The 144,179-nt window shown below is 41.2% G+C and overlaps 2 protein-coding genes across 9 annotated transcripts; one reads left to right on the top strand and one right to left on the bottom strand.

Moving 5' to 3' along the window:
* Positions 1-30,399: 30,399 nt before the first annotated feature.
* Positions 30,400-62,256, bottom strand: FANCB (FA complementation group B). 5 transcript variants are annotated; one of them, XR_010597571.1, is made up of 9 exons: positions 61,956-62,256; positions 53,698-54,726; positions 52,609-52,761; positions 51,975-52,067; positions 41,130-41,258; positions 40,306-40,469; positions 36,815-37,269; positions 33,964-34,382; positions 30,400-30,960 (listed from the first exon to the last, which is right to left on the bottom strand). XR_010597571.1 is itself a non-coding variant. In XM_042840182.2 (9 exons), exons 2-9 carry the CDS (start codon positions 54,619-54,621, stop codon positions 30,540-30,542), a joined length of 2,577 nt encoding a protein of 858 aa, XP_042696116.2. In that variant the 5' UTR covers positions 54,622-54,726; positions 61,956-62,256; the 3' UTR covers positions 30,400-30,539. The 5 variants fall into 5 exon arrangements, 4 of the variants coding, with proteins under 4 accessions (XP_042696116.2, XP_065436564.1, XP_065436572.1 ...); XM_042840182.2 differs by having other exon boundaries at positions 34,145-34,382; XM_065580492.1 differs by lacking the exon at positions 61,956-62,256 and adding an exon at positions 61,525-61,664 and having other exon boundaries at positions 34,145-34,382.
* Positions 62,135-124,450, top strand: MOSPD2 (motile sperm domain containing 2). 4 transcript variants are annotated; one of them, XM_065580519.1, is made up of 16 exons: positions 62,317-62,351; positions 62,643-62,706; positions 72,077-72,129; positions 76,006-76,161; positions 77,089-77,175; positions 79,797-79,951; positions 87,424-87,484; positions 89,621-89,659; positions 91,910-92,034; positions 95,505-95,675; positions 107,504-107,616; positions 109,107-109,203; positions 110,068-110,164; positions 117,589-117,718; positions 121,088-121,190; positions 122,063-124,450. In XM_065580519.1, exons 4-16 carry the CDS (start codon positions 76,116-76,118, stop codon positions 122,207-122,209), a joined length of 1,371 nt encoding a protein of 456 aa, XP_065436591.1. In that variant the 5' UTR covers positions 62,317-62,351; positions 62,643-62,706; positions 72,077-72,129; positions 76,006-76,115; the 3' UTR covers positions 122,210-124,450. The 4 variants fall into 4 exon arrangements, with proteins under 4 accessions (XP_005287861.1, XP_005287862.1, XP_065436591.1 ...); XM_065580525.1 differs by having other exon boundaries at positions 62,322-62,351; positions 62,646-62,706; XM_005287804.4 differs by lacking the exon at positions 72,077-72,129 and having other exon boundaries at positions 62,135-62,351.
* The last annotated feature ends 19,729 nt before the right edge of the window (positions 124,451-144,179 follow it).

The raw sequence follows: 144,179 nt of genomic DNA, 5'->3' as shown, positions 1-144,179 counted from the left end.
CAATTCATTCAAGTTAGGTAACAACTGTAAATGCTAGCTAGACACTGTACAAAGTTTTGCCACAGGACACAGCTCAGCCTGGGTTAACCACAAAAATTTGTATCCTGGAATAAAGTCTTATGAAGTGCCTAGACTAGCATTTACAAGCAGGGGAGTTAACTTGTGTTAATTGATAATCAATTAAAATCAAATGTAAACAGGACGCAAATTCTAATCAAGACAAACCCTCTCTGAATGAGATTTGGAGGATTATGCATCAGTCTATGTTAAACCCTTTCTCACACACCTGTAGGAGAAGACCCCTGCTCAATCTGTGTCTACTTCATATATGGTACAGCTCCAGGATTAAGCTCCAAGTAAAGCAAGGAGTTAGAGATGTTCTCAGAGTGCAATACTACCAGCTCTCCTCCTCAATTGTCACCGACTTATTGACATCTGCTGCTCAAAAACAGACAAGAAAAGTAGGCCATCGAGTAAAGGAACTGTAATGTTTAGACTCTGAAATTACACTTGTAAACACTGAAATGCATCTTTGTAAAAGCAGTACAGTACAAATGCCTATCCAAGGAATTTATCCTGTCACATGTGTGCACATCATTGCTCTGACTCAAGTTGCTCCTTCCTCAGCTATATTAGGAATCCCACGTGGAGCCAGGTGTGTTGTCTTCCTTGAAATTTCAATGCACAGATTGGAGAACAGAGCACCAATCAGAGATGATGGAGCAGGCCCATCATCCCACTCCCCCACAGCAATACTTACACCAGCTTAGCAGGATACAACCAGAAAAAGAGCCATAAAATGGACGTTTGGAGAGGTGTGGCTAGCCAAAAGCAGGACATTTGAGTGAAATGGCCAGCACACAACAGTACCAAAAGGCTTGTGAGAAATATTTTCACCAGCAAAACAAAACAATGCTTTCCAGAGGTTTCCAGAAAAATAAAGCAGTTGTCTGTTTTGAAATGAACTTTTAATTAAAAAGGCATATTCTGCAAACAGGAAACTTACAATTCTTAAGAACCAACTCTATCTCCTTCCCCGACACTGTTTTTACTTCAAAAATGATTACATAGTTTCTACTTGTGAGTTTGGCAAGGTAAATAATCATTTTGGAGGAAAATGATGCTGTACTCAGAGGCAGGTATGGCTAAATATCATCTAACTTAAGGACATAGGAACAGACATACCTGACATCCAATCCTTTATCCTGTCTATTACATACCAGAGGTACCTCACACAATATTTATATGAACATAAATTCACAAATTTTAGCAAAATAGAGATGAGACTACTAAGAACATAAGAATGGTCATACTGGGTCAGACCAAAGGTCCATCTAGCCCAGTATCCTGTCTTCCGACAGTGGCCAATGCCAGGTGCCCCAGAGAGAGTGAACAGAACAGGTAATCATCAAGTGATCCATTGCCTGTCACCCATTCCCAGCTTCTGGTAAACAGAGGCTAGGGATACCATCCCTGTCCATCCTGGCTAATAATCATTGAATTTATCTTGCCTGCATATTTATACCTGCCTCTGAAAATTTCCATTACACACATCTGACGAAGTGGGTATTCACCCATGAAAGCTTATGCTCCAATACATCTGTTAGTCTTAAAGGTGCCACAGGACTCTCTGTTGCTTTTTACAGATCCAGACTAACACCGCTACCCCTCTGATACTTGAATTTATCTAGTTCTTTTTTGAATCCTGTTATAGTGTTGTCCTTCACAACAGCCTCTGGCAAGGGTTCCACAGGTTGATTGTGCGTTGTGTGAAAAACTGTGTAAAACTACTGTGATTTATTTAGGATTTATCATAAATCATGACCAGCTACATTACTATGACTAAAATAAAAAGATATTTTGTAACGGCAGTGTTTTTAATCAGAGGATTTCAAAGTACTTTACAAACAATTAAATAGACTAAGAAGTTTTTCATAACAGATTAGTCAAATCACAATGTTTAATTAGCTGCCATAAAAAGGATGGGAGCAAGATTTGGTGTAGCACTATTGGCTACACAGCCAATTCTTAATAAATTACAAATTGCAATTCTAGATCCGGTCAGTAGGTGGCATGAGGCTGTGTATTGTAAAAGCTAAGTACTATACAGTGGAAAAAACAATAGTATTGCAAAAAAGTGTAAAGAATTTCTTTTAATGCCATTGATATACATTTTGCTGGTCTATCAGTTGGATCTCACTCACCTCAAGCCAGGAATTCAAATACATGCATTTAACATACAGATTCCATACTAAACTACACCAGCCACATAAAAATTCAAGTACCAATATTCAAGGAATTAAACATTAAAGCCCAGTTCAAAAAACCATTTACGCTCATGCTCATATCCATCCCTATTCAGCAAAGCACTTAAGTACATGCTCGCTTAACTTTAGATATGTGCTTAAATCAAATTGTGGGACTTAAGCATATGTCTGAAATTAAGCATGCGCTTAAGTGCTTTGCTGACTAGAGGCAGACTTTGGAGCAGGAACTTTAGCACCTGATTCCCCTTTCACATGAGTGTAAATCAGGAATAACTCAGCTGAAGTCAGTGAAATTACACCAGGGTGAAAATGGTGTAAAGTGAAAAAAACAAGTTTTAGACTTCAGGGGGAGTCATTTGTGTGAGTAGAATGAGTGGGATTTAGCCCCAGGAGGTGTGGCTATACAATAGGGTTGCCACCTTTCTAATGGCTGGTAACTACACTCCTGAGGCCCTTCCCCCTGCTCCGCCTCTTTCCCCCAAGGCCCTGCCCAGTCTCCTCCCCCCCAAGACCCAACCCCGCTGCACCTCTTTCCCCCCCCCCCCCAGATTAAAAAAAAATGGAGATTATGGCTTGTCAAATGGCACCCGGACACACAAGCTGAAACCCAGACTGTTCAGGTGAAAACCGGACAGGTGGCAACCCTACTACACAAGGATGCTGTTTGATTAATATGGATCCAGCTAGAAACAAATATGCAAAAGATTTTATAAAATAATCAAAGTTAGAGAATCTGTCAAGGATATTATAATCTATTATTTGGTTCTGATAGCGCCCACACTGTGTTAGGCACAAAGAAGCACCCTGAAGCACTTACAACCTATACAGTTAAATATTAACATATTTCATAATTTTGGTATTATATACAGTACATAGAAATCTCTTTTATAACAAAAAGGCTGGAGGTGTGCATGGGGAAATAGTCCTTCAATTCATTCCAGATTTTATTATGTGTAAAAGTGGACCTGAAGAGTAAATTGTAGATATTAAAAGCTTGCCCCCTTACCGCCCACCCCCCAACAATTATTTCTTGAAAGACTCTGGCACTCTTTATAGAAATGGAGTTTGACACCACAGAGGTGTTAGCTAACAGGCTTCTAACACACACCTTTTAAAAGTCTAATATAGATAAAACACACTGTCTTTAATACCTGCTAAGGGAGTCAGTAAAGCCTACTGGACAGCCTATTGTACACATGCTAACATCGCCCCTTTAATTCCTAGTCTAGACAAGGTCGAAAGTGCAATTTATCCCACCATTGAGGGGATGGGGAAATGCTAATCCTTAGGGTGGAACTGTGGCATTAAAGCCACAGTGCTCCTTGAGTGGGAACACTGAAATGCATTCTGGAACTGATTGTGAGTACAGCTGCTGCACTGCCATAACAGTAAAAGGCAAGCAGCATGCACTCCACTTCATGAGCAGGCCAGTAGGAGGACAGAAGGCCCATGGCCTCATCTCCTCCTTGCCCCTTGCCAACAGTGACATGACTCCTGTCCTGTGGTGTCCTTGCATGGCCTGAGCATAATAATTCCCATTGTGTCAGGCCCCAGACAGACCAGCAGGAAAGAAAGGGGCAGAGCATAGCCTTTTTCTTAATGTGCGACATCTCAGATTTCAAGCTCCCTCCACACTGTTGCCTTCCAGATCTTCCACACAATATCCAGAAAAAGAGAACAATATTTTATTTGCAATTTGTAATATAAAATCAAGCAGGAAAAAAATGGAAAGGAAAAACAAGCCTCTCCATACTTCCTAAAGGAGCAGAATAGGCACAAACACAAATATTTCTCTTTTCACTTGCAGTTCAGACTTCAGTAGCTCTAACCACAGCCAGGGGCTCCATCTGACCAGCTGTAGTTCCACCAAAATCATTGTGCCAAGATTAAACTCTGTGCTCTGGGGTTGTGAGAGGTTATTTCTTTTAAATATGTAGCATTGTATAGTGGGCACAAGTTCTTCACCATACCAGATAAAACAGATGACCACCATGAATGCCATTTTTACTTAGTAAATGTATTAAATAAAAACAATGTTCCATAATGTCAAAGAAATATAATTAGACGGACAGACATGGTGATCCCCAAAGCTTCATACTGCCTTATCTGTTGCATTGGGAAACATGCAGCTTGTGCAAAAAAATAAAGAAGACTGAATTTCTTAAGTCCATCCTCCAGTCGTTATGTAGTAGTATGTTAAAGCCTTATGATTATCTGCTAAATGGAAAGATTAATAAAAATTAAATCCTGAGCTCAAGCTCCATACTAGCTAGTCTCTGAATATTTCCCAGGTCTAATTTATATATCTATCTAACTCTCTTCAATTTAAATACAACTTTGTCCAAGAATGATGGTCTGATCAAACTCCCATTTAAAGCCAAGACTCCCATGGACAGGTTCTAAAGGAGCAGAATTTTTCACATATGTATAAGCCTTATGGAATTGCTTAACTTCTTTTGCATAGTATCACACATAGCACTTCATGAGTAATCTAGTTAGTTAGGTAGATGCTACATGGAGAGAAGATGTGTTCCTCTTGGTGGAATTTAGGAGAATCAAGACTCAGATCTTGTTTGAGCCATAATTCAGTTCAAGATCAAGTATTTTCTCAGAAATTGTTCCCAGCAAGCTGTTTCTCCATATTCTCAAAAAAAAATTGTTGTTTCCCTTAGTGCCTGATCTGGGTCAATTCTTGTTCATCTTATTTAAATGAGCAGTCCCTCTAAAGTCAACATTTATGAACAATATTTGTGAGAGTGACTAGTGACCTGAAGGGCCTCAATGTGAGGGTGCTCAACTTGAAACACTAAAGGTGTCTGACAAAGGTTGATTGCTCAGCACTTTCTGAAAATTAGGTCTTTTTAAGGTGTCAAGTTGGGAATCTAAAAACTGAGCCCCAACCCAATTCTCTTTTGAAAAATCTGGCCAATGATGCTTGCTTGCTTAAGGCAAGAAGAATTTGCTCCTTCAGTGTTTATTAAATAAAGTAATGCAGGCTCAGCTTCAATTGGAGTGTAGGAGCCAGTTTTAATCAACTGGATCTGTGCAATAATTTGAGAGACTCACTGAGACCCCAGGTTATAATTCAGATGTAAGATAGATTGTTATTCTTGTGTGTTGGATTTATTGTAAAATGTTACCGCCTTGCAAAAAACCTGAAGCAATTATGTGGTCATGGAGTGTGAACTTCTATAAGTTTGGGCAAAGTAAGTCACACCATATCTATTCACCTGCACACATTGTGGAGTTTGCTAGCATGCCTTAAGAGAGTGGTGTTACAGTGATTTACATCAGAAAGATTATCTTCACAATACAAATGCAGTAAAGAAACTCTTTAGATAAAGAGGCAATTTTTCAGAAACATACTACACGGTCTCTATTTGCATTGCTTGCTCCCTATTACATTCTACAATCTCTTAAGGAAGGCCCATAAATATTCAATTGGGACTAGTAAAACTAATTACTGAAATAATGTAGTCACTGAATTACAGTAATTTGCTACTTTCCACTATTGTACCTGTAGGTTGAATTCTAGCTTTTCGGAAATCTCTTTCAGACAGAGAGAGAGGCGAAGCATAAGGTTCATATAAAGGTGAGACAACTGCATAATCCATTAAGCTACCCACAACAAATTTCCCCCCATCTCAATCCCAATTATCGTACACTGTCAATCTCAATTCAGAATGATAAAAAAATGGTCACATGCTTTAAATGCCAACATTTTGTATCCACCGATTACTAGATGGATCCTCTTGGAAATGGAACAGGCAATCAAGTGCCAGAGACTGAAATCTGGACCATAGCCCTAGGGAAAATACAGATGTCTATTTTGTACCACTCGACTCAAAGGTAGCATCTAATCATTAGTTTAATAAGTACTGTTTGGTCTTCAAGTCTAAATCACCCAAACAATCTAGCCAAGATAGTCACCAGGTCTTTTTACTAGCCCTATTGTGGCTGCAAAGTGGAGGAGAAAGACCACGTTAGGGCATCCCAGCTTGTGGCTGTAAGACCTTGTGAGCAAGCGGGTGGCTCTGACTTTGTCTGTGGGTACCATGCAAAGTACTCACTGTCACAGTTCAGGACCACTTCCCCTATAACTCCCATCAGTAGTCCACCAAGGACAGCAATTTGCAGGCTTCCAGTTCCCCAGTCATTGCCTTCCTTCGGTGCAGACCCTGTTTCTCTGCACTGCTGATTGGGGTATTTCCAGGCTGAACAGTTTCCTGCCTTCACTGTGTTATTCGCAGCAAAAGATAGTCTGCCTAAACAGGCCTGTTTGCTTCTCCCCTCAGAGATGGCACACGGTGTCATTGCCCACAGTTACAAGTTATCACACAGCTCTTCTGAAGCATGCGTATTTTATTCTGAAGGTAAAAGCACTACACAGAAAACATTAAAAACAATAAAAGAACCTACATACACGCTAATAAGGTTAAAGAACCTACATGCATGCTAATAAGCTTACCGGGGTTCTCACCCTCCAACATGGGCTCTGACAGAAGTTCTTCAAAAACCCCAATCAGGAGTTTTCCTCTGGTTGCAAGCTCATAACACCCTCAGCTCAGAACTAGTACCCTTGTGAAAATTTAGTCCCTCCTTTATATGGCGTGACAGTCTCTGAACTGGAGTTTTCAGGAGTAGGTAATCAGTAGACAATTGGTTTCTTTCCCCAGGGCGTAGCTTCAAAAGGATGGCTTTGAAATGGGTCATTTGCATTCCCTCACCTTCAAATATTTCCTAGGAAATCCACTTCATATGTATTTTCCAGAAGAGTACTTTGAAGTACATATCTCCCAGAGACTGCATTAATGCTGCCTTTCTGCTAAAAAAAAGGTTCCATACAATCCCATCATTTTTAATACATCAAACTCCAGAGATGTTCAACTTAATTCAATGGTTTAATTCAATGTGGTTTGTCCAGGATATTACAGGACATTGCCATAATTTGTCAAACTCACGTTTTGGAAGTATCTCTAGAAACTTTACAAATGAGTTAGGCCCATGTTCACTGTTAACAAGAAATCAGGAGCTTTAAAAAGATTGATGAATTAGTTTGAGGGGGAGAGAAAAATCTAATTCACAAAACACATCTGACACACTGCTACTAACCCCACCAAACTTTCAGAGCTCTAAATTAGCTGACATTTAACAGTATGAAGAGCTAGTTATATGAGTGGGAGAGCTAGTTATACCACTGTTTGTTTCAAAGCAGTATATTTGAGTATGACAAAGACCCTTGACCAAGTGGTAAATGATGTCCATGTGGACTAGGGGTAGGAAAGACCCACAGCCCAGTTGAACCAGTGCAGTCCTGCTGCATGGTATGAGGGGCAGACAATCTGTGTACATCTGAATGTCCTGTGTATCACTGAGAACAGCTCCATCAAGGCTCCCTTCAAAGCTACTGGGGAGGAGGAAGAGTAGTAAGGGACAATTGTGGACAGTGGAGTTGCAGCTACAAAGATCATAGAATATCAGGGTTGGAAGGGACCTCAGGTCGTCATCTAGTCCAACCCCCTGCTCAAAGCAGGACCAATTCCCAACTAAATCATCCCAACCAGGGATGTCAAGCCTGACCTTAAAAACCTCTAAGGAAGGAGATTCCACCTCCTCCCTAGGTAACCCATTCCAGTGCTTCACCACCTTCCTTGTGAAAAAGTTTTTCCTAATATCCAACCTAAACCTCCCTCACTGCAACTTGAGACCATTACTCCTTGTTCTGTCATCTGCTACCACTGAGAACAGTCTAGATCCATCCTCTTTGGAACCCCCTTTCAGGTAGCTGAAAGCAGCTATCAAATCCCCCCTCATTCTTCTCTTCTGCAGACTAAACAATCCCAGTTCCCTCAGCCTCTCCTCATAAGTCATGTGCTCCAGCCCCCTAATAATTTTTGTTGTCTTCCGCTGGAATCTTTCCAATTTTTCCACATCCTTTTTGTAGTGTGGGGCCCAAAACTGGACACAGTACTCCAGATGAGGCCTCACCAATGTCGAATAGAGGGTAATGATCACGTCCCTCAATCTGCTGGCAATGCCCCTACTTATACAGCCCAAAATGCTGTTAGCCTTCTTGGCAACAAGGGCACACTGTCGACTCATTTCCAGTTTCTCGTCCACTGTAACCCCTAGGTCCTTTTCTGCAGAACTGCTTCCTGGCCATACGGTCCCTAGTCTGTAACAGTGAATGGGATTCTTCCGTCTGAAGTACAGGACTCTGCACTTATCCTTGTTGAACCTCATCAGGTTTCTTTTGGCCCAATGCTCTAATTTGTCTAGGTCCCTCTGTATCCTATCCCTACCCTCCAGTGTATCTACCACTCCTCCCAGTTTAGTGTCATCTGCAGACTTGCTGAGAGTACAGTCCACGCCATCCTCCAGATCATTAATGAAGATATTGAACAAAACCGGCCCCAAGACCGACCCTTGGGGCACTCCGCTTGATACCGGCTGCCAACTAGACATGGAGCCATTGATCACTACCCGTTGAGCCCGACGATTTGGCCAGCTTTCTATCCACCTTATAGTCCATTCATCCAGCCCATACTTCTTTAATTTGCCAGCAAGAATACTGTGGGAGACCATATCAAAAGCTTTGCTAAAGTCAAGGAATAACACATCCACTGCTTTCCCCTCATCAAAGGCAATTAGATCCATTGGCCAACCCTTTTACCTCCACCCCTTCTGAGAGGTGGACTATTGCTTTGTGGCCTTAGGGTGTGGGGAGATTAAAGTTCACTCCTTTCCAGTCCTATTGTGGTTTGGGTGAAATGGCATTGAAGCTGGTAGATGCAACTGCTGCCCTTCATTTAAGATGGTTCCTTTATGAAATAGTAGTAGCCTCTATCCCAAACACAGGCACACGTCACCGCCCCACACAGAGGTACATATGGACTGCTCAGGAATTTGAACTGTGTGGGAGAGGTGCTTGGCTGGTTATTGTTTTTAGGACCGGGGCAGGGTGGGTGGGTGTGAGAGAGAGAGAGAGAAACAGCAGAGAAGTGAGAGAGAGAAGGCTGCAAGGAAGCACCAGACACAGCCTGAATAAGGAGTGTGTGTGTGTAGTCCTAGACACAACGTAGACAGAAAGCTCTTGGGCTGGGTGCTGGCTGAAAGGGGGCTTGGAGCTGTGAACAAAAACTCTCTTCTGTTTGATCCCTCCTATGTTCAGGGGAACAGGAATTTGTACACCCTTAGCAAACAAATAGAATTGCTTCAGAGATACCCAATTCCATCATCAGTTTCTCCTCCTAATGGAGGCAACCCGGATGACTCTAAAGTTTGAATAGCTATTTGGGTCAAAAGGGATAACAGACCACTGCAGCAATAACAGGACATATGCCCTCAGAAAGTGGGATTTGTGATCTCAGGGATAGTGCAGCATCCTTGAGCCAAAATATCCCTGAGATCAGGGCTTAAATTCAGCTGAAGCTGTCCAGAGCGGAGCGCTGGTAAATATTTTCAAACCCACAAGGAATCCTGGTACGTCCCCGCAGCCCCTGCAGGGCTAAAGCCCTGAGCCCTGGTGCCCTGCAGGGCAGAAGCCCCAAGCTCCAACCCCCCATTCCTCCCTTCCCCCCGCCCCCCAGCTGGGCCCTGGAGTTTTTATAGCATGTTGTGGAGGGCCTGAGGGGCTCCGGGAAATAATCTATGAGAATTTAAGCCCTGCCTGGGAATATACACTTCAGAAGCAGCATTTCTGTTAGACTATAAGATCAGTCTAATGAAATGGGACTTAATTGGGGCATAGGTAGGGCCCTACCAAATTCACACTCCATTCTGGTCAATTTCATGGACAGAGGGTTTAAAATGGGTCAATTTCATGATTTCAGATTTCACTGTGTTGTAACTGTAGGGCTCCTGACTCAAAATGGGATGGGGGGGAGGCGCTACAAAGTTGTTGTAAGGGGGTCCCAAGATTGCTAACCTCACTGCAGTGCTGAGCTCTGAAAGCAGCACCCTCCCAGCTTCCTGCAGGTAAGTGGGATCTCTCCCATGCTGCTGGGCGCGCCCCAGCCGGTGACTCCTGGCTGCTAGCCCATGCCAGGGACAGATTAAGGCAGGGCCCCCCAGCCAATTTGCTCCCCCCCCCAGGAAAAATGGGTGCCCCAGCCCTGGAAGAAGCCCCAGGGCAGAAGCCCCTACTGGTTCAACCCAAACCCTGCTGGAGCGGCAGGGGGAGAAAGCCCCAAGATCAGTGCCTGGAGCCGCAGCAGAAGCCGGGACGGGGGGGGAGGGGGGCAGAAGCCCAGAGCCCGGGCCGCCCTGAGCCCCAGCTGGAGTGGCAGGGGGCAGAAGCCCCAAGCTTGGCACTGGAGCCGCAGCAGGAGCTGCGAGGGGGAGGGGCGCAGAAGCCCAGCACCCAGGCTGCCCCAGCTGCAGCTGCCAGGAGCGAAATCCTCCAGCCCAGCAGAAGCCACTGTGGGAGATAGCCATGAGGCCTGGACCTAGAGCTGTGGCAGGAGCTGCGGTGGGGGAAAGGAAGCCTGGAGCCCAGCTCCTGGGTTGCTGCAGTGCAGAACTGAGAGTGTACCGCCCTCATTCCTGCGCTGCCTCTGAAGGTGGGTCTGATCTCGCCACCAAGCATGGCTGTGCAGGGGAAGGACAATTTTCCCCATCCCCGGTGTGGCCAGGCTCCCAGCAGCAGGAGAGATCAGATTTCACGGTCCAGGACATGGTTTTCACAGCACTGAAATTGGTAGGGCCCTAGGCATAGGCCTTTGGACAGGGTCGACCTCTGGACAGGGGTGGATTTCACCCAGACTGAGCAAGGTTACATTGCTAACCTTAACACAGTACACACTGAATGAGGCATGGACTTCTGTATAGTCTTGCTTTATTGTCTGAACCCATTACAAGATATGCAGTGAATAAGGCAATGTGCACCAGACAGAAATTTCATTTTAAAAGACACTATATCCATGTCACAGGGCAGGATTTCCTCACCCTGGATTCCTTGCTGCAAACAGTCCTCACACTCTTATGTAGGTTCACCACTGTGTGCTTTATTTACGATATGCTATACAAGTCCTTGTCCCTCTACAAGATAAGGCTTTCCCCCTACACATAGGGAAAAGGAGGAGGAGAGAGCTAACTTCCCAGAGATCCTGGACTTCCTTGGCCCTTCCTGTCTGTCTGAAGTGTACTCAGCTGACAAGCTGAATCACCTCAGTAATGGGTTAATCAGCTTGTGCTTAATCAATTATCTCATCAAATTGGCCCATGTGGGGATGCTTACAAAGCACACAGACTGATGAGTCAGCCTTAGGCTACTCACTCTATCACAGCCCATTTCAAAAATGCTCCCACGGAGCTCAACCTCTTTCAAGGTACATAAAGTTTGCATTGTGTCATGCAGGCTTTCATGCATTAGACTGATATACACTTTATAAAGAGGATGTATTCCCTAATGCACATTTATAAGATGCATAGACTACCTTTGCTTTGATCATAGCTAAAACATGCTAAACAATCATCCTACCAACCTCATGGTGTGCAAAGTTGTTTTCAAATGCAAATAATTTTGTTAAATCAAATCCAGTTTCCGCCAGGGCAGATATTTCTCTGCAAAGACCCTGACAAATATTTACATACACACCCATTGACATCCAGAATGAATAAAAGGCCAGAGGAGTGGGGTGGGGGAGAAAAACCCAATTTCCTCAATCAAACTGGGCCACTGTATTTTGGCTCAAACTTTCACAAAGTTATTCATACTCATGCAAAGACCAAGAATGGAAAATTTCAGCCTGAAAGATGAAAAATTTGGAAAAGCAAAAAGCAGCTGAAAATAGGGGTTTATAGTAAACAAAAACCAACCCAACCAAACAAAAAAAACCCTTCAATAAAATCCTGGCCTTCATTGGGACCAGGATTTCAGTCCTTGACTTCAGCTATTACTACCCCCAGACAGGATGCCTTTATAAGCTGGGAAATTTATTCAAAGGACCCCCAAGAGATTTACAGACTTATTAGGCCCCAATCCTGTAAGTGACTCTGAGCAGATGGTCCCCTGAATGACAGAGGAGTCAGTTTCAGGGTCTGAAACTTAATGAATATATAGGCTGCACATAGGGATTACTTCATTTTCAACTGAAATACAGCCACTAGTGGAATGAGAGGTAGCAGCTGTTTAATTGCATGCAGCAGTAATTCTCAACAGTTTAGGAGAGGGATTGCATTTATAACTACACCAACCATTCTAGTTAGGCAGAATGTAATTACTGAAATTTGAATTTGGCCAGAACACCAGACTCAACACTTTTGTGAAAGGTGCTATAGAATCTTAAATGACCAAAAGTCTGTGTGGTTCTTGGCTTTATATCTTATCAGAAACAGGTCATCTCCAGCAACATACGATTCCTCAACCTTATGATGGAGCAGTATTTCAATATGAACTCAGAGGGAAGAATGTCACCTGTCAATTCATCCCAGTGTTCCAGTGAAATCTAGCCAAGTAGGCAACACTGCTTGATTAAGAAAAGTGGCAGGATTACAGAAATGTGCGATATGGCTGCAGGAACAATAGCCTATTTATTCCTCCCTAATATTCAGCTCAGAAATATTTTTATTGGTTAGTATTTGGATTCAGATCATGCTAATAATGTGTACTAATGGGTAAATTCAAGAAAACCAATTGGTAAGCACCAGGGAACACTAACAATGAAAAACTCTCCATTTACCTTTGTAGATCCTTGGAGAAGGTGGGGGACAAGGAGGGTGAGAGAAAGGAACATAGCCCCTTGAAAGGGAGTGGGTTCAGCAGTGTTCATATCAAAGAAAGTAATAAGTCACCACACATTCACCACATGATCCCCTTTGAGAAACAGAGCAGAGGATATTTGTAAATTAATATGCAGAGTAGGAAAGTCTCTCTTCAGAAACGCCAGCTCTGTACTTGACTTGGGAATAACTTTGAAGGATGCGGAGATACTGCATGCCCTGTATCACTAAAAAAAACCCGTTTGAGGACACATTCATCAGGGACTGGGGTGAGAGATTGGAAAGGCAAGAAGTGTCAATGAGAGAGCGAGTTTTCTGCAGAGTGTGTGCCCTGATCTGATGAGAGAGAATGGAAGGGTTCCTCAAGGGGCCTCTCACATTAATATTCACTGGAGATGTTTGAATGGTTACACTGTTCACCTACCATAAGTTACAGGGACTGAGACAGAGATATCCCAAAGGCCTATGGCAGGAAGACAACCTGCATGCAAGGACACAGGCATGGTGAAATTAGAAGATTCACAGAAGCCCAAGGCAGGGAAGCAGACCCACAGGGAACAGGAGTAGAAACATTCAGGAGTGATCAGACAGAAGCTGCTTTGGGCATTATCTTACAACTTGGTTAAAATAAACTGCAAGCTGGCCCCACACACTTACTAAATCCTCTAGATGACAAAGTATACACACAAATAACTACAGTTAAAATGTAAGTGTGTTTACTGGAGTTCTGTCTGTATAGGACTGTTTTCCTGAAAGAGGAAGCCATGAGTTTTACTTGACCATTCCAATATCCATATCACAATCAAAGCTATTTCTCCCACAATCTCAAGGCAACAATACTGTACAAGAGTACTACACTATCCAGTGTTCACACTCATACACACGGCACCACTTATAACACCTGTAATTATCCTTATTTCTAGTTTAAGCACTGTTGGAGGTCCATTTCAGACAAGTGCGATTTTAGTGACTGGAGCTTTAATAGATTCATCAACAGTATATTTGTAGCAATCTGAACTCACATAAAATGCACAGTGAGGTTTCAAGACAATTTTTATGATAATTCCATAAGGGGCTTTTTTTGTGGGCATTCTAGAACTCAATTAATTTATTGAAGTCAGATTAGATATTTCTTTTGGGGCTTTTTTTTTTTTTTTTGTAAAAGCTTTGCTTTTATTTTAATGAGACCAGACACCATGTGAACTATACAACTCCTTTTTGAGAGTATGGTCTTCTTCAAGAATGCAGGAGAGTGAATTCTTGTCTAGTTTTTTCTTCCCAAGTGAAATATTCATTTGTAATTGACTTTGCTATTCCAGTAAATTACAAATGGACAAGACCAGCATAGTTTATATAGATGGGATTTACTCCAATTTCTGTTAGATTGATATGGGATTCTAGCAGTGAGATACCAGTAAATCAATGCACAGTTCCTGCAACAAAGAGAAGACTTCTATCTGAAGGGGAAAAACAAAAACTGTTTAAATGTAAAAGACATGGTGAGGAACATATACTGAACCTTTTTATCTATTTCATTAAGTGACACGACAAAGTTTATTACCTTATAGTACTTCGAGATGAGTGGTCCCTCTATCTGTATTCCACTGTCAGTGTTCATATGCGCCACGTGCTCAGAGTAGGAGAATTCTTGCAAGCAGTATCCATTGGTCTATACATGCACCTTTGGCCTCCTTGTGCCGCAAACCAAGTGTATAAAGGGAAGAGTGGACCGATTACCTCTTCAGTTACTTTTTCTACCAGGAATGATCTGAAGCTGAAGGGAAGGAGGGTGGCATAGGGACCAAGGAATGGGTTGTCAGGTCTAATGGTTAGAGTCAGGAACTTGGAACAACCGGAGTGGGAGCCATAGTCAGGTGCCAAGCCAGGATCCAAGCCGTCAGAGGTAGGGCATATGAGCAGGGACCTACAGTGAGGCAGGAAAGCAGAAACTGGAACAGAGGTGGAAACTGGGATAAGGAGGGCAGGAACCAAGAACAGGGAAGGCAGGGCTCAGGAGTCAGGCAAGTAGACAAGGTCCTGTTGTAACAGCCAGCCAGGGATTCACCTAGTTGCAGGATTTAAACCAGAAAAACTCAGGAATTTTGTCCATGCAAATCGGTGGGGCTGGACATCTCTTCCAATCAGGAGCTTAATGGGCAGGGTCCAATGAGCTAGAGCTTTTCTAACCCCTTCTCCCCTGGTTTGGGCGAGCTCCTCGGTGGCAGCCATGGTCTGAGCATGACCTGGGAGCCTGGGTTCCAGGCCTACGATCCCTCACAGGCAGGTAGTGGAATACACACTTCTCAAAGAACCTCCAGTTACTATAAGGTAAGTAACTTTTTCTTCTAGTGCTGGTCCTTATACATATTCCAATGCCAGACAAAAAGTAATCAGGTAAGAGGAGGATGCGAGAATGCAGGCAGCAGAGTAGCTTAAAGAACCGCTGTCCCAAAGGAAGCATCAGTAGAGGAGTCCTGTACTAGAACATCTCAAATATGTGTGGATGGATCTCCATGTAGCGGAATTGCAAATGTCAAGTAGGAAACTTCCTGAAGCATTGCAACTGACGTTGCTTGTGCTCTTGTAGAATGAGCCCTTACCCCATAAGAGGGAGGAAGATGTGACAGCTATTAGCAGAGTAGCCCAAGGTCTATTTAGAGACCCTCTGGGAACATGTTGCTTGACTGGTGAGAAACAGTCTAAGTGATTTTTTGATTGTTTTTGTCCTTTGTAGGTAAAAAATCAAGACTCACATGTCAGGCAATGAAGTCACCTCTTCTCCTGAGATGCATGAGGTTTCAGAAAAACCACAGGCAAGGAGATGGTTGAGGTGGAACTCTGAAAGTACCTTGTGGGTGAACTTTGGGTGTAGTTGTAATGAGATTTTGTCCCTATGGAATATAGTGTACAGTGGATCTGCCTCTAGGGCTCCAAGCTCACCTATCTTTCTGGATGAAGTGTTGATCACAAGGAATGCAACCACTGAGAGATGACACATGGAATATGCGACAGTGGTTCGAAGGGACGCTTAGCGAGTGTCAAAGTACAAGGTTAACTTCCAGTGAGGGGTAGGCTTCCTTATTGGTGGGAAGGTTCTGATTAGGCCTTTCAAGAATTTGTCAGTCAACAGATGAGTGAAAATTAAGGAACCATCTGATGGTGGATGGTGGGCACGGATTGCTGCCAGATGGACTCAGAAGTGTGGGAGAGCCCAGTCATTTTGAGAGAAAGATGATAGTCCAAAATAAGGGGAATATCTGCTATTATATGGAGATATACCTATCTTATAGAACTGGAAGGGACCTTGAAAGGTTATTGAGTCCAGTTCTCTGCCTTCACAGCAGGACCAAGTACTGTCCCTGACAGATTTTTGCCCCGGATTCCTAAATGGCCCCTCAAGGATTGAACTCACAACCCTGGGTTTAGCAGGCCAATGCTCAAACCACTGAGCTATCCCTCCCCCTCCTGACACAGGAGATACTTGCGCAAATGGAAAAACACTTCCACTTGGCTGAATAGCATTTCCTAATGGAATCTTTTCTGCTGTAACTAAGGATGGTTTTATGGCTCCACAGAAGGAACATTCTAGGATTGATGCCCATCCAAAAAAATCAACCCATGAGTTTAAGTAAAAGTGCTTTGGGGCTGGGAAGCTTGATCCTGCTCTTTTCCTGGGTCAAGAGATTGGGAAAGGAATGGATGCTAATCGGAGGACGAGATTACATTAGGAGGAGATATGAGACCCAAAACTGTCTAGGCCAACTGGGTGCAATGAAGATGACTCATGCCCTGTTCTGTTGTACATTCCGTAGTGCTCAAGGTAGGAGTGGTAAGGGAGGAAAGACATAGCTCAGATATCCTGACCAGGGAACAGAGCATTGCCCTGAGCATTGACTTAGAGCTTCCCTGGAACAGTAGATGTTGAATTTCCTGTTTATTTTGGAGGCAAACAGATCCTAAGTAGGGGTTCCCCACTGAGCAAAGATAGTTCACTACCGTATCATGCATCTCCCATTCGTGATTAATGGTGAAATGCCTACTGAAAGTATCTGCCAACACACTGAGTTCCTGGGAAGGTAAGCTGCTAACAGGTTGATTCGATTCCTGATAGACAGAGTATGGTGAAAACCCAAATTGTCAACCTAAGCTTGACAAATTCATACACCCCTTCACCAGTAGCATGAGAGAACCTTTCCTAGCGAGTAGAGGCTTGCCCATCCAATTCTGAATTAAAAACAGTTACTCACCTTCTCATAACTGTTGTTCTTCGAGATGTGTCGTTCACATCCATTCCAATCAGGTGTGTGCGCGCCGCATGCATGGTTGTCAGAAAGTTTTCCCTTAGCAGCTCCTGTTGGGTCAGCTGTGGAGCCCCCTGGAGTGGTGACTTCATGGTGCTCAATATATTACCCTGTCGACTCCCCTTCAGTTTTTTTTTTTGCTGGCTACTTTGACAGAGGGGAAGGAGGGTGGGCATTGGAATGGACATGAACAACACATCTCAAAGAACAACAGTTACAAGAAAGTGAGTAATGTTTTTTTCTTTGAGTGCTTGTTCACATCAATTCCAATCAGGTGGCTCCCAAGCTGTACCCCGGAGGTGGGGTCAGAGTTAAGGAATCACTGATTGGAGCACCGCCCTGCCGAATGCTTCATCATCTCTGGCGTTACGGGCGATAGCATAGTGAGAGGTAAACGCATGCACCGTTGCCCAAGTTGCTGCCCTGCAGATCTCTTGTATCGGGACTTGGGCCACGAACCCAGCTAACGAGGCTTGTGCCCTTGTGGAATGTGCCATAAGAGTTGGGACTAGGACCTTGGCTAACTCATAACATGTGCGGATGCAGGATGTGATCCAGGAAGATATTCTTTGAGATGAGACCAGGAGTCCTTTCATCTGGTCTGCTACCGCCATGAACAGTTGGTTCAACTTCCTGAACGGCTTTGTGTGCTCGACGTAGAATTTTAGCGCTCTCCGAACATCCAGTGGATGCAGCCTCTGCTCTTGGGTACTGGTGTGAGGCTTAGGATAGAAAACAGGTAGAAAAATGTCAAGACCAGTGTGGAATTGTGACACTATTTTGGGAAGGAAGGCTGGATGAGGCCTGAGCTGCACCTTGTCCTTGACTGTGTAGGGTGGACTGGAGGTCAGAGCCTTTAATTCAGACACCCAGCTGGCTGATGTGATGGATACCAGGAAGGCCACCTTCCACGACAAATAGAGCAGGGAGCAAGTTGCCAGTGGTTCAAAGGGGACCCCCATGAGCCTGGAGAGGAGCAGGTTAAGGTCCCATGCGGGAACCGGTTGCCTAATCTGTGAATATAGGCATTCCAAGCCCTTGAGGAAACGTCCTACCATGGGGTTGGCAAATACGGAACATCCAGACATTCCCAGGTGGAAGGCTGAGATAGCAGCGAGGTGCACCTCGACAGATGCTGCTGCTAGGTCCTGCTGTTTGAGACGCAGAATTTACTCCATGATGAGTGGTATAGATACCTGGAGTGGAGGTGTGTTGCTGGGCACACCAGCAAGTGAATCTCTTCCACTTGGCTAGAGAAGTAGTCCTGGTGGATGGTTTCCTGCTGCCAAGTAGACCCTCCCTTACTGGCTGTTCGTGAGAGGGTCCCTGAAAAGGGATAGAGAAGGGGGATAGGAGGTAGGGGAGGAGCAGAATTGGAGAGAATAATATCCCACTTCTACCGTACGAAGAACCCAGCGATGAGATGTTATTTGGGACCAAGCACGGTAGAAGTGGGATAGACGATTCAGAAAACATAGGTAAGGATCCGGTGGTGTGGCGGGTGCATCATCCTCAGGCGCATCTTCAAAAGGCCTGTTTAGAGCCTAATGAAGGTTTGGATTGGCCATGACCTTGCCCTGAAGGAGGGTTCGAAGGTTTTTGCCAGCCGTTCCTGCCCCTTCATCTACAAAAATCCTGCCTCGGCCAAGGAAGATATATTGTTGTCGTTGGGGCTTAAAGTGTTTCCCTTGGGTTGCTGGTGTATGCATTCCCAATGACTTCATGGTCACCCTGGAGTCTTTCAAGCTATGCAGCTTGGAGTCTGTCTGCCCCGAGAAGAGCCCCACGCCCTCAAAGGGAAGGTCCTGTAGAGTTTGCTGCATTTCCAGGGTTAGCCCGTATACTTGAAGCATGATGTTTTTCTCATGGCTATGCCTGAGGAGAGGGAACGGGCGGCCGCCTTCCCTTCCTCTGTGATGGTAGAGAATTCGGCCCTAGAGTCCACAGGGATCAGCTCTTTGAATTTCAACACGGAGGTCCATGAATTGAAGTTATACCTACTGAGGATAGCTTGATGGTTAGCTATCCTCAGCTGGAGGCCCCCAGTGGCATAGAGCTTTCTATCAAATAAGTCCACCCTTTTTGCCTCCTTAGATTTGGGGGCTGGTCCTTGCTGTCCCTGACGCTCTTTCTTGTTAACCACCAATATGACCAGAGAGCGTGGCTGCAGGTGCAAGAATAACTATTCATAGCCCTTGGAAGGGACAAAGTATTTGCTCTCCATACCCCTGGTGGTTGGTGGAATCTAGGCCAGGGTATGCCCTAGGGTCTTCATGTTATTTTGAACAGTCTTGATCAAAGGCAGAGCTACCTATGATGGACCTTCGGGAGTGAGAATATCCACCATGGGGTCCTCGGCCTTGACCACCTCCTCCGCTTGCAACCCCATATTGCAGGCAATCTGCCTAAGGACGTCCTGATGTGTCAATCAGAGGAGGGTCTAAAGCGGACGCCCCTGGCACAGCTTCATCAGGGGAAGAGGATGAGGTGGCCAGAGGGGGCACTGGGTCCCCCTACCCCTCTGGCTCCCTGACCTCCTCTTGGTCAGTGAATGCCCCTGCAGCAATTACTTCCTGGGGGGCTGTAGCCTGACTCTGTGGCTGGTTCCATATTGGAGTCGCCTCTGCTGTGACCGAAGCCTGAAGGGACGGTTGGGACAGAGTGGCCTCGGATCCCCGAGGTGTAGGCCTGTCCCTGGGAGAGTGGGGTTGCCAGTGTTCTGAGGCTACTGATCTTGACCCCCTTGAAAAGGTATCCTGGGCCTGATAAGCCCAGGGCGGTCCAAAAGGGCCACCGTGGCTGCCAGGCTGGTGGAGGTTTCCTTCGTTGCCTCTCGGACCTATGTCAGCTGCGCCTTGAGTAGTATGAGTCGGCATCAGACTCAGAGGAGGCGGATCCCAATCACGAGGACCACGGCGGAGCCGAGGCGCCATGCACTGACAACTGGTGCCACAATGAGGTGGGGAACTGGTGCTGGGACGATCTCGCTGGGGACCAGTGCCTGGGATCCAGCGATGGTGACTGGTAGTGGGTATCCGGTGCTGGCAATCGAGGACAAAGGCCCAGCGCCGTGGGTCAGTGCTGGTCCTCTGACGTCACCATGGGTCGGTGCTGGTCCTCTGTTGGTGTTAGGGCTCGGTGCTGGTCTGGCCTCGGTGCCAGGGAGGGGAAGTGTCATGTCGCCAGTGCCAGAGGTGCTGTCGTGGGGCTCGGTGCTGGGGAGCGGTGCTGTGACGAAGGCGACCGAGAGCGGTTCCGGGTATGGTGCCAAGCCGGGGACTGTGAGAGCTGCATCATAGCGGGCTTGCCTCTCAACAGTACCGGTCTTATCGGCACCAGAGGCTTGACCCTGAGAACCTGGGGCTGTGCAGCCCTCATCTCGATGAGGTCTCTGGTGGCTTCAAAAGTGTCTGGGGTGGAGGGTGGCTCTAGCACCTCCACCTGGCACTGCCCTGCTGGAGAGTCGCTATGTGCTGGACTCAACGGTCCTCTCTGGGGCACCCAAGTCAACGGCACTGACTCGTGCTGACTTGGCGTCGGGTCCGTTCTGAGGAGCACCTGTGCATCCCCTGACGGTCCCATGGGTGTCGGGGCCGATGAATACCCTTTTTCGGCCTTCTTTTGTCTCTTGTGCATCACCGGGGAAGTCGAGAGGTGCCGGGCTTCTATCCCTGGATGTGGTGCCAGAGAGCGCCAGTGCTGAGGGTCTCTTGTGCTAGAGTCCTTCCTTGGCACCGTGTTGTATACGGATGCGCCTGGTCCCAGATCCTGGTGGTCCGCAGCTGGCTGTGGGCAGAGAGTGGATTCCATTAACAGTTGTTTTAGGCAGAAATCATGCTCCTTTTTGGTTCTTGGCCAAAAAGCCCTGCAGATTTTGCACCTTTCCGTTTGGTGTGCTTTCCGACGACCTTGCACACACTGTGCGCAAAACTGATTGGAATCGACGTGAACAAGCACTCGAAGAAGAATTTAAACTTTCATTAAAAAATAAATGTGGGATCCTTGAATTGGAGAATCAGGGATTCCAGAACAGAAAGTTTTCAGACAGAGACTAAGTGTGAAATCCTGGCCCCATTGAAGTCAATAGGACTTTTGATATTGACTTCAGTGAGGTCAGGATTTCACCCTAAAACCATAGAACCTATAAAGTCAACTGAGGAAATTAAAAAAAAAAAAAAACTGTATTAAATCCTGAAAACACTCCAGGGAATATAAAATGATGCTTTCCCAAGACTCAGATGGGAGCTGGAACTGTATTTGTTTCTGGAGGAATAGCTGATATAGTCATCTTGAAATGATTATACCTGAAGAAAAAGCGGATATACATCTCTACCCTGATATAATGCGACCTGATATAACACAAATTCGGATATAATGTGGTAAAGCAGTGCTCCGGGGGTACAGGGCATCGCGCTCTGGTGAATCAAAGCAAGTTCGCTATAACGCGGTTTCACCTATAACGCGGTAAGATTTTTTGGCTCCCGAGGACAGCGTTATATCGGGGTAGAGCTGTATTCCAAGCATTAGAAAACATCTATGTGGAACTTAAAATACTTATTTTCACATATGTTCCAACTGTTAGAGAAAACATTTAAAATGCTGACATTACATGTATGGATTTCTCAGGGGCAGATTTAAGAATTAAGCCCAGTTCAAATTTAACTGGCGGGGAAATGGGAGATGGCAATGGCAGGACCGAATATGGGATTCTACATGAAGTAAGGGAGGTGGCCATTTTGGGGTGGAGTGAGAGGTGTGTGTGTGCACTTTACACAAGCTAGAAACTGACCTGCCCACAGATCAATTGTATCTATCCATAGGCTAGATTTGCTTTTTTATATAAGCTTTCACATATACTAAAAGCTTGAAAAATCACAATTCAGACAAACGTAAAAAACAATCTATTCTGATAATCTCATGATACTCTTGTACTACCTCTTAGTGACTTAAAATTTGAGTCCCTGACCCTCTCCATTGCGAGATTACTACTGTTCTGACTTTATACAAAAGTTTACAGAAATTAATGTAAATTTATATAAAACCCTAGGAGAATATTTTAAGCAGACACCCTCACAGAATTGTTTCTATCCAAGCTCTATTTAGTGCCTCTACACTTTGGGGAGGAGGGTTGTTCCTCTCACCATCCTCGTGAAAATATGTCCAAAATTGGCCAAACCTTTGAAAAAATTGCAGTTCACACTTGCTAGAGATAGGAAATGCCATATTTAAAGTTGCCTACCTTTTAAGTGCTTGACTTTGCAACCTTAATGTTCTTTTAACATAGTGTGTGTGTAATTTTATATACAGCAGCACTAAAAACCGTACCTATTTTATAAAACATTTTTAAAAAATGAAGGTTACTCAGCTGTAACTGGAGCTCTTTGAGATATTCTCCACACATTCACACTCTTGGGATGCACGGACGGTGCAGTCTGGACTGGTGGAATCTTCTAACATCAGTGGCTATTGGAGCCCTCTTGCAGCTATGGACATTCAAAGGGCAATATTATAAAAAGGGGGAACGGCACACCAACTGCTTCAGTTTCTTTCACCATCTCCTCAGATCCAAAGCTGCAACAAATACTCTGAGGAAGAAGGGAAGGTAGGCAGGGAGTGTGAGTATCTGAAGTCTATCTTGAAGAAATCCAGTTACAGGCAGTAGCCTTTATTTCTCCTTCAAGTGGTCTATGACATTTCTGCTCTTGGGAGTCTGGCAAGCAGTACTCCTCTGAAAAGCAGAGAACTAAAGGAGAAATGTGGTGCACTACTTACAGCTCCAGAAGAGTGATAGCCTTTTTGACCATGCTGGAATGTGTCCCCACTGCTTGTTCCCATAAAATATCATTGTAGTGTTCTCGGAAACTACTTGGATGACTTTCCCATGTAGGTGATGAGGAAAAGACTTAAGAGCAACAAATTGGGCTTTCAACTTTAGAATGCTGATGTGGAGTATTTTCTCCTAGAAACCCCAGTGACAATTATTTGTCAAATTCTTGCAATTAGCTGCCCAACCAGATCGGAGAAGTCATAGGTGACTGGCTGACTGAATTGGGCAGTTGAATGCAACTCCTTAGACAGCATTACACTGTTGAGTTTACAACATGATGGATAGGAACACATTCCTGGCTAGTGTCAAATTTCATAAATATGCTCTCTGTATTTGGAATGATGTGTGCTTGCCAGTGCTGTAGAGGGTTCATATTTAGATGTGCATACCAAGTTATGTATGTTGCTGAAACCATAAGATCCATTAGTTTGAGGAATAACACTGAGACATGAGCTCTCCTGCAGTATTTCGATTACTGCTATAGGGTAAGCATGTGGAATTTGAACTTCCTGATCAGAATTGAACATCTGAGGGTCTAGAATGGGTTGGAAAGCTCCATCTTTCTTTGAACCAGGAAATACCTGGAATAAAATCCATTTCTCCAGAACTCTTTGGGAACTCCCTCTATGGCATCCTACTCTATTAGTGAACTTCTGATCTTAGCAAGAATGATGTGAGGGGCAAACAGCTCTACTGAAGGTATCCTCTTTTAAATGAGATGCCAAACTAAATGTCCAGTCCAATTGTGGTCATTTAAGAGTCTGTTTACTTTAGGGGAAAAAAGTTAAGCCTGGTGCTCTGGCCAAATTCAAAATCCAATAATTACATCAAGGAAATCAAATGATCTCCTACTGTGCTGAAGTCTTGTGGTGTAAATGTTCAGCAGATTTATTTTGGCAGCTATTTTTACTGAATAGGGAGTTAGCCATCCTAATGAACAGCATCAAACAAAACTAACTTCTGCAAAACTGACTTGCAATGTCTAGACAGTTCATTTTTTAAAACAACCTCATGGATATGTAGTTAGACATGTAGCCCTAAGGATTAATCTTCTAGTTTGTATAAATATATCTTTTCTTATAAATTTGAGTATTTGCTGTAATAGGCTTATAGATTTATATTAAAAATAAGTTTGGCTGTAATGCAAGAGACCTACAGGCCAAAGCCCTGTATGTTAAGCTAAGGCAAAGTTAGCACATTTTGGGACCCTTACCCAGAAAAATAAAAATAGATAAAACACCCACACAGATGTCTAGAGACCTTTTGCCTAAACCAATAAAGAATGAAGGATGGCAAAGGGGATTTTTCAAAGTGGTATCCACAGATCTAACAAGTACACCACAAGTACGTACATACCGGTCATCCATACACACATACATATTAGCCTATGGGGTAAGTGTACCCTATCATTTCTGTGGGAGAAGGATGAAATCTGGGCATAAGAGGAAGGATTTCCGACCAATGCCCTATAAAAAGGCGATTCATCTACCCACTCCTGTCTACTCTTCATTGTTTCCACCTTCAACAACGTATCGATGCTACCCATCTACGATGGCTATTAACTATTAATAAGCCATACTTTATTTATTTTCAAACTTTAAGTTTTAAGGGGACTAGGCTAAGCTTGGTTTCCCTATGCTTTATTTCAGTTTAAGTCTTATTGAGTTAAGTTAAAGAGTAAACAGCTTTAACAGCTCTGCATTAGATTCCTCTGCTAAGAGGTGTGAAAACGGAACCGCCACAGGCATGGTCCCTTATCTTCCAACACCGGGTTATTAAAACAGAGTGTGAGTATTAACCAAAGTTTGCAGCACATAATATTGTATCATCATATGTATCTCTTGAATAACAATAATACAATTGTAACTCTGTAATTCTAACTGTTTTACCATTTGCTTACTATTTCATTGATTTTAATGAAAGGTCTTTATGACTATATCTGTCTCAGTGTAAGCTTCCTGTCATACCCCCGAAGGTCCTTTATAAACTCTATGAAGCCTGATTCAGGACAAACTTTATCTTCTGATCAAACAAATTGGCGAGCCTAAACCCATACTAATTAATATCCATAAGTATTATTAATATTAATTAAATTAAGTGGATACATTACATCAACATTACTAATACCCCAAATCAGGCTATAGGCATGACCGACAGATACTGACCAACAGAGAGTGAGCAGAAGCCACAAGTCTGTTCAGACTGGTAAATGATTCCTAAAGTAATTTTGATACAGCTAATTAACAGAATATTTTTTCTTTACTGCCAGGGTTATGGGAAAAAATCTTTAACCTTATTGTTCTTATGAAATTTTTGTGATTAGAGTCAAGGTTCTAGTATCCACATAAGCTAGAGACAAATATAAAGCAAACTCAAAACTCAAGAGTTAGATGATCCACAAAATAGCTGGAGAAAATAAGAATAATGTCTTTTTATAATTTTGGGGGTAAAACATCTATTGAGGGTTTCAAATAAGTATTAATCACTATATCATTACTAAAAGTGCACAAAGATTTTCTTATTTGTAAAAGCAAGCTACACAACATTTCAAGTCCAAAAAAAAATTTATGTGAAATGGAAAACCACTATTATTGGCATAAAACAGGATTTTAATATATTTAGGTATGTATTAGTAGCCACATGCAATTAGTATGCCATTTATAAGCCAACATGCAAAATGTTTTTATTCCTTAGATGTTTGTAGGCCTTTTTCTACAGACTGTCCTTTTGTGTTTGTACACACCCTAGCAGAATGAAGTCTTGGTCCCCAGCCACTATCTTAATACAAATAAACGTACATTTATTTTGCTGAAACAAATGCCAACATATCATCTAAGATATTGTGTTTCAGTAATAAAAGAAATTAATTTAATGGAGAAAAATTACAAGCCTAGATAAAGAATTAGGGTAGCGATGGGTGGAAGACACTAACAGTTACCACTCATTATAATACAGATAGGTCATTTTGGGGTACAGTCTGCCACTCTTATGTTGAGCAACATTTTATTCCACAGTTACCCCAGTTGCAATATTATTACTTACTCAGCAAGGATCTATGCAACTGAGAGTAAGGATGGCAAAACCTGGCCCTTGGGAAAATTATTTAATCTGAGCTGTTTATATAAATTTACAATATTAGACTTATCCATTCAGAAAACTGTGCTGTTTGGCTTCTGGAAAGATTCATGCATAATTTTTTTTGTACTGCTAAGAAGATTTTTTTTTTTTTTTAAACTCAGCATAAGTAATTTCTACTTAGCATTTACAGGGCTTTGCGTCTTCAAAATACTGTACAAACATTAATCCTCACATTGCTATCAAGTTGATAGGTTTCATTCCCATTTTACTGATGAGGAAATAGGTTAGGTGATTTGCCCAAAATCATGCAGTAAGCCACGGGCATCAAAACTCATGAATTCCTGTCTCCCAGTCCTCATCTAGCGGTCAGAGCATCACATACCCTGATGAATAGGTCATCTTAGAATGCATTTAGAGGAGACTGTAGATTCCTCATCTGGTTATCATCACTATCAAGATCTTCACAAACACTCTGTAGTGGACAATAGCCCAAAGGGCAATTGTATTAATAATTAACTTATTTCGAAATTGTATCAGTGACAGGGTTTGACTGGAATATGCAGATAAGCGCCTTCCAGGTCCGCATTGAAGAGATTGTAGTGAGAGTAGAAGTTAGTTAGTTTTCATCCTGACTTTCATCTTAATTGACCAGTCAGCCTCCTAAAATTTAAGATGGCATGGACTCCTCCTGATCTTTTTCTTATTATAAAGATGAAGTAGAAACCTTAGCACCTTTCTGGCCCAGTTACTAAATCACTCATTTTAGAAACCAGATAGTAAAGATAGCATCAACATTATCCAGAAGTTAGAGGGAACAAGCTGGGGATCAACTGTCCCAGTTCTATGAACATCAGCTTTGGCCCTGGTGTACTCAGTTCAGAGCATCATACACCAGTGTGAACAAAAAGCTGCCATATCCAAATTGCGGATACGCAGGCTGAATCTGAGCATGCGAATCATTACAGGAACTTTAAAACCAAACGCCTTTACCATGGCTTTCTGCATTAACAAATATTGATCCTCCATTTAGTTATATAGCCACAGCACAAGAACTTAAACGTGCCAAAGACTACCCAGAAATTCCCATCAGGTAGGTTATGGACAACATACACCAACAACAGCTGAAATCGTGAAAAGCACTATGGACCTGACATGTGACCACTTCATGTCTTTGGATCTGTCCAGGGAATGGCAAAGTGCCTGGAGCTCATCCATCTTTCCAAACAAGCACGTTACCACTGACCCAACAAGCCACCCTCCCAGTTTCAATCTATCATGCAGACTTTGGACCACACTGAACTGCACGCAAACAAACCATGGCAGATGCAGCTACTTGATGCACAAATGGAAAATCAAAGACTACCCTTTGTGCAACTGCAGTGAACATCCAAACCATCACACGTCGTTAATGCAGTGCCCCAAATAAGGATTCCAAGGTGAAATGGATGATATCCACGTCATAGAGGAGATCTTGAAATGGCTTATGGACTTTCAACTGTATCTATAGAATGTTGCTCTGTAGACACCATATCCATGTGGAAGAGAGAGTGTAGACCCTGAGTTCCTTCCCCTGACGCAACAAGACCCTGTGGCCTGGAAGCATTCACGACAAAGCTCCTCTTCTCCTCTCCTGAGAGGGTGCCTTGTAGATGGATAATTTCTTTACCTTTGACTTGCTCTGTTTGGCCTGCTCCATTATGACAGATAAGGAGGAACAGACACATGGAAAGAATTTAGTGCATGGCCCATTCAGGGAGTCAAGCCCATGAATTTTTAGTCCCTCAGGGCAAAAATAAAGGTAGGGAGGAGGGAAGTATTTTGCATGCTGCTGGATCCAAATAAATAAATAAGCATTAAAAGCTAGGATTGCAACTGATGAAATACAAAGGCTAATACCTACTCTGCACTGCCATAGCATCTGCTGCAAGGGAAGGAAAGTGGCTACATCCTAGAGCCCGATCGATAAATTTGAATTCCCTCCAGTATTTGCAGAAGGCAAGGCATGGGCCAAACAACTCAGAAAGGGGGAGAAATTGAGATCTAGAAAGCCAGTGATATATTTGATATAAGACAACTTTGAACAAGTTACTCTAAGCAGTTTCTCCAACACTCAACTAAAAATGACACTTCAATCAGTTTTATTTGGGTTCTCTCCCAATATTAGAATTACAGTATGATAAATCAAAGTCATTTCAATAGAACATACCTGTAAAAATTCCTGGTTTTGTTCATGTACTTCAGCAAGTTTGCCCCACTGGTTGTTGGATTTCCTAAAGCATATGACTGTGTAGATTTGGATTGCAGTGGGGTTCATATATGTATCAACTAATATTTAAACTAATCATCACACTCTTCCCCCATCCCAGTGAAGGCAAACAGCTTAAGGCAAATTTGGGAGGTTCTAGGCCAAGACATTTCATATATTGCAATTTTTAAAAATGCTCCCCATGCGAAAGGTCTGATTTTTTGAACCTTGCCAAAAATAATATTGTACAATTGTTCAAACTTTCTAGAAAAAATTTACCGTGGTTTAAACTGTTAAATAATGTATTATACATTAGTAGCGGACAACCCATGCTGTCACAGGTACGGGCTGTTGGGCCATCTGTACAGTCTCCCTTATACAACCAATGAAATTGTTGCATGCAAATTAACTGAAGAGCAATCTCGGGTGATTAGCTGAGTTACCTCTAATAGCACAATAGTCTAGGTCTCTTGGCATGGCATAGATACATGCCTTCTGTCACACACGTGTAATTTGTAAAGTCAAAATGGCTGGGAACTTAAAATTCAACAGCAACAGACCACAAAACCCTGTGATGATTCAACCCGGTGATATCCTTAACAAAAAGTTCAGCTTGTAGCTGTTTCCATCACTTTGCGTTGACTCAAGACATTCTAGGCTTCAGAGTGACATGCAGACAGGTGAAAATCCTGGAATCTTATTTTATAGATAAGTGTTAAATATCAGGCAGACTGGTATAGTTTTGGTTATTATTTCTTATACAGTTCACTTTAGACCAGGGATCGGCAACCTTTGGCATGCGGCTCGCCAGGTAAGGGCTGGCTGCTGCTTCCCGCAGCCCCCATTGGCCTGGGACAGCAAACCGCGGCCAGTGGGAGCCGCGATTGGCCCAACCTGCAGATGCAGCAGGTAAACAAACCAGCCTGGCCTGCCAGGATGCTTACCCTGGCGAGCCGCATGCCAAAGGTTGCCAATCCCGGCTTTATACTGACAAGACAAGATTCCCTCCTGAAGGTGCTTACAATCTAAATACTGTGAGGGCATGCATGCAGTGTAACAGTTACTGTATTTCCATAGTCCTTCCTTATAAAAGATAAGCTCTTTAGCCCAGACAACTTAAATTCACTATTTAGGTAAAATCTAATGAATACTTAAAACTATCTTAATTGCATTTTGCCTCAGTTGACAGTCTGATTTCTTGTTTCTCTTTCCCCATTAATGTAACCAAAACCCGTCAAGTTTGTTTGACATGTTCTGTAGTTTGATTATTTTTCCCAGTATCAGCGTTATTATTTATTTGATGATAACCTAATTTTGCATTTATAGTCAGCCACTAATGTTCAAATGTGCTATAGATTTGGTTGCGATGTTCCTTATTTTTGCATCTCAAACATATTTCTAAATTGCCCATTAATATCTGGAAGTCAATGTTATACATGTAGAAGTACATTTCCTATTTTAAGGAAATAGAACAAAGCTACCAATTCCTCACCATAAGGAGACTCAAATTGAGGTGGTTTATTTTAGCAGAGTGTGGTCACCTGAAATTATGGGTACCACTTTTGATTCACCTCTCCAAAGAGGAAGTCTATACAATTTATTTTACAAGTCTAAGGGAATTAGGTGCCCAAGCCCTATTGAAATTCAATGGAAACTGGGTGCTTAACTTCTTTAGATTCTTGTAAATCCCAACCTTAAGATTCAGTTTTAAATCAATACAAATCTAAGTATTGTCAATGTCTACAACAGACATTTTACAGGCTTTATTTAAAACTGTAAAAAGTACTTGCTATCTAGCTGTCCTAGAGGTCCATCTTTAATGTTCCATTAGTGTCAAACTGGCTATGCTTCATCAGCCAAAATATAGGTATTTATTTATAGCAATTTATGATTTACAAAGTGAAAAGCTATATTAATACTAAGTACTTTCAAAAAAGGAAAATGTGTATCAAACAGTAGTGACAACACCGGTAGAAAAAAGTTTTATTCTACATCTTCTAAAAAGGAGTTACATATAGAAAGTAAAACCAAAATATAAATAGTGCTTGATAGTGTCATTTAAATAAAATTGTATTCAAAATAAATTTTCAGAGGAGTCATTATGAAATGTTCAGTCTCCATGCAATCGTATCAGAACACAGTTGAGCCTCAATAATTTCCAAACTAATTTGTCTGTAAAGGGCACCGCTCACTGTTCGGTTCATACCCAATGCACTTTGCTTCTGTTCGTTTTGAAGCTCCTCTCTGAGCTGCCGCACTGCTTCCTTTTTGTCAGCCAAAGATGACACTGTAAACCTGCTCATTTTCTTGTCTGCCTCACAGCTCAATGTCAAGTTGTTTTCAACTTCACTTACTGCAGAGGAGAAAGAACTCCGAAGGGTGACCATTTCCTTTTCCAAAGCTAGTGCAAACTGGTCAGTAAGGATGTCCTTGCTTTCTAACCTCAGGGGTTTTACTTTGCAGGTTGGTGGGAGAACTCCAAGGAGGCTATGAAGGCACTGGAACAAGACAGTTTGATTTCTGTAAAATAAAACAATCATCAACACAAGGATACAATTCTTTCAAAATTGGTTAGTGGAACTGTACAATGAAGCTACTTTAAGCTGACTGGGGAAATTACCTAGACATCTTATTGTGTAAATCTTTTAAGTTATATTTCCTGCAGGTGGAAAGACAAGCAAAATCTTCCCTTTGGAGCTTATGCCAACTACTGTATAGCTGAAGAATTAATGCTAAGCAGACTTGTGCAACATCAGCAAATATTCAGTGCTGAAATATATACCCACAGTTAAGAGTGCTGTGTATCATCTGTTTCTGGGAGAAGTATTGGACTGTAATTAAGGGGGTGCCCATAATGTGAAGGAGATTAATGTGTTGAGTTAGTGTGTTTCCTTATATGCTGAGCCACAAGGAAGTTACAATGTGTTTTGTGTGGACATTAAAGTATAGTAAAGAGTTGAATGGGTATTAGAATGAGAGTTAATTATAAGTATAAGGGCAAAGTGATACAGTGAAGTTAATAACTCTGATTAGAGATATAACCAGAATTCCTCAAATGTACACTTGGCACTAGTTTTCAATGAATTAATTACATGGGAAGTTTGAAGGATAACTAGCCAGTGGTTTGTTAGCAAAATTGATAAAAACAATGGTGAGACACACAGTTTCTTAAAAAGACTGATATTGAATCAGTTTTCACTAGCGGATTTATTCAGAGTTCCTCAGATGAGTCAATTTTTACTCAAATAATGTTCCTTAAATTTGGTGATGATACACTGTATTCTTCATATGAAACAGAGGCTAATCCCTATTTTGAGCAAAAACTGAGCCCACTATAGTTATAAAGGCACATCAGTAATACCCTCTCTTTATTCTGCCTTTTAGACTGAATTCTTCAGGGCAGGGAATGTACCATATTTCATGTTTGAGAAGCATATAGCATACCGCGTAGGCTACTAAGCCAAATAATACTGCTATTATTAACATAGTACTGGGCCTGATGGAAGAAGTTCTGTGGCCTACCCATTTCTCAAACAGGTAAGATCCAAACATGGATACATGCTAGTTCAACTGATCCACACTGAAAAAAAAATAACAAAGGGGCAATCGTGACTATTCAGACAAAGAGTTATACTATCATTTTAGAATTTGAGGACAGGAATTAATCAGCACGGCATACAGAATATTGAATTAAAAGTCACTTTGAGGTGTTATTAAGTGAAAAAATGGTTAATGATCAGATCAGCATTTGTAGATTTCTTATTTTTAATCACAGTGTTAAGGATAAGGGCAAATTTAGTTTATTTACATAAAAGTTATATTACTACCTTTTAGTGAAATTCAGGATTTTCCTGAATTGACAATCTTGCAATTCAAACTGAACTGCTATAAGCTGAAAAAAGTAGGGAACTCATGAGAGTTGCAGATATTTTCACTCTCCAAACTGCCTCATGAAGTTTGCATATAAAAAAGCCTCCAGGAAGGCTTGCAAACGGCTAAGCTTCATCCGTTCGCTGAAGATCTATGGTTAGCAGTGAGAAGATTCCAACTCCTAGTGCCAAGGGAATATAGCCAGAGATCTAACTCAGAGACGTGTGTTATTTTCCAAGGGTAATAAGCAAAGACAACCCTTAAAGTTGCTGAACATATATAATTGCACGTTCATGGAACTGTATATTTTGACATATTAAATAGCATTAGTCCTGTATATACTTTGATTTTATGTCCAGGTGTCTGGGCAGAGCACAACTGATTGCAAAAGGCAATCCAATCAGATCTACTAATAGGCATAGGATGGTAATTTAAAAACAGTTCTAAATGGCTGTCACTGCTATACTATGCTTATTACACTATGACAAAATAATTACAATGAAAAAATGATATTCTGTCTCCAACTCAAGTTATGGAGGATGGGACATTGCACCCCATATTCTTCATAGTGATATTGCTATATGATCATAGCATAATTCTGATGTATTTTATGCAAGATAAGCCATGTGAGGTGCCATTGGAAAACTTATGATTCGCTGAATATGATTTCTTAAAATCATATGTATCATTGTATGTATGCATGTATCATTTTTGTATCTGAAGTTATAAATACTATGTATCTGTATTTCAAATGTACTTACACCTGGGTAACGCCCACTAGACAAGATGCTTTCAGTCTAGATAGCTGGTTGGGAAGGGCCTATTCAGAGCAATGAGCCATTAGGGAAAACAATAGGCCTTAGGAGAAGCTTATCTCCCACCTGGTGAGCTGTCCTGAGAACGTTAGACAGCCTATGAGTGATGGCTGCTATGACTCTATAAGGACACGTGACCAGGCCCCACGATGCTGGACTCCATCTTGGAATGTCAGTATTTTTCCACAGACTGGGCTGGGAACCAAGTTTTGGAACAAAGGGTCCCCCCCATATGCAAAAGCTATATAAGGCAGGGAGTGACATCATCTGGTCTTCTTCAGTCCCCATACAAGACTACACCTGGAAACACCTGAGGAACAAAGACTGAACTGGGGGAAGTACTGGACCCAGGCTAAAAGGATTTCTAGCCTGCGAATGAAACACCTGGGCATTCCAAGCTGTGAAGCAAGTGCAACTTGCCCCTTAAGAATCTGTAGCCTGCTTGTATCATCTTTTATGGTGAGAATCTGCTAATTCATATCCAATCTAGCTAGTATATTAAGCTTAGTTTGTGTTTTTTGTTTCTTTGGTAGGTAGTCTGCTTTGATCTGTTTGCTATCCCTTATAAATCACTTAAAATCTATCTTTTGTAGTTTATTAACTTGTTTTGTTTTAATCTATATCAGTGAGCTTTGCCTGGAGTGCTTGGGGAAAAATCTCTCGCTTGGTTACTACAAGTGTGCATTGTTCTCGTCACACGGAGTGAGAGGAGGACCGGGTATTAAACCCTTATACTGGCCAGATTTGACCAGGGCAGGATGGTACTGCTCTGGGGTCCCAGGCTGGGAATCTGGTGGTTAGAGAGCCTGCGTGTAACTGCAGCTGGGTGTGTCCGTACCTGTATGAATGCTGGTGAAAGTGCAGGCTGGAGGGCTTTGCAGCTTGTCACAACAGTACAGTGTGAGGGAGCCCAGGCTGGTGGATCAGGGGGCTCAGTGGTACCCCAGTTCCAGGTGGCACCCCAGAGGGAACCCATCACATAGGTCTTGGTATTCCCTAAGCTTTCCAACTACTATTACCTGCAAAACAATGTTAAAGTTCCTTCAAATGGAGTTTGTAGATTCCAGTTAAAGATAGTGCCACGCAGACTTCCCAATTTATGACAAAACATATTTTCAGGGCATTCCTTGATTGGCATACACTCCATTTGTGACAGTAGCCACATGTTCACTGGAGTCAGTGTGCAGTCAGATGAGACTATCTGAAAGGAGAATTTGAGAGATATTGCAAGAATAGCAAATATATCTTCCATGATGCCTGTAAGAGAAAAAAATATGAAAGGGTATTAAATCTAAGTATTTAAATATTTTACTAGTTAACAAATACTGATCAAAATGTGTTTTTCTTTCAGATTTCATCATCTCCTTTTTACTGCTATTTCAAGAAAGCTGGAACTGGGAAGTTTCAATGTTTCCATGGTCACGAATGATATCTACCTTGCTTACCTAGCAATGGTATGTCCCTCTTGCTTGATCTTACATCACAACTGTCACTCTTGGATTCTACTTCACCACAGAAGTCTACCAAAGCATCCAGCCCTCCCGAGGGAATTCCCTTCCCACCACCTTCTTACTGGGGTTCTTAGCAAGCATCCAGGTTAGTTGACAACGGGCCTCCTGGATATTAGAGAGTTGTAGCGAAAAACATCGGTTTGCCAAGAGACTTATCAATAGCCTACTGTGATATTAATATGATTGGTGGACCTTGGCCATTGATACAGCAGCTCCTAAACAGTCTCCTCTTCCCTGGCTTTGCCTTCAGAGAGGACAGAGAATTCCGGATTCCCTGCAGCTGATTGAGAGAGGGAGGTCTGATTCTAAAATAGTTTTATGTATGGCTGCATTTCTGAACAGGAGTTTTTTCAATTGTTTCAGTGTCATCTGTATGAGGTAATCTCAAAATTTTTAGCTAGTTATCTCAGGAAAAATATATTTTTATACAATTGTTTATATGAAAGTTAAATATCTCATATTTAGAGGAGATAAGCAGCAGAGACTGTACCTTTAAAGACATTTTGCTCCCCCTCTCCTTCTCAGAGCAAGCTCCAAGATTTGCCATATAAACTTGTTTGTCAGCTCCTCTTGAAGAATGAATTTTAAAATTGGTGCCCCTTGTTCCTCTATTAAACAAGAATAAACTGGAGATCCCAAATTACCTTCTCTATATCATTCTCTCTTTGTATACCTCTTTCCTATCCCATCATCCCCTTATTTAATTCCTCTAAATAAAAAAAAAAATCTCAGCCTTTTCAATTTCTACTCATGTAGAAGTCTTTCCATGCCTCCATGTCACTTGTCTCTGGGCATCTTCTATTTCTGCTACATCTTTTTTTGCGAGAAAATGACCAGAATTGAATGCATTATTCAGGGAGAAGGCATTGATTTATAATGGGATAACCCCATTATATGTAAAACGGATATCCTAAACATTGTTTGCTTTTTGATCACCCATGTGCATTGAACAGAAAAGCGGATTACGGTTATTTTGATCCCAGCAAAGTTTAAGCAGAGCTGGTAAGAAAATGTCAGATAAAACTGTATACACTGGTTTGCCAAACCTGAAATTTCTTGTGAAAGTGAGTCAAGTTCAACAACCTTTTGATGAGTATTTGCCAAATCACAGATAGTTGCCTGGTTCCCTGCCTGCTCACCTGGCTAGCTTCTGGGGAGCTGTGCCATGCAGATCATGAATCCCAGGGTCCGTGGCTCCAAAGCAGCCCCACTATGTCAGGGTTCCCAGGATTCCTGCCGGTAGCCTGAAAGCCCTGGGGACTTCTCAGGGTTTCCAGGCTCCCTGCTGTGGAGGGATTAATTGGGGCTCTGCTCCCGGTGCCATGGCAGGGAACCTGGCAGACTGGAGAACCTTGGCTGAAGCCAGGGCTCTCAGGACTTCCAATGTTCTCTGTCATGGAGCTGGGAGCCTGGAATGAGCTCCCAGGGTTTGCAGCTTTGGGGCACTTTCCGTGGCAGGGCTGCCTCAGCACAGTACACTCTGAGCAGGTCTGGGAGCCAGGCAGCTGCTGTGTGAAACTGACAACAATCTCAGTTTCACGCAACAGCAGTTGGATGGGAGAGCACATTTTATTTTGAAAACACCACATGTCAGCATTTCTGAAGTGACATTTTTTCAGAATTTTCAGGTCACAAGAAGTTTTGAAAAATTTTGTTGTGTTCCAATATGGAACACAACCAAATTTCAAAGTGTCAAAATTTCTCAAACCAGAAATCCCTCAACCAGCTCTAGTTATATGAAGTTCAAATTATTCTTTCCAGGATACATTACCTTCCATTCATCATCCGCCATCAGAGTGCCAACTTAGTTTTGTTAGGTCCCTTTGAAGTTCCTCTCAGTCTTTTCTAAATAAAGAATCTAAATTTTATGTTACCTCCAAATTGTGCACTGCTCTCCACCTTTTTAAGAACAATAAATATATTTAAACACTAAACCTAGTACAGAACCTGGGAGCAACTCACTTAACATTTTTCCACATTGAGAACACATTTTTCCTACTGTTTTCTGTCTCAGTAGGTTTCTAATTCATGACAGACTTTGTAATGAAATTATACATATTTTGGTAAAAATGATCACAACATGAAAAAATGAGATTATGGCTTGAAAACAAAAATGAGGCTATTAAATTAACCAGCTCTTCTGACTAATGTGAACAAGGCAATGCATTACATATTTACCTGTACAATGACTATTATTTCTTAGCAAGTTTACGGAATATTTTCCACTTGAAATATCTTCCAGGCATAATGAAATTTTCCCACATAGTAAAGTCAGCTGTCTGCTTTCCTGCAGGTTGCCATCTTGATATTTTCTCCTCTTAGCATGCAGTAGTATAATACAACATATATCTCGGAAAGCCAGCAGCGGTGAAAGGCGGGTAACAGCAACAAATGTCTTTGCCCCATCTGACGGAATTTTAGAAGGTCTTCGAGGGTGCTCTTTTTTCAGATCATTCTCACTATGGAAGTCCAATTTTATCCTTTTTGGTTGTGGTTCCATTTGGCATGAGGAGATAGACAATGCTGAGAAAGTCTTATTCAGTTTAACTATTTTACTCTGACACTCAATAACTGGAGAATCTGAAGTGAAGTCATGCTCCATTACCAGGGATAAGCTGACATCATTCAGTGACCTGTAAAACCCATACAACATTATTGTACTTCAAGTTCACATTTTATAGTCAGACAAATATAATCAAAGCTTTGCAAAGATGTGTACTGACATTTAATGCTTTAACATCTTGGAGATTCAAGATTTTATGCTGTCAGCCGAATTACCAAAGAACAGATGAATTGATCAAAAATCTTTAACATACTTTCAGACTAATTCATGTGATAGTGCAAAGGTGCCTGGTTAGAACTTTGAAGGTATATATTAGCATATACTTTACCCAACACAGTATGCATGGTGTTAGATTTCAAAAACACAGGCTGAGATTTTCAGAGGAGCCTACAGGAACTAGGTGTCAAATTCCCATTGGAAGTTAATAGGATCTCTGTGCTTAATTCTCTTAGATGTCACTGAATATCCCAGTCACAAGTTTGTGTAGATAAACGATTCAAGTTTTAAGTTTATTTTTAAATGTTGTTTTAAAAAGTATATTTACTTATAATGTAGTACAAGGATACCTAACATACAGAACAGCAACATTCTTTCCTTCTTTAAAATCTGTTTGAAATGTGATGTTAATTCTTCAAGTGAAGGATAGGGCCCTTCTGCTACTCCATACTTAATTTTAGAAACTTCTATGCAGTTCTGTTCAAATAGCGTGTGAATTTCAAATTAAGATTCTAAATTACTACACTATTTGATTTAATAGATATAATACAGTGCTGTGTGAAATTTGTGAAACGCTCTATTCACTTTAATATTACTATGTACTGTTCTCTCACAAGGGCCCTTAAATGATTTGAAACAATGTTTTTGTTAATTTCATTTTGTCAGTCAACTCAGCTTCAAGCTATGAGTCAGGTTTAAAAGACTCATGTTTCACAGTTTTCTTTGCAGTACTTATGCTACAGTACAACATTGCAATTTTGCTCAAAAGAAGGGGAAATGTTTTTAGGCATAGGTATCACTAGTTAAATATTCTGTGGTTCCATTAAAAACAATTACTATGTTAAATACAAAATTACTACCATAAGAGCTAAAAATTAAAACTTAAAAGTGAAGATAACCTCTTCCCCCAGTGGCTCTTAGAGATGAAGTCAAGTTTTTTTTTTATAAAGTTATAGCAATCTGGCAGTTGAGAGAGACCATACCTATAGCTCAGGCACAGTGGCTAAAGGGCTTAGCGGGTCAGTTCGCTCACAGTCATGGGACAGATTTTCAATGGCACCCTCCTAAAGCGTAACTTTTCCAACTTCTACTACATTGCTTGTGGGAATATACATAGGTCAAAAGGTGAGAGCGCTGCCTCTAACAAGCAATATATTCCTGTGTCAAGTTCATGGGTTTCAAGTATTTACTTTAAACCAAATTTTCAAATTAAATACAGGTCTGTCGCATCTTACGCGCATTTAACATACGCGATTTCAGCTTTACGCAGTCGGCAAAAGAGAAAAATAAAAATGTTAATACTGTACCTGTAGTGCAGGCGATTACGCCCGCCATTCAACTCAATGTAATTTTGACTATACGCGGTTTTCACTTTACGCGCTAACCGTGGAACGGCACCCCCGTGTAAGATGAGACTCGCCTGTACTTGCTAATTATATTTTTCTAGAGTGTAAGTGATATTAGTGAACACCCTCTAGGGATGGAAAATGTTCAACTAACTATGAAAATCAAGATACATAACAGAATAAACAAGCCATTTTAAAGAAAGTTAGTTTTATTTAATTTATTTATACATACACACAGGAAGCGCTACAAATTTATTTATACTGGATTTAAATCATGTGGGATTGCCAAATTTTTATTTGACTTCACACCAAACTAACATAATTCAATTTAGAAGACTAACACTGGAGTATCTGGATGCATGTCACATGGCCAGATGTTACAAATGTTAGGGTCAACAAAAAGTCTGCAATGTTTTCTACTGTACTTTTCTCTTAAGATGACATGGACTCTTGCCAAGAATGGAAATAGAAAAACATTTTTAGATTTATTGAAGGAACTATGCTAAGGCAGCAGTAAGGGTACAGTGAAAAATAAATCCAGAAATGCAAAAGTTAAGGAACTTTTAGCACTGATGTAGCCACATTGCACATAGGTAGTGTATTACGTTCAGTTTTCTTGCTTCCTGTGTAGTTTAAAATTTCTTTAAGTTTATAATGGCTCTTTTACAGTTAAAGTGCGGCTTGTGGAGCTCCCTACGTCCCCTCCTCCCCTCCCTATTCTCCATCTACTCGGGGGTAGATCAGGGCTTCTGCCCTGCGGCAGGGTGGTGGGACTAGAGGTTCTGCCAGAGACAACTGGGGCCTTCTAGTGGAGGGGCACAATCTAAAGGTTCGTTCCCCTCTCCCCCCACAACAGCTTGACTCACACCCCCCAGACATGCTTCCCCCCTTACTCTCAGCGGCCCCTCCCTGCAGCTTCCAGATGTTAGCTCTTCAGGGAGAGGCAGCAGCAAAAGCAGTGGCTCTCCCTGCAGCTCCCAGCTGTTTGCCACTGCCTCGCCCTATGTCTATAGCTCCAGCAACTGCCGTGCACGGAGTGGGCCTGGCGCCACCATGTGACTGAGCAGGGCCAGCAAACTCTGGCAAAAATCGGGGGACCCTACGTGTCTCCTTCCATGTATCACCTTTGGCTTCTGCCCAATGGGGAGGAGGGTCTTGGGGCTTCAGCCCCACGGGGCATGCCTGCCAGGGCTAGGGGGCTTCAGCAGGAACGGGGCTGAAATCCTGAGTCTGAGCAAACGTCTCCCGCACAGTTGAAGCCCCAAGATCGCCCTCCCTGCAGGGCTGAAGTTCCGAGACCCTCCCACCCTGCAGGACTGAAGCCTTGAACCCCAGCAGGCGCGTCCCGGCTCTAGAACTTCTGAAAATTGTCATATGCGGCCTAAAGGATAAGTAACCCCTGGCCACCCCTGGTTTATAACATAAAATATAGATTTCTAAAGCACAGAAAGTTACAAGTCAAATTTTTAACTTTGTAGCCACCTTCAACTTTGTAACTGCAGGATCCAACTTATAGACTAAGTTATTAGAATGTATTTACTTACAAGTTAGGTGATTCTGTTATTTTTACTCCAATTACCAAACTGTCATCCACCACACGTTGCCATAATTTCTCTATGAGATATTCTGGGACCTCAGATGTCAATGTCATCTTTTTATCAAGAGGATGAAGATTTTCTGTATCATCCCAGAGCGAAACAAGACCTTCCTTACAGAAAAATATATCTGTTTAAATAACTGAAGTGCATACAGTATAATTCTTTTACTGCAGTACTTAAGTGTTTTTACTTTCCAGATTACCAAAAAGTATTCACCTGGTCATGAGGACAAAACAGAAACTTACCTGGAATGTGTTATACCTGAAGTATTAATGGAAATCTACAGAAACTAATTCTATCCTCTACAATAAATGTAAGATGTGTTTATCTACCCGTGCTTTGCCATGAACTCTTCATATGCATTAAGAAACTCAAAATTCATCCTTCCATTGTGAAACTGATTATATATTACAACAACCCTGGACAGTCACATAACTGGCTTGAACAGGGTTATGTGATCAAAAGTTGTCTTGCACTATTGCCTTCTTAATTTCTTAATAGCTTTTGGTACCTAAAGCTATTAATTAGCTAGACATTGACTGAAAAGTGAGTCTTGAGATGCCCTAAAATAGAGATGCTCCAGTACAAGTTAATTCAATATGCCGCATAACTAGGGCAATATATTAAAGAGTCAGTTTCCTTAAGTCTGTCACCTTTTCAAACCACAACTGAAAAGTCAGTTTTCTACTATATACCCATCTCCAGTTAAAATAGATCATATTTCATTTTGACAAAAAATATAGAAACCATGACAACACAATCTATTTTACCTCTTCTGCAGTTGGTAGGATATGCTCTCGCTCTTGGACAAGATCTATTAATGCGCAGCAAGATTCAAAAAGAACCTTCTCCTTGAGCCGTAAATGCTGCTGTAGTTCCCGAACAGAAGTGTAACCAGCCTGTGGGGTATAAAAAGAATGGCGATTAGACTTAAGTCAGCAAAGTATAAGTGGAAGTGTCTTAGGGCCTTTCAGCTTTACATTCCACTCTAGACATTTAAGTCAAGATTTTTAAAAATAGGGTGCCTGAAGTTAGGCACTGAAATTCATGTTTTGAAAATCAGGCCACTTTGTTGACAAAACAAACTTAAGTGCCTAACATTACGCATTTTTTTTAAAGTATCTTGGCTTTAAAATAGTCTTCTGGATCCTCAAAAAAAAAAAAAAATCACAGACCCACACAAATAGTCATCTTTTCCAGATTCACTTTTCCTATCTAAATAGAAAGTTCTTTTTACCTATGTTGGTAGGGATTATTGGCTGAACAAAGACCTTACACTTAACTTGATATCATGTTAAATACAGAGAAATGCTAACTCCTGAATGCCCCATCTGATCAATTTCAAAATTGCCTGGAGTGTTCTAGGCAGAAATTGGCAGACATCTATTATTTTGGTGAAAACCAGAAAGGGAGGAGAGAAGAGAAGGGGAAGCAAAGGACCCATTAAGTCCCTTGCATCTAGTTAGTAGACTTAGCTGCTTCAACCACCTCTTTAATCGTCTATAGGTCAAAAAGAAAAACAGTTGATGGCAGCTATTCAGCCTTCTGGCTGAATCTCAGCTCTGCCCATCGTCCCATTAGAGTTTGAGGACATCCTGAATGCACTTATCTCCGGGACAGGAATAAAATGAGTAAGAATGGTGTGGAGGAAGAATGAAGGGTCATGGAGCACACAGAGGCGGGAGAGTCAATGGAGGAATGCATGGAACGTATGGTCTATGCAGGAGCTCAGCCTGAAGAAGCAATAAAGAGTGTGACCCTCTGGTAATCTAATTTAAACTGTAAGGATGATAAATTATTGAACCCTAATTTGCATCTTCTATGTTTTTTCTCCAGAAATCTTGGCACAGGAGTCTGGAATGTGCTCTGCCTCACGACAAAGCAGCAGTATTCAAGTATTTGTTTAATAAACTTTTTGCTGGGTCTTCACCTCTGTCCTGCTTTCTAGAAGAGCATCAAGAGAATTTTAGAAAAGATTCAGGACACAGCTATCTTTTCAAAAGGATAAGGTGTGAAGATATAAAAGTAGGGGTTCATTCACTCAGTTGTTTCTGCAGGCCGAACTCCATGCACACCGCCCTGCTCTTGCTCCTAAACTCCCTGTTTGGAACCCTCACAGCCCTTTCTATTTCAGGAACTCACTGCAAACCCTTCACCATCCTCATGTCAAGGGCTCCATGTGTCCATTTCTCATTCCCCCAAAGACTCTCTGTGACTCCTCCATTCTAGGTGCTGTGTGCACCTGCATTCCCCAGTCTCCCTCCATTTCCCCCCTTCCACTCCATACCAGGGTCCACCCTGCATTTTTCCCTCTTGCTAGGGTCCCTGTGGGCACCTCTTTTCGCCCACCATTATTTCTCTTTTTTCTATCTGGGAGATATGTCATTTAGGATATCAACATGTCAAACTGTTTTGGGACAATGGGCAGAGGTGAGATAGTAACTTTCCAGCAAACATATCCCTAATTGGTGCTATCAACCAACTACAGTAAAAGCTGTGTTATCTGGCACTTTATCAGCCAGAAAGCTCTATTAACTGGCATTTCTGATATCTCCCAATACAGATTTTCAATCTAGTAACTGGGACGAGTATACTGCCCAGGAGGTTATGCAATTGCCCATTCTGCACTCTGTTTTTATGCAAAAGAGGCAGAAGACAAGTGAGCAAGCTGGTATCAGGGATTTATTCAAAAAAGCAGTTTCCAGGGTGTGTCATAGGATCATTACAGATTTAGCCCAATCTTCTACACCTTCTACATCTACAATAATTGATGTTGATCATGATGACCCTGAGGCACTGCAAGATCCTGAAGTGCCTTCTGAATCATCAAAGAAAGATTAAATTATGTTCAGAATCGTTTTAGTGTTAAACATATTTTTTGTGATCTGGGTGTACGCCATGCGCTGTCCATAGTGATATGTAGTGTCATAAGATAACCCTACTGTATAGAAAACTTTACCTGTATTCACCTAAGTGCTTCAAGAAACCAACTACTCTGCAGTGCAGTACTGCTACTGGATTGGTGAGTACCTGTACACTATTTTATACCTTATTCATTTTCATAATTATTTGAAAATTGGTATTCCATTGGTAAGTACAATTAACTGGAATTTTTACTAACCGGCATGCTCCTCCCCGCCCCATACCCCAAACATGCCGGATAACAAAGCTTTTACTGTAATTTGATCTATAGACAATTGCAGAGATGCTTGAAGCTATGGCTCTGCTAAACATATTCCAAGGGCTCCACGTGTCCTCCATTTTCCCCCTTCCAGTTTTCTGACCCCCCCCCCCCAAAAAAAAAAAAATAATAGGGTTCTGTCCCTTGAGGCCTAGAAATTCCCTGAAATTTTGGAATTAATCAATGTGGCATTCAAAAGTTACGTTACATCCAAACAGTGAAATGCCATTAAGTTGAGAGTAGGAGGTCTAAAACTTGTGCAATAATACTAATCTAAGAAATTAAGATGCACAGAATTTGAAAGTGGAGAGCAATTTTTTGAATAGGAATTAGTCTTGCCTGTTTCACATAGATCATTTCCCTCTAGCGTAAATGAAGCCCTGGGACTTTTCTGGAAAAAATGTTGCATTTCATGACTGTCGATGAAATCTATACTTGAGCAAGAGATAAAGTTGCCAATTAAGTTATATAAAATAATAATCAGCAGGAGGATGGAAATTTTACAATCCCAGGGTTCTCTATCTAGATTGCAGATCTATGAAGATCAAAAAGCACTCAAAAGGAAATTTTCCAGTATAAAGAATCTTACATGGGAGGAGTCAACGGGTCCATGAGGCCCAAAGCAAAGATTATTGCCTTCGAGAAAGTAGGAGAGACAGGAAGGAGGCACCTATAAAACTTCAGTGGTCAGACAGGAAAGTACTGACCTATAAAGCTTCAAGGGTCCAGGCTACTTTTGGGGCTTATGCAAAGATTACCCTTTGAATATATTTTTCTATAAGCATTTTTTTCTGTGGTCAGCTCTCACCCAAACCACTACCTAGACTAGAAATGGGGAAAATAAAGCCCTGCATCATCAAAGGTTGATGAAGCATATGTTGCATCTACATACTGCTTATATCACATTATGAGTACAATGTGGTCCTGACCTGATTAGGGCATCTAAGTACTACTACACATACAACAAAAGAAATAAATCACAGCGCAGACTGCTTCATTATCCCTACCAGTGGCTTCATATATGTTGAGCAGGGCTTCTAATAGCAGAAAACTACAGAACACAACATAATTGATCCTTTGGGGGCAGATGAGCAAACAATTACCTAAAAATACCCCTTACAATCTCAGAAGATTACAGAGCCACTCCAGGAGTGTATCTTAGCTTGAAAAGTTAACAGGTAGAACAAATACTTCTGATAATTCTCATAAATTAAGCATGGATATAAAGTACTCATACCACAGTGATGGGGTCATATAATAACCAAGAACAGTAAGGTAGTCTTATGTTAGAATGAGATCATCAAATAATTCTACAGATTCGGAGCCATATCTATCACAGAGCCACATTGAAAGAATGGGGGGGGGGGGGGGGGAAAATCAAGAAAGTCTGAGGACTCCAGGCACACCAAATTTTCTTCACCATAACATTACTGGAGCTTATGAAAGAGGAATAAGATGGTGGCTATAAAGTTTCAACAGAAACCTGAGGAGATAAAACTGAAGAAACTGGATGTGTTCTGGACTTTGGAAAATCACCCCTCATGCTTGCATTATTTTTCTTAGTCAATCCTGTTTAGGGATTTTACTTTTGCTTACTTGTTTCGCAAGCCTAACCCCACAAATCAGCTCCTGACACATGGGAAAATATCACCAAGAGGTTAAGTGTCTCGTCCATGGTCAGAGATCAAGTCAGAATGAAAAACAGAATGAGGACCCAAATCACTTGACGGCTAGGTGTGTGCAAAACCTAAGAGACCACTGTGCCCTCCTTTCTCTCAAGGCAAACCCTCACTCTTTAGAGAGCCTACGGCCTTGGCTACACTTGCAGATCTACAGCGCTGTGAGTTAAACCTGACTTCGTGCAGCTGAGTAGGGAAAGCGCTGCAGTCTGTCCACACTGACAGCTGCCCAGCGCACTGTTGTGGCCACATTTGCGGCAATTGCAGTGCTATTGGGAGTGGTGCATTATGGGCAGCTATCCCACAGAGCACCTTTTCCCATTCTGGCGCCGTGGGCTGTGGGAAGGGGGCGTGGGTGCGGGGGATTCTGGGTCCTGTCCCAATGCCCCGTGATGCATCGCTTCGCATCCCAAAAATCCCTTTGTTTTCATCCATCTTTGGCGCCATCTTTCAACGGTTTCTGTGCAGCGCGATCTGTCTGCGGGAAATGGAGTCCGAACTGCTGAGGCGTATGCTGACTATTCTCGCCAGCACGTCACATTTGGCTGTCGAACTATTCCTTAAGATCCAAAGTGACAGTGAGAGTGAGGGTGAGGAGTCCAACGATGCTATCGAGCCGCGTAACGTGTACGACACGAAATTGCTTGTGGCATTCACGGACATGCTCAGCACCGTGGAACGCCGCTTTTGGGCTCGGGAAACAAGCACCGAGTGGTGGGATCACATCGTCATGGAAGTCTGGGATGACTAGCAGTGGCTGCAGAACTTTTGGATGAGAAAAGCCACCTTCATGGGACTGTGTGAGCAGCTTGCCCCCACCCTGCGGCGCAAGGACACGAGATTGAGAGCTGCCCTGCCAGTGGAGAAGCAGGTGGCTATTACAATCTGGAAGCTGGCAACTCCAGACAGCTACCGGTCAGTCGCAAACCAGTATGGAGTGGGAAAGTCGACCGCTGGAATCGTGTTGATGCAAGTTTCCAAGGCCATTAATCGCATCCTACTCAGAAGAACCGTGACTCTGGGTAACGTGCAGGAAATAGTGGATGGCTATGCACAAATGGGGTTCCCTAACTGTGGAGGGGCAATAGATGGGACGCACATTCCTATTCTGGCACCACCCCACCTAGGATCCGAGTACATTAATCGGAAGGGGTATTTCTCTATGGTTCTCCAGGCGCTTGTGGATCACCGTGGGCGTTTCATTGACATTAACATAGGCTGGCCCGGAAAGGTGCATGACGCACGCATCTTTCGGAACACTTGGCTGTTCAGGAAGATGCAGGCCGGGACTTTTTTCCCCCAGAGTGGAAGATCACGGTAGGGGAAGTTGAAATGCCCATTGTGATCCTTGGAGATCCCGCTTACCCGTTAATGCCGTGGCTCATGAAACCCTACACAGGGAGCCTTGACAGCAGCAAGGAATGGTTCAACTACAGGCTGAGCCGGTGCCGAATGACTGTGGAGTGTGCCTTTGGCCGTTTAAAGGCCCGCTGGCGAGCTCTGTATGGGAAGCTGGACTTGGCCGAAAACAGCATCCTCGCGGTTATATCCGCGTGCTGTGCCCTCCATAATATTTGTGAAGGGAAGGGTGAAAGCTTCACTCAGGCATGGACCTCCGAGGTTCAACACCTGGAGGCTGAATTTGCACAGCCAGAGAGCAGGGCTATTACAGAGGCCCAGCGCGGGGCTGCAAGGATTAGGGATGCCTTGAGGGAGCAATTTGAGGCTGAAAACCAGCAGTGATATCTGGTGCCCTGCATGGGAGTGAAGTGCAATAGTTCCAATCTTTAGGAATCAAGTGTCTGCTAAGCAGACAAGCAGACTTGCAGTGCCTGTTTATTTCCTGGGCTAAGGAGTCTTTTACTTTATGCAATAATGAAGAATGTTTTCAAAGCCAAAGAATCCATTTATTGAAAAGAAAAAAAAAGTTATTTATTGAAAAGAAACAAGGGGTGGAGTGGGGAACAGTACAATCACAGATTCGCGTATGTCCTGTCTGGTGTGCTGTGCAGTGAGTGCTGCACTTCAGGACAGCTATATTGCATGGTGATGGGGGTTGAGTGCAGAGGGTAAGGGTCGTGGTTTTCAGGGCTGGGTGATGAAGATACTGGTGTTGGAGGCAGCGGGTGGCATGAAGAACACGGAAGTTGGGGAAAGTGGGTTGGAGGTGACAGTGGGGCACAACGGAAAGAGTTTTGGTGACAAGGTCTGTGGGGGGGAGGGAGAGGAGGAGTGGCGTTTGCGGTACTGCTCCTCTTTCTGCATGGCTACCAGTTCCTGGATAGCATCTGCTTGGCGCTCCAGGATGCTTATGAGCCTGTCAGTGCTTTGCTGCCGGTGCGCGGTGCTTTGCCGCCAGTGCGCTGCGTTTTCCTGGCAGATCCTGCTTTCTCTCTCCCTCCAGTCCTGTGCTTTCTCATTCTTTTTAATAGATTGCCGCATCACTTCTTGCAGCATGTCTTCTTTGCTTTTTCACGGTCTCTTCCTGAGTCTTTGCAGTCTCTGAGCAGGCAATAAGAGGGACGGCTGAGGTCTCAAGGTTGATGCAGCTGTATAGGCAAAAATGCAACATTTAACAGAGGCAGCATTGTTTATACCAGACAGAGTAATGATTCCCCCCGCACTTAAGGAGTAGAAGACACACAGGGTCTACACAATAGCATAATTTTCCCGTCCGAAACAGAGCACACATATCTCACGGGAGCCTCAAAATGGTGAGTAAGGGGGACTGATTGTTTCAGGGCTGCACTGTCCTCTGGGTTTCTGTGCCTTGGGGAGAGCCAACAGCTTCAGTGGGCACCTACACTGAACACTGTCCCAACATTTTCCATAGGAGTTCGCCCTGGATGATATCTCGCTGCTGAGGGTGACCTGGGAAGCAAGGGAGGGTCTTCTACTGCAATGTGGCTTCCGCCCTGGCCCATATGCAGCTTGCCTGTGTGCAGCAATGGTCCCCCTGCCCCTCGCGGCACAGTGGCGCGGACACGTTAGCCTGGCTGGGACAAGGACCACAGTGGCTCTCCTGATAAACTTGCGCAAGAGCATTGCACACGTTCTGGATAAGACATTCAAGGAGATTACCGAGGCCGATTACCACGATGTGATAAACCACATCAATGCACTATTCCGCATCTAGGCATGCATGCCTAACCCTCCTCTCCCAAAGAGCCCAAACCGAAAAAACTCCTTCCTGAAAAAAACCAAAAAACGCTTACCGGGAACCTGCTCTTCTGTTTGTCCTCCACCAAGTACCGGCTGCTGCGACTAGCTACCTTCCTCCTGGCTCGAGAAGAGCTCCTGGCTGCATGGCTCCAGGGATTCCGGGGTGTCTCCATCCGGCCCACCACCATCACTCCCGTTTTCCTCCTCCCCCCACCCCCACCAGCTCTGAAGTGTCCATGGTGATGCTCCGAGTGGAGGTGGGGTTAACCCCAAGTATCGCATCCAGCTCTTTGTAGAATTGGCAGGTCGCAGGGGGAGCACCCGAGTGGCCGTTTGCGTCGCGGGCTTTGCGGTAGGCACTCCGCAGATCCTTCACTTTAATCCTGCACTGCAGGGCGTCCCGGTCATGGCCCCTTTCCATCATGTCCTTTGATACCTTCCCGAAGGTATCGTAATTCCTACGGCTGGAGCGCAGCTGGGACTGTACAGCTTCCTCCCCCCAAACACTGATGAGGTCCAGCAATTCGCCATGGCTCCATGCTGGGGCTTGCTTGGCACGTGGCGGCATGGTCACCTGGAAAGATTTGCTGATAGCACTCCATACCACGCTGGGCTGAGCAAACAGGAAGGGGATTTTTAAAATTCCCGGGGAATGTAAAGGGTCGGTCACATGGTTGGTTACCTGAGGCCAGGGCAGTAGAGTTTGAACTGATGACCAGAGTGGCTAGAACAGGCATTGTGGGATACTGCCGAATAATTCTGGAGGCCATTCACAGAGCATTGGGCGGCCACACTGGCGCCGTAGCGCAATACTCGCTATTCCTCTCAGAGAGGTGGAGTACATGCAGCGCTGCAACCACGGAGATACAGTGCTGCAAATGCCTTGCCACTGTGGGCGGGGAGTGAGTTACAGCGCTGGGGGAGCCTTTACAGTGCTGTAACTCGCAAGTGTAGCCAAGACCTACGACTGCCCTGCCAGAAGACAATCTCAAGCAACAAGAGTAACCATTCAAATATTAAGTTGGTATTTAAACACAGTGTGTATATAATGGCCATTGTGATGGTTTTAGGTATTTTGATAGAATAGTTTCAACATTACCCCCAAATCCCTTTATTTTCTGGATTTAAGTTGGAAACAAGTAAATTCTCTGAAAATATTTTGATTTTTTTCCCATTGCACAGAAATTTTATATATTTCCACACCACTGGTTTTGTTTCTGATGCAAGAACATTTGCAATTTAGTAGGTTCAAGTTCTGCTCTCAGGTACACACATCCAACCTGTAGTAAGGTATGTGAGGAAAGACAATGAAGATTACTTGCCTAACAGAGTAATGAAATATGGACCACCACTGATGCAAAACCAGAATATTTCATATTTATTTCTCCCTGCGCCATACTATACGATACAATTAACAGCAGAAATTATTTTCTGCTTTTTTTGGCATAAATTTATCTTATGTTCTACAACAGGTATACAACGTAAGAATGGTCATACCGGGGTCAAACCAACAGTCCATCTAGCCCAGTATCCTGTCTTCTGGCAGTGGCTAATGCCAGATGCTTCAGAGGGAATTAACAGAACAGAGTAACTATTGAGTGATTCATCCCTGGTCATCTAGTCCCAACTTCTTGCAATCAGAGACTTTGGCATACCAAGAGCTTGGGGTTGCATCTCTGACCAGCTTGGCTAATAGCCATTGATGGACCTACTCTACATGAACTCATCTCATTCTTTTTTGAGCCCAGTTATACTTTCGGCCTTTACAACATCCCCTGGCAAGGGGTATGCTGACTGGGTGTTGTGTGAGGAAGTACTTTCTTTTGTTTGTTTTAAACCTGCTGCCCATTAATTTCATTGGGTGACCCCTAGTTCTTGTGTTATGAGAAGGGGTAAATAACACTTTCTTATTTACTTTCTCCACAGCATTCATGGTTTTATAGACCTCTTTCATATCCCCCCTTAGTCATCTCTTTTCTAATCTGAACCATCCTCATCTTTTTAATCTCTCCTCATACAGAAACTGTGCCATACCCAAATCATTTTTGTTGCCCTTCTCCGTACTTCTTCCAATTCTAATATATCTTTTTTGAAATGGGGTGAGCAGAACTGCATGCAGTACTCAAGATGGGGGCATACCATGGATCTACAAAGTGGCATTATGATATTTACTGTTTCATTATCTACCCCTTTCCTAGCAGTTCCTAAAACTGTTAGCTGTTTTGACGGCTGCTGCACATCGAGCAGATGATTTCAGAGACTTATCCACAATGACTCCAAGATCTCTTCTGTGAGTGGTAAAGGCTAATTTAGAGCTTATCATTCTGTATGGTTTTCACCTATCAACACTGAATTTCATCAGGAATTTTGTCACCCAGTTTTGTGCGATCCCTTTGTAACTCTTCACAGTCAGCTTTCGACTTTAACGATCTTGAGTAATTTTGTATTGTCTGCAAAAAACTTTGCCTCCTCACTGTTCACCCTTTTTTCCAGATCATTTAGAATATGTTAAATAGCACAGGTCTAAGTACAGATTCTTGGGGGGACTTCACCATTTACCTCTCTCTATTGTGAACACTGACAATTTATTCCTACCCTTTGTTTCCTATCTTTTAACCAGTTACTGATCCATGAGAGGACCTTCCCTCTTATCTCACGACTGCCTATTTTGCTTAAGAGCTTTTGGTGAGGAACCTCATCAAGGACTTTCTGAAAGACTAAGTACACTATATCAACCAGATCGTCCTTGTCCACAGGCTTGACGACACCTTCAAAGAATTCTAATAGATTGACGAGGCATGATTTCTGTTTACAAAAGACATGTTCACTCTTCCAACATATTGTGTTCATCTATGTGTCTGATAATTCTATTCTTTATTATAATTTCAACCAATTTACCTGGTACTGAAGTTAGGCTTGCCAGTCTATAATTGTCAGGATCGGCTCTGGAGCCTTTTTTTAAAAAAATGGAATTACTTGAATTATCCTCCAGTCATCTGAGACAGAGGCTGATTTAAGCAATCGATTACATACCATATTAGTAGTTCTGCAATTTCATATCTGAGTTCCTTTGAAATTCTTGGATGAATACTATCTAATACTGGTGACTTATTACCATTTATCAATTTGTTCCAAAACCACCTCTATTGACCGCCTCTAGTCTGTGATGGTTCTTCCGATTTGTCACATAAAAAGAATGGCTCGGGTATGGGAATCTCCTTCACATCCTCTGCAGTGAATATTGATGCAAAAAATTAATTTAGCCTCTCTGCAATGACCTTGTCTTCCTTGAGTACTCAATTAACATCTTGATTGTCTAGTAGCCCAATTGATTGTTTGGCAGGTTGTTGTTTCTGATGCACTTAAATTAGTTGTTATTGGTGGTGGGGGTGGGTGGGTGTGTTTTGCTATTTGCTCTCCAAATTTTTTTTTGGCCTGCCTAATTGCACTTTTACCCTTGACATGCCAGAGTTTATGCTCCTTTCTATTTTCCTCAGTAGAATCTGACTTCTAATTTAAAAAACAACAACAACAACAACAAGAAACAGCAATTTACATATTAGGAAATACAGAGAGCGCTACAAAATGCAAACCTGTAATCTTGCTTCGAGAGCTTGGATGGTAAGAAAACCATTCTCTTGTAGTTCTTCCGTAGGAGGAAAATCCTCTTTACAATTGATGTTGCTCTAAAGAAAACAAAACATCAGTCTACCAGCTGAAAGCAAGGTGCAGCTTATTGACATATAATTATAGAAGAACTTATGATGAGAAATTACAAAGCCACAAGGACCATAATGTGCAATAAAAAAAAATCTTATCTACCAAATGAAATTAGAAGTTAATGATAAATATTGCAAAGACCAATTTATGAGAGGTTAATTAACAAGCGCCAGGCTCTTAATTAAGTGTCTTTGGTTGACCAGAAAATAAACAGTGTAGCAAGTGTTGCTATATGAAGCCTCTTCGGCAGCATTATTTTAATTTCCCCAAAGATCTTCTATTATTGACTGTCACGTCAAGTCAGACAGTTATTTCAATTGATTCTTGTTTGTTATAACCTCACTATTAAAATCATAAGGCATTGTATTCAAATTCAAATTTAAGGGGATTTGATAGCATATGTACAGCTTCACTTTGCAGAAATATTTCTATTAATATATTGAGGTTCTGTTAATGAAATTTCATTAGCATGTACTGAATGGGTAAGAAAAGGTAAACTGAACTTACTTCATAGCTGACCTCTCCCAAATCTGTTATAATGAATGTACTTAAACTATCTGTATTGGATTCGTTCTTAAAAAGCAATAAAATTTGTTCAGTCCCAGTGCCAATAAAGTCATCTACCAGAACAGACGTCACTTCTTGCCATCTGGAAGCAACCTGCAGTTAAATGCAATATTAAAAATGTATACACCTTTTTCTAAGGCATCTGTATTTGAGATTCAATTTTGTTACAGTTTGCCTACAATTATTCACTTTTTAAAAGAGTACATAAGAGAGCAATTACTATATTTGCACAAGCAGGTACTTTTAGTCTAGGGCGGGGTGGGCAAACTTTTTGGCCCGAGGGCCACATCAGGGTTGCGCAACTGTATGGAGGGCTGGGTAGGGAAGGCTGTGCCTTCCCAAACAATCTGGCCCCCGCCCCCTATCCGCCCCCTCCCACTTCCCGCCCCCCTCTGAACCCCCAAACCATCAACCCCCCCTGCTCCTTGTCCACTGACCGCCCCCTCCCGAGACCCCCACCCCCATCTAACCCCCCTTCCAAATAAAGCAAAATTATGCTGCCAAAGCTCTGCATATCAAGAAAACACTAATAATTCACACTGCCTCATGAATTTAGGAAAACTAAAGCCAAAAAACGTCCATGGGCTTCACCTGCTGCATTTCTTTGTTGCCAAAACGTCAGGGAAAGTTAGTAAAATTCAAGCAGCAAATTTAAATTTGGGGTCAATATCAATTCAGTTCAGTTCTTTAAAATGGATTATGTAAAAACATTCATAACAGAGTCTTGCTATATGGGCAATTCTTATTCTAAACAACTTTTGAAATAGGAATAGGGACACTGGCCAAGTCTCAATTTTTTAATTAAGCAACTGAATCATTTACTGGTTTTTTTTAGACAAATCACAGAGCAACACTAGGAAAGATGTACCCTACTGTTCTTAGGTCATTTTAATGGAAGCAACATAAGGAGGAGCAGAGGGTGAACACTAACCTCTCTCTTGTGGGAACCTGACTTACAAATGTAGATGGGGAGAGGAAATAGAATCCTTAAAAACTTCCATTGTTTCTAGCTATATAAGACCACAATACCTGAAAGCTGTCTCTCTGCACAGCACAGACATTTCCAGAAGCAAATGACACAACATACAGCACGTCATTTCTGCTTGTTGTTGCTACTTGTATTGAACAGGGCTCCTCATATGGAAGCTGGCAGATACCTTTAGGAAGACCATCTTGGAACCAAATCAACTGTTTTTTGTGGGTGATGGCAACAACTGATGTTCTGAATTGGCTTCTTGATATCGCAGTCCTGCAGACATGCACACAAGATATCACGCTGCTATAGGCATGAGGCAGAAAACAGGTGCCAGTTAATATTTTCTGATTTTCAATTGCATATACAACAAACTCGCTACCCCAGATGGCTCCATCTGATAACGAAAGCGTTTGCCCATCTTTTTCTTCTGGCAAACAAGCAGTTCTCGTCCCTAATACTACGATGCCTTCATTCTCAATCTCATCCGCCCATTCAATGGAAGAAAACTGAACAGAAGCACTTAGCACTGTGCAAGTTTTGGTAGAGACATAAAAGAGTTTTTTGGCATGTCTCCATAATACTGTTGGACCATTAAGCAACCTTATATCATTTTTCAATTCATAGTCCAATTTAAAATTTAAGCACTGTTCAAATTTGTTGGAGCTGTGAAGCAACAATAAAAAGTATTTGAAAACACTATTATTTTTTTTGTTTCTCATCAAAATACAGGGGAGATTAATTCCTGTTCTGAAGTCTGCTGTAGAGCTGCAACGAACAATTTCAATATTCAAGCTCCCACCATGCATGCTGAACAGTCCTGAGGATTTTTGAACAAACAGCTTAGTGCCACTGTCATATGCCATTCTGTTGACATGTAATCTTGTTGTTTTTTCAGCCGCACATTCTGCTTTTGACAGCTGAAAAATGAGGACTTCTCCATTGTAAGGTAAGATGTTTTCTTGCTCATCTGATAGCATTTCCCTTTATGGTTATTCCACTACATGAATTCTGGACGTCTCTCCATTTTTCATTAGGATAATTTTTCTTTGAACAAATTTGTAATCCAACCAATCTTTTTCAATCTACAAAAGTAAAAAAGAAATAAAAGCTTTTTAGATTAACTGAATATAAGTCACAAGGATTGCATATAGAATCATAGAATATCAGGGTTGGAAGGGACCTCAGGAGGTCATCTAGTCTAACTCCCTGCTCAAAGCAGGACCAATCCCCAGACAGATTTTTTTCCCCAGATCCCTAAATGGCCCCCTCAAGGATTGAACTCACAACTCTGGGTTTAGCAGGCCAATGCTCAAACCACTGAGCTATTGGTTACTGGTTACAAGCCAATCATATGGTCCTTACTATAAAGTTCTGACCTTAATGTGATGTTTGCCACAGTTACAAATGCAGGACTAGAATCAAACTTAGCAACTTTTTAATCAAATATAGATAATCAGTAACATTTTGTGGTAGAGATTTAATATTTTTACTCTTAATATGACAAAATATTTTAGTTAGTTTTTGACGTTATTTATCAAAATTATTAATTTACTGGCTGCCAACAATTCTACAACATAAAATAATTTATTTCATTTAAGCTATTTGATAAAAAATTCTATTAAGTTGTTTCACATGTATGGAATCATGAAAATTCAAGAAGATAGCTCTAGGAAGAAATTAAACAGATCAGGAAATTGCAACTCCACGAACTCCCAAACTATTTACTCAGGCATAATTCTATTTACATTTAAAGAATTTATTACATAAGAATGGCCATACTCGGTCAGCCCAAAGGTCCATCCAGCCCGCTATCCTGTCTATCGACAGAGGCCAATGCCAGGTGCCCTAGAGGGAGTGAACCTAACAGGTAAAGATCAAGTGATCTCTCTCCTGCCATCCATCTCCACCGTCTGACAAACAGAGGCTAGGGACACCATTCCTTACCCATCCTGACTAATAGTCATTAATGGACTCTTGAGCACAGTTATACAAAAAGGTCTTTTTAAAAGACTTTATTTTCAGAATAAGAATACAATTATCATTGTTGCCTGGAAAACCTTTTCTAGACAAAATGTAAAGAATGGAGGCAACCTAAGCCAAGTGACAGGTCACAATTTATATCTCAACTACATATTCTTAGCAAGCTCCTGAGAAGAACAAAGGTTAATTTCCATTAGCTGGTCCCACAAATCAATAGCAACTGAAAACAGCTTGATTTATATCTAGTTTATTTTTAGCAAGGAAACAAGCAGATATTGGGAAAGTAAATTGAATTCTTAGCTGCATTAAAAAAAAAATCAATACTATACATTGTGAAAAATATATGTTTTAAAATATGTAGCAACCATTTTAATAATACTAAATTACTTCCATACTAAGCCCTATAATTAATCTGCTCACAAGCTTCTCAAACAAAATTGCTTTTCACGTAATATTTCTCATTTCAACTGATGTAGTTTGAAAGTGATTTTTTTCATCCAAATCTGGGCCAAGTTAATTGAGCTTTTCTGAGAAAAAAACAACACATTTTCCCCATAAGTTCCATTCAGAAGTTTTTTTCTTGGATAACAAACACATCCAAAGCAAGATGCTTCAAACTTGGCGTATTAGTTCTTATTGAAGCTTAAAAAGCGAACCAGGTTTAAGGAAAACTTATCAGCAGTTGGAGACAGTTAGGAGCTTTTAAAGTAGACGAGCCTGATCTCGAGCCTGTTCTTCTCTTCGGAGTTCGCTCTGCGGAGGCAGAACAAGGAGCCTCTCCAAAGAGAAGAACAGGCTCGAGATCAGGCTCGTTTCTCCCGGGCTGTGTGGGGAGGAGCGTGGGCAGCATCCCCGGGACACGGGATGCTGATCAGGTGGTTTCACAGTTCCTTTGAGCATCATCTGGACCCATGGAAAAGAAGCCCTTGAGGAATTCCACCATGATTTCAATAATTTCCATCCCACCATCAACCTCAGCCTAGATCAATCCACACAAGTGGTCCATTTCCTGGACACTACTGTGCTAATAAGCGATGGTCACATAAATACCACCCTATACCCGAAACCTACTGACCGCTACACTTACCTACATGCCTCCAGCTTCCATCCAGGACACACCACACGATCCATTGTCTACAGCCAAGCTCTAAGATACAACCGCATTTGCTCCAATCCCTCAGACAGAGACAAGCACCTACAAGATCTCTATCAAGCATTCTTAAAACTACAATACCCACCTGCTGAAGTGAAAAAACAGATTGACAGAGCCAGATAAGTACCCAGAAGTCACCTCCTACAAGACAGGCCCAACAAAGAAAATAACATCACTAGCTGCCACCTTCACCCCCAACTAACACCTCTCCAGGGCATAATCAAAGATCTACAACCTATCCTGAAAGATGATCCCTCACTCTCACAGATCTTGGGATACAGACCTGTCTTCGCTTACAGACAACCCCCCAACCTGAAGCAAATACTCACCAGCAACCACACATCACTGAACAAAAACACTGACCCAGGAACCTATCCTTGCAACAAAGCCCGATGCCAACTGTGTCTACATATCTATTCAAGTGACAACATCATAGGACCTAATCACATCAGCCATACCATCATGGGCTCGTTCACCTGCACATCTACCAGTGTGCTATATGCCATCATGTGCCAGCAATGCCCCTCTGCCATATACATTGGCCAAACCGGACAGTCTCTACGCAAAAGAATTAATGGACACAAATCTGACATCAGGAATCATAACACTCAAGAACCAGTGGGAGAACACTTTAACCTGTCCGGTCATTCAATGACAGACCCGCAGGTGGCGATTTTGCAACAGAAAAGCTTCAAAAACAGACTCCAGCGAGAAACTGCTGAGCTGGAATTGATATGCAAACTAGATACAATCAACTTAGGCTTGAATAGGAACTGGGAATGGCTGAGCCATTACAAACATTGAATCCATCTCCCCTTGTAAGTATTCTCACACTTCTTATCAAACTGTCTGTACTGGGCTATCTTGATTATCACTTCAAAAGATTTTTTCTCTTACTTAATTGGCCTCTCAGAGTTGGTAAGACAACTCCCACGTTTTCACGTTCTCTGTATGTGTGTGTGTGTGTGTGTGTGTGTGTATGTGTATATATATCTCTCTCCTCAATATATGTTCCATTCTATGCATCCGAAGAAGTGGGCTATAGCCCATGAAAGCTTATGCTCAAATAAATTTGTTAGTCTCTAAGGTGCCACAAGTACGCCTGTTTTTTTTATAGATAAGTTTGTGATAAGAACCAGCAGATTAAAAAAAAGAGGTAACTGATGAAAAAATTGCCCAGTTTGTTTATGCAACAATCTCTCCTTTCAGTATGATTGAGAACCCACACTTCATTAACATGGTTCAGTCACTAAGACCAGGATACAGTCCGCCCAACAGAGTAGATGTCGCAGGCAAATTGCTGGATAGAGTGTATGAAAGAAATTGAGCAGTGTGCAAAAGGTCTAGAGGGTGAAATTGTTAACCTGAGTCTCGATGAGTGGAGCAATGTCCACAATGATCTTGTTGTATGTGCTTGTGAGACAACAGAAGAAGGGAATGTCTTCCTTACAGAAACAATTGATACATCAGGAAATGTACACACAGCAGAATACTTACAAGTAGCAGTAAAAGCTGTAACAAACTGTGACAAAAAAATTCAAATGTCAAGTATGCAGCTTGATCACAGACAATGCTGCAAATGTATCCAAGATAAGAAGAAATTTAGAGGAGAGTCCCAAGCTAACATAATATGGTTGCAGTGTTCATTTGATGCACCTCCTAGCCAAAGACGTCAGTGTTCCAGAAATAAAGGCTAATGTTGTTGAAATTGCAAAATACTTCCGTAACAATCATTTTGGAGCAGCTGCTCTGAAAAAAGTGGGATGAACCAAGCTAACTCTCCCAACGAGACATGCGATGGAACTCAGTAGTGGACTATTTTGAGCACTATATCAAGAACTGGCCTAATCAGATGACAGTTTGTGAATAAAATCGTGAAAAAATAGATGGCACTGTCAGAGCTAAAGTTCTCAGCATTGGGCTTAAGATAAATGTTGAACACATGCTGAGTACCCTGAAGCCTATTTCTGTAGCCTTGAACAAAATGCAGGGAAATAATTGTTTTATTGCTGATACTGTTGAAATTTGGAAGGAACTGAGTGAGATCTTAAGAAGAGAAATATGCATTGACAGAGTTAAATTACAAGCATTAAAAAAAAAACAAATGGGACAAGCACTATCTCCAGCTGATTTTCTTGCAAATATTCTCAATACTCGGTACCAGGGTCAAACCTTAACTGCTGAAGAAGAGGAGTTGGCTATGACAAGGACATACAGCAATGATCCCTCCATAATGCCAACTATAATAAACTTCAGAGCTAAAGGTGAACCATTCAAGAAATATATGTTTATTGATGGTGGTTTAAAGAAAGTCACACTAGTGAATTGGTGGAAGTCACTTAAACACTTGAGATTATCACTTCAACAGTCTCTGAATCCACTTTTAACAGCAGTAGCTTCTTCCTTTGGACTAATTCATTCCAAATTGAGAAGTCGTTTGGGACCTGAAAAAGCAGGAAAACTTGTTTTTCTTTTCCAAATTATGAACAAACAGGAAAATGAAGGTGAAGACGACTGAGTTAGCTACAGAAGCCAGTATTTTAAATTTCTCATGTTGACCTGGCTGACATAGTTGATTTAAATTTTTAAAAAATATTTCATTTAACCATTTTAGTAAAAACAATTTTAACAAAAACAAACCTGATTTTAAAAAACTTGAATGTTTAACTAAATTCAAAAATTCATATTTTTTTTGTTAACATATTATATGTTTGCTTTTGAAGAAAAAAATCCAGAATACATAACGTTGTTGTTTTAGTTAAATAAAATGATTTAAATGTCTGTCTGGTGATGTTCTCCCTCTAATACAGCATGGCAAGAAAATCCTCCAAATATTAACAATTAACCTGTTGAATTGGAGATAGTTCACCTCCCAAGGACTTCATAAACATCTGCTTCAATTACCTTTGGTAAATGAAATAACCAATCATTCATTTTCTGATATAGCTGTAAAACTAATCAGACAAGTTTTCAAAATAAATCACTGTATTGTGTACCTTCTAAAAATGAAACCTTCATCTATCTCTGAGTTGTAAAGAATATGTATTAAGGTTATAACAACCAACAAGAATGCACTTTTATGTACAAATCCATGATTAAATTGAGTCCTCCTGACTAGTGATTTAAATCAATTTGATTTAAATCAAATCCACCCTGGAAATACAACCTGGCTACAAGTTACCATCCACAAATTGCACAATAATAATAAGAAAGAAAGAGATAATAGATAAAAAAATGGATTAAAATTTGTTGTAAAACATTTATAGTAAAAATTCAGTTGAAGTTTTCGCAGATACATTTTATTTCCCATTAACTGTCCCACAAAAACAAAAGTGACCACATTCAATTTATAAAAGACCAGGTTACAAGTAATTTGTTAACCTGTATTAGTACATCTACTAGTAACTTGTACAAAGTTATACCCATCCAATGAACACAAGTTAACATTACCACAGGAATGGGCAAGTCATTTAGTCACTCGGTACATTAGTTCCCCAACTGTAAAACAGGAATAGTAGTAATTCCCTACTTCACATCAGTGTTGTGAAGATAAATACATTAATGGTTGTGACAGTCAGATATTATAGTAATGGAAACCACTTAAATACCCAAGATTTATAAATAGTCTGCAAAAATGAGGTTCCTATTTTATATAGATTCTTATAACATCCTCATCACTGTAGTATGTGTGTGTCATTTCCTATTTTTCAAATTCAGTGTATCTAAAGACCCAGAACTTGCAACTAATTCACCCGTGTGCTGAAATGGTACCTGTCTGTGCAGAGCAAGTTGCAAGATAAGCCTTAAGGTTGCACCAAAATAGGTTTTTCCAAGTAAACTTTGCAGAAATAGTATTTTCATTTAAAAAGCAAGTTGACACCTCTGATAAATTTTCTATCTAGGAATGATCCAAAAGGAAGGGAACTATTGTTCTAGCCATCCAGTGAGGAATCCCCCCATTACTCCAAGTACTTAAGACAATCTTACAAAAATGACTGTTCTAAACTACATGTAAAATCTTGGCTGCCGCATATTACAGTATATTCGCATTAAAGTTACAATACTAGTTGCATTCTTCTGCTCTGTTTAGCAAAGTGCTTTTTACAGTAGTAGATGTTCACTGGGCAGATAGGATTTTTTCTAGCACCAAAATCTGGAGATCGTCCAAGGTTTTCCATTTATGGTATTGTTTTGTCATGGATTCCAACAGCTCTCCTATTCAGTCATACTTTTTGATCAAGATGTAAAATATCAATAAGCCACTTATAACTACATGTATTAAGGATGTATAATTCACAAAAGAGAAAAACTTTACTAACTTGTACACTTTAGATAGAAAAGTAGCTCTCTGCATACCAAACCATCCTTGCTTGGACTAGCCAAGCTGAACTAGCCCAAATATAGCAGCAGACCACATTCAAAAAATACCAATTGAATGGTTGCCACTGGATGTTGCAACTCACACCATCAATGTGGTGAGAAATGCAAGTTGCAAGTGACTTATCAGGTGGTGTGTATATTTTACAACTTTGAATGTGGGCAGAACACTTAGATTCTCTATTCAGTCTGATAGTTCAGCTATCAACTAGATGAACGCTGTTCTTGTAAGTCAGGAGAGTCCGATTCCCAAGCTAGATAAGAGTGGGCAGGCACCTTTCCCAATCTGCCCCGCGCTCCCAACACACTTTACTAAAGTCCTTCCCAGTGATGGGTAAATTAAATGCCAAAAGTAAAACTCAGCCCAAACCTCAGCCAGGGGTTTCGCTGCGCTGCGGGTTCCTCCCTACAGGCTGCTCAGCCCACACCTGAGGTCATCGCTCTTCACACAGCCAATCCCTTACTTCCAGGCAGAGTAACCAGCCGCCTACCCCAGAGAGGCGGCCCTGCCCCGGCCCCTCGCAGCTCAACACGTGCCCCCAAGGGGGTGAGCGTTGCTCGGGGCGAGGATTGGGCTGAACACACGGGGGTGGATGGGGGCGGTCGAGGCGCTCGGTATCTGTTCCTAGGCAGCAGCCAGAGGCGCCCGGCGCTGCGGGAGCCGTGCCAGGCGCAGGGGCCGTTACACAGGCACGAACCTCCCGACCCGCAGTTTCGCTAACTGCGCCCCGGCCCCGGCCCCGCCGCCGCAGACCGCAACTGGCCGCGCTCGAGCCCTGCCCCACCCGCGCGCGGCCTTACCCGCCCTGTGCGCCGCGCGCGCCGACAGCTCCCAGCTCAGCTGCTCCGGGCCGGCTCCGAATGGCCCGCCACGCAAAGCATTGTGGGAAAGGAAACTGTCCCGGAAAGGCTGGCATGGGGGAGGGGGAGAGAGACAGACAAGAAATGACGGGCAGGCGCTGGGCGGGGCTTTAGGAGGTGCGGGGCGGGGCTGTCTCTCAGGCGGGCGTAACGGGGGCGGACGGCGGCGGGCTGATTGACTTGTTCGGGTAGTTCCGGGAAGCGCGCGGCGTTAGTCGGCGCTCCCTTGCCCCGCCCCACTGCTCTCTTCGTCACGCGCTCCCCTCCCCTTCCGCCCTGCTGCCTTGTCACCAGCTGCTGCGGGGACCGGGGAACCTCCGCGGGACCATGGCCGGCGTGAGTAGCTGCGTGAGAGCGCGGCGGTCTCTGTCCCCTCCCCCCTTCCTGCTGCGGAGCCCGCTGACCCCGGGGGAAACGAGGGCGTCCGACTTGCGGGGGCTGGGGATACGAAGGACTGGGGAGGGGGACTGCTGGAGGGCATGGGGTCGGGGACAGTGGAGGGGGACCACTGGAGAGCATGTGGGTTGGAGGACACTAAGGAGTGGGGTGGAGGGAACTGGGGGAGAGGGGGATACCTGGGAAAGGGGTGTGGGGGTCTCATACCGGGTTTATCCTCTTGTTTCTCAGCAGCAGGACAAGGCTGCCTTAATTAGCGAAACCAGACGGCGCTTTGAGACTGAATATGTGCCAGGTTGGTACCATGCTGGTGGTGATGTCCATCTATTTTAGGGTTTCATGTGCTGTCCATCCCCAGCTGTAATGCTGGGGTAGTATTAGGACAAGTGTTTCTTCACATAGATTGCACATCACGTGGTTTGCACAACCCTTCATTATTTTGTAATGCTTGTGTCATTTTGCCATTCTCTTTTCCCCATGCACCCAAGTGAGTTGATGTCTTGTCCTTCTTCAGGTGAGTTGACGTGCAGAGCCCTTCATTTCCCAGATCATGGGATCTAACACACATTCATGCTGTACACACTTGGTAGTTTCTGTGAAATGAGTTGCTCCTGTTTATTCCATTTTCTACTACCCAGGTGACTGCATCATAAATCATCACTGTAATTGGTGTGCTTCTAGTTGGCAGTGTTAGAGAGGAGGCCAAGGATAAAATGGGCATAGTGCTGATTCACTTTGACTCCTAATATTTTATTATTATTAATATTACACTAGGACCTAAAAGCCCTAGTCATGAACCAAGACCCCATTGTGTTATACACTGTATAAAAAGACAGACCTTGCCCCCAAAGAGCTTACACTCTAAATATAAGACCAGATACAATAGATGGTCTTAAAGAGGTCTCTCTGTGTCTGTGTTGATTTTCCCCATGTCTTACACTGGGGAAGTACATAGGGTGACAGCACATTAGTTAACACAACATCAAACAACTCCATTTAGTATTTAGCATTGTGGTATTAGAAAACATGCTAGTTATGTTTTATAACACAGCCAGTGTAAACAGACTCTAACACAGTGCTTCTCAACCTATTTACCATTGTGGGCTTCATATGCACCTCTCTGTGTTGTGTGGGCTAGTGCATCCACACAATATATATACTAACTGTATGTCCCTGAGGATGCCACATGGGCCTCAGCTGTGTGCTGACTGGGCCACAAGCGGTTCATGGGTTGGGAACCACTGTTCTAACATGATCTCAAACTTGATTTGGCATTCAGTGTAGATAACATCTCTCCCCTTTCTTCTTAGGAATAGAAGAACCCAGCAGCATAAGAACTATGATACTGTGTCAGACCAATGGTCTGTCTAGTCCAGTATCCTGTCTCCAACAATGGCTAGAACCAGAGCTACAGGGTTAGTGTATAGAATAGGGCAGTCGGAATGATCCATCTTTCTTCCCCTTCCCACTCCCCCCTAGCTTCTGGTAGAGGTTTAGGGTTGTCCCGAGCATGGGGTTGCATTTTCAACCATCTTAGCTAGTAGCCATTGATGAATCTATCCTCCATGAACTTATCTAGTTTTTTTTTTTAACCCAGTTATACTTTGACCATCACAACATCCCATAGCAATGAGTTCTAGAAGTTAATTGTGCAAAAAAGTACTTCCTCTTCTTTGTATTAAACCTGCTGCCTATTAATTTCACTGGGTGGCGGCTGGTTTTTGTTTTGTGGGAAAGAGTATATAATATTTCTCTGTTCACTTTTTCTACACCATTCTTGATTTCGTAGACCTCTATCATATCCTTTTTAGTTGCATCTTCTCTAAGGTGAACCGCGCTAATCTTTGTAGTCTCTTCTTTTATGGAAGCTGTTCCATACCCTTCATCTTTGTTGCCCTTCTTGGAACCTGTTCCGGTTACATTCTATCCTTTTTGAGATGGGGCAACCAGAAGTATTCAAGGTATGGGTACACCATGGATTTATATAGTGGCATTATGCTATTTTCAGTGTTCTTTACTATCCCTTCACTAATAGTTGCTAACATTCTGTTAGCCTTTTTGACTGCTATTGCATGTTGAGCTGAAGTTTTCAGAGAACTACCTACAAGTGATTCCAGTATCTCTTTTCTTCAGTGTATATATGCAGTAAATTGTGTTAGTTGTACACCCTGGACTCTACCCTTTTAATATAGGCCTCAAACCTTCAAATGCACATTTGCTTTAACTTTACACCCATGAGTAGTCCTATTGAAGTTAAACACGTAAATAAGTGTTTGGGGTTTGGGCCATAATAAGAATTCTTGTGACTTGATAGTGAGTGCTTATTGTGCTTCCTGTGCAGTTCTGTTTTTAAAACAAACAAACAAAAAAAACCTTGAATGCTGCATAATTGGACTCAAATTTAAATTTGGGGCACATTAATCTTGATTTTTTTTGTTACAGTAGAAGTGGAAGGGACAGCTATGGTTAAGTTTGTATAATGGCCAGCATTCAAACTCCCTGTTTTCAGTAATTATGAAAGATTGTAACTTTCATCTTTTGGGGCTGCAATATTTTAAGCTTTGCCTGAAGATGAATTTTTCTTTACTAGTTTGGGAGGGCGGGAGAGGGGGTGCTGTCATTGAGCTCAGTGAGTTTTGAGTTCAGGGAGGGTGGATATACGATTCCCACTATAAAAAGTGGCAAAATGTATCTCTTTTGTAAATCGCCCAAGCAGCTGCAAAACTTGTAATGAAAAATTGAACTTTGTCTTGAAAATATTCCTGATTAAAGAGCAGAACTTTTTAATTTCTAATGATCTCTTTTCAGCCAACAGCTCTCACTAATAAATTATATTTTATTTGGTAAATCCTCTGTGTATATGTACCTTCAGTATATTTTTCTCTGCACAACCGTTTTAACCATGCACCTGTGCATAGTCAGCCTTCCTTAGCTACAAGTTTTGTGAATTTGTTTAAAAAATACATGATGTAGAATGTACTATATGAGCACAGCATGCAATATTTACAAAGCTTTCTAGCTCAATCAAACAAAACCGAATTTCATCATAAAACCTCTCTTCATTTCTAGGTTTCAGTCCTCTCTCTTTTTAGCTGTGGAACTGTTTAAAAATAAATAACAAACATCATTGTCGCTTTAATAGCAAATTTTTTTGTTCCACTCATCTCATATTCTAAAATGTGTTTGCCTCTCTCTGGTCAAAGAGAAGTTATATACTGCTTGAGTACTGATAGAATTATTAAAATATATACCATTGAGCAGAAGGCACTTACTATATCATATGAAATCTCTACGTAAGTAAAGATGATCTTGACAGTTCCGTAACAGAACTGTGAGACATTGGGGTTCTTGTTGGATTATAAAGCCTCTTGAATATTGTCCTTTTCAGACAGGAAACCGTTCCTTCCCCCGTATTAGTATTGGGGAAGGAGGATTACTCTTTATCAGTGTGATATTATCATGAGACCATAGCCACGTCAGGATGGTCGTGGGTGGTTATCTAATGCTGCTTTGGTCCTTACACAATCTCTGTTGAGAAGTAGTATTTTCTTGGAATAGGGAGCAGCCTCCCTGATCATAGCTAGAGAAGTCTGTGGAATTTCCATGGGTTATTAGCCACAAAAGCTGTGTTGGGCTGGCTAAAACACTTAAAGAAGAAGCTTATACCATTGCTACTGGAATACAAATAGCTGTTATACTACAGTACTTGGAATTCCTATAGAAATACCTTCTCCATAAGCCCCTTTTCTAGTCATGTTCTAGAGTTTTTTTTTCTTTAGTTCTATTTTTTCCAATGAAAGCAGGATTGTGATTTCTTCAGTTCATTTGCCCCGAGGTTGTAATTCTTTGTTTGTGGCATCATAATCCTTCATGCTGTAATCAATTGCAGTGTGAAAAAATGAGGATTTTGGCTTCAGAGAGGAATAATCAGCAGAACCAGACAAGCTGTTAAGAACATAGAACATGTTATACTTACTTTTCCTCTTCCCCTTATCTGAGAAAATGTGAGGAACTCTGAGTCAGATACACTGGTGAACACCTGAAACAAACATGGACTGCTCTGTTGTAAAGGAATAAAACACTGCTTGATATCCACTTCTGTTAACCTGTCTTAAATTTGGGCACCAGCACTGCAGGAGGTAGCTTGAGAGGTGTGGGCTGCTGCTGTGTTCAGAGTGTCCACTAAACTTGCCTGGAGTATTATAGTTACAAAATGGAAAAAATGGTCTACTTCCCATTTACAGAGGGGCTAGGAGAGGTAAAAGCTAGTCATTGTGTGATATTGTGAAATTCTCAGCATATTTGAGTATGAGAGAACTGCAGCTTCCACTGTTTTGCTTCTTTCTTTAATTACACAAGGAAGTCAGTGTCTTTGATTATACTGGGGAGAGGATTTTTTGCCCCACAACAGAAAGGTACCATACCATAATGCAGAATTCACGATTTCTATGTTGTCTCAGCAGAGAAAGCAGACTAAAATTGAGGTGTCAGTGTCACGAACATGATTACTATTGTTGTAATGTGATGTTATATTGTTGTTGTGTTGTTTATTTGTTATGATATGAAAAGTTGGAGAGCCTTTGATATATTAGTTTAGTGAAAACACTTAAACCTATATTGGCTGACATTCGAGCTTTTTTCACATTCCATAAAAAAAGGAGTAAATTTAAAAATATATATTCCTTGTCTGCTCACCTTTAAAGAAATTGAATATGAAATGTAATCTATATTAATTGGTATATCTAACTACAAAGACTAAGGCCAGGTCTATACTACCACTTACTTCGGTATAACTAACATGGCTCTGGGGTGTGAAAAAGCCACCCCTCTGAGCGATATAAGTGACACCAACCTAAGCGCCGATGTGGACAGTGCTATGTTGGCCGTAGAGCGCCCACCGACATCATTACTGCCTCTCACGGAGGTGGATTCATTATGCTGACGGGAGAGCACTCTCCCGTCAGCATAGAGAGTCTTCACCAGACGTGCTACCACGGCACAGCTGCATCGGTGAAGCCACGCCGATGTATTGTTTCTAGTGTAGACTAGCCCTTCATCATAGTTTTTGAACCATCTTAGATCTAAAGAAAAATCAGACAGAGTATACTGCTGTGTTGATAATTGCAGTGTAGGAGTTAGGAATCAAATTCACCATTTGAGAAGTTTTTCAAAGTTTTTATAAGGCTGGTTCATCGATGTGGTTAAAGTAATCAGCTGTTTAATAACCAGATACAGTTTGAGAAACAATACAAAACTTAAGGCATCGTATAAATATAGGATAATTTCACTCATTTCCCCAAAAAAGGGTACTTGCATGAGAATGCCTCTTTGTCCATGTCCCTTGAAGCAATCTGGAAGGAAGATTAGGCAAATGTGAGATATCTGATCTGGAAAACGTATATGTTTTCATGTTCACTATGATCTGAGTTTTTCTTACATTTAAAAAAATACAACATTGATATATCTTCTGTCTTCTCTGTTTGAGTTAAAGGAAACAGCCTGTGCCAATGAACAAAAACATATTTTCTAGTATCAAAATGCTCTGTATTTGAATATTGTAAATATGCTTTTAAAAGTTCCTTTTGCTCAGCTTGAAGGATTAGTGGCTGCTATCTGAGCAGTACTGATGTGCAAGATTGTGGCAGTGCAGTTTGGCCCAGGCAGTGGGGAGGGGGAAAATAATCTTTTTTTGAAAGAGCTATTGACATATGTGGTTGGGGTAGTGAGACAGAAACAATGAAAACAAGTTTATTTGCCAGTAGTGACTGGTAATAGCAATATCTTCTGTCAATCAGTCTTACATTTTCCTCTTTTTTTTTTTTCTTTGCTAATACTTTTCACTGCTTAGGAAATTTCTACAACTGGCCTTACGTTGCTACTGTTAGTGTTCCTTTCCTCATGCAAGTAGTGTGATCCTGAAAGAATAATACTAATTATTTTAATGATAGCTTAATCATTCCCAGGCAAAGTCTTTAGTAATAAGGGAGGGGAATTGAAGAAAACATATTAAATATATGTAATTATATTTGAATTATCAATTCATGTTTTTCCTTAGGCATCAGTGCATTTTCAAATATAATTTTGTAACATTAGTTTTTGAGATTTTTCCCATATGTAGTTCTCTTGGTACACATAACTCATTTCAAATGTAAGGTTTGTTCCTGTTCTCATTTAAGGCAATGGCAAATCTGTAGTTGTCTTTAATATGAGTAGGATCAGACCCTCCATGTTTTGAATTCTGTGTGCTGAGAGAACCATGATTTACATATATGGGAAGGGCTCACAGAGGCTAGTGCTGTGACTAGTTTTTTTTTAAAAAACAGCCCAACACTCCTTAAGGGCAGATGTGTTGCTTGCCTGTTCACATCTGTTTAGGTTCTGAAAAACATGTTTTTCCAGGCTCTGACTCAACAAGCTGAGAAATGATATATTTACATTTGTATCAGTGCTGATAATGAAAGAATAAGGCCTTGTCTACACTGCAAAGTTTTGTCAGCAAAAGCTGGGTTTTGCCGACTAAATAGGGGAGGTGTACACACTACAACGCTGTTTTTTGCGGCAAAACAAAACCGCCTCAATGAGCAGCATAAAGCTTTTTGTGGCAAAGTTAAAGTGACAGAGCAGCAGTGTAGACACTACTGTTCATTTTGTTGACATAACTGGCTTCCACTAGTATCCCACAATGCCTGTCCTGACCACTCTGCTCACTGCTTTGATCTCTGCTGCCCTGTAGCCATGCACCTCTCCCCTTTCAAAGCTCCAGGAAGTATCTGACAGGTGAGTGTGCTGCTCCATTTAGGGAACAAAGAGCAAATCATTAATGTTAAAAGCTCCTGTTCTGCCCTGCACTAGGAATACAGACTGGGAGTTGGGGTGGGGAGGGACTGCTGTGCTGCTTTGACATTCTTCAGCAGGGAGAGCTCACAGAGCTACTCAGGATGCTGCTCCCTGCAGCTGAGGAGGCTGTGGGAGAAGTCCGAGGGAATCACAGAACCATAGGCAGGCAGGCAGAGCTGGCTGCTCTGGGACAGATTGTTGTGTCTAAAACCCCTTTCAGAATGCGGCCCTGCGAGCACAGGCCAGAGGACTCAGGAGGAGCAGGGGCAGCCAGCGGCCGGAGAGAAGCAGCACTTCTCCCTTCAAAGCCCACCAGAGAGAAGCGGTGCTTTCCCCTTCAAAGCGCCGCTTCTCTCCGGCCGCTGGCTGCGTGGCTGGCCCTGCTCCTCCGGAGTCCTCCGGCCCATGCTCGCAGGGCCGCATTCCGAAAGGGGCTTTAGAGCTGCAGGCCAGGGCTCCGGGGCCCCCTTAGCAGCCCCTGTGTTCTGGGTGGCCCTGCTGGGTGGGGGGGGCAACTCTCAGAATTGCAGCTCCTAGAATCACAGCCATGGGGGCGGTGTCGCGCTGCACAGAGCCACCTGCATACCCCCTGCACCAAACAGGAGCTGCCCCAGGTAAATGCTGTGCACTTCCTGCCTGTCCCAGCCCTGAGCCTCCTCCCACACCCCCACTCTGAGCGCCCTCCCACACCCTAACTCCCTCCCAGACCCCGCACCCCACCCTGAGCACCCTCCCGCACCCTAACTCCCTCCCAGACCCTGCACCCCCAGCCCTGAGCCCCAGGGGCATCTCCCCACCACAGTACAGTACAATATATAATGCCTTTTGTCTGCCCCCCCAAAATTTCCTTGGAACCTAATCCCCTGCATTTACATTAAATCTTATGGGAAAATTGGATTAGTTTAACATTGTTTCACTTAAAGTTGCATTTTTCAGGAACATAACTACAACTTTAAGTGAGGAGTTACTGTACTTGGCTTGTGATCAAATCACCACTTAATCTTTTCTTTGATAACCTAAATAGATTGAGCTTCTCAAGTCTCTCACTGTATGGTCTGTTTTCCAGTTCTTAAATCATTCTTGTGGTTCTTCTCTAAACCCTCTACAATTTTTCAACATCCTCCTTAAAGTATGGACACTGGAACTAGGCACAATATTCCAGTAGCAGATTCATTGGTATTGTAGTTAAAGGTAATATAACCTCCTTTTCTTACTCAGTATTACTTGTTTATACATCCAAGGATTGCATTAGCTCTTTTAGCTACAGCTTCTCACTGGCAGCTCATGTTCATCTGGTTGTCATCCATGATTTCTAAGTTCTCTTTAGAGTCCCGCATCTCATAAGTATGGCTTATATTCTTTGTTACAAGTTGTGTGACCTTGGCTCACCTGTCGTTAGATCTAAAGGAAGAAAACGCCATCGTACAGAGGCACAGAATATGGCCAAAGGTTGCTTCCGAGTCTTTGGATAAAACAGCACATTTTGTAGCAAATGCAGTTAGAAAAGATATGCTCTAAGTTCCCCCAGAGCGTGTGAACAAAAGTAGATCTGTTTCCATACAAGGCAGAACTTAAAGTGAGAGAGCCGGTGAAACCCAGAAGAAACCCTGAAAGATTCAAAATCCATTCTTCATTCATTGGATCTGTATCCGTTAATGGTTAAGGCAGGTAAACCGGTTAACGGTTAACATTTTTACATCCCTACAGGAAAGGCATGGACAAATTGGAGAAAGTCCAGAAGAGAGCAACAAAAATGATTAAAGGTCTAGAAAACATGATCTATGAGGAAAGATTGAAAAAATTGGGTTTGTTTAGTCTGGAGAAGACTGGGAGGGAACATAATCTTCAAGTACATAAAAGGTTGTTACAAGGAGAAGGGAGGCAAATTGTTCTCATTAATCTTTGAGGACAGGACAAGAAGCAATGGGCTTAAATGTAGCAAGGGAGGTTTAGGTTGGGTATTAGGAAAAACATCCTAACTGTCAGGGTAGTTGAGCACTGGAATAAATCGCCTAGGGAGGCTGTGGAATCTTCATCACTGGAGATTTTTAAGAACAGGTTAGACAAACACCTGTCAAGAGTGTTCTAGTTATTACGTAGTCCTGCCTTGACTTCAGGGGTCTGGACTCGATGACTTTTTGAGGTCCCTTCCAGTTTTATGATTGACAGTTATAAGTGGCCCAGAAATACAATAGCAGGTAGGGATGTAAAATGTTAACCGGTAAGCATTAGGCTTACCAGTTAAACAACCTTAACTGTTAACCTCCAGTCATGTGGCACCGGCAAGCCACTGGCTCCCCGGCCACACCTGTCCCTGTCCCTGTCCCACCGGCCAGCCAGCTGACCCCAGTCCCATGTCCGGCTGACTGACCCCAGCCCCCACCTTGCCGGCCAGAGCAACCACAGCCCCTCTCCCTTTAATCAGTTAACCGTTTAAATGATATTTTAATTGTTTATACAGTTAATTTTTTAACAATATTTACATCCCTAATAGCAAGTAGGGTGCAGCTTTATATTAAGGTACATCCCATAGAAGTAGATGCATTATGTAAGCTTCTACCTGTCTCAAACAAGTGCTCCTAATCACTCGTTCTCTTGACCATTGTACTCTGAAATACATTTTAAGGAGAGCAGAGGACCTGCAAAAGGCAAAGTGGAGTAGTCTGATATTCCAGTTTTAGGACTAGAGCTGACTGCAGGGCCAAGGCATTGTGATTATACCTTGTTTTAAAAATTATAAAGTGCTCTGCTGCACCTTAACTATAACTCGGCTTGTCAGGATTCAATCTAAATCATTGGTCAGTAAATCTTGATTTCATTTGACACAGATATCCATGGTTAGCTGTTGGCCAACACAGCCTCCCCTGCACCAAGCGCAGAGGTGAGCAAACTACAGCCTGCGGGCCACATGCGGCCCGCGGGACCATCCTGCGTGGCCCCTGAGCTCCTGCTGGGCAGCTAGCCCCCGGACCCTCCCCCACTGTTCCCTCTCTCCCGCAGCCATGCCGCCACGCGGGCAGCGCTCAGGGCAGCAGGGCTGTGTGCTCATGCAGGGCAGCGTGGCAGCGTGTCTGGCTTCAGCCAGGAGGTGCGGCTCCAGACATGCTGCTCTGAGCCGCATGGTAAGGGGGCCGGAGGGTCTTCAAGGACAGTCAGGGGGCAGAGGTTCGGGGGGGGCAGGGGACGGGGAACAGGGGGGATTGGATAGGAGATGGGCTGCCAGGGGGCGGGGGTGTGGATAGGGGATGGGGCAGTCAGGGGACAGGGAGCAGGGGGGGTTAGATGGGGCACAGGGTCCTGGGGGGCGGCTAGGGGCGTGGGTCCTGCGAGTGGCCGGTCAGGGGACAAGGGGTAGGGGGTTGGATGAGTGGGGGGTTCTGAGGGGGGCAGTTGGGGCGGAAAGTGGGAGGGGTCAGATAGGGGGCCGGGGCCAGGCTATTTGGGGGGCACAGCCCTCCCTACCAAGCCCTCCATACAGTTTTGCACCCTGATGTGGCTCTCAGGCCAAAAAGTTTGCCCACCCCTGACCTAGCGCCTTCAGGGATCCCAATCTCTGCAGGCTCAAGATGTGGGGAAGGTCCTGATCCTGGTGAGGTAGAGCAGAGATCTGGACTAGGACTGTGAGGAGCAGGAAAAGGAGGAGGATGGGCCCCTGCCTTCGGGAGAGGTGATCCTGTTGCAAAATGGCTCCTGCTTGGGGATGTCCCCCCTCCCTGGCTGATGAGTGAGTGAGCAGGTATTGACAGTGGGGCTGCAGGGGGCTCCCTGCACAGCCCCGGGACCAAAGACAGCAGTGTGGTCTTCCCCCCCCCTCCCCCAGCCAGGTGATCCTGGCTTTGTTCCACCAGGATTGTGGTCTTCTCCCATCTTACTTTGTGCCTGCAGGAATTGGGTGTCACTGCCTGCAGGAAACCCCCAGCAGTACCCACTGTCCCAGTGCTGCTCACTCACTCATGGTTGGGAGTGTGGGAGTCATACTGCAACAGGGTGGCCTCCTCCGTAGCTGTGGCTTGCCCTCCTTTTAATCCTGGGGGGGTGGGGGTGGGGTGTCGCTACTCTGCTATGGTCTGCCCAGCCAAGATCTCAGCTTTTTCTGCATCTTGCACCTGCAGGGACTGGATGTCATTAAAGAATTATTGTCTGACCCCTCCCCACCACCTTGATTTCCCCCAACTCTGAAAATTCAAGTAGATAAAAATAAAGTAAACAAAGCCCCATAATTTCATTCAACTGAGAAAATTAAAATAAATAAAAATCGATATTATCCATTAAAATAACAAAAACAAATATTGAATTCTGCCAAGCCTAAATATAACTAGGGTACAAAGCTTGTCTAGCAATAATATTTTACAACTGTGTAGTTTATGGTAATTATCAATGGTTAACCTGTAGAAAATTTGAGTTAAAAGGAACATGTTCACATTAACAGTAGTGTACTTGATCTTAAAAAGTAAATGTCACAAGACTGAGAATCTCTCCTTATCACTTCAGCAAAAATTTAGAGGAACTTACGGTGTGTATGAGTTGTAGAAATAACCATGCTAAAAAAACATGCTAACCCTTCTCTTTTTCTATTTATTGTCCATTCCACAAAATTACTTTAGCAGAGTGGACATAAATGTTATGGCTATTTGAGACATTCAGCAAATATTAATCAATTTATTTGTTTCATTATTTTGCAGATAACTTCAGTATTCAACAAATCATCTTTTGTAGTGTGCTCTATTTCACCCCTCACTCTAGCATTCTAATCAATAAAAATTAGGATAACTTTCTGATAGGCTTAGGGCCAAATTCTATTTTAGGGTATGTAACCACTGAGTTAAATGGAAATATGTGCAAGTAAAACTTTTATGCCACACTACATTATTACAGGTGGAACTGCCTACTGTTAAGGTTGCCCAACACTTCCTATTATAAAAATATATGATCGTGTAATGAAAAGCTATATCCTAATGAATACAGACAGTGGAGTCAAATTAAGGTTGAACAGGCAGCCTTAATTCTGGCATTTCCTAACTTCTGAGTGCTTGATTTTGCAACCTTAATAAAGTTCTTTTGACCTAGTGCTTGTGATTTATTTATATATATAATTGATATATTTTATATGTATTTATATATCCTTATCAGTATCTACATATAAAAATATCAGCCAACATAATGGTAAAATATCATAATTCTGAACTCTCAATTTGGTAAAAATTAAACACGATGTATTAGGTCTTCAAATCCATATGTGGAGTCTATGTAGTAACAGAAGTCATCCTGGATCATCTAATAAGTTTTACTATTTTTCAATATATATTTTCTCTTTTTTTCACCTTTAGTGCTCTTAATGGTAGGCTGTTTGAGTTGCTTGCTGCGGAAATAGGGAGCAGTTGTTCCCTCCTCCAGTAATTGAGGTTTAACAAAAGTATTTGAGAAAGGAAACACGTTTTTTAGGTATAATCATATATAGCGGTAGCTCAGAGAGCAAAACCACAGTAGGAAGTCAACATAAAATCTATGAGCAGCAAAGAGAAATTAAAAAGTTTTTCAGTACACAATAAAGAGAGATGCTCAGAAATCTTTCAGAACCTGCAGAAATATATTTTCTCCATTTTGCCCTTATTCTAAGTACTGTATCTCTGTGTGTGTGTATACATATAAAATTAGACAGTCACTGCATCCGAAGAGATAGCAATCTAGAAACCACAACAAGAAGTTAAAAAAATTACTTCTGTTGAACAGACAGAAGCTGACAATAAGGTTAAAGCATATTATCTGGATACCCATCAAACAAAATTAAATTTTGTTGTGAGGTGCAATTCCATGTTACAAAATAAATTTTCTTTACTACTTTCATTTTATACCATTTTTATGGAAGTCAACATTAATCTAAAAACTGAACCTTCTCATCTGAACAAGTCAACAACAATACCCCCAGGTCATTTTCAAAGGTAGTTGTCTAAAGTTAAGCACCAAAACCCATAATTAGGCACCTAAATCAATAATCTGATTTTCATAGGTATGGAACCCTCCAGCTCCCTTTTGACCTTAAAATAATTACAATAAAATGTCTACCAGTTTGTGCTTTCTTGTGTAGGAAGGCTTGTGATATTCTTTGTAATCTAAACCAAAAATTACATATAAGGGGAAAATAATAAGATAAATGTATAACCAATAGGCACTGTGAAATGTTTTTTGAAATGTATCATTTAATTTTGTTTAATATGATGGCGTAGAGCATAGCTGGGAATGGTAGTCAGTTTTTATATATTATGCCATTTCTTGAGGGATCATAAATGCCTATAATAAACTAATTTGGAAAATCCAGACATGAACTGATGTGTGCGTGCACTTGCAAACTTTTGAGACTTCCAGACTTTCTAGACTTAGTATTCTGTTAGAAACCAGTCAGTCTTTCTGTGTATTTGAGGAAAAAGATCGGAAGAAAATTATCTGCTTGTCATGCAGATACAATTATTTTTGTCAATTTTTTATTTTTATTTAAAGAAAAATACTTACATAATGTATTTCTTTCCAACCCCATGAAATATTCTGTCAGTTTCTTAATAAATTCCATTTTTTAATGTAGTCGATAAACATTTTCAATAACTTACGTTATTCCATGCTTGCTTAAATGTGCTGAAATCTTGAGCTCTTTGTATTCCCAGGCAGACTGCTGCCGTAAAACTTGCCTAGTTTCAGTTTTGTAATATTTCTGTAGCAAGTGCTGTATGTTTACAACACTAAAAATTTCCATTTTTTAAACTAGATAAATCAGATAAATATGATTCCAGAGATGTGGAAAGATTGCAGCAAGATGATAATTGGATTGAAAATTATTTAATTTGGCGTCATGATGTTGTGGATGATACACTGAAGATGATTGATGAAAGCTTTCAGTGGAGGAAAGAATACATGGTCAACGGTAAGATGTCATTTACTGCTAATTAATATGTTGGTGATGTATGTCAGTTTCTCACTGAACTATACCTAAGGCCCTATATACCGTTTCATTAAGTACCAATGCAAATGGCTATATAAATTCTTCTTTGTCAAGTTGACCTATCAATCGCTAGTTGTGCTTTATAATTTGGTGTGGCTGGGTTGTGGGCAGTGGAGTTATGCAATAGCCTACTGGGTCAAAGATAATTTGGAATTTGAAGGGGTTGGGGAGTTTGCTGGACTTCAATTCTTTGTGTGTTCCTCAGGTGCAAACCTCTACGGGAATAAAAGTTCTCCTCCTCTGGTCTGAAAATTATTCAGGAGAAGGTGGTCCATAGCTGGGAAGATGCATGCCCTGCAGGGATCATAAGCTAATAATTCATTAGCTCCTCTACTACTGAGAGGAAAGCAGAATCTTTTCAGTTTAGTAAAAACTAATTAAACCTGTGAAATGTGATCATTGCAGTTATTACTGTAGTGTCCAGAGGCTCCAATCAAAACAGGGTCCCATTGTGCTTTGTGCTGTATAAACACACACAAAGACAGCGCCTGCCCCAAATAGCATACAGTCTAAATTAAGAAAAGTTGCAACAAGTGGGTGCAACAGAGTGGGGATGCAGGAGGGAGGCCAATGCTAACAAAATATTTGTAGGTCTTTTTTCCTCCAGCCATCTATATCTACTTTGTTTTCTTCTCTCTTCCCACACAGATGCTAACCTTTTTCTAGCTTAGTTTAAAACAAAAAAGAGGAAAAAATATTAGTTTGCAAATAGGTTTATTTTACAATTCATTTATCTCACACATATGAAGATTATTTTGAATATGAAGTTTCTTATTCTGTTTTAAGATTAAATGGTATTTTGTAGTGACTTTTAAACAGCAAAAATAAGGATGCCTGTTTGCTTTGCAGATTTGTCTGAAGCTGCCCTTCCAAAATGGTTATTTGAAAATGGTGCTCTTTACCTGCATGGATATGATAAAGAGGGCTACAAGTTATGTAAGTTACATGCACTCTTCTTTTTTCAGTTATCTATTAGTGTGTTCATATTGGAGACTGCTAAAATGTTGGAAGTAATTACTTATCAGGAACTACCTTTGTGGAAATAAATGAGGAAATCAAGTGAATTTTCAATGAATATCTGACATAGATCATGGGCAAATGGTTACATTTCATTTTTCATCATGTATTATTAAGGCCTTTAGCCATGCTCGTTGAGTCCAAGAGTCTTTTACTAGAGAGGAAAAATTTTTAGTATTCATATTTTGTAGCTTGAAATTCAGGTTTCTCATTGTAGTGTTCATGATCCCCAAAAGCTCATTGTTAAGGTTACATTCAGTTTTCCTTCATAAACTTTACCTCCCATCCCAGTTTTGTAGTGCAGTTATAAAGTGTTCCATTAAAATGCAATGTTTTTATCTCTTTTGCGGCGAATATATAGCCATCTACAGGACAGCATATTGTCATTGCAATCACTTGGTACAGTTGTAACACACCATGCTTACACATACTTGAACTGGTGCACAAGTTTTCACATCACTGTTTGAATTGAACTTGTTCTGAGAAAGGCCTTGGCCCTCCATTGCTATTTACTGCCCCTATGCAGTAACAGTATAGGCAACAAGCACTGGCATTACAGATGCAATGGTGTAATTAGTTTTCCCTGTTTAATCCTCCAGTTCTCCTGACCATCTTTCCAGGTTACCTTTGACAGCCCAGAGAACTGGCTGTCGTATGGCAAATCCCTTGGTTACCAGCTGCATGCAGGCCCAAAAATGCTCAAAGTACTGTAGTATCCACTCAGGTCTCAGATTTGCCTACCTCCTCCTGCCTCCCCCTCCCCAATCTCATTGAACGTAGCAGCACTTGAAGAGGTATGAACCACTCCTCCTCAACTTGTTTCAAAATAATAAAATAGAAAAGAGGTGGGCGGGGAGGGGGAAACAATTTTTTGTGCTTAATAATAGCACTTAAATTATCCCAGTTACCCATTGAAAAAAGTCAAATTACAAAGGTGATGTGTGAGGTCCCTTTGTTTGCTCCTATTGTTGTATGTTTGGAAACAACTTTCTATTTATTTAGGTTAGGATGTCTGTATCTTTGCAGTGGAAAAAGATAGAGACTTCATTTAAATGAAAATACAGAATTTTCAAAATGTAGAATATAGCAAAAAAATGCAGTGAGACCTGATTGAAAATAGCAGATGAGCTTTTCTTGTCTCCTCTCTCCCATGTGTGTTGGGGACTTTTTGCAGGGTCAGTTTATTTCAGAAGTGTGTGTATCTCTATGTAAATGTAATTCTAAAAATCTACTTCATCTTTCTGTTCATGTCAGAGTTACCTAATGACAACAGACAGTGAGAATGTTCAATGTTGTCATACGGACGTGGAATTTTATTACTCTGTGAATCCCACAGATCTCCCACTTCCTCCCGAAAAGGTGTCCAGTGAGCATGCTCAGAAAGTATTTTGTAGTTAGTTAGGCTTTATTTCCCCCCAAATCAAATGTAGACACTAGTTCTTAGTAAGTGTTCTAAGGTGGATTGATTTAAATCATCCATTTCAATCAATTTTTCCATTTGTACTTCAGTTTTTTTCTAAAGAAAGATGCTTCTCATTGGTTGATTGTAACATATTGATTCACAATTAAATAAAGCCATTACACCAAATTTGGTGCACCTTTTTGCTACCTAGCAGGTACCCTATAACTATGTATATTTATTTAAGCAATTTATAGCTCAATATTTTCAGGTTCTTATTGTTCATTCTCCATATGTTAGCAATTGATGCATGTTATATTGCTTATTTGCTAGATAATTACCTTTTTGCTCATGATTTGTATCAAGTTGTGTTAGGATTGTAACTGGAATTTAAACAAACACACAATAGTATATTAATCTTCTATTTAAATGTTTTAAGATATTATAAGTATAGGCTTTAACATATTTTGTGTTAAATTCAGATTTCATTTTAAAGTGGTTTATTTTTTGAAAGAAAAACTTAGTGTAATTTAAATACAAAAAAAATCATAGGTTTTTATCCACCCTGAAGGGTTCTATCCATGCCAAGATGAAAATTTTAAGAACTGTTGGCAGTTTGCTTCAGAGGCGTGAGCCAAGTTTGGGAGTCAAGAAGTTCTAATTTTGATGCTTGCACTAAAATGAAAGAATAAAGAATGCCTCGCAACCTTAACAATAGTGACTGTATCCAGAATCTGGTAAAATTAGTTTTTAGTGTCTGTATGACTATAGACTTTATTCAGGAAACAAATCACGATAGATGCAGGCTTTGTGTAGAAGCATTTGGGGGGAGAGAGAGAGAATGTGTGTGCATTTGTTATTCACTACTGCTAGCATTCAACTAAAAAAAAATCTATATTTTCCCTTTTGTTCTTGTATACCTTGTGTTCTGTATGAAAACACCAGAGTCAAAAATATCATTATTTTACCACTGTTTCTATAAGAACAGCTGTGAAATGGCTGACAATATAGAAACTGTACATAGCTGTATCGAGGAGTTGGTGGATTTTGTCAGAGGTCACTTAACACTTACCACTAATATGATTCTGGTATTCTGATAAGTTGTTGAAGTTTTTTATATACATATATGTTTTCTTTGTAGTCTGGTTCAGGGTGAAGTTTCATACAAAAGATCCCAAACTGCAGTTTGAAAAAAAGAAGTTTGTAGCCTTTTGGTTAGAGCATTATGCCAGAAGAGAGCATGGGAAGCCTTTAACAGTGGTGTTTGACATGGCTGAAACTGGAGTCAGTCACATAGTAAGCATTTTTAATTATGATTTCTGTTGAGACTGTATAGCTTAATCGAGCCGGTCTTGTGCAGCACATTAGATCTAAATTATACAGCAAAAGTCCTAGAATCTTGATCTCATAATTGCCCCCTTCTCCCAGGCAGTCATGGCAGGTGGCTTTTACGCAGCCTGGTGGCAACTAAGGCTTTTTGTTCTGTATTTTCTCTTCCCCTTTTGAACTGAGGCAAAGGTTACTTCATTTACTGGGCGGAGGAAGAGTTACCACAGTTGCACTTAACAGCAACTGTCTACCCTACTATACCCTGACTCACTATCTGCCACTGCATCCAAAAATGCCAAATTAGTATGTTAGATTGTTAGTATTTTTGTTTCCTGCAATGAAATGGCACCCACTTACAGCAGTTGTGAATTTGACCAATACAGCCTGCCTCTAGTTACTGACATCAGTCTGTAACTTTCAAGAGCCCCAAATTCACAAAATTATATTTACTAAAGGAGGGGGCTAAAACACACTTAATGTAGAGCCTCTATTTGTAGAGTAGGAATATAAATGTGGCAAAGTATAGATGTTGGGTGTTCTGTAATTTGTTTATGGCTGTGATCTAAAGCTTCAAGTCCATAATGTTTTTTGCATTATACTGAAATGACTATCTATTTCAAGATGAAAATCATGAATTTCATTAGAAGTTTTTTCATTTTAAAAGGTTGTTCTCCGATAATGTGTATTTCCAACTCAATCTTCAGGATTTCAATTTGCAAAGCTACAATGACTAGTTATAAATGATATTTCTTCTCTTGCATCCTCTGCATATTCCCACCAATGGGGTGTGACAGCGGGGGCAGCCTAGAAGTCGGAACCTTCTTGTAGCAGTATGCATTAGAGGGCTCGTGTGTTCCTCCTGCCCTTTCCCTCAGCATTCCTGAACGTTCCGAGGGGGCGTTTTGCTCGTTGCTGCCTCAGTTCCTTCCAACCACAGCAGCAGACAGATGTGAACGGATACAGTTCCCTTCCACTAAAAAAGATTTAGTGCCTTTAGGGATAGTTTTACTATTAGGTATGGTTCGGATCTATTATAAGTTTAGATTGTTCGTTTAGGATAAATTTTGTTTTATACTTAAATCTTCTATTCCAACTACTGGTTGCATGCAGATCCAAATCTGAAAAGATCAGGTTTTAAAATGTATACATCATTTGCAATGGTCTTCGTGGCATCGGATTGCTTGCACTCAATTCCTAGCATGCCTGGGTGAGCTTCACTCTCCTTTAAGATGTACGAACTGCAGCACCTTTACCCCATGAGCAAGAAAGAAATGTCAGAATAGGCTACAAGCCTTATTGTTACGAGCAGCTCTGGCTGCAACTCCTGTCTGTTCAAACTCTTCTGAAGGGTCTGAGACTAAGAACAGGAGGCCAGTGTCAACTCTAGATACTTGCAGATCTAGGCAGAAAACAGTTCAGCACAAGACACAAAACTCCTGATCCAAAGCGATCATGTTGTTGATACCAAAATCAGCAGATCCAACATCTACATACTTACTACCTCCACTGGTGGTGGCCTTGTACATAAGAGCCAAACCATGTGAGCACATCAGATCTGAATACCCTGGCTCCATTGCATGTGACAAAGCTGGAGATTCTTCACATCTCTTGGAGCAGGATCAAATCTAATAGATACACATGTAATGAGTAAAAGCTCTCAGGATAATTTTTGCCCATTCCTTGCTTCAGACGGTTCCATCGGATTTGAAGAAGCTTTTGGAACCATTGTTGTCAGTTTGTCTGGGTCCTTTGGTCACGCTTGTGAAGCAAGTGCACGTGGAGAAAGAAGAGGAAGACTCCTGTGAGTCACCCTCTTCCTTCGCTGTCCATACAGAAGAATATCCTGCTATAGGGCTGGATATTTATCTGAAGAGGAAGCCGCCTGTGGTACAAATGGAATATCAGTAGCTAGACCCAGAATTTGATTAATTCTTCTCCTGATGAGAATGTCGGTATAGCTTGCAGGTTTTCCTAAATAGAATGGTCACTACGTTAAAGCTCTTGTCAGTTACCTTAGAGGAGACTTTTCACCAAGTCTTTGATATTCTCAGCTCTAACTCTGAGTAAAGTCTCTGTGCCAATTTTAGATGGTCTCTGGCAACCAGCAGAATCTATCTGATCTAATCGTGCTTCTTGTCAACTGCTCTCAAAAATGCTGATAAGCTATATCAAATTCCATATGAAAGATTATCTTGCTTCCATATTCTTCCTACTCATAATTTATTGGTAGTAGTTGGAGTGACCAACAGGTCAAGAGGTGGACATTTTGCATTCTACGGCCTCTGACAAGGAAGGCAGGAATTTGGAGTTGGTGGGGAGGAAAATGATTTCTTCTTTCCTCACCCTCAGGAGGAGAGTGGCAAATTACTAGGCAGTGACGTTGCGGTATCAACATTTTGTCCCATAAGTGGTACTGTTTGCAAAGACACTTTCTGAAGACCAGTGCAATATAGTAATTACATTAATACAGATGGATGGAGGGTAGTATAACACACAGTATCCTTTGATGTTTTTGACTTGGTTGTAAGATCGATTGCAGTAGCAATCACATGGTTATGATCTTCCATTGTCCCGCCAGAGACAAAATCTAAAATAGTTCATCTGTTTTGAAGGAGATGGCCTGTTTAATAATAGGAAAGATAAAAATTTGGAGAGAATGAAGGATAAGAATCTTACAACCAAGATCAGTGTGTCTTTTTCAGTCTTGGAGGAAGAATACCATGACCTGTGTTCAGGTACAATTGAAAGCTTTATACACCATCCTCCTTGTCCTCTTAGGCTCAGAGACATCACTCATGCCATCACAAAGCTTCCTTCGCCAACGTCTGCTGAATGTCAAGCCTGAAGTTTGATAGGAGGATCAAAAGCTGCAAACAAATTGATAACATACTCACCTCCCTTCCCTTTGGAAAACTGACTTTCTTAATTCCTTGATTCATACAGTTTCATCAGTTTGGACAAATGGGTTTGGAGGATAATAAAAAAATGTTTATGCCCAAGTTTGAAACCTATTCTCCTTAAAAGATCTCCTCCTTTTGTCTCCCCTACCCCTTTTTCACTATTCAGGGATTTCTCCCTCAACAGTGTGCTAAGATCAGAAATCCAGTATCTGATTCAGGCAGGAGCAATAGAGGAGTTTCCAAGGGAGTTCAGAAATCAGGGATTTTACTCAAACTGTTTCACAGGATATTACATGTGAGGAAGCTCCACACTTAAGTCAGGAAGTTCTGGTTCTGTATGTTGACTGTAGCCTCATGTTATCCTTCCCTTTCAGCCCTAGATTGGTTTGTAGCTCTCAATCTAAAGGATACATATTTCTAGAAGATCAAATCACTGCAAATATCTCTACTATTGACCATGACTATTTTCAATACAAGGTCTTAACTTTTGGCCTTTCTACCACTTGTAGGGATTTTACAAAGTTCCTCTTTGTAGTAGGAGCTTGTCTTGAGACAATAGGGTATCTACACAAAAGAATTAATGGACACAAATCTGACATCAGGAATCATAATACTCAAAAAACAGTGGGAGAACACTTTAACCTGTCTGGTCATTCAATGTCAGACCTGCGGGTGGCTATCTTCAAAAACAGACTCCAACGAGAGACTGCTGAGCTGGAATTGATATGCAAACTAGACACAATCAACTCAGGATTGAATAAGAACTGGGAATGGCTGAGCCATTACAAACATTGAATCTATCTCCCCATGTAGGTATTCTCACACTTCTTATCAAACTGTCTGTACTGGGCTATCTTGATTATCACTTCAAAAGTTTTTTTTTTCCTCTTACTTAATTGGCCTCTCAGAGTTGGTAAGTCAACTCCCACCTGTTTATGCTCTCTGTATGTGTGTATATATATATCTCCTCAATATTTATTCCACTCTATATGCATCCGAAGAAGTGGGCTGTAGTCCACGAAAGCTTATGCTCTAATAAATTTGTTAGTCTCTAAGGTGCCACAAGTACTCCTGTTCTTTTTGCGGATACAGACTAACACGGCTGCTACTCTGAAACTAGGGTATTTTTGTCTCCCGATACTTAAACAATTGGTTTCTTAAAGCCTCATCAAAGGAGAGCCTTATAAGGGACATACACATTAGATTTTTCCCTTTTGGAAGGTTACGACTCTTGATAGATATGAAAAAAAACCCTTCTCTTTCCTAGTCAAAGATTCCATTCATAGGAGCAGTCCTTGACTCACAAGTAGGCAGAGCATTCCTGTCAATAGAGAGCTTTCTGAAACTACTCTCCTCCATATGGCTATTACATCAAAATCCTTCTCAAAAGATCACTTTCTTTCTGCATCTGTTGGGTCTTATGCTCTTGCAACATGCATCACAACTTATTCCACATTCAGAAAGAGGCCTGTTCAGCATTGGGATGGTACAGAACTATGACGTACCCAAAGATGACATTTTTCAGGAGGATTTCTATCCCTAAAGAAATTCTTTCATCTTTGTCACAGTGGACCTACCCAGAGAATGTTCTGAAAGAGGCATGTTTCAATCCCCCAACTCCTTAATTGAAAATCACTTTGGAAGCTTCAAAGACTGATGAGGGGGCACAACTTGACTATCTCTTAGTTCGGGACCATTGGAGTTACCAAGAAAAGATATTACATATGAGGGTACAGTAATTGAGAACTATCTGTTTAGCTCTCAAATCATTACTACCTCACATCCAGAACAAAGCAATACAAGTCATCATGGGCAACAAGACAACAATATTTTAACTGAAGAAGCAAGGAGGAGCTCACTTGTTTCAACTGTACAAGGAGATGATCAAGTTATGGGACTGCTGTGTCCACTTCAACATCTACCCAATTGCCTTGCTCTTAGCAGGCAAGGAAGTGACAAAGTTGGCCAACTCAGCAGAGATCTGATGCAGGTGCATTAATGGTCTCTAAAGGACTCGGTAATGTAGGATGTATTGAATGTTTTTGAGGTTTCTGGACATAAATCTCTTTGCCACAGCCAGAACAAGAAGTGCCCTCTTTTCCACTTGAGAGAGGGGAGAGACATTCTCCCAATGTCGGATATGTTCCTTCTGAATTGGTGGATGGGCCTGTTATGTGTTTTCTCCTCTTTTACACTTTTTTATACAGAGGGTTTTACAAAAATAAGATGTGAGTGGGCCAGGATAATCTCAGTTGCTTCTTCATGTGAGACACAACAGTAATATACAGACCTTCATCAACTCTCCAAGGGGATCTACGTACTTATGCCAGTGATGCCAGGCATACTTCTGCAACAGGACAGGAGGATTTATCACCCGAACGCTCTTTCGCTACATCTAGCTCGATTGGCTTTAACAGATGTTGAAATATCTTGCACTTTAGACGTGCAGCAAATGTTATGAACATAAGTGATGTAGATTTGTGAAGTGGGTAGCTGAAAAACATATAAATCCTGTACAGGCACTAATTCATTGTATCCTTGAACATTTACTGCATTCAAAGTCTTTAGACCTATAACTACCTTCTCTGAATGCATTTAGCTGCAGTAGCAGCCTATCACATAATTATAGATTTAAAAAAAAAAATCTTGGCACGTGACACAATTAAAAAAAATGTATTGACCAGTAAAGGACACAGTTTTAGTTTGGTCCTGACACAGCTCATGAGCCCTCCTTTGGAACTAATAGCAGATTGCTCTTTATCTTTATGAAACATAGTAAAAGGTGAGTCTGTCATGGGACATACAACTTGCTAATCCATCTTGCTGATGTAATGGCTATCATAAAAGCTGTTTTAACAGACAAATAAAATAAAGTTGTACTTGGACCTCATCCTAGATTCCTTCCTAAAGTGGTTGTTGAGTTTCATATTAATCAATCGGTCGGTATGCTGGTTCTCTTTCTGAGACCTCGTGCTCATAAAACATAATCCAAACTACATACTTTAAATGCTATAAAAGTGCCTTAGTTTACTATCTAAATAAAACAAGAAAATTTTGACACTCTCCTAAAACTTTTTATATCTTGTGCTAAAAGCCATAGAGGTCAGGATATTTCTGCTCAGTTGTTATCTAGAGGCTGAGATAGTGAACAGAACAGGCATATAATCAGAAATCATCAGTTCCTCTTTCTGCTGGAGTTAGGCCATACTCAACTAGAGCAATATCTACCTCTATAGGGACATGTTCCCATTGTTGAGCTCTGTTCAGACCTTTACAAAACACTATTAATTAGATTTGACATCTGAGTCAAATGCTCCATTCGGTAGGGCACTTCTGTATTTACTTAATTAGACCCTCAAGTCCTACTACCTGGTCAGGCATACTGCTTACTAAAGTATCCCATGCGTGGCAATGTGCAGAGTACATATGAAGAAGAAATGGAGGTTGCTTACATTTTTAACCAGAATTCTTTGGGATGGACTCTGCATATTCACACTCTTGACCCACCTTCCCCTTTTCTTCAGAGTCCTAATAAGATATTAACGCTGCAGAAGCTGTGAAAGGACTGAGGTGTCAGGAAGCACCTTGCGCTTGGAATGCTCAGGAATGGTGAGGGGAGGAACCAGGAGTGCTCTAACAGGCACTGCAAAGAGTAGATTCCACCATTGCATCTGCACCAGCCAGTGCATCTCATGAGTGTGAATGTTCATCTTGAAGAACTCTGGTTGCAACTAAAAAATTGATTTTATTTATTTATTCATTCATCTTCATAGCTTATGAAGCAGAGACAAATGGAGATTACTTACTTGCAATGTGCCTCAAGTATGTACCTCTTTTAACAAAAAAAATTCTGAGTTCTGTTGTGGTTGTGAATTTTCAGCAGTGACCAGATAGTGTTAATTCCTTAATCTTTTGCAGAACTATGATTGTTCATAGAATTTTAAATGTTAATTTTTGTCTCAAAATATTAGTGAACTATGATTTCATTAGAAATCAAGACAAACAGAACTAAAAACCCCTGATAAAAGGCAAAGTTTTCTTACCCCTAAACGTTTTACCTCCAATGTACAGAACGTATGTAATTTGCTTGTCTTACTTCAGTGCAAGTCATTGCTTGTACTATGTAAGAAAGGCTTAGCACATTGCCATTTAGAGACAGAGGTTTATTTCTTCTATTAGTCTGTAGTTCTTAGAAAATCTCCTGTTCCTTTCCTGAGACCCCAGTTCTTCAAAGACTTAATAGATGTGCTTAACTTTATGCACTGCGAGTAGTCTTAGTGAAGTCACTAGGACTACTTTCAGCTTACAGAGTTAAGCATGTGAATAAATCTCTGCAGGATCATGGCCTTGCATTGCATTGGAAGTTGGGGCAGTGTTTGAAATTTAGTATACTGTATATACCCTGTGTACATTTATTATGGTTTTTCTTTAATTGTGAACTTCTCAGAAAACTTTTATTACAAAAGTCATAGTTTTTATCTAATTTGTTTTTAAATTATAATTTCTACTGCATTTATTATTTATTTGCCTTTATTTTAGGACTTGGACTTCATTCGGTTCATCATCAACTGTTTTAAAGTTTATTATCCTAATTACCTCTGTAAGTAATGTATATTATCCTTTCTAAGGGGATACAATTTTATAGACATTGTATTATCCAATATGTTATTTTACTATATAAATATTTATAACTGATAAGGAGAGATGGGTGTGTTTGTTTTTGTTTTTTTTAAGGTTTGTAAATATTACTTTTTGCATGTGTGGACTGTAAAGGTAAAACCAAAATAAAGTCAAGATATGTGTTTGACATGCCCCTCCTGTATATCACATGATAGAACTTCTCCCAAATAATACCTAGAGCATATATTTTGGAAGAACATCCAATCTTTGTTTAAAAATTGTCAGTGATGGGAGAACCCATCACAATCATTGGTAAATTGTTCCAATGGTTAATTAATCTCACATTTAAAAATTGACACCTTATTTCCAGTCTGGACTTAGCTAGCTTCAACTTCCAGCCATTGGATCGCATTATATCTTTCTCTGCTAGACTGAAGTGTGTATTATTAAATATTTGTTTCCCCATGTAGGAATTTACAGAATGTGATTCAGTCACCCATAACTTTTTCTTTGTTAAATAGCTAAATAGATTTAGCTCCTTGAGTCTATCATGAGGCAGGTTTTCTAATCCTTTAATCCAGGGGTTCTCAAACTGGGAGTCAGGACCCCTCAGGGGATCATGAGGTTATTACATGGGGGGTCGCGAGCTGTCAGCCTCCACCCCAAACCCCGCTTCACTTCCAGCATTTGTAATAGTGTTAAATTAAAAACACTTTTTATATTTATAAAGGGGAGGTCATACTCAGAGGCTTGCTGCGTGAAAGGGGTTACCAGTGTAAAAGTTTGAGAACCACTGTTTTAATCTTTCTGGGCTCTTCTCTGAACCCTCTCAATTTTTTAACATCCTCCTTGAACTGTGGGCGCCAGAACTGAGCACAGTGTTCCAGCAGTGGTCACACCAGTGCCAAATACAGCGGTAAAATAGCCTCTCAGCTCCAACTTGATATTCCCCTGTTTATGCATCCAAGAATCCCATTAGCCCTCTCGGCCACAGCGTTCACTGGGAGTTCATGTTCAGCTGATTGTCCACCATGACCCCCAATTCTTTTTCAGAGTCAATATTATAGTTGTGTTGTTGCCCTCCTTTCTTTGTCCATTTCTGTCCCTTTCCTCTTCAGTTTCAGGGTTTGGCCAAAAGTTGGAAGATACTGCAATGACAGTTGCCACTCTGTAACAGCCAAGAGGCTAAAGATTGAGTGGAAATGGACTCTCCCCATTATCTCAGAGATGATCCCTCCATGACAGAGTTGAGGCATATTGGTGGGGCTGTATGGGGGAAAACTTGCACATTGTCCATGTTAATCTTCATTATGAATAGATACAAAGCTTCAGCCAATACTGCCATTTTTCTCTTCCATGACTTGTACTTTCATTTTTTTTTTCAAGTGAAAATGTAGCTATGAACGTTTTAAAGTTTAGCTGTTTGAGTGGCATTTCATTTCTTAAAATAGAAGGTACCATTCTGTTATAGTTGCTAGTATTTTGAACTGTTAAAAATTAGTGTAGTAATTTCACACAATGATAAAGTTGTTATAATAAAGGTGCATATTATTTGCATCTTTTATCTGCCATGGCAGGGAGGGATAGCTCAGTGGTTTGAGCATTGGCCTGCTAAACCCAGGGTTGTGAGCTCAATCCTTGAGGGGGCCACTTAGGGATCTGGGGCAAAATCAGTATTTGGTCCTGCTAGTGAAGGCAGGGGGCTGGACTCGATGACCTTTCAGGGTCCCTTCCAGTTCTATGAGATAGGTATATCTCCATATATTATATTATTTAATACACTAATTTAAATGAATTCTTTGAATTCAGGATGTGGGTAACTATTCTGACTCTTTTGGGATAATTTTGCCTTTTTTTGTATACCAAAACAATACATGGTATAGTTTCCAATGGGCTTCCTAATACTTCTGTTCATCTTACCATAGGGATAGTTTTGTCTACGTTGATTATTATTTGACAAATGGAGGAAAGCTAATTTTTTCCTAAAGAAAGTAAGCATAGAAACTGAGTGTTCCACTTTTAATAATCCTCTAATATTAACACTTTCTCCCCCTTTTTTTTGTTAATTGCAATGAAAGATATTATATATTATCTCTTTTTCCTATTGTCTTTGCAGCAAAGATAGTGATCTTTGAAATGCCATGGATAATGAATGGTAAGTTAAAGTAAACTAAAAATATTTGTAATTTTCTGTAATAAGTTTAAAAAGCCCTGTTCTGATATATTAATTCAAACATAAACTGATTTTTTTTGGGGGGGGGGTTATAAAATGTTTTTAATGTTCTTGTGTGTATATATAGAAATATATAATTAATGCATAGGCCAAATTCTTCTTTTAGTTAAGCACATGGTACTTTACATTTGTCAATTAGGGCATTGAATGCTTTAGTGTGCAGCTTCCTGGCATGTTGTGCTGTGACTCAAAGATTAAATAAATAGTCGTCTTCAAAGTGCAGATCAAGACCTGCATCCACCTCGCCACATTCATATCTTGGAAGCCCTTAATATGCAGATTACTTCTTGAAGCATCCATTTTCTTGGTTTCCTGAACCCCAATCCACTCCAGGTCCAGACTTGCTAGGCTTGGTAAATGTTTTTCTGCTATGGCCAAATCCAAATAGTGCATTATGCTGGTTAGGGTATATGCATAGATTCATAGATTCTAGGACTGGAAGGGACCTCGAGAGGTCATCGAGTCCAGTCCCCTGCCCGCATGACAGGACCAAATACTGTCTAGACCATCCCTGATAGACATTTATCTAACCTACTCTTAAATATCTCCAGAGATGGAGATTCCACAACCTCCCTAGGCAATTTATTCCAGCGTTTAACCACCCTGACAGTTAGGAACTTTTTCCTAAAAAAACATGACATTGATAATTGCCATATATATCTATGCTGATATACCTCTACCTCGATATAACACTGTCCTCGGGAGCCAAAAAATCTTACCGCGTTATAGGTGAAACCACGTTATATTGAACTTGCTTTGATCCACCGGAGTGCGCAGCCCCGCCCCCCCGGAGCGCTGCTTTACCGCGTTCTATTCGAATTCGTGTTCTGTCGGGTGGCGTTATATCGAGATAGCGGTGTACGTGTACACCAGTAATCAACCTAGTCAACAAACTTGGTAGACGTGTTTTATTCCTCTCTATTGCACATGGCTATAAAAATTACCCTTTTGCTGCATGCGCACAGTCCATCTCTATTAAGACACTTTTAGTTTTACATTAAGCAGGTTAAAACTGCTACCATTTAGAACAACAAACCTGCCCGAGAAATGCTTCATTCTCCCAACTTTTCTCCCACCCAAAATTGGGAACTTACCCACTTCTCCCTCCACCTTCCCTTTCCTCTCCAAAATAAATTACTGGCCTGATATTCAAGAGGGCTAAATATTTAGTCTTTGATCTGTCACTGCTTCAGTTCATAGCTTGATGAGGTCTTGGGAAGGATGTAAGTAATCACGTTGGTGTCTGGGTCATGGAATTTGAGCCAGCTCACTTTAGGTTCATAGAGGTCATTCGCAGCAATCCTCAGGAGCAAATTACCATCAGACACCGAAAGTCTTGCGGAATTCTCCAGAAGCCTCACTTCTTCCCCTATTTCAGCCACCTTTGCAAAAACCGGTGTTGCACTTAGCCAAATTTGAGGATACAGTGGAGAATTCCAAACCAGCTATAGAGGATGAAGATCCTCTTTTTACCCTACTTCTTTGGGATTGTTTGTTGCATTTTTTTTCATGTGTAGCATATGTTCTGATGCTACTTTTGAACTGTGCTACTTTTTCCAGTAAGAAACCATGCCAAATACCATTCCTCCTTTCCTTTTCAGAGATCCCTTTCACAAGCAGAGGTCCTGGCCTTTACCTAGGGTAGAGCTGCTGCATGAAGTTCAGTACTCCCCTTCACAAGTCACTATGCCCTTGACAAGACTAGATGCTTATTTTCAGTGGACAGTACTTCAGTTGCTGTTCAAGGAGCTAGTCTCCTGCAGTGGGGCACTGGGGAAACAATGTTACAAACTGACTACTTACCAACAATAACTTTTGTTGCCCAAATATATTGCCTTCACCCAGCTTCTTCTCAGTTTTGGAGCACACATCCAAATGAGGTTTCTAGGTGTAGAGGGTACTGCTTTGGGAAGTGCGGTGCGGGTGGGACGGGCGCACAGAGTATTTATATTCTTTTTTTTTTTTTATACCACAAAATCCTGGTACATGCATGTGCTCTTTGCTTCGTGGGACGTTTTATAACGGGTAAAGAAACCCTACCTGGACATCTAGCTATTTCACTGAATTCCGTACTTAGCCTAATATTTTATGAGCATTTATTTACATGCTATCAATGGCAGATAAAACTGCAGTATTTGTTTCAGGCAGTTTATGTATTATTTTTTTGTCTAGCTGCTTTTAAAATTGTGAAGGGCTGGCTTGGTCCAGATGCGATAAGCATGTTGAAGTTTGCAAACAAGAATGAAGTGCAGGAATACATCAGTGCAGAGTATCTGCCTGCCTACATGGGTGGAATTGTAAGTATATTGAAATTTTAAAATACCCTGTAATGATTAATATCTTCATGCAATTTTTGAGTCCATATAAATTGCACGATTACACACTGTAGTAGAGCCAGCTAGCATTTTTCAGATAAGTCTGAGTGTCCATTTGATATTAATAAACTTACAAATTAACTGTTAATGATTTAAGTTCTATTAAAAATCTCAACTGATGCTTTTCAAATTTTTGTATGTTAGTTTTTAAAAAGTTTTCATAGCTCTTTTTGTAAGGTAGGAAGTAATTCTGCAACCCTAATTTAGTGACTTCATTTTGGGAATTTTAATAGTGTGAATAGGGGAAAAGGGGCTTTTGAGGGCATACAACTGCTGTTTCTCACATCCCTCCAAAGCCGTGATTGAATGAAGACCCTCCAATCCTTTCTCTGGCCTTCCGCCCTTTCTAGCTCCTTCTGTTGCCTCTCATCTCAAGTGTCCTAAAACCCCTGGCGTACTTGGCAACTTCTTTAAAAGGAAGGTAAAGCCCAACTGGTTATACTGCACTCCAGTACTGTATTATTGTCAACTTTTACACACCCCTATTTATACAAATTATAGTGCATTCTAAATGCTGATGCAGGATAAGCAACTTGTGTAAGGGGCATAAATTTGTCACCAAGCTAATAAAAGTACACCTCTACCTCGATATAACGCTGTCCTCGGTAGCCAAAAAATCTTACCGCGTTATAGGTGAAACCGCGTTATATCAAACTTGCTTTGATCCACCGGAGTGCGCAGCCCTGCCCTCCCGGAGCACTGCTTTACCGCGTTATATCCGAATTCGTGTTATCGGGTTGCGTTATATCGAGGTAGCAGTGTAATTAATTCTGTGATTTCCTATCCTTTTACCTTAAACTTTGTAACTTTCGTTCAATAATTTTTTTAAACCCAAGCATGGTAAAAGTAATACCACTGCCATAGAGGGAGATGGCATCACTTTTTCTCTCTGCAGAAGAGATGGAGATAGGTAATGACAATCTGCCTTCCCCTCTGCAACATATATTTGAATATTAATACGCCATTAAAGAAAAACACACCAGAGTGCTATCTGAGGGACCCTCTTGAGACAAGATAGCTGCTGGAATGAGGCTTGGGGGTTCTGTTCCTTGGACTCAAGGGTATGGAAGTATGAGGGACTCACTTTCCTAAACTCCTGCAGGGGCAGGATGTCTCTCTGGATCCTCTTCTCAGTACCTGCAAGAAACATCCAAAAGGAATCATTTCCCAAGGAGTGAGAAGTAGTAGCTGCCCAGAGATTGAAGAGGGGTGGTTGAGTGTTTTCTGGGTGCTGAGGGAGATGCTGAAACTGAGAGTGTGTAGAAAGTGATGATTCTGCTGTCATCTGCTTTCCATATCTCTCTCCCCTGGCATATGTGGGTAAAAAGGCTTGCTGCTACATAGGAATTCTGGTGGTCAGCATCAACAGGGGTGGGGAAATCATAATGATGAGCCATAGCATTTCATTTACATTTTGAAGGCTTCATTGTTTAAAAGCTTGGGACCTTATTTAATTGAAATCTTCATTGCAGTGTCTTTTTAAACATATTTTGTTAAATCATAAATAAAATACGTGCCACAGTCACAAAACAAAACAGTGGTAAGCAGTTAGTGAGGAAATCCTCTAACTTTATATCGTTTTTGTTCAGAACTGTCCTACATACTAATTCTCTGGAAAGATCAAAGCATAACAAATTTGAACGTTTAAAATCAAGTCCTGTTTAGTCCTCGCTTCCCAAAAACTTTCTCTTTCATTGGAATTGGCTACCCTTACATGTTTGGAAGTTATTTGTTTCCACCTTTTCCAAGTCTTTGAAGCAGAGCAAGAGGAACCTCTGAAACTTTTTTGAGCAGCCTGCTTTTAAGTACCTTCTGGTGACTCTTGAACCTGTGGTTCACAGGAATCTATGAACTGGGGAAATTGACCCAAAAAATCAGTTCAACCAGTGTTCAAATTGGTTGGAGGTGCAGTGTAGGTGAACTCCCATGACTGACCCTGTCTTTACCACCATTTGAACCAGTATGAACTTCTTAATAAATTTCCTCAACATAGACATGGCCTAGATGTGTTCAACATGGTGCTTAGATTAGTACTCTTTCCCAGCCTTCTTTCCCCTTTTTAAAAATAATCCACCATAATCAAGGCTACGTTTGTCACAGAGGTCATGGAAGTCACAGAATCTGTGACTTTCTGAGACCTCGGTGACATTCTCTGCTTCAGCCCCAGGGGTTGTGGGACTCTGGAGCTGGCAGTCAGCAGGGCCCTGGCAAGGTTCCAGCAACAGATGACAGACTCCTGAGGGGGCCCTTCTCAGAGTTCTAGTGATGGGTGACAGCCTTGTGCAGGGAGAGGGGGATGCCTTGGGTGAGCGCTGGGGGTGCCTTGTTTTCTCTTTGGGAAATATTGTCACCCTGCAGCTCTCAGCCGCTGAGGACGGGGGGAAAGGGGAGGGGTGGCAGCTTCCAGCTGCTGCAGGCAGAGGGGGAACCCCACAGTTCCCAGCCACCACAGTGGCGGGGGGGAGGGATAGCTCTCGGGGGAGGGATAGCTCAGTGGTTTGAGCATTGGCCTGCTAAACCCAGGGTTGTGAGTTCAATCCTTGAGGGGGCCACTTAAAAATCTGGGGCAAAAATGAGTACTTGGTCCTGCTAGTGAAGGCAGGGGACTGGACTCAATGACTTTTCGGGGTCCCTTCAAGTTCTATGAGATAGGTATATCTCCATATATTAAACCACAGAGATGTAGCAGCAAAAGACAGACAGGTCACAGCTTCTGTGAATTTTTGTTTATTGCCCATGATCTGTCCCTGACTTTTACTAAAAATAACCATTACAAAATATTAGCCTTAACTATAATCCATGTATAGTGTGTGTGATAGAGCCTGTATTAAAATAGGTAATGCACATGTATAATGCTAGTTCTTTAAACATTAATAAATAGGCTGTTTTATTTTTTACAAATTCAAATCATGGACTCTAACTGTCTACATGATTTTCTTTAAAACCAAAGCTGTTATAAAGTTATAGAAGTACAAAAAACATCTGAAGAGCCACTGTTTTTTCTTATTTTGTTTTAAGTTTGCCTCCGTGTAATGTAGAAACAAAATCTGGTTTAATTCTCCCCCGCAACCCTCTTAAGATTTTTTTCAATACCAAATTTCAACTCAGAACAAATTCTGCAATCTCTTTAGGAATATGTAAACATTGCCACTAGCTATAAATTAGTGGCTGTGTTAGATGATTATCATATTTGATTATTATATAGGACAAAACCCAACATCAACTTTTTGCCCATGGGTTGAATGGAACTTAAAATGTATAAATGAAATATGTACAAGTTGTAAAAGGACTAAAAAAAAAAATCCTGATAAGATCTGTATTTTAATTATGCTAGTGAAATCACTTTTCCTTCCTTTTGATACACACGTGAACTAAATACCCTTGTATTTTAGGATACTTTCAAGTACAGTTACCCTCCATTGGTTGATGATGATTTTCAAACTCCATTATGTGAAAATGGACCTATTACTACTGAAGATGAAACTGAAAGTAAAGAGGAGGCGGAAGCAGACAGCAAGGAGGCTGGAGAATCCAGTGAAGAGCAAATTCTCAATGTGAAAAAGGTATCCATTAACTCTAAAGGCTAAGAAGGAATGAAAATATGAAAAGTTGGACATGGTTTATTTTTTATGGCAGATTTTTTACAGTCTGTTGTAGTTGGATGTCTTTGCCACTTACAGTGAAAACCCAGTAAAACCCTAAAGACTAGCTTCACTATCATGGATGGATTACAGTACACACACACAAATCTAGTATCTGTTTTATTCTGGTATTGCTCCGTTAAATGTACAATGTGAAAATTAAAAAAAAAAAAATTAACTTTATCCTTAAAAAGTTAGGTTTCTCTAGAGTTAGTCAGTTTTTTATACTTCCCTCGGGGCAACCATTGTATTGATTTTTAATACCAGATATCTAGTTTTCTCAATAGATGTTTTAATCAGCTCCTGAAGAGAGGGAATACTAAATAAACAATTGAAAACATGCTATTGAGAGCTAGTGTCTAGAGCAGTATTATGTTTTTATTTATCTTATTAGATATCCAGTTAATCTTGATATGGTCACAAAACAAAGTAAAGCCCTGAATCCTGCAATCTGATCTAAGTGGCTGTAATCTTACACCAGTGCAGAATTCATTCCAGTATCGGGGGGGCAAAGAATACATAGTGGGTGCCTATGGGAAATGTAAACTTTGTCCATTAGTATTGTTCTTGAAAAATAGCTACTATAGTCCAAAATCTGGAATTCACTGTTGTTGCCATAACTTCTGAATCAGAATATGAATTTACTAATTTCTTGTATCGTGTATGTTTAATATTCTTAATTTTATAGTACACAAATTTTCAGTTTGAATTAATATTTTAATATTTTGTCAGATTTTGAAACATATGGAACAATTTCTTTTTTAATTAAGGTATTTTTAAAAGTTGGCCAGCCAAATTAATAAGGTAGATTCATAGAATTTAAGGTCTGAAGGAACCATTAGATCATCTACTCTGACTTCCTCTCTATCACAGGCCCTTAAATGTAGTCCAGTTATCCCTGTGTTGAGCCCAGTAACTTGTGTTTGGCTTAAAACATATCTTCCAGAAAGACATCCAGTCTTGATTTGAAGATGGCGAGAGTTGAAGAATCCACCGCTTCCCTTGGTAGATTGTGTTCCAGTGGTCAATTACCCTCATGTTAAAAAATATGTGCCTAATTTCTAATTTGAATTTGTCTGGTGTCAGCTTTCAGCCATTGATTCTTGTTATCCCTTTCTCTACTAGATTAGAATCCTTTAATACCTGACATTTTGTCCCCATTGTAATCAAGTCATCTGTCTTCTTCTTGATAAATGAGGCTGCACTCTTTAAGTCTCTCGCTTTGTCATTTTCTCCAGCCTTCCAATCATTTTTGTGGCTCTTTTCTGCCCACTCTCAAACTTTTCAACCTCCTTTTTAAAACATGGACACTGAAACTATATGCAGTATTCAAGTGTCGGTCTCACAAATGCAGTATACAGAGGTAAAATTACTTCCCTACTCCTGCTCACTGTTCCGTTGTTTATGTATCCAAGGATCACGTTAGTCCATTTTGCCAACGCACTGGGAGGTCATATTTGCTTGTCCACTGTTACCCCTAAATCCTTTTTTGCAGAGTCACTGCTTTCCAGGACACAGTCCCCTATTCTGTAGGTATGTCCTGCATTCTTTATTCCTAGATTTGTAACTTTACATTCAGATGTGTTAAAATGCATTTTGTTCAAATGGGCCGAGTCTACCAGTTGATACAGGTTGGTTGATTGTCTGACTACTTCTCCTTATTATTTACCACTCCACCAATCTTTGTCATCTGCATATTTTATCAGCAATACCTTTCTATTTACTTCCAGACCATTAGTGAAACTGTTGACTAGCATCAGACCTAGTCCTAGTTTTTGTAGAATCCTACTAAAAACAGACACTACTTCCACAGCCAGTTCTTAATCCATTTAATGTATACTCTACTGATATTTTATAATGCTCGTTTTTTAGTTAGAATGTTGTATGGTACTAAATCAAATGTCTTGTAAAAGTCTATGTATATTACCTTTATCAACCAAACTTGTAATCTCAAAGAATGAAATCTGGTTTGTTTGACAGGACCTGTTTTCCATAAAATCCTGTTGACTGGCATTAATCATATTAATATCCTTTATCAATTCAATGTCATATCAGCTTTTCTATTATTTTACTAAGGATTTATGTCAATCTAACCTGCTGATAGTTACCTGGGTCATTCTGCTGACCTTGTTTGAATATTGGCACTAGATACACTACTTCTTCAATCTTCTGGAATTTCCCCAGTACTCCAAAGTTTAATAGAAAATTAACATCAGCAGGCCAGAGATCTTCTCCGCCAACTCTTTTAGAACTCTTCAGAGCAAGTTATTCGGGCCTGCTGATTTTAAAATGTTTATCCCTTGTAGATGATGTCAATATCCTCTTTGGTTACTAATGCACTGGAAATTACTTCATCATCCTCATATGATGGGAGTACATCATCCTGTTTCTTTCCAAATAAACAACAGAAATTTATTTTGAACACTTCTGTCTTTTGTGCATCATTAAGTTTCACCATCATCGTCTAGTAATGGAGCTATACGAAAAGGGTCAATTTGACCCCAGAATATGCAATTTTGATATTTTTGTACTTAAAAGTTATAATGTAATGGTATAACGGAATAGCTAACTTTTGAATCATGCATTGAACCAAACCAGAGGCCTGTCCTGAGTTTCAGGCCACAGTTACCTGCAGATGAATTGTGGATGTTACAGACTTGGTTTATTATCTTCTTCCTTTTTGTGTAACTGAGTCTTTTCAGTTACTTTCAAAGAGAAACATATGGTTGTAAGGAAAGACATCACGTGGTCCACATTTAACACCTTCAGCATTCCATTGTCTAAAGAGAGGTTAATTCACTCCTTCTTACTCCCCCCCCAGCCCTTTTCTTAAATTCTTACTCTGACCCTTTGGATAATCTGTGATATTGAACTAATATGTTAATCAAATTGGAAAGTAAGATGTAGCCCAGCAGATGTTTAGGTTTAATCCTAAAATAAATATATTAATCCATCTCCTAAAAAGTTGCATACAAGCTCTCATAAAGGCTGTAATTTAAGTTCCATACTGAGGTAAATACTGCTCCTGTTAGCTATGGAGAAGCAATAACATGATGCTATCATGGAAGGATAAGACCATAAACTGTAGGATATCTGAACGTAAACGAATTTTCCAAATTTATTTCTGGAAAAATTCCTTATGTCTGAACCAATTAGACATCCTGGGGGCCATCTTTGTAAATTAAATACTTTCTGCTATACTTCCTTACATTTTTTTTAACATAAATGTTTTCCACCAAAGAGTCTCAGATTTTGAGATTAGAATTGCTACACAAATGTGTTCGCTATCCTGAGAATGGAACTATTGAAACCAAATAAGCCTTTATGTTAAGTTACAAGGTGATAAATTTGAATTCCTTTCTTATAATAAAACCAACTTGTATAGAATTAAGTTTGTTATAATCCTTATACTTGTAAGTAAATATTCTTATCCCTTTAGGATTATACTCAAGTTATTAGCATAAGTGATTGTAAGTATGTGAATAAACATTTCAGCACTAGGAATGTTGTGCAAAGTTTGGGAATAGAAGTTGTGAATTAGACAATATTAGTTTTAGAAATAGATTTCTTGTTTGTTTTTACTAATGTTATCAAGTACAGTGCCTAGAATAGCTAAAATATTTTAATAGTTGGAAATTAGGATATTTTATAATGAACCTGGAAGTTGTTTAAAATTAGAATCAAATTGAGAATACCTTCCTACCCTTGAAAGATGGGATAAACTCTTCCCAAATTACAGCTAAGTGAAAGAAGAAAGAATAAACTTTAAAATTTCAAAAGGAAGGAAAACTTCAAGTCAGCAAATTACAACAAAATATAGGAAAATGTTATGGTGGTTCTTTCAAAAGTTTACAACTAAACGTTGACTTAATACAGCTTTTAAACTTTACTACACACAAGAAAAATGCTGCTTTTAACTATCTTAATTTAAATGAAATAACACAAAAACAGTTTCCTTACCTTGTCAAATCTTTTTTTAAACTTTTCCTTTATTTCTTTTAGTAGTTTATGTTTAACACAGTTCTGTACTGTATTTGCGCTGGTAGTATCAATAAACTGAATCCTTTTAGAGCTGGGCTAGCCCACCATTACAGCTGAATGGAATATTAATGTATGAAAAGAGATGCTAAGTACAGTTCAGGAGTTTTTTGTCTTTTATCTAAGCAATCCCGAGGGTGAGTCTTCATTGAAAGGTCCAAAAGTCCTGAATGCATTGCTTCAGTCCTGATTCAGATATTTCTCCCTGCTTCCTATGAGAAATGCCCAATTTTTGATTCCACTCTCCCAAGAGAGTGATTTTCTTTAACCAGAATCCTTTATGAACAAGAACTTGGGTTTTGGACCTGAAAGTCCAAAGTCATAACTATAAGCAGCCTTGGGAAAGAGAGAGCTTTCCTAAAGAGCAAATATGCCAAGAAAAGATCACCACCACACCAAAATACTCCTCTGATAACAGATGGCAGGGTATGATTTGAAAATTAATATTTCTCTCTGAGATACCATAGGAATTTCTGTGCTTTGAAGGAAGTCAGAATTTGGCCTTGGAGAACAAAAGTATTGATTGCCTTTCTAGAATACTGAACTCTTCTGAAGTTCAGACCTTTGTTTCTTTAAATCCAGACCTTTGTGCTGATGGGATTTAAATATTGAAATATACCAAATTAATAAACTTAACTTCCATGGATGCTACTGAAGTACCTGATTCCAAATAAATATCAAGCAAGATTACACTAGGAACAGGAAAGAAAAGAGCACTGAAGTAGCCTTAACATTTGCAATCTTCTAAGAACCATAACTGGACTGTTACAGGAATTAAACCTAACACCTTGTAACTAAATTGCTATAGTGTTTGATTCAATTGTTTGTTTTTCATCTAGATAGCCCTGTAATTGTAGGAAGATATTATATTTGCATTTTTATATGTTCAGGCTGATCTAATCATCACCTAGCTTACTAACATTATTTTGTTGTTTAAAGAATTAATCTTGAACTCAGAATTGTCTTGCTGTGTGCTGCCTAAAATCTGAAACTATACTGTGTCATATCTTCGTGAGAGTTTGTTGGTTAACTTTTGTCCAGTTAAAATTAATCCCTAAGTGTAAGGACCACTAAAAACTGATTAATATACTCAAATCACTGTTTTTGTTTTTGTTTTCCTCCACTGTATCTGACTTTCACTCACTATCAGCAGCTGTGATGCATCTGCAAGTGTGTATGATTACTTGTTCGTTGAAGAAATCCCCAGATCTCTCCCTCTGTGACAATTGTGTGTGTGTGTGTGTGTGTGTGTGTGTGTGTGTGCGCGCAAGAAAAGCACCCTTCTAACCTCACTTCACTTAATTTCTGTGTGCTATAAAATCTAGAATACTTTTGTATACTGATCTTAATTGTGTTGTGTATTTCTCACTAAAGAGTTAATAGCATGTGTGAATACCTCATGCTCCATACTCACCTCATTTCTATTTTTGTGTGGTAACTTATTACTGATTTACCTTTGTTTATTTCAAATAGAAACAGCATTGTGGTATTATTACTTTACTTTTCTGCATATCAACTTTGTGTCACAAATCTGGTCAGGTGCCCCCTTGCTGGCCGCCCACTGGACTGCTGTGAAGGAATCAAAACCTCTGTGTCCTTGGATCTCTGGGTGTTTTAAGCCTCTCAAATGGGAATATAGCCAGTCTCCAAGTCTGTAGGCACACTGAGGCACAGACCTTCTATCTGGCATCTTCTGAATACTGGCACCCGCTGTTTAGGTTCCTAGCCTCTTTGAGCACATTGCTGACCCGTCAGACAGTCCCATACGTAAACACGCTTTCTCCAAGAACTCCGCCCAAAAGGTCTGAAGCTTCTGGCTTACAGTTTAACTTTCTGGAAGCAACATGGTAGTTGTAAAGCATTCAACACACACTGACACTTTGCCCACAGTCTAACACAACTGCTCTTTTGCTTAATTATATAAAGCACACAAGAGTACAGATCCCCAAAATAATAGACTATACACACCTTTCCTTGCTCAGTTTCCTCACCACTCCAGAGCTTTCTTTGGGCGGGCTCAGAGTACCTGTAAAGTCTTTGGGACCAACTCTTTCCAGGAAAGAGGTTGGGTTTCCCTGCTTCATGCAGGCCAGTACGTGTTGTGGGGACTTCTCCCTAATGGAGTCTCCTTCCCCATCATCTGTAACTTTGCTCTCTCCCATCCAGTGCTTCCTCTTCCTATCTGGCTTTCTTGGTTGCGTGTTTCCTTATATAAACCCCTCCTGGTCACCTGACTGCTTTCTTTTTGGGATGTAGTTACTCTTTTTCACATAAGTGTTGCACCTGAAGTGCTTTCCATTTGACCTCAGGCTGTAGTGTTACTGGTGCATGTCCTGCCGGCAACGGTGGAGCTACATACAGAGAGGCATTTGTGATGGAGCAGTTTTAAAGAGGAACATTTTATAATAACTCCTGGTTGCTATGATAAATTAATAGGTTCTACAGACAAATTGTCACATTTCTCACTTGTCAAATAAATAAATAAATAAAAGTAGGGGTACTCAAGCATTCTAGGTGTGCTCTGACACCCCATTTTTAGAGTGTCTATTATTACTATTAATTCAAACTTCATACATTCATTAAACAATTCCACTGATCACACCAAAGTACAATTACATGTGAATTTATAGGTCAGTTCCTATCTACATCATATAAATTTTCTCCCTCATTATGCCAGGAAAGGGATCAACAAAGGGGGAGAGTTCCTGGGGCCTCCTCATCTAATTCTAGTCACCCTAACACAGCTGATAAGTTAGGGTGGCCACAACAGGCTTTGGGTCCCTGCAGAGTGGGTCTTGGCACCACCGTGTTGCTGTGAAGAGCAGTCCCTGTCCCCTAACAAGGTGGAATCTACACACAGTCCCCTTCTTCACACCTCCTGGTGCTACCCCCACCTCCCACAGTGAAGTGGTTCATCATACCCACATATATTTGCTTGCTAACACCTGATTAGGTATGCCCTCATGTTCCTCCTCCTGGGTCCCATGAATGTGACTTGACCCTCTTCTCCTGTTTTGAACTAGTGGCATTTGTCCTGGTCAACAAGCTTCTGACCCTCTTGCTCTGTCTGCTCACTCTGATGCCAGGCCTCCAGCACCATCTCTCTCTCCTTCACAAGCAGCCTTTTCCAGTTCAGCCTCCATAGCTCTGGACCTATCACCATTGCCACTATGTCTGCTGAATCATCTGTGGCACCGTCTGCTTGGTGACCTGCATGCCCTGTAGGAGAAGGGATCCTGGTTTGGAGTGTGTCCATGTCCATCCTTCCTCCAGGCATGGGAGTGCAGCAGTGCCATCAACGCCATCTGTCTCTCCTTCACAAGCAGTCTTCACTCCAGCCTCCACAGCTCTGGGCTTCTCACCATCACCATTACATCTTATTGACCATCTTGGCAACTGTCTGTGGCACCATCTCTTTGGTTACCTGTCTACCCTCTAGGAGGGGAAAAAAGGGGTCTAGTCTTGCCCCTGGCTTGGAGTAGGTGCCCCATCCATCCCATGATATATGTATGGAGTGTGGCCACCAATTCCAATTTTTCTGATCAGCAGAAGCCAGACCTCACTGTGCACACAGGCTCAGAATCTGCTCTTTCCTGAGCTGTTCCTAATTCATATTTGACTACTATTTTTACCCAAGGCAATTAAAAGATCTGCTCCTGGCTTTCAGACTAACAGCAGAAGTGAAGTCCCTTGCAAAAGTGTTTTTAAAAGCTTCTTATACTACTACACTGATCCCAAGCACTGCCACCATTCTGCCGTAGATCCGGTCAGACACCCCTTTGCTGGCCACCCACCAGACTACAGTGAAGGGAGTTTAAGACTCTGTCCCTGGATTCCAATCTTCTAGAGCCTAAATGGAGTCCAGCCACTGCCCCAATTTTGAGGTCCCTAGGCACACTCTCAGAGCACAGACCTTCCATCTAGCATCCCCTTCTGAGAGCTGGAACCCACTGCCCAGCTGCCTACCTCCTCTGGGCAAGTCACTGCCTCTCCCATACTTAAGTACACCCTCTCCCAAAACTCCACCCCAAAGGTGCGATGCATCTGGTTTAGTTTAACTCTCTTAAGAGGCAACGTAGTAGTTGTAAGCATTCAGCACAAACTGGCAATTTGCCTAGTATCTAAGGCTACATCTACGCTACAAGCTAGGGGTGTGGTTCTCAGCTTGTGTATGTATACTCAGGCTAGCGCTCATGAACTAGCGTGAGTATAGATGGTAGCATAGCCACGATAGCATGGGCAGTGGAGGTACAGCTTGGCATGGCTAAGCTGTATTGCTACTGTCACTGCCATGCTACTGTGGCTATTTATATACACTACTATTTATACTCACACTAGCTAGCATAAGTCTGCGGACGTGAGCTGTGAGTCACACCCCAGCTTGTAGCATAGCCATAGCCCAATGCAACTGCTCTTAATCATATAAAGGGCAAGAGAGTACACGTCTACAAAACAAAACTCTGTACGTGCCTTTCCCTTAATTTCCTCACCACTCCAGAACATTCTTTGGGCTTGTGTCAGAGTTCCTTGGAGCCGTCTCTGTCCAGTTTCACTGCTTCATGCAGGCAGTCACATGTTGGATGGCTTCTCCCTCAGAGAGTCCTTCCCATTTTCTGTGACTTTGCTGTCTCCTCCTGCCCAATGCTTCCTCTTCCAATCTGACTTCTGTTCTTTTGTGTTTTGCTTATTTAAACCCCTCCTACTCAGCTGCTTTCTTTGTTCTGGTAGCTGCCCACTGTTTAAAAAAAAAAAAACACCACCACAACCCTCCCCTGAAATGGAGGAGGGGAGTAGCTTTTCCCTTGGGATGCAGTTTCTCTTTTGCATAACTTTTGCCCCATCATTAGCCTTAAATACCTTCCTTTTGTCCTCCGTAGTGGTGGATCCTCATAAAGTGAAGCGTTCATGATGTAGCAGTTTTTAATAAGAACATTTCATAATCCATAATGTCAACAAATTCAAAAGTTGGATGGATTCCCAAATTATCATGTTTTGTCCATGCTTACCCTTTGTGTGTGTTTTGTCTGTGACAAAATATACCTTCATATAGAGAATCCCTCATGCAAATAAACTGAATGACAAAGGCACCTCATTGCACCTAACTCAAGCTTACCAAATTTTTGCTTTGCTAATTTTAGCTTTCACCTTATACACTTCCTAAATGCTTTAGCCCCTGTCACCAAATTAATCATTTAGTTCTGGGTTGTGACGTTAATAGGCAAAAGTATCCACTTTGCGCTGTTGTAACAATCATGTTATATGTATGAAATTACTGGAACCTCAACTTCTTTCATATTGTTAAAACAACTAGGAGTCCTTGTGGCACCTTAGAGTCGCACAGATTTATTTGGGCATAAGCTTTCATGGGATATAACCCATTTCATCAGATGCATGGAGTGGAAAATACAATAAGCAGGTGTAAATATATAGCACATGAAAAGATGGGAGTTGCATTATCAAGTGGGGGGGTCGGTGTTAACGAGGCCAATTCAATCAAAGTGAATGTGACCCATTCCCAGCAGTTGACGAGAAGGTGTGAGTATTAAGAGAGGGGAAATTACTTTTTGTAGTGACTCAGCCACTCCCAGTCTCTATTCAGGCCTAATTTGATGGTGTTAAGAATTGTCGAGTCAAGAATTGTAACATTCAAAAACCAGTAGGAGAGCACTTCAGTTTTCCTGGACACTCAATAACAGACTTAAGTCGCCATTCTTCAACAAAAAAACTTCAAAAACAGACTTCAATGAGAAACTGCAGAACTGGAATTAATTTGCAAACTTGACACCACCAAATTAGGCCTGATTAAAGATCCCTTATTGTCAACTGTTTGGAATGGGCTACATCCACCTAATGGAATTGGCCTCGTTAGCACTGACCCCCCCCCCCCACTTGCTAAGGCAACTCTCATCTTTTCATGTGCTGTATATTTATACCTGCTTATTGTATTTTCCACTCCATGCATCTGATGAAGTGGGTTATATCCCACAAAAGCTTATGCCCAAATAAATTTGTTAGTCTCTAAGGTGCCACAAGGACTCCTCATTGTTTTTACTGATACAGACTAACACGGCTACCCCTCTGAAACCTTGCATATCGTAATCTTCAGCTAGGCATATGTATATAACAATATGTAATGTTGAGCTGTAATTGTCACATGACCTTATATTTACCTTGTTAAAAATCTATGATTAGTCCTAGAACTGTAGTTTCTTAAAACACAATTAAGAATCACTAGTTGTTTAACTATCCTTGTTTAAATTGGGATTACTTTCAAGTGTATTATCCTATTTTATCATTTTTTATTTACCAGTAGTTTGAGACTCTTGATATTAAGTTGAATCATAGTTTTGTAACCTAGTTTTACTTTAATTAAATTTACATTTGGTTTTCAGGTACTATGTTCGTAAGTATGTTTATTGAATTGTTGCTGTTTCTTAACCATTAGTCTCTCTCAATGGGAAACACATACATTTGATAGGTTTAGTGTTCCAAGGAGTAATTTATTTAAATAGTGTTGATTTTCGTGGCTGTTTGAACTCACTTCTGTGATACTATTCCTTTGACATAGTTAATAGAATTTTATTTTGATTTTCTTTCGGTTTAGAATGTCATACTTAAAGTTGCTTTTCAAGCATTAATACCTTGTATCATTCATTTATTTACTTTTCTTTTTATGTGTTGTAACTTATTTGCATATTCATTCTTGACTGATTAATTTTTTGGTTTTCTTTTTGTCATCGTAATTCTGAAACATTTTTCTTTATTTCAAAATCAAGTTTAGTTATTGATTTACATGGCATCCCCCAGTTCATGAAAGAGAACTCTTGGTGGTAAATAGTCGGACTACCCTCTGAGTTTAGTACAATGAAATTATTAATTGCTATTCATCTTTTGAAAGTTTTTTTTTTTTTCTGAATAAATTGCATGAGAAACAATTAGGTAGTAATTCCATCTATTTAATTCTTATTTCTCCCAGGTATCAATTTTGATAATTTGGTTTGTGTTTCTTTTACTAATTTTAAGATAAAATTACTTGGTGCTTACACCCTTTCACCCCCATAATTGCTAGGATTTCTTTCACTTTTAATATACTTTACAAAAACCTTATTTTTTATATATAATATAATTAATTAAAAAAAACCTGTAGGGCAATGCCTACAGTGTTCCACAACATCAGTATTATACTTCCATCAGTTTTATTAATCAAATCATGTTTTTAAAATTCTCATGATTGCTTTATATTTTTAACACTAATGCTCAAAGATGAGTTTAGAAAGTCCATGAAATGTAATTAAATACAATATCCTAGTTTATTTTATGTGTCCAACATAATATTTAGTCATTGTTATATTGCGATATTTATTTTAATGTTTTGCTCTGCTTTGGAGGGATGAGTGAGGCCAGTGGTTTTGTAAATTAGAACAACTCAGGGTAGCTACATGTCCAGAGTTTTAAAGAAATCTCCAAGCTATGAGGCATCATATAAAATATGTAATTTGTTAGAAGCCTGATTGTGTGCATATATTTCAGAGCCATCATACACAGTTCATTCATTGAAATTATAAGGAATTCAAAGATTCAGATACAATAACATATAAATTTGGCGGAATGAGCATCTTGCCATTATGTTTGATGCAGAAATATCGACATGATTGTAATGTGTGTGACTCATATTTTTTATTCCTTTATAATTCTCATTTATTTTTACTCAGGTATGTTCTGTAGAACAAATTTCCAAACCAGACGAGAATGACAAAACAGATTCCAAAACAAAAAATGCAAAGAAAGCGTTAACCATTTTTAAAGGACCGTTATTACATATAAGGTAATAGTGTTCAATGGTAATTTTGTTTGCTTTGTTGCATTGTATATCACTCACTTAAAATTAATTTAATCAGTTTAAAACCACAAAAACTGAAATCAAGAGTTAAGTGATTTGACTAATCTTTAATTAATTTTTTGTCTTCTAAAAATTCTTACTTTGTCTGATATGAAATCTTCTCAGACTTGTTTGTTTTCCATTCAACAATTCTAAGTATCTGTAGCATACTATATTTATCTCTGTGGATGAACACCTTCAGTGATCCTTAATTTTTCCACATAGATCAAAAGTTATTTTTTGGTTGTTTTTTTCAGTGCCATGTCTGTGCCTGGCACTAATTGACAGTCTAATGGCTTAACTGTATCAGCAAAGTGACCAGTTTAACTAATTTTTAAATGATCTAGTTAGACCAATGTAAACTCCATAAACTTAAACTAGTTTAACCCTTGCTTAAAATTGCCTAGCTTAAGTAAGATAACCAGGTTGATTTTTAAAACATATTTAATTTGATTCCATTTTAGTTTCTGATTTAAGTTAAAACCAAATATAAACAAGGGTTAAAGTAGTGTATGTCTATGTTAAGATTTTGTACCAATTAAACTAGATCAATTTAGTTAACTGGTGCAACTTTTCTAATGTAGACAACAGACATGCTGGCCACCGCTTCCTGCAGCTCCCATTGCCCGGGAACGGTGAACTGCAGCCACTGGGAGCTGTGGTGGACTGTGCCTGCGGATGGTCAATGTAAACAAAATGTCTCGCAGCCCGCCAGCAGATTACCCTAATGGGCCGCGTGCCAAAGGTTGCCAACCCCTGGTATGAGGGGTGGGTAGAGGGATAAAGTAGCTTTGAGGGAGAAGGGGTCAAAACAAGCTAAATTACTGTTAAGAAATTGGAGGGAAGAAAGGAACACTGACCATGATTACTTAACATGACCCTCACTTTTCAGAAAAAAATGGTCAGGAAAAGGAATACAACAACACTTTTATATGCACCTTTAAATGATTTTTTTTTAAACTAATATTTTCTTTTGCCAGTTCTCTTCCTTCCATTACTCATCTTTTTCTTACTTGGCTCATGCATTTGCCCTGCTTTCTCTATTCAAGAAGAATGTCAAATTCCAGAATGATGATACCAGTGTCATATAATTTTGAAAGAGGCATAACCAACTTTTTTCCAATTACATGAGAGTATCAAGGAAGGGGAGAGACAAACCTTTAGTTCCTAGTGCACGCGCGCACACAAAACACTTACACCTTTTACTGTTACCAGCTCTGGATTCTATCAAATTTAAATATGCTGCAGAATATTGTGGCAGCTTGCCTGTGGATAACTTAATTTATGGTGACTCTAACTGGTGGATAGAAAGCACTTTTTTTTAATAAACTCAAATTTGTGTTATGATAAATGATTTAGAAAGATTATTTGTGTTAAAAATAGTGGATTGCTCAATGAAAATTGTATGATCCAATTTTTAATTTATTTTCAATTAGTCCGGCAGAAGAGCTGTTTTTTGGATCCAAAGAAATTGGAGAGAAAAAATGCTTGATAGTTCTCACAAATGTGACTAAAAATGTAGTGGCCTTTAAGGTAAATATTATTTGTGTCTATACATTGTTTTGTTTTGCTGTCCACATTCTTTTCATTTGTACAGAAATATAAATTTGTTGTGGCAGATTTTGTGCAAAGTCCCAAATCTTTCATGGAATAAAGGTCAAATGAGATAATTAACAGTAAAAATAATGAAAGGGTGGGGTCCTTACACATATTTGGGTGTCCAGCCATTGCTGGATCTCCCCTCTCTCCCCCTTATTCCAGGAACAAGTCATCAGCACTTTGTGATCAACTATGTCAAAGCTGCTGAAAAATCCATTCCCCATTAGCTCACCTTCAGAGGAATAAGTGCAGTCTCTGTTTCATGTTCAACTCAGTAGCCGTATTTTTAGGGCTGCAGGAAATTTAAATGAATTTAGGTGTGCATAGACTTGGTTTACCACCACTTTGTACATGTTCTCTGCATATATACATGATTCAGGTTTCAAAGTTGTCAAACTAGCAACTTTCACAAGTATTACGTTCAGTATTTTTGTTTGTTTTAGTGTTGTTTATATAAAAAAAGAGAGAAGAAATCAGTCTTTGCCAAATAGCGAAGGACAAAACTGATATTATTACCAAAAGATGGAATAATGAAGACAATAGATTTAAAGAACAAAAACACACCCCACACCCCTTTCTAAGACTACTCCCAAAAAAGAAAGGGGTGTGGAGTGTGATTTTGTTTTTTAAATCTATTGTCTTCATTATTCCATCTTTTGGTAATAATAGAGGTCTGATAACATTTTAGGAACACCAAACCCTGTCTCTTCTCCTTTTTTGTAAATTAGCAGTAACAGAACTGGTAGGCGGAATGTGTTTAAATTCTGACATACACCATATGCTTGTTTTTATTTTTAGGTGAGAACAACTGCTCCTGACAAGTATAGAGTTAAACCAAGTAATAGTAGCTGTGAACCTGGTACATCAATAGACATAGTTGTATCCCTCCATGGTGGTAAGTAAAAACTCATAGGACACAATTTTCAAACAAGTCTACAGGAGGTACATGCACAATTAACAGCTCTTCTTTGAATTGGCCTCTATATATACTCAATTGTGGGACACACCTCCTGGCACCATGAGCTTTGGGGCCTGCTAGAAGAGCAGTGGACTAACCATGGAGATTTGCTAAACATAACAAGGCACTCAAACGGCATTTTTTTTCTCCTTGGTACTGCTGTAGTATCACAGTTGACACTGCTTCATTATCCAAGTTTTTTGCTGCTAAAATTGAGTGGGCCCATGTTCGGTTATCTGCAAGAATGGCTGAAAGCTGTTTTAAACTGTTGCAGTAGTCCCTAGTGAAGGATTTAAAATAAGCATCATATTTAGAGATGTATATTGAGGCGATTTGGTTTGAATTATTTTCTTCATCCAGTAGAGAAGTGTTCTGTTAATCACTAATGCAATTAACAGTAGTCCTGTCTTTTTACCAAAGTGCCAGGATTTTGAGTGTAAAACAATGAAAATGAGGTTGGCTTCTGGAGAAGTTGAAGAAACACATACAATTTATTTCATTCAGTACAGATAACAATGCTAATATTTCGTCCATGTAATTTGTAATTATACTGAAATTGTACTGCTTACTGATATTTGATGGAAAAGAAAAAATTCAAATGTTGAGTTATGGAAGTAAAGTGTAAGTAATTTGGGGAATACATTTCTATAAAGAGCAGTTGCATCTTTCTGCCTGGTTAGCTCTTTTATAATGAAATAATATGGAATTTTTTAACAAATTTTAGAGAGGAATGTTTAGCATGAGTGAATACTAAATTCATTCTTTATATTTCCCATAAGATATTGCCAGACATGTCTCCAAATGAGTTCTCATTTAAAATATTCCTAATTAAAAATGCATCACTGTTTAATTTTCTTTTTAATCTCAAAGGGTCCACATGTTGAAATAATTTTGTTAAGGGTAATTGTCAAATTATACCATAAATCCACTGAAGTGGTTGTTAGCTTGTTGTCTTATGCCTCTATTGCTATCCAGCTGCTTTTTTACAAATTTTACCAAATGCAACAAGTCCATTTTGTGAAACAACAGCAACAAATACGTTTTGGATTGTTCATTAGCACAGATTGGTTGTTGCATTTTAACTAAATAGTCTCCATTTGGAAAATTTTAATTCCTACAGTTTAATGTGTTTTCTCCTTTATTCCTGTGTGACTTCACCATTTTTTGATACCTGTTGTAGTTGCAGTATACCTACCTTCTTCGAGTGATAGTCCCTATGTGTATTCCACATGTGGGTACGCATGCATGCCATGCGCCTGAGTCCGGAAATGTTTCTCAGCAGTGTCCGTTGACCTACACGTGCATAGTGAGTCTCTTTGTGGCTCCCAGGTGAGGATAAGTAGTAGTGTCGGTTGATGCCTCTCCAGTTCCCACTCACCTCTGCATGGCCTCAGTCAGAAGCCCTGTTCCTTCACGCTCTTAGTCTACTAAGAGAGTGATTTTACTTTGTATATAGTATGTAAATAATTTCATTAGTATAGGTAGATAAATTAACTTGTAGTACTAGGCAAAGCTGAGAGCTGCTTAATGAGGCTTTGATCTCCAAGCTCTTTAGCACCCAACAACCCTTAACCGTGGGTGGGGCTACTCAGGAAGACATCCCTTAGGGGAGTATCTATTAATGAAGATTCTCTATGTCCTAGTAAGGAGTAGAGGATTGAAGATGATAAAATACGGGTAGGATCTGATGAGAAACAGTCATATGAAAAAGAGTTCCATTCAATTACATCAGGTAATGTCAGACAGCTAAAAAGTGACAAGTTTTTAAAGAGCTTTTATACAAATGTTAAAGAAGTCTAAATAATAAGATGGGTGAACCAGAGTGCCTCATATTAAATGAAGATATTGGTATAATAGGCATCACAGAAAGTTGGTGGAATGAGGATAATCAATGGGACACAGTAATACCAGGGTACAAAATATATCAGAAGGACAGAACAGGTCATGCTGGTAGCGGAGTGGCACTATGTGAAAGAAAGCGTAGAATCAAATGAAGTAAAAATCTTAAATGAACCAAACTTTACCATACAACCTCTATGGATAGTGATTCCATGCTCTAATAATAAGAATATAGCAGTAGGGACCTATTACCGACCTGACCAGGATGGTGATAGTGACTGTGAAATACTCAGGGAGATTAGAGAGGCTATAAAAATAAAAAACACAATAATAATGGGGACAAGTATCAGGAATGGGGAATTTCAACTATCCCCATATTGACTCGGTATATGTCCCCTCAGGACGGGATGCAAAAATAAAGTTTCTTCACACCTTAAGTGACTGCTTCTTGGAGAAGCTAGTTCTGGAATCCACAAGAGGCGAGGCAATTCTTGATTTAGTCCTAAGTGGAGCACAGGATCTGGTCCAAGAGGTGAATATAGCTGGACTGCTTGGTAATAGTGACCATAATATAATTAAATTTAACATCCCTGTGGCGGGGAAAACACCACAGCAGCCCAACACTAGCATTTAATTTCAGAAAGGGGGACTACACAATAATAAGCAAGTTAGTAAAACAGAAATTAAAAGGTACAGCGCCAAAAGTGAAATCCCTGCAAGCTGCATGGAAACTTTTTTAAGAAACCATAATAGAGGCTCAACTTAAATATGTACCCCCAAATTAAAAAAACATAGTAAGAGAACCAAAAAAGTGCCACCATGGCTAAACAACAAAGTAAAAGAAGCAGTGAGAGGCAAAAAGGCATCCTTTAAAAAATGGAAGTTCAAATCCTAGTGAGGAAAATAGAAAGGCGCATAAACTCTGATAAATGAAGTGTAAAAATATAATTAGGAAGGCCAAAAAAAGAACAGCTAGCCAAAGACTCAAAAAGTGATAGCAAAAATTTTTTTTAAGTACATCAGAAGTAGGAAGCCTGCTAAACAACCAGTGGAGCCATTGGACAATCAAGATACTAAAGGAGCACTCAAGACGATAAGGCCATTGCGGAGAAACTAAATGATTTCTTTGCATTGGTCCTCACGGCTAAGGATGTGAGGGAGATTCCCAAACCTAAGACATTCTTTTTAGGTGAAAAATCTGAGGAACTGACTCAGATTGAGGTGTCATTAGAGGAGGTTTTGGAACAAATTGATAAACTAAACAATACTAAGTCACCAGGACCAGATGATATTCACCCAAGAGTTCTGAAGGAACTCAAATATGAAATTGCACAACTACTAACTGTAATTTGTAACATATCATTTAAATCAACTTCTGTACCAAATGACTGGAGGATAGCTAATGTGACACCAATTTTTAAAACGGGCTCCAGAGGTGATCCCAGCAATTACAAGCTGGTAAGCCTGACGTGAAGAACAAAATTGTCAGACATATAGATGAACGTGATTTGTTGGGGAAGAGTCAACATGGTTTTTGTAAAGGGAAATCATGCCTCACCAATCTACTAGAATTCTTTGAGGGGGTCAACAAGCATGTGGACAAGGGGGATCCAGAGGATATAGTGTACTTAGATTTTCAGAAAGCCTGAGACAAGGTGCCTCACCAAAGGCTTTTACGCAAAATAAGCTGTCATGGGATAAGAGGGAAGGTCCTCTCATGGATTGGTAACTGGTTAAAAGATAGGAAACAAAGGATAGGAATAAATGGTCAGTTTTCAGAATGGAGAGAGGTAAATAATGGTGTCCCCCCAGGGGTCTGTACTGTTCAAGATATTCATAAATGATCTGGGAAAAGGGGTAAACAGTGAGGTGGCAAAATTTGCAGATGATACAAAACTATTCAAGATAGTTAAGTCCCAAGGAGACTGCAAAGAGGTATCACAAAACTGGGTGACCGGTCAAGAAAATAGCAGATAAAATTCAATGTTCAGGGGGGAGGAATAGCTCAGTGGTTTGAGCATTGGCCTGCTCAACCCAGGGTTATAAATTCAATCCTTGAGGAGGCCATTTAGGGATCTGGTACTTGGTCCTGCTAGTGAAGGAAGTGGGGACTGGACTCAATGACCTTTCAAGGTCCCTTCCAGTTCTATGAGATAGGTATATCTCCATATATAATCTTGATAAATGCAAAGTAATGCACACTGGAAAACATCCCAACTATACATATAAAACAATGGGGTCTGAATTAGCTGTTACCACTCAAGAAAGAGATCTTGGAGTCATTGTGGATAGTTCTCTGAAAACATCCACTCAATGTGCAGCAGCAGTCAAAAAAGCGAACAGAATGTTGGGAATCATTAAGAAAGGGATAGTTAATAAGACAGAAAAGATCATATTGCCGCTCTATAAATCCATTGTGGGCATACATCTTGAATACTGTGTGCAGATGTGGTTGCCTCATCTCAAAAGATGTATTAGAATTGGAAAAGGTTCAGAAAAGGGCAAAAAAAAATTATTAGGGGTGTGGAACGGCTTCCATATGAGGAGACATTAATAAGACTGGGAATTTTCAGCTTGGAAAAGAGGCGACTAAGGAAGGGATATGATTGAGGTTTATAAAATCAGAGAGAGGTGTGGAGAAAGTAAATAAGAAAGTGTTATTTACTCCTTCTCATAACACGAACTAGGGATCACCAAATGAAATTAATAGGCAGCAGGTTTAAAACAAACAAAAGGAAGTATTTTTTCACACAACATACAGTCAGCCTGTGGAACTCTTTGCCAGAGGATGTTGTGAAGGCCAAGACTATAACAGGGTTCAAAAAAGAACTAGATATATTCATGGAGGATAGGTCCATCAATGGTTATTAGCCAGGATGGGCAGGGATGGAGTCCCTAGTCTGTTTGCCAGAAGCTGGGAATAGGTGACAGGGGATGGATCACTTGATGATTACCTGTTCTGTTCATTCCCTCTGGGGCACCTGGCATTGGCCACTGTCGGAAGGCTGGATACTGGGCTAGATGGACCTTTGGTCTGACCCAGTATGGCCATTCTTATGTTCTTATGTAGTGTAGTTAATATAGTAGTTCTCTTCCCTGTTTAGGAACCGTATCCCCCTCCACCCTGCCTTGGGAACTATCCCCAGGATCCCAGGCTTCAAAAACTGTGTCTCCTACCCACACTCCATCTGTGTGAGTGTCAAGTCTCTACTGCCTGGATGAGGCACACACCGTAGCATGCTGTGCTGTCTGTAAGTCCTTCCTGCCCAGGACCAGGAAGCCCACAAGCTCCGCCTCCGCAAATATAAGAACATAAAAAAGGCCCTACCGGGTCAGACCAAAGGTCCATCTAGCCCAGTATCCTGTCTGCCGACAATGGCCAATGCCAGGTGCCCCAGAGGGAGCGAACCTAACAGGCAATGATCAAGTGATCTCTCTCCTGCCATCCATCTCCACCCTCTGACAGACAGAGGTTAGGGGGACCATTCCTTACCTGTCCTGGCTAATAGCCATTAATGGGCTTAACCACCATGAATTTATCCAGTTCTCTTTTAAACTCTGTTATAGTCCTAGCCTTCACAACCTCCTCAGGTAAGGAGTTCCACAAGTTGACTGTGCGCTGCGTGAAGAAGAACTTCCTTTTATTTGTTTTAAACCTGCTGCCTGAAGAGTCCTAGCCTCTTTAATCACTCCTCATATGGGACCCATTCCAAACCCTTAATCATTTTAGTTGCCCTTTTCTGAACCTTATGAATATCTTATGGAGGAGGCCATGCAGCCCCAGGCTCACTGAGATCCCGGCCCTGGAGGCCCCCACACGCGCACACACACCTGGTACAGCGGCTACCATCGGCAGTGAGTGCCCCCACCAGCCACAGTGCCTGCCTCAGAGCTCCATAGGCTAAGGACAAATCCTGATATAAGGGCAAAAAGCTCTGACAAGCACAAGAACCAGGTCTCTGCAAAGGACTGCTCCCAAGCTCAGTGTTTCCAACTCAAGCCGAGTCGGGGAAGATGTCATGTGTAGATCCGGCTGGATCAGCACCCAAGATACCCCATATGCAAGGCAAGGCCAGGCACCAACGGGATCCAATGGTACCAACGGTCACCCGGACACCCAAACATCTGGAACACTCACCGGCATGCCAACACCACTCATCCCTCTGTGTTTATGCACTGTATCACTGTCCACTTCATGAAAGGATTATTCAGCACCTTTCCACTAGTGTTGAAGCCCACACCCTCATGTGCCCTTAATCTCATTCTCTTTGCCCTCACAAGGCCACCCTTTGAACCAATGGCCACATACTCTTTCTCCCACTTCTCAATGAAAGTGGCATTCTTGGTAGCCATAACCTGACCAGACAAGTCAATGAGCTTGCAGCCATGATAGCAGACACCCCCCCCCACACACACACACACAAGATATTCCACAAGGACAAGATGTCCTTACGGCTGCACCCCAATTCCTTCTAAAAGTGGTATCTGAGTGCCACCTCAATCAGTCCATCCACTTGCCAGTATTCTGCCCGAAGCCACACGCCTCCCCACTGACAAGGCCCCGCACTCCCTTGATGTCTGATGCACACTGGTGTCCCTCCACAGTACTGGACCATTTCAAAAATCACTTAAACTATTGGTGGCCGTTGCCAAAAGGTCAAAGGCACAAGCCCTCTCATCCCAGCCCATCTCCAAATGGGTCTTGGAGCTCATCCTCAAATGCTACAAACACTCCAGCTATCTCCTCCAGGCAGGGTCGTGGTTCATTCTACATGGGCGCAAGTTGCCTTCTCAGCCTCACTGGCAATGTGTCCTGGCAAGACATCTCTCGAACTGTGAGGTAGGGTTCTGTCCACACTTTCACGGCACACTACACCATAACACAAGTGGCAGTGATAGACATGGCCGTGGGCAATGCCATACTACAGACCGCAGTGCCATTAGTATCCTCACACCCAGCTCTGTGTTGATCATTGCTCGCAAGACACCCACGTGTGGAATACACTTAAGGACCATCACTCAAAGAAGAGACGGTTACTTATCTGTAACTGGAGGTTCTTTGAGTTGTGTGGTCCCTCTCTGTAGTCCACTGCCCTCCCTCCATCCCCTCTGCTTTGAACTGGATTTTGTAATGGTAAAAGGGAAACTGGAATGGCGTCGACCCGCACTCCATATTATACCCTCGTCTTGGGAGCCACTAGGAGACTCCCTATGCACATGCAGGTCAATGGACACTGCTAAGAAACACTTCTGGACTCAGGTGCGTGGCGAGCATGCACACTTGTGTGTGACATACACACAGGAACCACACATCTCGAAGAACTTCCAGTTACAGGTGAGTAACCACCTCTTTCTAGAATTTGTGCTGTTCTGTTAAAATTACTTAAACCGCACAGTTCACATCTTCCTTAGTAACTAACATTACTTTTTAATTTCCTTCCTAGAGAGGTAGAAGTGGTGTTTTAGTGTATACATACAATCTCTGCTAAATTTATTGTTTTGGATTTTTTGGTTGAGGGTAGGTTTTGCCGCTTCCCTGCAGGACCGTTTCCTGATAATGGCAGCAGAAATGGACCAGGCTTCTGGAGCAGGCGTACCAGAATTAGCTCAGTTTTGGAAAGAAGTCCCTAGAAACAAAGTGATGGAACATAGGTAAGCATATAGTTGGCTTAAAGGCTTTCTTATGTGGGTTTTGTATTCTAATTTCTTGTATTTGTGCATTATCACCAGTATTAAAGATTCTACAAGTTGAATTATGCTCTTGGTGACCCCTGTTCATCCCCATTGCCTGCAGTGGGTTTTACAGGTAAAATTGATTGGGACTTAGTTTGTTATTGATGCATAAACTGTAATAGAACTGAACTCTCACACTGTTAAGTGTTAACATGAATACGCAGCAGTAGGACAAATTATTTTTGTAACAAAAGTGAACAGATGTTACTGCATAGACAGAGTAGATATGCTGAGTAAGAAAGTGCTATTTTTATAAAATCTCCTTTTAGATTAGAACTGCAGTTCAACATTCTCTTGATAGTGGGTTTTTGGGTTTTTTTTTGAGGGAGGGCAGGGTGGTATAATTTCTTAGGTGTTTTCTAAAAAGCAAATAGTTAGAAGAATTAGGTAATATAGAAATTTTCTAGCCAACGCTAGAATGCTCTTTTCCCCCATCAGACATGCACTGGTAGAAATGTCTCCTGCAGAGCCACCAGACCCGCTTTACTGAGCGTATATCTTAATCCATGATGCAAAGCTTCTCCAGAACTCCACTTTATTTCATGCACACCTTAATTACCTTTACTAACAACTGCTCTTCTACATATTTTTGAAAAAATATGTTATGAGTAACATAACATACACTTCCACGTAGAACTTTCAGAATTTAGCTATATCCAAATCAGTTTTCACCAGGACAACAAAAAGCATATCTCATAACATTAATTCTCTAGTAGAAAACAGAGCTGGAAAATTTCATGCTACAGTGTGAATGTTGGAAAAAGTTAACAGCAATTAAAGTAAAGTCTGGAGGATGGAAGCACTTGGCTTCAATAAAACTGGCAAGTTTGTTAGGGCATTACAAACTAAGATCTCTCTTCATTATATGTTTCCCCTCTCTTTACTGAAATTCATGTTTTACTAAATTGCTTCTTTGTGTTTAATTAAATCTGTTTTTCCAGCTCATGTATGTTTGAGATGTGAATGTTGAACCTAACCATGTAATTCAAAATGATACATAGATTCTCATAAGAGAATATCTTATGATAATTAAGCAGTTCGTAAATGCAACCATTAGGTAAATTTTCTGTTGCTATGTCATTCAATAAACTTATTCTTTCTGGAAAATATAAAAGCAGTGTCACTTCTCAAGGAATTGTGGGATTATTTCTCACATTTTAGCTGCTTTTTTTCAAAATACAAATCGTGTAAGGGTAGATTCTTCCAAAATCCCCAAAGAAAATAATAAAGTTCTATATAGGAAAACATGACACAATTTTTAGATCATTTTTGTTTACACATTCTGGAAAGGTAAACTGTGTGCATTTGCACATCGAATTTGTAAAATGTAAATAAATGCTTTCTTGTTTAGACACTGTTATTTTGTTAGGGTAGGCCATTGAGCAATAGTGAGAAATTGCTTGACTTTATTAAAGCTGCCACAACTGCCTTCAAGGGATACTTGACTAATAAACCAATACAAATGAATGCACCAGGAAGCAAGATGTTCTGCAATGTGCTTGATCCAGGAATGTGGCATGTAGATTTATACAGTGCTGACCTTTTCGTTTTCAAGGAAACCTATATCAAGTGCAGTAGAGCATGTCATTATTGCCCACCTAAAGTCATGCATTGTTGTTTGAATATTTATAGACCAGATGAATAGCTCCATCTTGCTAAGTCCTCTCCCAGAGGAAGCCAGTTAGCATTTTGTTTTTTCAAAAACAAGTTATTCCAAAGCATTCTGTCCTTTTTATTCTGCTTTATTCTTCTCTCAAAAGTTTTAGTATTTCCATTCTTCTCACTTAAGAAGACTGAAAGTCTCATGATAAGCTCATCTCCCCCCTCCCACCCCCCCAAGAAAATAAATGCATCCATCTCTTCTCTAATGGGCTTAAATGTTTCCAAATTGGTTCCTGCTGTGTTTTTATAAAATGCTTTAATTTTCAATATCATGTGTGACATTAAATGCATGCACTGGTTATTTTTTCTCAAGTAACTTTTTTCTAATCTTGTTATTGTAAACGATGTCTTGAAGCTGGTAACTAAGTATATTTAGGCATGCTTTGAAATTCTGTTTCTGCTTTCTCTGAATATTTTATACTTAACATAAATGAAACAAAATTTCTTTGGTATTGAATCTTGGGTTATAATCAGCTATATAGTGTATAAAGCAACAGAGGGTCCTGTGGCACCTTAGAGACTAACAGAAGTATTGGGAGCATAAGCTTTCGTGGGTAAGAACCTCACTTCTTCAGATGCAACTTGCATCTGAAGAAGTGAGGTTCTTACCCACGAAAGCTTATGCTCCCAATACTTCTGTTAGTCTCTAAGGTGCCACAGGACCCTCTGTTGCTTTTTACAGATTCAGACTAACACGGCTACCCCTCTGATACTATATAGTGTATGTAACAGTAAGATTAAAAGCATAAAGGTAAGTGATATATTCTGAGGCAGTGGTTCTCAACCTGTGGCCTATGGGCAACTTGCGGCCCAATCAGCATACAGCTGCCGTCCATGTGACAGCCTCAGGGCCACACCTGTAGTGTGCATATATAAATAATTGTGTGGCTGCAGCCCAAATAACACATAAAGAGTTGCAAATGTGGTCAACCCAACAATGGTAAATAGATTGAGAACCACTGTTGTAAGAAGCAACAGAGGGTCCTGTGGCACCTTTAAGACTAACAGAAGTATTGGGAGCATAAGCTTTCGTGGGTAAGAACCTCACTTCTTCAGATGCAAGTAATGGAAATCTCTAGAGGCAGGTATAAATCAGTATGGAGATAACGAGGTTAGTTCAATCAGGGAGGGTGAGGTGCTCTGCTAGCAGTTGAGGTGTGAACACCAAGGGAGGAGAAACTGCTTCTGTAGTTGGAAAGCCATTCACAGTCTTTGTTTAATCCTGATCTGATGGTGTCAAATTTGCAAATGAACTGGAGCTCAGCAGTTTCTCTTTGGAGTCTGGTCCACAGGACCCTCTGTTGCTTTTTACAGATTCAGACTAACACGATTACCCCTCTGATACTGTTGTAAGAGATTATTCTGTTCCTGTTGTGCCTTCATACTTCAAAAGCTGTCACAATGTAACCATGGTATTTTGGGCATGATCCATCTCCTGTCTACTTCATTGGGGTCAGAATCATATCTATGATAAGAATGTTGTATTGAACCATTCTGTGGTAAAATAATTGAACTGTAATATGTTACGAATAGTGTGGATTTTTGTCCTTTAAATGTTTTTTTTTGTTTTAGTTAAAACAACAGACTTTATAATAATATTGATAAACTGCATTTAATTTTTCACAGGTTAAGATGTCATGTTGTAGAAAGTAGCAAGCCTTCTACTCTGACATTAAAAGAGAATTCATTTAATATTCCTACAAAAACCAATGAAGATTTACACTTACAGGTAAGAGAGTATTCTTTCTTACAAAATGGTCATTGAACAGAATTATAGATTAATAGTTTGCCATTATAAATGGCAGTAGAAGATTTAATGAAATAGTACAAAACAAGTTCAAACTGAAAATATTTTCAATGGAGGAATTGAATGCTTCAGAGTAACTGTAAACCAAATACAGTGGCATAATTATTTTAATTATTCTTGATATTAACTCTGCTACATTTTCCACTTCCAACACACTACTCTCATTCCTTTTATATGTATTAGGCCTGGTCTACACTGGTGGGAGGAGATCAATCTAAGATACGCAACTTCAGCTACGAGAATAACGTAGCTGAAGTCGACATATCTTAGATAGACTTAGAATCACTTAATTCACTTCCTCGTAGCGCGGAATCCACGGCCACTGCTCCCCCGTCGACTTTGCATCTGCCTCTCACCATGGTGGAGTTCCGGAGTCGACGGCAGAGTGATTGGGGATCGATTTATTGCTACCCGCCGATCCGGCGGGTAGTGTAGACATACCCTTACATACCTCAAGTAGTAGAATTGCTAAGTGTCCCTATCTGTCGATTAGTAGAAAAGTGTCATTTTTTTATATACATACATAGACATATCTATCTATCAGTCTATAGATCGAGATAGAATTGCTTATACCTCTGAAATAATATCTTCTACAGATGTGATCCAAATTATGGGAGCACACTGTGATAGAGGAATTCTTGAAGATTTTTTGTGTGTATCGTATAAAATATACTGTTGGCTAATTTAGTATTGTAACTGCTTCTCAGAATTACCTACAGCTAAAATCACTAGAGATAGGAGAGTTCATTCATTAAAAAGCTGTTTAATATCATATAACCTATTTTTCTTTTCAGCTAACTCAGTTATTACAGGTTAATAGAAGACTTCAAGAGCAGATTGATCGCTGTGTCTGGTTCCAGCAGCTAATAGTTGTATTAGCATTGTTCTTAGTTGCTATTGCTACCTTTTGCTTCTTCCTGTTGTACACTCAGAGATGCTAAACAGCAATGCTTTGCACTACACGTGCTGGCTGTGTTAATCAGTTTGAAAAGAGAGAGAATCCAATGCTGCTCCATTAAACCCTGAAACTACCAAAAATGAGAGAGGTCTGTACTGTGAAGTACAACGTTGAGTCATACTATTTGCTGTTAAAAGAAGAAACGAAAGACCAACGAGCTCAGAAATTTACTGAAACTGTCTTGACATTTACAGTACAGGAAAAAGAGGATATTAAAAGAGCTAGGAGCTATGTTTACTGGACAAGTTATTGAATATTACCAAACAGAAAAGATGAGTAAATGTAACAATATACCGTAACTTAAAACTACATAGAATACATTATTTTTCTCTTTTTGGTTGAACTACTTTAAATGTCACCTTTTTAGTTTCATTCATGCTCATGCATACAGGGTATACTAAAAGGTGCAAGCAGGCTGCTTAAATTTATTTTAAAAAAACCTTTTTTTTCTTTTTTTTTTCTTTTTTTTTTTTTCTAGAATTAAAATTGTTACAGAGTACAGGTTAGATTTTTCTTACATGATGTGTGTATGTACATAGTGTGTATGAAAATAGGGAGACCTGAACCTATAGTACACAGTAATTAGATGGTCGTTCTTTTTGAAATTCAAGAACAGCATCCTTATCATGGTTAAGTCTTTATTTTTGGTTTTTTTGGAATGTAAAATTATTGTATAAATATTTCATGCCAAACAGTATACACAGTACATCAGTTTGTAGCCGTATTCCCCAGAAAAAATGCCTGCCATAATTCTGAAGACATTTGATAAAAATACTTTTGTTGAGACGCTGTCTAATTAATTATAGATATTTTGTTTTATTAAATTTTCTTTCTTTAATGTTTACTAATTTCACATTGTTGTGGAAGGAACTCTTTATACAAAGTCCAAAGCAACATGCTGTTAAGTAGGTCAGCAATAGTCAACTGCATGATTCATATAAAAGCTAAAAATCAATGTAAGAAACATTTCTGACAGAGGTGCAATCATTCAATCATGCATGGAATATTTGGAAGAAACAAGCCAGATCAGGAAAAGATTGGGTATATTAGATGGACTATGAAAAATACAGTATCTGCTGCTGCTTTGAAAGCATTTTAGGAATGTTATATAAAATGAGTGAGAATTTATTCTAGCAAATATTCTTTGTACTCATTTCTGTAAATATTTATATTGAAATGATCTAAAAATTAAAAGCCTAAAAGGAGACATGGTATCTTTCATAAATTTTTAAGCCCTCCCCTTTTTTTTTTTTTAACTGACCATTTATAATAAATGCTTAAAACTGAAATCTGGTCCTTGTTTTCACCACAAATTGGCTTGTCCGGATAAGTCTCTTCATTAGTGCTGGGCCGATGACTTTGATTTTTTTTAATTGATTAGAAAAGATCATTGCAGAGTTCATGTTATATTTTGAATGTACTCTTCCCCCCGCAAAAAAAAAACAAATTTAAGGGGGAAAAACAGGACAAACTGGGTGTCAGTGTCTCTTTAATGATTATAGGTGTGGCATCATTGACATAAAGTAAAAGAAAATTGTTTAAAAAAATTTGATCAGTATTTTATTCTACAAAATTGTAGGTAGTGAACTAATAGACTAATTCTGATGAAGCAGAATATCAATCCAATAAGGTTACTGAAAATTTACTATATAAAAGGAAAGCTTTTGCAGGAATACCTTTGTACTTGGTGAGCTATACTGAATTAACTCATACTTCATGTAATTTTATCACAATGCTCTCTTAATTTTTCATTATTCTGGGTTTTGTTCAGCTTGCTTTCTGCTGTTCTTTTATTTTCTATAATATTTAATACATTCAAACATAGGTTACCATTAGCCATATTGTTTAAATTATTTTCCTGTACTTCACATTCCAAATATTTCACTGTCAACAAAGCATTTAATGGAACATCCTCTGGAAAAATAATCTAGAGTTCTGGTAACATTCAGTAATTTGTAAATTAGAGACAAGTTTTACTAACTGTTTATAAAATGCTTATCACTAATTTTGACTGGATATAGTAGCACTTTATTGTAAAATTGCAAGAAATATATTCTTAGAATCTTTGCCAATATAAATATTCTAATGTTCTGGTGCTTTCATATATTTTCAGTATTTTTAATACTATGTTAGTATTTACTTTGTATAATTGATCAGATGAACATGTTTTCTATTTTAATATGTTTTAGAGGAATAAATGCACTTGTGAAATATAAGGAAAAAATGTGGCATTTACTGTTCAGAGTCTTAAAAAATTGATTGTCGAGTTAAAAATCTGTGGGTTTTGCGGTAGGAGTTTGTCCTTTTAGGGTACAGTTCCTAGCACAATGGGACACCAACCTAGCAATGGCCTCTAGGTACTAGGTTTACCGTGTGTGTGTGTGTTTGTTTGTAATGTACACACACCACGCACACAGTCTTGTTAAACCTAACTAGAATTTCAGTACCATATAGCATATGAAGATATAAATGTAATCCAAAGATCATAATGAACCACAGAATAATTTCACTTTTGGGGCTAGGTTTATTTGGTACTTCCTCAGTGCAAGGGGCTGGACTTGAGGACCTCTGAAGGTCCCTTAGTGTCCTACATTTCGATGATCACGCAACATACAATTCTTCTTTGAGTAGTGTCCCTATGGGTGATCCACTTCAGGCACACCTGTGCCTCTTGAGCCTTGATTGGAAACTTTCAGCTAGAAGTGTCTGTTTGGCCCGTGCATGTTCCCTATGCCTCCTCATGCCAGACACCAAGGCTATATAGGGGTGCACGGGTAATCTGCCCTCACTTCCATCTCAACTGCCTCGACCTGAGATGGAGACTTAACGTGTCTGCCTTGAGCATGCCTCAGCCTTTCTAATTTTCCCCTAGTGTTAAGCTACTTAGTCTAGTAGTTGGTCGTAGTTTGCGTAGTTATAGTTAATTAGTTTTTATACGTGTTGAGGGATTAGTTTGTTCTCCTCTCCCTTTTCCATCTGGGAGACTCGTTTTCATGGCAGAGCATGCCTGGCTTGCCAGGCTTCAAACGCTGCCTCTCCTGCCAAGAGGCTATTCCTGTAAGCGACAGCCATTCTAAGCATGTCCATTGCTTGGAGGAGTCCCACGTCTCCCAGAAGTGAAACTTCTGCTTGACCCTCAATTCTAGGGGAAGGAAGAACAGGGACATCAATTAAAGACTGTTCGCGATGAAATGCTCCCTGTGACCAGAACCAGGTCAGGAGACCCTCTCCCCTACACACACACTACTTCTGGCCCCAGACAGATCCAGCGTCCCTCCTACCTTGGGGCATGCTTCCTGTAAGGAAGGGAAAATTTTGGAGGCTTCTGGGAAGACTCTCAAAAAGAGGAGTGTGGACTCACTCCGGGGAACCAGCTCCAAAAAAGATCAGGTCCCCAGCCAAGTCTATGGTCTCTGACAGTACTGTTGAGACCAAGGACTCCTCCACTGGTACGAGCTAGGCTGTGAAGCCCCAGAGCTCTGAAGAAAAGAGACATCCCTTCAATAGGGCCCCAGTATGCTCTGTCAGTAAGAACAGTAGTCATAGGGCACTATTGAGTTTGTCCCAGCCATGGATATAGAACCAGCCTTCCATACTATTGCAACCCTTATCCCAGCCATTGACATTGATGCAGTCTATCCAGCCACCCGTACTGGTGCATTTGGCATCAAACAAATGACGACGCCCATCTTTAACTGCGGTGTTGCCATAATCATCTTTACCATCAACTTCGGTGACCATGGTCTCGGCTACCACGTTAATGCTGGATCCTTTCTCATACCGCATGAATCCTATACTCTAAGGACGTTTTGGTATCGGATGAACTGGAGTCTTTGCTTTTTTTATGGGTACAGTGTGGCTTTCAGTACTGAGACCCTGTGTCCAGGCTACTATCCTCCGGCACTGCAGGACTCTGCACCATTTTCAATGGGTGCCCTCCCACCATAGGATGATGTGAAGAAGGAAACTTCTAAATGGTGGGGTTCCCCAACATATCCCTTCAGAAATACCTTTTCAGCTTGTCAACAGGGAGCATTATACTGGTCACCAAGGGTGGTGGAGCCAATGCTGTATGCCACCTCTACTTGCTGTAAATTGACAGCAATTTACCAAATCACTGGTAGTGTCTTACAGGGAGACCAGGGTTATGCAACCTTCACCTCGCCAACCAGCCTCCTCACAGGAGACCGTTGAGGAGCAGGAGGCTAGGCGGATGAAACTCCAAGTCGTCTTTGTTGGCGGATGAGGCGGTTATGCCTCCATCACCTTCCATTGCTGACAACTTCAGACAATTTCAAGACCTCATTAGGATAGCTGCCATTCTTCAGATCCCTTCAAAAAGGTCAAGGTTCCACAATACAAAGTGCTGGATATCTTGCAGTCAGCAACACTCTCCAAAGTGGTGCTCCCTATCAGTGAGGCTAAAATGGTGTGGCAAACACCTACCACTATTCTGCCACCCCCCACCCCGTAAAAGGGTGAATAAAAAGTACAATGTTCCCCCCTAAAGATTCTGACTTTGTTTTCCTATCTCCTACCTAACTCCATTGGTGGTGCATGCAGTAAGTGAATGGGGTAGACAGCATTTTTCTAGGTTTATCCCTTACCATAAGGACTAGAAAAGGCTGGATCTCCTATGGGTGGAAGTCCTATTCATCAGCAACCCTGCAATTTTTTATTGCAAATTAGCAGGCAATCATGGCTAAATACAACCTCACCAATTATAACAGGCCTGTGACCTTTATTGAACAATTGCCACAAGTTCCAGCAGTATCAATTGCAGCAGTTGCAGTCTGTGGTCTCTGAGGGCCAATTAATAGCCAGAACTGCTCTTCAAGCATCCTTAGATGCTGCGGACACTGCTGCCAGATCCATCTCCACAACGATAGGCATTGGACATCATGACTCCAGCTCTTAGGGTTTCCGAATGAGGCACAGAACACTGTGGGGGACCTCCTCTTTGACTGTCATAAACTCTTTTAGGAAACCATGAAGTGTCCCTGCACATACTGAAGGACTCGAGAGCTACTTTACAATTCCTGAGTGTATATATACATCTACAAATAAGAAGAGTTTTAATAGATCACAGACTGCCCAGAGGTCATGTTCTGCTCAGTTTTCTGGATTCCATAGATCCTGTGAACCCCCCCAGAAAGAGAGACAGATTCCAGAGAAAAAGAGCTGCTCGGCCACCCAGGCCTCATCCAAGCAGCAGTTTTGATAGGTTGGTCAAGAGTTTGAATCCTCCCAGACCTCTGGAGTTATAGTTGCGCCCATTGACCCAACTCCCCCTTTGTGGACCACCCTTTTGGTTTCCAGCAAGCTTGGGGACAAGTGGGTCATGGAGGTCATAACATCAGGCTATACCATCCATTTTACATTGCTCCTTCCCTTCCACCTCCATTCCCTGTCCCTCTTCAGGGACCCTTTTCAAAAGCTTATGTTAAGACAACAGTTGGACGCCCTCTCCTCCAGCTAGGAGCAATAGAAACAGTCCCTTCCCCTCACATGGGTGCAAGAGGTTTTACTCAAACTGTTTCCTGGTGTCAAAGTCTTACATCCTCTGTCCTTCTATCTTAGATCTAAGATATTTAAACAAGGACGTGAAGCCTCAAAAGCCTAGGATGATGACTATGGCAACAGTACGTCCCTTACTGGAGGAAGGAGATTAGTTTTCGGCCCTCTACCTACAAGATGCCTATTTTCATATATTGATACACGCATCACACAGGAAATACCTATGCTTCACCATAGGCCACGATCATTTCCAATAGCAGGTGCTTCCCTTTGGCCTGTCATCATCCCCAAGGGTGTTCTCAAAGGTATTAGCAGTAATGGCAGCTTACCTTCAGCAGGAAGTGATCCTGGTCTTTCTGTACCTCGACAACTGGCTGCTCAAAAGTAGTGTTATCCATCCACATGGCCCTTGTTCTGTTCCAGGAATTGGGCCTGCAGCTGAATGTGAAAAAATCCACATTGACATCTGTACAAAGATGCAGTTTATATGGGGCATATTTAGACTCCATTGACAGCCGGACCCTCCTTTGTTTGGGCACTTTAGGACTTGGCAGCTTGCACCTTTGTGATGGATTACACGAGGTTGCATTTTTTATGCTTCCAATGTTGGCTCTGATCAACCTACTCCCCAGTCAGGGATACCCTGGACAGGCTGTGATGGTTCCCCTGCAAGTTTTTTTTTTTTTTTAAACCCTCCCTAAGCTGGTGCAAATCAGTGTCTGTGTGGGCATACTTTTCTGTTGCCTGACCCATCAGAGACTTTAACAACCAATGTATCCCTGTTAGGATGGGGAGCCCATCTCAATGCCGTCACAGTTCAGAGCAGGTGGACAATCCAGGAAACCGATCTACATATCAGTCTATTTCAGGGCTGTCCAGAATGCTTGCAGTCATTTTCTACCCCTCATCAAGGACAAATCAATCAGAGTCATGATGGACAACATATCCTGCGTGTTCTACATCAACAAGCAGGGAGGAACAAGGTGCCCCATGCACGGAAGCAATGAAGCTATGGAACTGGTGCATAACCCATCAGATCTGTATTCCAGTTGTCCACTTCACAGGCATTTGGAATGCCACAGCCAATGCCCTCAGCAGACACTTCTCACAGTACTATGAATGGGAGTTGGACACAGATTCTCCACAGCATATTCCAAAGATAGGAACTGCCACAGGTTGACCTTTTTGCTTCCTCAGAAAACAAGAAATACCCTCTTTTCTCCTCACCACTTCTTAGGAGACACCTTCCTTCTATGTTGGAAGGAAAGGTTTGTTTTATGTTTTCCCCCATACACCCCTAATTCTACAGGTCATAAACCAGATCAGACATGAGAGCCAGAGGCTACGTCTACACTACCCGCCTGAATTGGTGGGTAGAAATCGATCTCTCGGGGATCGAATTATCGCGTCTCGTCGGGACGTGACATTCGATCCCCGAATCAATGCTTGTACTCCACCAGGGGAAGTAGGAGTAAGCGCCGTCAACGGGGGAGCTGCGGAGGTCGATTTGCTGCCGTCCTCACAGCGGGGTAAGTCAGCTCCGATACGTCAAATTCAGCTACGCTATTCACATAGCTGAATTTGCGTATCTTAAATCGACCCCCCCCAGTGAGGACGTAGCCTCAGTCACTCTTATAATGCCTACCTCTCCAAGACAGCCATGGTATTCAGACTTGCTTCACCTCTCTGTCTAACTGCTATTCAAGCTTCCAGCCATTCCTCATCACCTATCTCAGAATGTGGGGTGTGTGCTTTATCCCAGCCTAGTGGTTCTGCATCTCAAGGCATGGTTCCTCAATGGTTCTGTGGTTAGAGGCTTCCTGCTCTGTGGAAGTACAAGAAGTGCTACTAAACAGCATGCAGACATCAACCTGTAGTACTTACCTTCAGAAATGAAAAATACTCTTATTGGTGTGGTTATTGCTCCCATTGGCCTTTTCAGTTCCGTTTCCACTTATCCTGGATTACCTGTTGGATCTGAAGAAATCGGGATTATCCATCAGCTCGACCAAGATACATTTGGCTGCTATATCAGCCTTTCATCCCACAGTGGAGAGATACTCCATATTTTGCTCACCCAGCATTTCTTGATTAATTAAAGATAGGGCTATCTGTACCTCTGCATTGTATAGCCAACCCCAACCTGGGACCTCAACCTAGTTCTCAATCACCTAATGAGACCTCCATTCGAACCAATGGCAAATTGCTCTGTGCTCCATTTATCTGTGAAGACTGTAGTCTTAGTTGCCATCATGTTGGTCCGTAGGGTCGGGAAAATCAGGTCCTTACGGGTGGATCCCCCCACTTTTACAGTGTTCTTCAAAAATAAGTTCTCCTAAACCCACAGCCTAAATTCCTACCAAACGTTCCACTGGATTGCCACTTTAATCAATCCATCCACCTACCAGTGGTTTTTTCCGAAACTTCATAGTTCTCAGCAGGAATCCTATTTCCATACCATGGATGTTAGAAGAGCTTTGGCCTTCTGTTTTGGCTAGGCAATTTTGAAGATTACCTAGGCTTTTTATCTTCTTTATGGATAGATCCAGGGGATTCTCTCTCTCTCTATTCAGAGACCATCAAAATGGATAGCTGGTTGTATTTTCACTTGTTATGAGTCTGCAGGTGCTAACCCCACACTTAAGGTGATAGCACATTCAACCAGATCTCAGGCAACATCTATGGCATTACTGAAGAATGTACCAATTTCTGAGATATGTAGGGCCACTACATGGGATTCAATACATGCATTTATGAAAGATTACGCCCTTATCCATGACATCAGATCTGATGCAGCACTTGGTTCTGCAGTATTATCTTCAGTTCTGGACTCCATTCCAAATCTCCCCCCTCCTAAGGATACTGCTTGGAAGTCACCTGAAGCAGAGTACCGATAGGGATGGAAGAAGGAGAAATGACACTGTGTGCATACATGTGGTCCGTCACGATGTGTGTCCCTATGGGCGCTCCATTACCCACCTCTTTCTCCACTGCTATGGACTGTTCTTTCGGAGACATTTGGGTAGAGAACCGAGGGCGGTTCACCAGCACAGCCCTATGGAGCCTTGTTGTCTGGCACAAAGAGGCATAGGTCACATGCATGTGTCGAATGGGCACGGCTAGATGAAAATCTCTGATCAAGGGCCCTACAGGCACATGTGCACCTAAAGTGGAGCACCCAAGGGGGGACACATCTTGAGCAACTTCAGTTATAGTGCAAAGTGAGTAACCCCTTCTTCAAGCATGTTTAATCCTAAAACAGCATGTTAAACTAACTTTGTGTTTCAGCTAAAGACTATACATATTAGTGTTTTCAGGTGTTTTAAGCTCTTGTGATTTATTTACCCAGGGAAGCACAATTTATTTTTAACTGTTCATTTTGTAGAAGTTCCTACTTTTGAAGCTGAGTAGAGTCATATAGCACACAATGATCAAGCTAGGTCATTGGAAGTGAGTGGTTTAATTTAAAATAGCACACGATGGAAGGATCATTTTGAACATTTTCTTCTAAGTTCATATGTATATCTAAAGTTCTGAGCCAAAACACATTTTAGGCAACATAAACCCATGAATTGGTATTAAGTAAATTAGCAAAGTGGAGAAAAGTGGGTCTGTGTTTTTCCTTATTTTTCCTCATCACAGCTCGTGCAATGGATTCATGTGCTGCAAAATGTGACAGTTACTAAATGAATCATATATATTCACACTTTGGGGAGCTAAGATGAGAATCCTACTTCTTGAGCTATAAAGACTCACATTTGAACTAAAGGCGAGCTCCCTTATTTTTACAAAAGTAGCACTCTCTGTGGGCCAGCTAGTTGAGGGCAGTATTGTACATGCGCACACAAACCAGTACATTATGTAGTAGCAACCTAATGATGTATTGGAGCACAGATCTCTTCAGTGGTAATCATGCAGGGATTCAAGATATAAAAGAAGAGTTCTTCTATTCTTTTCTTACCAGATGAAGGACTATGATTTCACCAGTGTCATTGCACAGTATGGTTGATGCCTTCTGATCAAGAGACCTCTTTAGTCATGAATGATAGGTAGAATTGTTCTGAATAAATGAAATGAGACAAATTGCATTTGGGGTGAAGAATGTGTTAAAAGGGGCAAAAATTAAGACTCCTACCCCCCAAAAAATATTTTCTTCAGTGGAAGAGAACTGCAGAATACTATGTCCCTCCTTTCCCCATTGATCTATAATCTTCCATAAATGAGGCGTTCAAGAAAAGGTACTGTCAGAGGCAGATTAGGGGGTTGTTGGGCTCGGGGCCAGAGCAAGTGGGGGCCCCTTCCACCTGCAGTCCCCCCCCCCACTGCTCCCCCAGTGCTCCTGTCAGAGATGAGGGTCAGGGCACAGCGGCTTGCCCTGTTCCGCCTGCTTGCCCAGTGCTCCTGCTAAGGAGTGGGATTGGGGAATGGGGGTGCTCCAGTTGGCCAAGGCCCCTGGCCCGGGACCCATTGGCCCAGTGGCTAATCCAGTACTGTGTAGTGTTTGTAATGTCCCCTACCTCCATGGGTTCTGCTCTCGTGTCTGGAACTGGAGATGATTAGCAACTCTACAGTAGACAAGGCTCATCATAACCCCTGCCCCCCCTCCCTTCTTTCCTCTTACTCTGTTCTCTTATTACATCAACCCACTCCACTCTGCCAATGATTCCTGCCTTTAGTGCCCATGTATCATTTTCTCCCAGAAACATCTCTGTGCCTTCTTCTAGGCCGCCCCATGTGTGAAACACCTTTTCAGAGCTAGCAGACCAGGGTACTGCTCTCTCCTCAAAGCCCAATTCTACTGTGACACAAGAACCTGCCCAACTTATATGACCAGGTTGAGCAGCATTTGGAGACAGCTGATTATACTTTGATAAAAGCTTCCAAGTGGTTTGTCATCATCGAGTAATACATAGTTAGCCTGTCTGATTGCTGTTGTTGGTGGCTGGTTGGGTGTGCCAGATGAGTTGTCATGATGTCACTGTGCCACATGGGAGATTCCCCTAAATTGAGTGAATTCTAAAATGGAAGTGTTAAGGTTGTTTTAGATTAGCTTTGTGCTATCAGAGTTGTGCAGGGCAGGATCTGGCCCTGGAGTGTTATCAATTCTAGTAAGGTTTGAATTTACTCAGTAATTAGAGAGACCTCAGATCAGTCAGCTTGATTGAGTTTATTAGACAATTAGTCAATTGGCGCATAACAGATAAATTACCAGTCTGTGAGACTGCAGCTAGTGCTATTGTCTAGTTCTGCAATTGGTTTACAAGTTGGCATTCTTACCAACCTGTTTACCATTTCATTATTATTTCCTCTTTTTCACAGACAATCTTATTTTTAGTATATTATATTCCAATAAATTTCCAACTGCATAATCAAATATCTGTTGTTTACTTATGTCTTATGATGGATTTACCTCTCTCACAATGAAGAGAAGGAAACAGTAAGGGCCCCAGGGATCTGTACTGGGACTTGTTCTATTCAACAGATTCATTAATGATCTGGAAAAGGGAGTGAACAAGGAAGTGGCAAAGTTTGTAGATGATACAAAATTATTTAAGGTAATGAAGTCCAAAGCTGGCAGCAAAGAATTAAAGGGGGGGTCTCACAAAACTGGGTGACTGGGCAACAAAATAGCAGCTGCAATTCAACAATAAATGCAAAGGAAAGCATATTGGAAAAAATAATCCCAATTACACATGTATAATGTGGGGTTGTAAATCAGCTGTCACCACTCAAGAAAGAGACTTTGGAGTCACCATGGATAATTCTCTGAAAACTTCAGCTCAATGTCCAGCAGCAGTCAAAAAGGCTAACAATGTTATGAACTATTAGGAAAGGGATAGATGATAAGACTGAAAATATCACAATGTCACTTTATAAAGCTGTGGTGCACCCACACCTTGAATACTGGGTCCAGTTCTGGTTGCCCCATCTCAGAAAGGATATAATGGAAGTGGAAAAAGTTCTGAGATGGGCAACAGATGATCTAGGGTATGGAATGACTTCCATAAGAGGTGAGACTAAAAAGATTAGTGCTGTTCAGTTTAGAAAAGACTAAAAGGGGAATATGATAGAGGTCTATACAATCAGGAATGGTGTGGAAAAGGTGAAGAGAGAAGTGTTATTTACCCTTTCCTGCAATACAAAAACCAGGGGTCATCCAATGAAATTAATAGGCAGCAGGTTTAATAAAAAAAGAGGAAGTTCTTTTTCATACCATACACGATTACCCAGTGGAACTCATTGCCATGGGATGTTGTGATGGCCAAAAGTATAACGGTTCAAAAAGAATTAGATAAGTTCATGGAGGATAGGTCCATCAATGACTATTAGCCAAGATGGTCAGGATGCATCCGCTTGTTCGGGGTGACACTAAATCTCTGACTGCCAGTAGCTAGGAGGGAAAAACAAGGATGGTTCACTCCAACTGCCCTGTTCTGTACACTCCCCTGGAAGCTCTGATATAGGCCAGTGTTGGAGATGGGATACTGAGCTAGATGGATCCATTCGTCTGACCTAAGGTGGCAGTTCTTATGTTCTTTTTTATTAGTACATTTTTGTTTTTTGCAAACTCAAGCCTCTTGTCAGTGCTCCCCCTCTGCTTTGGAGTCACTCCCTGCTCTGCATATGCCCTCGAAGTACTCCCCCTCTGCTCTCATCACTTCCATGGGGGCAGCAGGCAGTGGGATGGGGAGTGAGATCTGGGCAACAGCAGCGCAGAGGAAGGCGCTGAAACCAGTGAGTGTACAGGCAGCAGCCTTTTAGCGATCACAGCCCGGTCTTGGAGAGGGGCCAGCTGGGGATGCAGGAGGGGGCAGGGTTCGAAGGAGTGAAGCAGAGGGCTGGGGGTAGGGGAAGCAGGTGGGGCTAGGAAGGGAGAAGAAGGGGTCTGGAATTAATACAAAGCCAATATTGTTGCACAGTTACAGGATTTTAAAAAGTCATTATATATGCACCATACACACATGCACTATATATGTAGTGGTGGGAACCCAAAGAAGACAATTTACAGTTGGTGGGGTACCTTAGTAAAATATTTGGTAACCACTGTCTTACACCTGTGCTCAGATATTTGCATTGCCTGGCAAATTTCTAGGTAGAATTCAAAGTGCTGGTTATAAACTAGAAAGCTCTAAATGTTTTGGAGCCTATTTATCTGGGAGATCACCTTTCTGTACCATTCAACTACTGTTGAGTTCAGTGGGAGGTGCTTGAGCAGGAGCCCTCTAGTTGAATAAACAAGAGGAAACTGCTGGTGAGACATTCTCCATCAGGTTCCTTCATTTTTGAGTTCACCACCCCTCTGCTCTGAAACAGACTGAATTTCATAACCTCCTTGGAAGGCCCTTCTATTTCCTCCCAACTGTCTGGGGAGAGGATGGGGGGGGGGGGGAGTTGAAGCTGCCTGGTTACTACTGTATGCTGCTAGTGGGTATTTTGCTAATGTGGGTTTCTTTAGTGGAGTGGGATGAGCAGTCCATTTTGGTATTGTGAAAGTTAATTAAGGTTGCCCAAACTTTTTCTCAGGCGAGAGAGCACCATCTTATCTATCAAATCCCCATCACTATAATATCTGGTACTCTAGAAGGTTACAAAATACAGCAGAAGCTGCCTGAGGGGCAGTCAGTTCTCTTTTCTCTACCAATCAAAGTCTCTTGATTTGTTTATGATGATTGTTCTACGGTCCAGTCACTTCAGCTGTGCAACCTTAACGTTGTGTTGGGACTTGTCGCATTTATACAAAATGGAATGCCTCTGCAAATACTTGCCTATAGTTTCTGCACATATCATATTCTTTAGTCAGCAATAAAACTTTTATTCCTAATTTTACCGTCAACCCATTTTGTTTTTGTTTTTGTTTTGCTAACAGAGTATTATACAGAGTTTTTGCCTCCAGTCAAAAATGTATATTGTCACCAAGCTCAGGGCAGACTGTTAAGAAGCAGAGTACAAACCCCAAACCAGGTGTGGGTTCTATACTTACATTTCACCAACCCAGTAACAAGTGTGAACTCCTCAGGCACTATAACAGCCTTAACATGGAGTCACAGACAGCCCCTTTGGACATGCCAGTCTATCTTGCCACCCGGACAAGCTGGACTCTGTGATAGATGGATACTTTACACCAAATATCACAAAATATTCAGGTTACTACCAGTCCCAAAGGACCAGTCACTTACCCAGGTCAACTTGCACCTCAGATCTCACACCAACGACAATGTTTGTAGCCAATCCTATAGTAAACGAACATGAATTTATTAACTAGGAGAAATAAATGAGGTTCTTTACAATGTTTAAAGTAGGCAACGTACACACACAAATGAGTTAGTCTTAAATTCCAAATGATAATAGAAACGTCTATAATAAGCAAACTTTGTGTCTTTTAAGGCTAACTCAAGCTAAACAGTTGGGGACTCCCTGCTTATGCTTAGAAAGCCTCTCCCCTCAGAGTCCAAGAAGCATACAAATAATCACTTATTTTTTAACAGGCATTTTCATTACGTTCCCCCCTGCATTCAAGCTGAGGTGGGACAAGGGCCTTAGCACATACCCTCTTCAGGGCAGTGGGGGAAGCAATCAACAAAGTCTTTGTTCCATAGTGGCCCATTTGGATTCAATAGTTCTTCCTGATGGGCAGGAGGTAACACCTCTTGTGGTGAAGTGGTATTTCGCATTTGGCAACACTCCCCTGACTTTGGTGGGGGAGGGGGATTTACAGTCTTAGCAAACATTTTTGTATTTACAGAGCAAACATTTAAACATTACCTTATAACATGGGATACAGATATTATAGGTAGGATTAATACATGCAGCCTCCTACAAGTATTCCATAAAGTCTAAACACATTCTTATAACTCTAATATTGATTTTAACTATACTAACCCATGGGTGAGCCAGACTAGTTTCCAGCTATGCATTTGTCAGTGTTCAGTGAGGCCTAGGGGCCTTAACATGAGCTGGCACCTGGTCTGCCAACATCACATTGTCAAAAAAACTGTATTTCATTCTTCTTTCTTTAGCCCCTGGGGTATCACTCAGCCTTGGCATGATACAGTTGTCCCGGATCAACAGGATCTGTGCTATTCCCCAGTTTTTAAACAGGCCCTTGGAAGAACTCCTTCAGTGTGGCAGACCTCCAAAGGGTCCCACTCTTCCTTTAAGGTAGGCCATGTGGCCTCTATACTCAGGTTGGGCTCCAGCACACCTGCTTCACCCTGTGAACTCTGCCCAGTGAGTTCCATTGAAATAAACTCTGCTCAGAGACTTGCACACTCTTTGCACCTCAGCAAGTCTTTGCAGTGACAACCAAGCAGCCTTTTCAGAGTAGGGTTTATTAGCCAACTGGAACACAGCATCGGGAAGTCCATAGGATAGCATAGGGAAATAAAGGTTAATACAGAGTCCGTACTGGACAAGCCAGTGCCATTGGCCAGCCAAGCTGCCATGGACTCCATTTGAGGCTCTGGCTTTCTGTCCCTTTTTCAGGCCTGGTCTACACTACAGGGTTTGGTCAATGTAAACTACCTTCCGTTGACCTAGCTGTAGAAGTGTCTTCACTTAAATTTGGCTCCTGCCAAGGTAAGTGCCTCTCTACATCAATGTAGTAACACCACCTTCCCAAGTAGCATACAGTCCCAGTTCAGGTAATGAGGTTGACACAGTGTTGGTGTAGACACTGTGTTGCTTATGTCAACCATTAATGGCTTTCAGGAGCAGTCCCACAATGCCCCCCACTAACACAAGCAGTTTTATAACTGCGGTGGCTGTATGCTGATGTAAGTGAGGTCAACATAATTCCATAGTGTAGACGTGGCCACAGTCTCAGGTGAGAAATATCCATCCTCTTCCCAAAAGCCCAGCCTTATCCACTTGCTGTCACCTCTCAGTCTTTTGTTTTCAAGCAGAGCCATGCGGAGTTCACATACCCTGCCTGCTGGAGCTTTCCACTGTTAAGTATTGATTGTTTGATTATTGAGGCTTCTGTTGATCCATTTTCTCTGGGCCCTCTGTTGATTTGGGTTAGTTTGAACCAGTTCTCTACCAGCCCATTCATTCCCCCTAGACAGCGAGGTGACACACATGCACCATGTCTCCTGCAGTGTCCAAAGAGCAGACTTAACCCCTTTTTCCCTCACTGGGTAGCAATGCAAAATAAGGAGGGAAACAGAGGCACATTTAGGCTTCATAAAAATATTACAGAAAATTCCCACTTTGTGACAGCACTCAATAGGGAACAATGATATTCCTGAGCTGTCTTTTCAAAAACATGATTCAGAATGCCTCTTTTCTCTGAGCTCTGACTGAGTCTTGCTCAGAAGAATCTCTGCTGACCATACACATGTGTCTGTGTGTATATGTAAACACTCACTATTTATATATAGTTGGGTGTATAGGTATTGTTTTCTCCTTGCTGGAATCCTGGAGATGGTGTCTAAGTCTTGCTAGAAAGAGTAGGTAGTTCAGTAGGTTAGTGTACTTACCTTTGGAGTATTCCATTTAAATCCTAGGTTAAATTTAGTTGACTCTTCCTAGTCCTTTTGTGTACCATAAAGTAGCCATGTGATTCAGCAGCTTCTGCATGAGAAGCCAAGGAGTAAGATTCCAGCCATTTCCTTATCTTGGGTGAGCACTGGGCAAGTTTCCTTGAGAGGGAGCCTGGAGAGCGCATCCTGCACAGCATCATTCTCCCCACTGTCAGGGATGACAGCAGCTTCTCCGCTAGCTCTGCAGGGATAGAGCTCCATAAGGCTGGGGGCCAGGGGAAGGCGTGGTTGCAGGAAAGACTCCCATTGGCATTTTTGGGCTTTGGTTCAGGCCCCAAGGGACTTCCAGTGTCACACAGGAAGTCTAGCAGAGCCAGGAACAGAGTCCCGATCCCATCCATCTCAGTCCAGTCCCACAACAACCAGATCCTCCATCCTTTCATGAAGAAGGTTGAATTAAGATTTTATAGTTAAATGATGAGGCATGCTAACAAATCGTGTGTGTTGTTTCATTTTTCAAATAACCTCCATGTGTTTCCTCAGCCCCCCAGCTCCACTACAATCACTTCCAAGCAGTTTCATTTTTGACAGCTTGGAGCCAGCTCTGAACACTTGTTCTCCAAGCCTCAGGGAAAACGTCAGACATGGGGAACATCATTTAAATAAATACAGATGACAGAAGTAGTGTGAAAAAGAAACACAAACAGAATTTAAGTTTTTCTTTCTTTTTCTAGCATGGCACAATCGGTAAATTGCCAAAAGGAAAAGCAAATCTGTACGAACACCACAGATGTCTCATTAATCTAGTACAACTAGCACATACAGATTAATGCTTAACCCTCTGGCATCTGTGTGTACCTGTAATTCCCATGCCATAATGTTTCTTTATGCACGTTCATATACACAAAAACCATTGACTATATAAATTCTTATTCTCACAAATCTGCTTTAAACTTATGTCCATCTGTTATTTTTCTGATAGCGTGCCAGCGGTGCTCAGTAATGTTCACAGCATGGAAAGGTGTGGTACCTGCCTTGAAGACTTTACAGATCTAAGGACCTGATTCTGCAAAGGGGATCTGTAAATGTGGATCCTCATTCCTGAGATGCTGTGCAGGTATAAGGTCCATGCTTGTAGGTCCACAGTATAGATGGCAAAGCTGTGCTAGATCTACTATGGGCTAGATTGTGATTTTAGGCACAGCCCTGGCTAGGGTTGGTGTAGTAGTAAGATGAGGCCCTGAGAGATAAACCCTTGGGGTAATCTACACTACCCGCCGGAAAGCAAAGTTAGGCTGTGAGCCAGAGGCAGGCCCTGCTCACAGAAGTTGGTAAGAGCGTATACACATGTCAGTACTAGTAAGATGAACATATGCCAGGATGGCACCCACACAGATAACAAGGAGAAGCAGACCCAGTCTAAAGACAGTATAAAAGAACAATATGATGGATAGACAATATGAAAGGACAATACGATGAATAGACATTATGATGGATAGACTTGTTTGTTCGAACCAATCTGCACCATGAGAAAGGCAACACCGTAATGCATAGAGGAGCTGTACCTCAGTGAGTTCAATTATGCGAAACCTATTTGTACCTGTGTATAAGAATGCATCCCTGAGTGGACGTCTTTGTCTGGCCTAAGAGGCAGTGGAGAGTCCCACCACTGACTGAGCTGCATCCATTGTCAGGGGGCACATATTCGTAGTATGTCCTGTAGAGTCTGCAGGGAACTATTAATGTGCTTCGTTTGACAATAAACCTGGCTGGGTGCCTTCGTACCTTATTGGAGTCTGTGGTCATTGGGGATTCTCTCGGGGTCTGCTGTGCCGGCGATCTGCAGAGCCGGGGCAGCACACAGAGGGAACACATGCATGCAGCCAACTGTTATCAACATTGAACTGAGCAGAGCACCACACCGGTAGCGTCTGACAGCAGTGTATAAATTGGATCATCCCAGGAATAGCCCCAGCAAGCAGAGATACCCGTCTTGCTTTCTCCTTGTGGCAGATGTGTATATGCTGTGGGAGAGGAATGCACCATCTGTATTTTATTCTAAACCCTTCCACTAACACCAGTACAATGCAACATCACGGTTTTAAATGCCTATATCTTTCAGCCCCTCTTTACTGGGGCCCAAGAGGAAAAGATCTCTCTCTCTCTCTCTCTCTCTCTCTCTCTCGAGCTCTTTCCGTTTCGGCTTCCTCTCCCCTCCATAACACTTCCCTACTGGCTTTCATCAGGTTAGCCAACTGAGGGCTAATTAGTTCCTTATATCCCACAACCTCTCCTTTTGATTAGCTAATTGTACCATCAGCCACCACTAGGGGAACTAATTGAGGTTACAGTGATCAGAGTGCAGACCCACTTAGAGTACTTCTAGCCTATACCCAGGGCCGGCTCCAGGCACCAGCGCAGGAAGCAGGTGCTTGGGGCGGCCAATGGAAAGGGGCGGCACGTCTGGGTTTTTGGTGGCAATTCGGCGGCGGAGGAAAGGACCGGCCGCCAAATTGCAGCCGAAGAACGAAGCGGCGTGGCAGAGCTGCCGCCGATCGCAGCTTTATCTTTTCTTTTTTTTTCCTTCGCCGCTTGGGGCGGCAAAAAAGCTGGAGCCGGCCCTGCCTATACCAGCAGCAAATTACAACGCTCCCATGGCAGTTCAGCTGTAGTAGCTAGTGTATTGGGTGGATGAAGCCAAGACACCAGGTATTCCCTACCCACCTGCTCCAGGAGAAAAAAAACACATAGCGCCCATTTACTCCTGCATGCTTAGACACAAGGTTGGGGTAGATTGCACAGGCATGCAAGAGGGTAGTGTCTTATTCCCTCTTACTTCCCTGTGCATATGTGTAGTCCAGGGGTAACGTTTTCAAAAGCACCCAAATGACTTAAGTTCAGGTGGATGGGGAATGAGTGATGTCTTGCCTCCCCGCATTCAAAGTCCCATTTTCAAAAATGACTTAGACACTTAGAAGCCTAAGTCCCATTGGCTTTCAGTAAGACAGGTTCCAGAGTGCCTTATTCACTTCTGAAAAAGTGATTTAAGTCACTTGGGTGCTTCTGAAAATTTTATCCCAAGCCCAAACAATGTGAAAGATGTAATGCAGTTTCAGATCCTCAGAAGTAAAAGTCCTCATGCAAAATAGCGATATGTTAGAAAATGGCTTTTTTTATTCTCCCCCTTCCCGAGGTGACTGGTTAAATTATTTGTTTTGAATAATTTATCTGATGATTTTGGGCATTTCTTTGTCAAATATTCAGACACAAGTATTTTCATTTTTCAGCCAGCCCTCCTCAGGTGGTCAAAAATGTCTCTGCACTGATTGAGAATTTGTTCTAAGGGTACAATGCTGAATGGAACAAGAAGGCTGGAGGGAGGGAATGAGAAAAGGATGCCATGGGTGGACTGCAGGCCGTGAGACAGCTTATAGTGATGTGTAAGGGAACTTCCACATTTTTTTGCAGTTATGTGAAATCATCCTGTTTTTGCTTTTTCTCACAGGATTCATTGTTCCAATATTTGATCTGTACTCAATAGCATTAGCTCCTGGTTGTGATTTTGTCATGAAACACAACTGACTTTTATTATTTGGGTTGAAATCCTTGTTTTCTGGACTCTATACACCCATAAAGCCTTTCCAGATGCAATTCATGGGTTCTGAATATAGACATTTTTCCTGAAGTTTACTAAAGAGGAGAGAGACTGTGATACTTTAGTGTACACACAAAAGAGGGTCAAAGCGTATCATACTTCCTTAACTGAATTAAACTCAGTAGCATGCTCTACTTGGGACTAACCTTGAATGGCTCTTGGGAAACTTAAAGTGTTCCTACTCAGGATAAAGCTGGGGCTAAGCCTGGAGACCTTTAGAGCAAGCTGTAAATTGCATCTATGTGTTATGGCTTTCCATTAAATACAAATCTAGAGTCCTCTGGGTATCTAGATTGGGAGTTGGATGTTTCCTTTTCTGGTCTCCAGAGGATGTTAACCCAGTTCTAAAGGGGGCACAGTGTACATTCTGCTAGAGCCAGACAGTAAATTTGGGTGGGTGAACACTGTTCTGAGCACCACTCTCCGCTATCCGTGGTGATGTATAGAGCTATCATTTCCAAGATTTTCAAGGCTCAGAAGCCAGCTGAGAAACATGCGGTGAGGCCATGACAGATAGAAAACTAAATATTCCAGTGGAGAGAGGCCAAAGGCCCAAAGAGAGTGACTTTTTAGCTTGAGAAATGCTGAGATTGCAGGAATCAGGGTCCAAGAACCAGTGGAGTTGGACAGGGCAACTAATACTGTGTTAAGTAAGAGCTATTTGAATGCAAATAGGTATGGAGGCTTACACACATTGTACAAGGTGTAGAAGACACAAAGCACCCTATAAAGAGAGGCAGTGTGTGTTTATTTTAATATTGTAATAAAGAAGGCACATGAATTATTTGCTTACTGAAAGGAAACTTTGGAAGGAAAAGAGAAAGAAACTGGAGGTTGAATAATTTTCTTTAAGAGAAACCAAGGCCATATGTACTTATGGCAGACTGCAACTTTTCAACCTAAAAACAAGACAACAGAAAGTAACACTAAAGAAACCAGCTTAATCCCCAGGTGGGATGTTCCAGAATGGGAGGTCATGACCATTCAAAGGTAGAATTGGGTGCGGACTCATGCTTTGAGTGACTCTTATCTGGCTCCGTCTCCCCCTGCTCCTCTTACCTTATATTCCTTCCATGACTTACTTCTCCCTGCCACAGGTTCCTGACATCTCCAGATGGGAACCAGTAATGGGAGGGAGAGGGGTGCACAGCCACAGCTAAGAACTTGAAAGAACGAGCACAGAGCTCAAAGTGGGTCTGCATATTGGAAGCAGTGCCGGTGGTCCTGTGAGGTGAGTACCTGAAACTCTCCACCTCTTTGGAGGGGTGCATCTGCCATTCTCTGAAGGGATTTGGGGAAGGAATAGAAAGGCTTGTGAATGGGGGCATATTTAATTTTGTTCATGGAGTGAGGACGTCTGGTGCAAGAGAAGCTGAAGGACTGAAGGACTGAAAATTAGTGGATAAACTCAGTTCCATGTTGAAGAGCCAACGTGAGTGTGCAAGAGGTATATAGATGTTATGGGACTTGTTCATGTTTGTGCAGTCTCTTCAGAATGTGAAGCACTATATCAAATCTAAATAATACACTTGTTTCAGATTTATTTTAGCAAGAAGCCAGTATACAAGTGTCTTTAAGAATTTTCTTTACTGTACATGAAAATGACAGTCCTAACCAGAGCCAATGTGGGGCTGGCAGACATTCATGCAGGTTTCCAATCTAAGGTTGCCTGCTGTCCAGATTTTCCCAGGATCCTCCCTTTTTTGAGGTAACTGGGGGTCCTGGGAAATCTATAAGCGTGTTCAGTACACACTAACAGCCGGCCAGTGTTATGGGCTCAGGATCACCTCAGATGTCCCAGTTGTTTAGTCTGGGGTGGCAGCCAAAATCCCCACACAGCTCTACCTATGGTACTTATATGGTCACTATCACCACAGAATCTGAATGCCTCACAATTTTTTGCTCTATTAACCATAACAACACCCTGTGAGGTAGGGAAGTATGAGAGGGAACTGAAATCAATCAATGGAAGTTAGGAGCCTACATATTTTTGAGGGTCTGTGCCAGAGAGACAGAGGACTGTCTAAATGTCATGGCAATGCGCACTATGTTAGTGTGATTTCTACGGCGCACCAATGTCTTGTGCACTAACTGGCACTTGTAGACCCTGCTAGCACACACTAGCAATTCCCTAGAGTGCATTAATGTAGTACTGCAAACTATCCTATATTAAAGCACTCCAGGGAACTTAAGTGTGTGACAACAGGGTCTACATGGGCCAGTTAGTGGGCAAGACATTGGTGCGCTTTAGAAATCACATTCCCATAGTGCGCGTTGCTTTGCTGTCTAGACAAGCCCTA

This window comes from Chrysemys picta, chromosome 1, assembly GCF_011386835.1.
Source record: "Chrysemys picta bellii isolate R12L10 chromosome 1, ASM1138683v2, whole genome shotgun sequence".
Taxonomy (NCBI): Eukaryota; Metazoa; Chordata; order Testudines; family Emydidae; genus Chrysemys; species Chrysemys picta.
This window is presented reverse-complemented; position numbering and strand designations above follow the sequence as displayed.

What these genes read in the sequence shown, in the direction of transcription:
- FANCB (XM_042840182.2), bottom strand. Translation starts at nt 54,621, where the DNA reads ATGCTATCAGATGAGCAAGAAAACATCTTACCTTACAATGGAGAAGTC. An exon ending in TGCAGAGAGACAGCTTTCAG is followed by an intron (nt 52,762 to 53,697) that starts GTATTGTGGTCT and finishes ATTTAACTGCAG; the next exon opens with GTTGCTTCCAGATGGCAAGA. An exon ending in AAATAATAGTCATTGTACAG is followed by an intron (nt 34,383 to 36,814) that starts GTAAATATGTAA and finishes TTTCTCTTACAG; the next exon opens with GCATCATGGAAGATATATTT.
- MOSPD2 (XM_005287804.4), top strand. An exon ending in GAAAGAATACATGGTCAACG is followed by an intron (nt 76,162 to 77,088) that starts GTAAGATGTCAT and finishes TTTGCTTTGCAG; the next exon opens with ATTTGTCTGAAGCTGCCCTT. An exon ending in AGTTGTATCCCTCCATGGTG is followed by an intron (nt 110,165 to 117,588) that starts GTAAGTAAAAAC and finishes GGTTGAGGGTAG; the next exon opens with GTTTTGCCGCTTCCCTGCAG.